The sequence below is a fragment of the Apium graveolens genome, chromosome 8 (assembly GCF_009905375.1).
Source record: "Apium graveolens cultivar Ventura chromosome 8, ASM990537v1, whole genome shotgun sequence".
In the NCBI taxonomy this organism is placed as follows: domain Eukaryota; kingdom Viridiplantae; phylum Streptophyta; class Magnoliopsida; order Apiales; family Apiaceae; genus Apium; species Apium graveolens.
In genome coordinates, this window is record NC_133654.1 from 150292994 (window position 1) to 150437172 (window position 144179).

A 144179-nucleotide genomic window follows, 5' to 3' on the forward strand; every position below is an offset into this window, starting at 1 on the left:
GGTAGTGGATGAGCTCACTTGGCGGGATGAAGCTTGGTTGGGTGAAGTTAAGCTTAGGTTTCAAAATCCTTGTATATATGTAATTATATAAAAGAGAGAGAATGTTTTTGAGAAGAAGTATGTGTTTAGATTTGAAAGAGATGAAGAGATGATACTTCTTGAAAAAATCCCAGCAATTTTGTGGCTCTTTTGCTTGAAGAAAATGGGTTCGGGTGGGGGTTTATTTATAGGAGAAGTAGGGTGGATTGAATGGTAGAGATTTGAGGAAAATGGATGGTGGATGATGTATGTCACTTGGATTGATGACATGGAAAGCAAAGTATGTTTCTTTGCAACTTGACATATGAGACAAACAATTTTATGGAGCCAAAAACTCAGCTGATTTATTTATATAATAATGTATTTTCCTTTTTCTTTTAATCTTTGTTTAATCACTTAATTAAGCATTAAACACCGATAATTATGACCACCTTAAAAACTCTTAAATATATACCACAAAATAATATGATAATTACTTAAATAATATAAAATAATGTCGCAAGTTTTGGTCAACTTTGGTCAATGGTAACTTGGTCAAACGTGGTCAGCTATGGGACCAACTGCCTCGATTTTTGTGCCCGGACAAAGATTCTCTAAATATTACGAAATTTTTACCATATTTAGAAAATAACATTTAAATGATTCATACCAAATTTCAAGTCATTTCAAGTATGTGGAAGTATTTTATATAAAATTAAAACTGTTATGTTAGCCTTTTCTTCCGAGTAAAAATACCATTGGTCTTGAAATTAAATATATGGATCTTCTGACCAAAGTTTTGACTTGAATAAATACTAAAAATATATTTCCTAATATATAAAATATATTTGAATGGTAAGAAATATTTTTGACTATTTTTGAATAATTTTCTCCGAGAAATGCTGATTTTATGAAATGGGAGAAAAGTACTATAAGTATACATGGACTGACTTATAGAACTGTATATTAATATTTCAATCATGAATATTAATAATCTTTGAATAAAAACTCTTGTGATAGATGTAGAAATATATTTTGAAGGGAAGAGTAAAATATTTTTTGATATAACATGAGACCTTTAAAGAATATTTTTGATATATTCCTTATTCGAGCTTGTTGCCATATTCCTGTTGCAACACAGATCTAAGAAATGTCATATCTTGATATTTCTTCTTTGATCATATTTCCTTAGATATATATTGGATAATAGATATAATTTTGATATTTTGGAAAACTGGACTGTTGGATATATTTGAGATGTCATGTCTAATATGCTTCATGTTTAGTTTTCAGATCTTAACAAACAGGAAATATCAGTTCTTACTGGAATCAGTATTTACTGGAAGTCAGGACTCAAGGATATCAGGACTTAAATTATTAGATGATAATATCAGAAGATGGATATCAGAATTTAAGTACTGGAGGACTAACGGTTAAGGAAGGAAGCTGATTTACAGGAAAGAAGATCGAGACTAATACAGAAGAAGATATGCATGGAAAAAGTTAGAGGACTAGAATAATTATATAAGATATCTGATTGATATATTTTAGGAGACATAATTATATTCCATATCAATTAAAAGTTATCTTGTAACTATGTGTCTATATAAACACAGACATAGGTTTACACTATATGTGTTACGATCATCGAGAAGATCATACATTGTAACCTAACAGCTCTCGTGATATTTGTTCATCACTGAGAGAGGACAGTTCCATTGTAACAGAGTTTATTATATCGAATACATCTATTTTCTGTTACTTGTGTTCTAAATCGAATTGATTGTATTCTACACTGTATTCAACCCCCTTCTACAGTATTGTGTGACCTAACAAGTGGTATCAAAGCCTATCTGTTAACACACATACAGTAAAGATCCAAAACAATCATGTCTGAAGAAGCAGAAAATCCAACCAAGCCCGCCAAAATTGAAGAAACTCCAAAAACTCAAACCCACAGTCGATATGAGACTATCAGGGTTCCCATGCTGAGACCTTCTGAGTATCCCATATGGAAAGTGAAGATGGCTATGTTTCTGGAAGCTACAGATCCAGAATACCTTGACAGAATTTATGAAGGACCGCATAAGCCAACCAAGCTCTCTGTTGTAGTTGCAGATCAGCCAACAAAGACCATACCAAAGGAGAAAAGTGAATACACAGCTGAAGATATCTCATCTATTGCCAAGGATGCAAAGGTAAGGCATCTGCTGCATAGTGCCATTGATAATGTCATGTCAAACCGGGTAATTCAATGTAAGACTCCAAAGGAGATATGGGATGCTTTAGAAATAAGGTGTTAGGGAACTGATGCAATCAAGAAAAATAGGAGGACTATACTTACTCAAGAGTATAAGCACTTTGACTCAAAAAGTGATGAGTCATTAACTGACTTATATGACAGGTTTGTCAAACTCTTGAATGATCTGTCACTGGTGGACAAGGAATATGATATTGAAGATTCAAATCTAAAATTCCTTTTAGCTCTTCCTGAAAGTTGGGATTTGAAAGCTACTATTATAAGAGACAACTATGCTTTTTGATGAAACTACTCTTGATGAAATTTATGGTATGCTCAAGACTTATGAACTTGAGATGGATCAATGAAGCAAGAGACATGGGAGAAAGTCAAGGATAGATGCTCTTAAGGATGAGGAGGAATCCCCCAAAGTGGTTGTCTCAAAGAAAGGCAAAGGAAAGGCTCTTATCATAAAATCTGATTTAGAATCATCAAGTTCTGATGATGATGATTCAGAAACTAAAAGTCTACCTGAAGTAGATGCTGATGAGGAGATGATGAAGGTATGTGCTCTTATGGTGAAGGGTATCACAAATATAGCCTACAGGAAATTCAGAAAGGGAAAGAAGTTTTTCAGGAAAGGTAGAAGTTCTGATAAGAAGGGATTCAGAAAATATGAAGGCAAAGGAGGAAAGTCTGACAGAGGAGATTACTCAAATGTTAAATGCTACAATTATGGTGAGAAAGACCACATATCTCCTGACTGCAAGAAAGGAAAAAGTGACAAAGGCAAGGCTCTTGTCACAAAGAAGAAATGCTGGACAGACACTTCAGATTCTGAAGATAAGGAGAACTATGCCTTGATGGAAAATGTTGATAGCAGTTCTGATGCTGCTGAGTTAAAGGTACCTCAATCAACTTATGCCTTTCATACTGATGATATTAATGAGTTGAGATTATATCTTAAAACCATGTTTATTAGTTACAGAGATCAAACTTTAACATGCGAAAGAATAACTTCTGAAAATCTTGCTTTTAAAAAGAGGAATGATTATTTAGAAAAAGAGTTAGTCATGTTCCATCAAACTCAGAAAGAAAGAGATGATGCCTTTTATGTTAGAGATGAATTGCTGAAAAAGAATAAATCTCTAAAAACTGAGTTAGAAAAGGAGAGAGAGATTATCAGGACATGGACTAACTCTGGTAGAGCAACTCAGGATATACTAAGTAGTGAAAAACTGGAAAGAGGGCTTAGGTTATGGAGATGATAAAAGTGAAAAAGGAACTGAACAAGTTAAGCCAATTATTGTTAAACAGACTACTAAGGCAAAGGTAAATCTTGTTAAATTTGTAGCGAAAATTGTAAAGTATGATTCTGAAAAGATGAAAGATATTGAGACAGAAGCGATAGCAGAGTCAACTTCTGACAAATTAGAACATGATAAACCAACTGAAGTTAACATAGGCTTAATGACAAAGAAGCAGCTTAAATATAAGCTGAAAGAAATTACCAGTGTGAACAAGGTAAAGGAAGCTAGGAAAAATAGGAATGGAAAGGAAGGTGTGAATAAAAGCAACAATTATATGCCCGTTCCTAATGCTCCTAGAAAGAAATGCTATAAATGTGGAAACTCTAACCATCTTGCTTCTTTTTATAGGAAGAATAAGAATATAAACTCTTTAATTCCTAAGTCAAGAGTTAAGAGTCAGTCTGTTAGGTTTAAGCCACAAAATCCTTGTTTTCATTGTGGTAGTATATGGCATTCCATTTATACTTGTAAGGAATATCATAGTTTGTACTATGATTATTATCAGATAAAACCTTATTTGAAGAAAGTTGCTTTAATTCCTTCTAGTGTAAAGTATGATGCAAAGTCTGATACTATAAAATCGGATAAGAAAAATGTTAGCATAAACTATGATGTTAAATCCGCTGCACATGTTAACAAACTTAATAAGGTCAAAGGATCCAAGCAAGTCTGGGTCCTTAAAACTAATCATTAGTGGTCTTTGTGATTGCAGGGCAACAGGAAGAACATCCTAGTTATGGATAGTGGATGTTCAAGACATATGACTGGAAATAAAGCCCTGCTATCAGACTTTGTGGAGAAAGCTGGCCTAGAAGTTTCTTATGGAGATGGAAACATTGGAAAAACTCTGGGATATGGCAACATCAATCTTGGGAATGTCATTATTGAATCAGTAGCTCTAGTCTCAGGACTTAAACACAATCTGTTATGTATAAGTCAAATCTGTGATAAAGGTTATCATGTGGATCTCTTTGAAGAATACTGTGAAGTTATAAGTAATTCTATAGGCAAAGTGGTTCTTAAAGGTTACAGGCATGGTAACATTTATGAAGCCAAACTTTCAACAAGTACTGATGGTTCTGCTATCTGTCTATTGAGTAGAGCATGAATTGAAGAAAGCTGGAATTGGTACAAGAAACTCTCTCATTTAAATTTCAACAATATAAATGAGCTTGTAAAGAAAGATCTTGTGAGAGGACTTCCAAAAACAGTATTTGCTCCTGATGGCCTTTGTGATTCATGTCAGAAGGAAAAACAAAGAAAATCTTCTTTCAAGAGCAAAACTGAGTCATCAATTCTTGAGCCTTATCGCCTACTGCATGTTGATCTATTTGGTCCAGTCAATGTCATGTCTATTGCAAAGAAGAAATATGCTATGGTTATAGTGGATGAGTTCACAAGGTACACTTGGGTGTACTTCTTGCACAAGAAGAACGAAACTTCATTTACTCTAACTGATCATGTCAGACAGCTGGATAAGTTGGTCAAAGATTCTGTTAAAATAATAAGAAGTGATAATGGCACCGAGTTCAAGAATTCAATCATGCAAGAGTTCAAGAATTCAATCATGGAATCAATCAGGAATTTTCTGCACCTGGAACTCCACAGCAAAATGGAGTTGTAGAAAGAAAGAACAGGACTCTGATTGAAGTTGCACAAACTATGCTTGATGAAGAAAAGTTGATAACCTATTTTTGGGGTGAAGCTGTGCAGACTGCTTGTTTTACTCAAAATGTTATACTCATAAACAAGCATGGAAAAACACCATATGAGATGGTGAAGAAAAAGAAGCCAAATCTGAAATACTTTCATGTATTTGGTTGCAAGTGTTTTATTCTTAAGACTCATCCTGAACAGCTGTCAGAATTTGATCTAAAAGCTGATGAAAGAATCTTTGTTGGATATCAACTTTCCACAAAAGCCTTCAGAGTCTACAATTTAAGAATAAGGGTTGTCATGGAATCTATCAATGTCTCTTTTGATGATAAAAAGATTACTGGACTTGAAGATTTCGATGATCATAATCAGCTGAGATTTGAGAATGAAGATTTAAATTCTGATTCTGGAAATTCTGATGACTTAAATCCTGATCCTGTAAGTTCTACTGGATCAAGTTCTGATGTCATTGAAACTGTGGTAACAACTCCAAAGGAAAATGCACCTATCCAGGGGCAGCAAGCTGAAGATCCTACCACATCTCAAGACTCTCGACAAGCATCAAAACCTGTCATTGACTCTTCAAGTTCTGATTCATCTAGTTCTGATGAGCCAAGTACTGATAATTCTGGAAGCTCTAATTCTTCAACTCCTGAAAAATCAAACTCTAATTATGAAGTCTCAGAGAGCATAACTACAGGGGGGCATCAGAAAATGCTGACGGAGACAGCATGGATCATGGGGGATGATCCAGTTCTAGAGATCAACTTCCATCTGCAAGGAAATGGACTATAGCACACACACCTAATTTAATCATTGGAGATCCTGAAGCAGGTGTCAGAACTAGAACTGCAACTTTAAATAAATGTCTCTATCATTCCTTTCTATCTTTAGACTGAACCAAAGAAAGTAGAAGAAGCTCTTCAAGATGTTGATTGGGTGTAAACAATGCAAAAAGAGTTAAATGAATTTGAAAGAAATAAAGTCTGGATCCTAGTGCCAAGACCAAAGAACAGATCTGTTGTAGGCATAAAATGGGTATTCTAAAATAAAACTGACAGTGATGGCATAATTACAAGGAATAAAGCAAGAGTGGTTGCTAAAGGCTACTCTCAACAAGAGGGTATTGATTATGATGAAAAATTTGCACCAGTTGCTAGATTAGAAGTCATAAGGATCTTTTTGGTTTATGCTGCTCACAAGAAGTTTAAATTCTTTCAAATGGTTGTGAAAAGTGCTTTTCTCAATGAAAAATTGGAAGACGAAGTATATGTTGAACAACCTCCAGGCTTTGTAAATCCTAAATTTCCCAATCATGTCTACAAGCTTGACAAAGCACTTTATGGCCTTAAGCAAGCTCTAAGAGCATGGTATGAGACTTAATTCCTTCTGGAAAGTGGATTTCACAGAGGCATAATTGACAAGACCTTATTCTACCTCAACCATGGAAATGACTTACTTTTGGTATAGATATATGTTGATGATATCATTTTTGGTTCTACCAATTCCAAACTTTGTGAGAAGTTTGCAAAGCTAATGCAGTCAAGATATCAAATGAGTATGATGGGAAAACTCAGCTATTTTCTAGGCCTTTAAGTCAAGAAAAATGATGAAGGCACTTTTATCTGTCAATCTAAGTACACCAGAAATTTACTGAAGAAATTTGGAATGCAAGATTGTTCAACTGCATCCACTCTCATGGCCACTGCAACCAAGTTAGATAAGGATACTGGTAAATCAGTAGATATTACTAACTACAGAGGTATGATTGGCTCCTTACTCTATCTAACTGCTAGTAGACCTGATACCATGTATGCTACCTGTCTTTGTGCAAGATTTCAGGCTGATCCAAAGAACCTCACTTAATAGTTGTAAAAAGAATTTTTAAGTACCTTAAGGGTACAGCTGATCTAGGATTGTGGTATCCTAGGGAATCAAATTTTAAGCTAATTGGTTACTCAGATCCAGATTTTGCAGGATACAAAATAGACAGGAAAAGAACTAGTGGAAGCTGCCAATTTCTTGGAGGCGGATTGGTTTCTGGGTTTAGCAAGAAACAGGAGTCAATTTCCACATCAACTGTAGAAGCAGAATATATTGCTGCCGGAAGCTGTTGTGCACAGATTCTTTGGATAAAGAATCAATTACTGGATTATGTATTAGAATTTTCTAAAATCCCTATTTTCTGTGATAATCGAAGTGCAATTGCTATGACAGCTAATCTAGTTCAACAGTCAATGATAAAGCACATCAGCATTAGGTACCATTTCATAAGGGAACATATGGAAGAAGGTACAGTGGAATTGCATTTTGTTCCAACAGATCAACAGCCAGCAGATATCTTCATAAAACCCCTATGTGAAGCTAATTTTATAAGATTGGTAAATGAACTTCGAATGGTTTCAGTTTCTTTCTCTAAATCTGCTAAGTTTTTGTTCTCATGCATCAGACTTTATGATTAGTGTTTAGAGATTGTATTATCTATATGTAATCGTGCTTAATTTGAAAATTCATCAAATGCTGATTGTTATCTGATGTGGATCTATATACTCTGATAAGTGTTTTGAATGTTCTGTGACTATTCAATCCAATGAGGATAACTGTGCTAGATGTTGACCTAGTAGTCTTTAACATACTAGAAATCCCATGTTTGAATTAGTTGTTTATGTGGAAACTCGTTAAGACAAGCAGATTCTGATATTGACCTTAGTCAAGTTTAGTTTGTGTATCTTATTACTAAGTCACAAACTAGATTCGTGTTTCTTATCTGTCAAATTCTGATGTCAGTAAGTCTTAAGAATGAACTAAGTGCTGATAAGCCTCACTTCTCAAAAGAAAAGAAAATAATAAAAGTCAGGAACTCCTTTGAGATCTAGAGTAAATATGTGGAAGGGAAGACCCAAGTGCATTGCTGGTATTAAGTAATATGCATTAGAAAAGCAAAAAAAAAATTTGGTGACTTTTTACACTCTATGATTACTGGAGAAATACTCTGATAACAGCATAAATTCTGATAAGCAGTCGTGACTCACTTACATTGAGAAGCCACTGTAAAAAGGAATTTCAAAAGATGCATAAACTGAGCACAAACAGTTGAGGTGGACTCTTGCATAAATTTGTTCTATAGTAGACATCATGAATGATGACAGATTTTAAGCATTTTTCTCAGTTATGCCTTATTTCTAAGATGTACTGAAGTTTATCAGACTTTAATCTTTATCTCATATTTTGCTGAATGCACACACACTTTCACTCCATATGAATGATGAAAATTATTGTGGTGATTAAGTTGTTGTTGACAAACAGTTAAGTGTCATTTGCATAAATTCTGAGGACAAGTTCTTGTAATATCCAATATTTTCATATATTATTTTATAATTATTTGGAATTATTTATGTGATTTTATGTGAATTTTGGTGAATTATCTGATAATTGGAATTAATGTTTGGTTGTTTATATGTGATATTATTTGAGTATTTGAATTTTTATATGCTCAGAATAAAATATAGAGAATTGTGATATTTTTCTGGCAATTTTTGGACTGTTAGATAATTTTATAATGATTTATGTATTTATTAATTATTTTTTGAGTAATTACGAAACTATTTTATAAAGCCGGGAACCGTCTAACTTCAACTGTTTTTGTGTTTTTTCAACCCAAAACTCTTCCAAAAACTCCTTCCTAACCTAATCTGGTAATTCCGGACATTTTCCGTGTTTTAACTTTTTCGATCCGGATTACGGTTTGACATGTACGAGTCCCGACATAAAATTTTTGATACGCTAATTATTTTTTAGATCGATAAAATCCGAATTCTCGGAAGGTGAGATAATATTACTTTAGTTCTGTATAAAGTATTTTATAGGAAGCCCAGTTTTGATAATTATCCATATCGGGTATTAAATTGTATCGTTATATAGTTACTTAGCGGCTAAGTAATCTATTTTCGGATTCAATGTGTAGATGTGATTCTGATTTGTTAAAAAAATTATGTGCATGGGTTCTGTCAGCTGGATATTATTTTTTGTTAATATTTTTATAAATTATGTGATATTATTGGTATTCGAGTATCATTTGTGTAATTAGTTGTGTTATTTTATTTTTTTTATATAATTAAAAGTGATTTTGTTAAAGAATTACTTTCATAAATATTTGGATTATCTCTAAAATCATTTTTATTGCTTCATAATATTATTTATTATTTTTAGGAGTTTATAAAATTTAGAAATCAATATTTTATTGATTATTTATTTTTAAATGATTTTCTGATTTCATTTAATTGAAAAATCATTATTTAATTTCAGAATTCTTCGAAAATTTTGGAATTTATATTTTACTAAGTTTGGAATGTTCCGGGAGTTTTAAAATTATTTTGGAGATTTTTTTAGGATTTTTTCACCTATGTATCGATTCGTTTAATAGATAAAACCGGAAATAAATTCCTTAGTATAACCCGTTTCCTTTCTCTCTAATTGCAGACTTTCTCCTCTCTGTTCTCTCCCTCTCGATCTTCTCTGCACTCTCTTTCCCTTCTCAATCTCGCTAGTATTCTCTCTATTTTTCTCTCCTTCTCCACCCCTGATTCTCTTTTTTTCCGGTAAGCTGCATGTTCTGTTCTTTTCCGACGAAATCGCCGCTCTCCTTCCTCCTGTTCGTTCTTCAGATTATTATGTGTTTATATATATATGTAAGTATATATGTATGTGCTGTGGTGTGTGTTCCATGTGTGTATCAGTGGTGTGTGTACTGCTGTGTTTAGTTGCATGTGTGCCAGTTCTGTATTTTCCGGCGATGGTTAGCGCGTGACTGAGACGCTCGTGTTGTTTTGCCGAATTGAAATTGTTTTAATTATTTTATTTGTTTCTCTGCAGGAATATTTTGAGTAATATGCGTGAAATAAAATATTTTTGGTGCGAGAAAATATTAATTTAATCGGTGAAATTTATGTAGGACGCCCGGTATTAGGGGAACCCTTAAATTTTACAGCCATCGGCGATGAGCCTCGGCGAGCCGACGGTGGACTATGATGATTCGATCTGAGTCCTACAATCTAAAACACAAAATACGAATAAAAATTGTAAAATACGGATTAAAACATAAAAATACAGATGATAATGATTATTAATTGTATTTAATTGGAATTGGTGAATTTGCGAATTGACGTTGTTGACTGAAGTTGGTGATTGGATTTTGGATTGCGATTGATTGTGTTGTGATTGATTTGATGTCGGGATGTTCGACGGGAAGGCCGATAAACAAAGGAGACGCTGCCCGATTTTCGGGAAATTAATTCTGAAAATACGGGAATGTAACCTATAATTATCGGAGACGTCGATTATGTGATTATGTGATTACGTGTTGTATGAATTACGTGTGTAAGTGGGTCAATGGTCTTGTTTTATCTGTCTTCTTTATGTGTGGGCTATCATATGGGTAGACAATAGGGTTTTGACACGCAGCTCGTCGAGTAATTATCGATTAGATGATTAAAGTTCTATATTTTAATTATAGATGCGGATCTCTCGAGTTGATCGGAACAAGACGATGGATAAAGAGTAATATGGAATGGCCTTGGATATCTGGTATCTAGCAATCACAGGAGCAACATATCAGTAAAGTGTTGAAAAGAAAAAAGGTGATGTTTTGAAACAAAATGTCAGAATATATGCGTTTTTTCGAGTGTGACTAACTGCTAAAATCCCAAAGGCAAGTATCCCTATCATCACTTATCGTTCAAGTGATATTTATTTTAAATCTTATCATGCAAGTATTGTTTTTCCTACTCTCAGTTCTGAATAGATAAATGTCTTACATATTGCTGAAATAAATGATTCTGTTTATGCAAGTACTTATCTGCTATTCTATGTTCGGAATAGTCAAGTGATTTTACTTATCCAATTATCAAATTTATAAATGTTTTGAATTTTGAGAAAGATGACATTGTTTTAGTTTTGCTGCCCAAGTAAATGGGCGAATAAAAGTTTATAAGGGTGTCGAGTATTATTACCCCTTTCAATAAAATGTTTTTAAGATTGGATGGTTGCGTAAGAGGCCGTGGCGGAGGTCCAACGTGAGCTATGTGTTATACGAAATATAACACCTTGTTAGGCCGATATGTGCCTTGGGTACCCCTTTATTTAGTTGGATATGCTTCAGCATACCGGTGTTGCTCCGCGGCTGATCACCGGCGGCAACACACCGTCGTTTGAGGATTCCAATCTAAATTATTATATTTTCTTTGATAATCTTATAAGGAATGTTTTATCAACTATTTTGGTTTTGAATAAAGGTGGAATACAGTTTTGGATTCGGTTACTGATTGATGTTGATATTTAAGTTGTTGTTAAATATCAAAGGTGGTATTAATGGAGATGACTGATGTTAACTTCCATATTTTAGCACGAATAGGTTGTGAACATCAAAGTTCGGATTGATATCTAATTTGATATGACATCAAAATGAATATTAATATCAAGAGTTGAGTTTTGAATAAATTTTATGACTCATTCTATAATCATTGTTTCATGTTGTTATTGTTTATGATATTTCCGTAAACATTGTTTTACGAGTTTTATTCTCGTCAAGATTCAAAGTATTGCTGAAGCATTTCGCTCAAAAATATCAAAATGGTTTTGAATACAATTAAGGAATCAATTCTGGGATTCCTCAACTAAAATTTTATGATTCAGTAATTATGATTTTAAATGTTCTGTTCTAATGCAGATGTCGGTTTTATATCAAAAGACCCTATATATGTCATAATGATCTTGCTGAGCATTTCATTCGCTCATACTTTCCTGTTTTCAAATTTAACATCTAGTGAGGATTAGCTTGCGTTGTTCAACTGTGTAATTCGAGGAAGCAAAGAAGAAGCTTTTGGAAGGTGGTTGGTCCAGGGTTGCGGGCTAGTGTAAGTTCTTTTGTGTAAAGTTGTTTATATTCTATTATATTATAGTTGTGTATTTTATAGTTGGGCCTAGTATACTTCTTTTCGAAGCTATACTAGCGGGTTAAGTTTTGAGATTGAGGATTATTGAAAAGAGTTTTAAAAGAAAGTGAAAAAATTATTTGTGGAATTTGGATATCTTGTTTCTAGAATTGTAACCTTAAAAGATCTTGGATTAGTTTGGGGTCATAAATGATAAATATCTTCCGCTGGAATTTATTTATTGATTAAACAGATTAATTTGGATTGAAATTTTATAGTGACCGCCAAATCCTCTGACCCCTGATTTGGGGGTGTTATAGGTTGGTATCAGAGGTGAGGTTATAGTAAACTAGAAACGAGAGTGTGTAGGAGTGTGTATAGCTATGTGAGGACGTTTGAGCTCATATCGAGTTCCTGTTGGACTATTGGATATAGTACCAACAAGTAAGTTAAGATAGGCGCATTTGTTTGAGATGGTTGTGTTGAGTTGGACAAAACTCCTAGCAGTTGCGAACATCTATTGTGGAATCTTCCGAGGCTACTACGATTCGATGACGATGAAGATTATCGATATCCGTGGAACATGAAGAAGCGTCTAGAATTAGATGGCGAGTCAACTGGAGAGTTCAAATTGGAGATAAATATTAAGACTTTGGCAATACCTTCTTTTTCTATAAATTCTTTTGACTTCTCCCAAAAAGAAATATCAGTTAGAAGACATAATCCCTAACACCGGTTTATTAATTTGGTGCCAGAATTTTTATTCTCTAGACTTCATTTCCTTCAGAAATATCAGCTTTGAAATCTTTTCAGTTTTATTCATTCGATTTGGAATTTCTTTTGTATTCTCTAATTCTTACTGAGATGAACAACCCTAACTATAGGGGACACAAGGTATACCTGTCTGTGTGATAGGAGTTGCATGGGACACCATCACTTGTGTGTGTTGTGAATACATGAAGGTTACCAACCTTTAATAGTGTCTTAAATTGGGCACGCAACACCAAGTTTCATTGGATCATATTGATCTCTCAGTTATTCTTTTATTTCAACAATACTTTTTCTCAAATCCAAATTTTGGTTCCGTTATGACATGAAATTCTTTTCTCTTTGAAATTCCATCTTTCATCATCTCAAATATTCGAAGGTATGCCAATCAAGTTAAGCTGAGTTATCTTGGTCAAGTCAAAGAAAGGTGATATGATGGAATTACCAAGGATGATAGTGGAATGCAATGCGATTAAAATACCAGTGGCATATAACGAAGTCAATCCATTTCTTTATTTTTCTCTCTATCTCTCTTTCTTTTCTTCTCTCTATCTTTCTCTCTATTCTTCTTTCTCGCGATCAGTAAAAGTGATTCTATTGAGGAATTGGTCAAAAGATGTGGATGGAACAGTGGTGCAAGACGAAGCTCCTGTAAAAGTTTTATTATACAAGGAATACAAGATTTATTGGAGATTTTGGAAAATTGAGGTTATTTGGAAATGGAAAGTTGGCTAGAAGATCCCTTAGTGCTTTCTTCTGCTGATTCTGATGACGGAATCCTTATAAAGGGATAAGATTGTAATATCCCAAATTTTCATATATTATTTTATAATTATTTGGAATTATTTATGTGATGTTATGTGAATTTTGGCGAATTATCTGATAATTGGAATTGATATTTGGGTGTTTATATGTGATATTATTTGAGTTTTTGAATTTTTATATGCTCAGAATAAAATATAGAGAATTGTGATATTTTTCTGATAATTTTTGGACTTTTAGATGATTTTATAATGATTTATGTATTTATTAATTATTTTCTGAGTAATTACGAAACTATTTTATAAAGCTGGGAACCGTCTAACTTCAACTGTTTTTGTGTTTTTACAACCCGAGACTCTTCAGAATACTCCTTCGTAACCTAATCTGGTAATTCTGGACATTTTCCGTGTTTTAACTTTTTCGATCCGGATTACGGTTTGACATGTACGAGTCCAGGCATAAAATTTTTGATACGCTAATTATTTTATAGATCGATAAAATCCGAATTCTCGGAAGGTGGGATCATATTACTTTATTTCAGTATAAAGTATTTTATAGGAAGCCCAGTTTTGATAATTATCCATATCGGGTATTAAATTGTATCGTTATATAGTTACTTAGCGGCTAAGTAATCTATTTTCGGATTCAATGTGTAGATGTGATTCTGATTTGTTAAACAAATTATGTGCATGCGTTCTGTCAGCTAGATATTATTTTTTGTTAATATTTTTATTAATTACGTGAGATTATTGGTGTTCGGGTATCATTTGTGTAATTAGTTGTGTTATTTTGTTTTTTTATATAATTAAAAGTGATTTTGTTAAAGAATTACTTTCATAAATATTTGGATTATCTCTAAAATCATTTTTATTTGCTTCATAATCTTATTTATTATTTTTAGGAGTTTATAAAATTTAGAAATCAATATTTTATTGATTATTTATTTTTAAATGATTTTCTGATTTCATTTAATTGAAAAATCATTATTTAATTTCAGAATTCTTCGAAAATTTTGGAATTTATATTTTACTAGGTTTGGAATATTCCGGGAGGTTTAAAATTATTTTGGAGATTTTTTTAGGATTTATTTCACCTGCATATCGATTCGTTTAATAGATAAAAGCGGGAATAAATTCCATTTTAGTAATTATTTTAAAACTTACGAAAATTTTATTTGACTAGTTTTATTTAGTTAGGATATTTTGAAATCTAGTTGAAATTTATTTTAATTTATACTAATTGTGTATTGTATCGTTAACTAATATACGAGTCGGATAATACTTTCGTTGCGGGATTTATAAAAAAAAAGGGGGGGCAGAAGGGGGGTGTAATCGGGTATAACCGTTTTCCTTTCTCTCTAATTGTAGTCTTTCTCCTCTCTGTTCTCTCCCTCTCGATCTTATCTGCACTCTCTTTTCCTTCTCAATCTCGTTATTATTCTCTCTATTTTTATCTCCTTCTCCACACCTGATTCTCTATTTTTCCGGTAAGCTGCATGTTCTGCTCTTTTCCGGCGAAATCCCAGCTCCCCTTCCTCCTGTTCGTTTTTTGGATTATTCTGTGTTTATATGTATATATATAAGTATATATATATGTGTTATGGTGTGTGTTACGTGTGTGTATCAGTGGTGTGTGTGTACTGCTGTGTTTAGTTGCCTGTGTGCCAGTTCTGTATTTTACGGCCGTCCCTATATTTTGATTTTGCTGCGATCGTTAGCGCGTGATTGAGATACGCGTGTTGTTTTGCCGAATTGAAATTGTTTTAATTATTTTATTTATTTCTCTGCAAGAATATTTTGAGTAATATGCGTGAAATAAAATATTTTTGGTGCGAGAAAATATTAATTTAATATGTGAAATTTATGTAGGACGCCCGGTATTACGGGAACCCGTAAATTTTACCGCCGTCGGCAATGAGCCTCGGCGAGCCGACGGTGGACTATGACGATTCGATCTAAGTCCTACAATCTAAAATACAAAATACGAATAAAAATTATAAAATACGGATTAAAATATAAAAATACAGATGATAATGATTATTAATTGTATTTAATTGGAATTTGTGAATTTGCGAATTGACATTGTTGACTGAAGTTGGTGATTGGATTTTGGATTGCGATTGATTGTATTGTGATTGATTTGACGTCGGGATGTTCGACGGGAAGGCCGCTAAACAAAGGAAACGCTGCCTGATTTTCGGGAAATTAATTCCGAAAATACGGGAACGTAACCTATAATTATCAGGGACGTCGAATGAGGATATGTAATTAAATTTTATAAAACCTAATTATGTGTCGGGACAAGATATTTTATAAATAAACCGTGCGTCTATTTAATACGAAATGAACGCCTCTAGACTCAGAAAAATATTCCGATTTCAATAAAAGTACTTTTGAGACCTAATTTTTTATGTATTAAAGGACCGTTTGATTTTTTTTATATCATTATGAGTCAATTTTGATCGATAAATCATATTTTTTACCATACTTTAGTTTTAAACATACCGAGTCGAATGTTTTGACGAACCAAGTCATGTGTTATTTGAATTATGTGATACGTGGATCATGTGATTACATGTTGTATGAATTACGTGTGTAAGTGGGTCAATGGTCTTGTGTTTGTCTGTCTTCTTCATGTGTGGGCTATCGTATGGGTAGACAATAGGGTTTTCACGCGTAGCTCGTCGAGTAATTATCGATTAGACGATTAAAGTTCTATATTTTAATTATAGATGTGGATCTCTCGAGTTGATCGGGACAAGACGATGGATAAAGAGTAAGATGGAATGGCCTTGGATATCCGGCTTCTAGCAATCACAGGAGCAACATATCAGTAAAGTGTTGAAAAGAAAGAGGGTGATGTTTTGGAACAGAATGTCAGAATATATGTGTTTTTACGAGTGTGACTAACTGCTAAAATCCCAAAGGAAAGTATCCCTATCATCACTTATCATTCAAGTGATATTTATTTTAAATCTTATCATGCAAGTATTGCTTTTCCTACTCTCAGTTCTGAATAGATAAATGTTTTATATATCGTGGAAATAAATGATTCTATTTATGCAAGTACTTATCTGTTATTCTATGTTCAGAATAGTCAAGTGATTTTACTTATCCAATTATCGGATTTATAAATGTTTTGGATTTTAAGAAAGATGACGGTGTTTTGGTTTTGCTACCCAAGTAAATGGGCGAATAAAAGTTTATAAGGGTGTCGAGTATTATGACCCCTTTCAATAAAATGTTTTTAAGATTGGATGGTTGCGTAAGAGGTCGTGGCCCGGTCCAGCGTGATCTATGTGTTATACGGGATATAACACCTTGTTAGGCCGATATGCCTTGGGTACCCCTTTGTTTAGTTGGATATGCTTCGGCATACCGGTGTTGCTCCGCGGCTAACACACCGTCGTTCGAGGATTCCAATCTAAATTATTATATTGTCTTTGATAATCTTATAAGGAATGTTTTATCAACTATTTTGGTTTTGAATAAAGGTGGAATACAGTTTTGGATTCGGTTACTGATTGATGTTGATATTTAAGTTGTTGTTAAATATCAAAGGTGGTATTATTGCAGATGATTGATGTTAACTTCCATATTTTAGCACGAATAGGTTGTGAGCATCAAAGTTCGGATTGATATCTAATTTGATATGACATCAAAATGAATATTAATATCAAGAGTTAAGTTTTGAATAAAGTTTATGACTCATTCTATAATCACTGTTTCATGTTGTTATTGTTTACGATATTTCCGTAAACATTGTTTTACGAGTTTTATTCTCGTCAAGATTCAAAGTATTGCTGAAGCATTTCGCTCAAAAATATCAAAATTATTTTGAATACAATTAAGGAATCAATTCTGGGATTCCTCAACTAAAATTTTATGATTCAGCAATTATGATTTTAAATGTTCTGCTCTAATGCAGATGTCGGTTTTATATCAAAAGACCCTATATATGTCATAATGATCTTGCTGAGCATCTCATTCGCTCATACTTGCATGTTTTCAAATTTAACCTCCAGTGAGGATTAGCTTGCGTTGTTCAACTGCGTAATTCGAGGAAGCAAAGAAGAAGCTTTTGGAAGGTGGTTGGTCCAGGGTTGCGGGTTAGTGTAAGTTCTTTTGTGTAAAGTTGTTTATATTCTGTTATATTATAGTTGTGTATTTTTTAGTTGGTCCTAGTATACTTCTTTTCGAAGCTATACTAGCGGGTTAAGTTTTGAGATCGAGGATTACTAAAAAGAGTTTTAAAAGAAAGTGAAAAATTTATTTATGGAATTTGGATATCTTGTTTCTAGAACTGTAACCTTAAAAGATCTTGGATTAGTTTGGGGCCATAAATGATAAATATCTTCCGCTGGCATTTATTTATTGATTAAACAGATTAATTTGGATTGAGATTTAATAGTGATGACCAAATCCTCTTACCCCGGATTTGGGGGTGTTACAGTTCTGATAGAAGTTCTGATGATTAAATTCTGAAGAAAACAAGTCAGTATTTGTATGAAGAATTACAGAACAAGATATTCACTTTTTGAGTACAGAAACCATGTTCTGATGACTGTTAACATCTGATACAAGTTAAGTTCTGATATTAAATCCTGATGAAATCCTTGATGCTTACGTGGCATTATTCTTTACTTGACTTATTTTTGGTAAAATCTGAGACAGTCATATTTAAATCAGAATATATTTGGGTAAGATAAAAACAGTCATAATCATTTTGGGTTAGTGGTAAACGTGTTATGTCTTGAAAACCTGCATGTGCACAGTAATTGTTAATTATTTCCCGTGCCCATTAACTCCTACATTAACCTTTTACTAACTGTTATTATTACATATCGATGTAGGGAGACAAGGCATCATTATTTTTACTCTCAATAGTTATACGGTCCTCGTGTCCCTTGGTCTTCCATTGGCTATTTAAACCGACTACTCATCAAAGCCAAAGTCATCTTTCATTTTCTCACAAACTCACTCACTTTTTATCCTCAGAAACAAAAATGGTTCGTTTCAACTTGTTCATGAACTATGAAACTTTCAATATAGAGTTGAGTTGTGATGACTGGCAACAGGAGTGGCATGTCACCGCCATTCCTGAAGAGCTCTGGAACTCAGTTCCACAAGAGGTTCACACAGACCTCTTGTTCTTTTCGATAGACTACCACCTCCATCTTGATCGTTTGGAAGAGGAAAGGAGAGAAGCTCTCCGTTAGCAAGAACGGATTATCCGTCTTGCTGTGCTCTTCGTCAGCAGCAGAAGAAACTAGTCGTTAGGCTTCTTAGACTAGGACAAAGGATGTTGATGTTAAGAATCTTAGAATATGACTATCTTGTAATTTTTGCATGTAATTGATAAATTTCATGAAATGTACTCATCTGATATATTAATGAAATTTCCTTTAATTACAAGATTTGTTCTTTGTTTCTCAAATTATATGACTGTGCATGTTTTAATTACAATTTGTTAATCTTTACTTCATCGATTTTTCACTTTATCCTGTGATGAATGTTTTGATTCAATTTTTGATAATTTGAGGAAATAATAGAAGCACATGTTCATGCATCTGAACCTGTGACAGATGTAGCTGAGAATGTTACTTCTCAGAAAGACACAATAGGTCAAAGTTCTGATACTTTGAAAAGAAAGAAATCTGTAAGTTCTGTTACTGCTGAAGCAACTCCTTCATTGGCAAGGAGATTGAAGAAAATGAAGGCTAGGAGGTATTTGGCTAAGGCTCCATCAGAAAATACGGAAGAAGCTGAGGAAGGGGATCAGGAATCTCTGATCTCACAAGAACCAATTATCATTGAAGCCCTTCCAGCTCAAGCCAAAGATACTGCTAATGATACAGTTGTTACCCCTCCTGTCTCTCCTATTAAAGCTACAGATGTTGCTAAAGAACAAACTGAAAATTCTGAAATAGATATTCATAATTTGAATATACCCGAAGTTCTTTATCTAGAAGCTCCATCTACATCAAAGACACCAGCTCTGGAGATAAATTTTGATCCTCAGAATTTAGATGATATTATTCCTGAATCTCCAGTTGCATCACACACTGTTGAGCTATCTGAACAGCATGAGTCTTCCTTAAGTTCTGATAACAGTGTTTCTGCTGAGCATCCAGTTCCTAATCTGGGCAAGGAACAATTGGTGAAGAAATTTGTTGAAAAGGAAGCACCTATTCCTTGGGAGGATACTCACAGAGGTGTTGAGTGGACCAAGAAGTGGAATGAATCATATTTTATTCTATGTTCTAAAGTTCTAACAGAGCATATTACAAAAGCTGATGAGTTGCTCACAAATGCTGATTTTAAGACACAACATAAGATCACAGCTCTGTCTATAAAATATCTTCAAGGTCTACATACTTCTACTCATGAAAAGGTTGATACACTCAGAGAAAAAGCTGATAAGCTTGATCTACAGCTCAAGCTTGATAAGAACAGGTATATCAGACCTATTTCTAAAAAAGTTAAAGCCATTGAGAAAACTTAAGAGGAGCAACAAGCCCAAATTGCTAAGGTCCTGGCTAATCAAGCTTCTCAGAAAGCTCAATTGGATGAAATCCAATCATCAGTTGAACTTCTTCTTTCTCTCTTACTTCCTGATGATGACAAAAAGGGGGAGAAGGTAGTTAAGTCCAAATGCTCACCAACTTATGAACTAAAGAAAAAGGATGATAAAGGTGATGACCAGCGAAACTCTGAAAAGAGCAGAGGTCAAAGAAAAGTTCAAGGAAAATCTTATATTCAGAATAAGTCAAGTTCTGATGCTGTAAATGCTCAAAGACTGAAGTCAAGTGCTGATAAACAAAGTCTGATGTCAAGTTCTGATATTCTGATTCAGTCAGGATCTGAAGACTCTCAGAAGTTTTTGCAAAATCTGAAGTTAAAGGGGAAGCAGACTATTGTTTATTACAAAAATCCTAAAATCCAGACACTTGATGAGGATATAGCTAGAAGATTATTTCTGAAACACAATCCAGGAATGGATTTAGAAACTCTCAAGGAGGAAGAAGCTATATTTGCTGCTGAGAAGACAAATCTTAAGTCCAAAGCTTTTGATGCAAAGAAACCTCCAAGGCCTAAGGAAAAAGGCATTGTGATCAAGGAAAAGTCAAATTCTGAAACTTCAAAGTTCAAGACTAGATCACAGACTGAGAGTGATCCCAAAGACAAAGGGAAAGGAAAAGTTGATGAACCAACCAAGGCCACTGGACTTGAAAACTTCTCAAGATCTGATGAAACCAGTGTGCAAAATGGTTCAAATAACTGATGATAATCTTGTTGAAGATGAAACTGTTCAAATTCTGAAAAGAAGAAAGATAAGTGAAGAATCTAAAACAACCTCTGACACTTCCCAAGTTGTTGTTCAGAATAATGGACAATAAGGTACAGAAGAAATAACAAATTCTGATGAAGCTATCAAGACATCAACTACAGATAATGCTCAAGTTGATTTGAAGAAAATGATAATTGCTGATAAGAAGAAGCTGTTATGGAAGAAAGCTACTCCAGTTGAACCAAAATCCAATCTCATAATTAATCAACTCGCTATATTTGGGTTGAGAGCCAAACAACCTAGAGATAGAGCTGGATTAGGTTCTGACGAAGAGAAGATTCAAACAGGAGTAGAGGTTACTCTAAGAGATCCTTTCATGTTGATAGACAAACCATATGAACAAATCAAACAAAGGCACCTTGACAAGGTGTTGTCTGCTCAAATTGTAATAGATGCTCATGACAAAGAGAATCTAAAAGAGAAATTGATCTTATTACTCAATAATAGAAGGACTTATAGACTAGCTGATACTGATGTACTAAAGAAGTCTGTCTGAGAGCTTCAACATATTCACTATCTTCTGGAAGTAAAATCTGATGTTACAAGAAGATGGTCAGAATACATTTTGAAGGCTATAAGAGATCTATTCAGAATCTTTGGTACAAAGAATTCTCATTACAGTCTAATGATTACTGAAGGTGATGGAAGAGAAATTCCTATGCTGAAGAATTCTGCTAAGGTGGAAGTTATTCTGAAAGGAAGATGCTTATGTTATAATGAAAACTCTTCACATTCTAAGGTTATCAGATTTTGTGATGGACTTGAAAGAACATCCATTCAAGCTCTCAGAATAGCCATTTATCAAATTGGTGATAGTAAAGAAGAAGAAGAACTGATGCAGGTCAAAGCACAGTTAGTTGAAGTTCTGAGGAAAGCTGAAGATAATCTGATAAATGATTTTGTTAAGAATCATTATGGATTCAGATTGATTCAGTGATGTTGGTAAAGCTGGATGTTTTGTAAGTCTTAGTTAATAGTCTTATTAAACTCTTATTGCATTTGAACTTAAATGTTTTTGACATCATTAAATCTATTAACTTGTACATTCTTGCATAATTTACAAGTTGGGGGAGATTGGTGGATATATTTGAGATGTCATGTCTAATATGTTTCATGTTTAATTTTCAGATCTTAACAAACAGGAAATATCAGTTCTTACTGGAATCAGGACTTATTGGAAGTCAGGATTTAAGGATATCAGGACTTAGATTATCAGAAGATAATATCAGAAGATGGATATCAGAACTTAAGTATTGGAAGACTAACAGTTAAGGAAGGGAGCTGATTTACAGGAAAGAAGATCGAGACTAATACAGAAGAAGATATGCATGGAAAGAGTTAGAGGACTAGAAGAATTATATAAGATATATGATTGATATATTTTACGAGACGTAATTATATTCCATATCAATTAGAAATTATCGTATAACTTTGTGTCAATATAAACACAGAAGGAAGCGAATGCTTCAGCTAAATGAACTTGATGAATTTCGACTCCAAGCGTACGAGAACAACAAAATGTACAAGGAAAAAGTAAAAAGGTGGCACGACAGGAAGTTATATCCTAAGTCATTTATACCGGGGCAGCAAGTTCTTTTATTCAACTCCCGTCTCCGACTTTTTCCTGGGAAGTTGAAATCAAGGTGGTCTGGACCTTTTATTGTCAAAACTGTGTTTCCATATGGAGCGGTGGAGATTTTTGAGAATAATCCGGACCAAGCATTCAAGGTTAATGGTCAGCGTTTGAAGCATTACTATGGGGACACGGCAAACCGGGAAGTGGTTAGTGACATTTTATTGTCAACTTGATTAAGGTACGCTACGTCAAGCTAATGACGAAAAAGAAGCGCTTATTGGGAGGAAACCCATGATTTGTTGTTACAGGAACCCTTAGAAGTTAGTAACATATCCAAAACCACAAAAAAATCAGAAAATAGGGCAAGGGAAATTTTTTTCCAGAAGACCTCTGAGCGTCCGCTCAGCTCTGCTGAGCGACTGCTCAGCAAGCTGAGCGCACGCTCAGCTTTGTTGAGCGACCGCTCAGGGGCCGACTAGCAGAATTTTTTTTAAGCTTTATAAAAATCCAAAAAAAATCTGAAAAATAAAAAAACAAAACACATCCCCATTACCCACGACCTATTTCCCTATTATCCCATGTTTTTAACCCTCAAACCCACTCCTAATCAAATTTTACCCTAATCTCTACCCTATATATACATACAACTATTCCATATACTCCCCATATACTTTCAAACCTTAAACTCTCTCCCATATTCAAAAACATAAATCTGAAACACTTTTTCTCAGTTTCGATGGCACCCAAGAGATCCAGGACTATTGATAGAAGCAGCACTGTTCCTACTGCTGATTCCTCAAGGGGTACTGATGCGAGGCCTCGTTTGTTTGATAGGGTTGCTGAGGAGGAGTATACTAGGCTTCTGGGTAAGCCAATTTTAAAGGAGAGGGGGTTCTTACCATCGGGGAGGGATGGTGAGTTGTTGCATATGATTGTTGAGAAGGGTTGGATTGCTTTCTGTAAGTCTCCTGAAGCAGTTCCGATGAGCGTTGTTCGCGAGTTCTATGCGAACGCGAAGGCTGAAAAGAATGGGTATTCTGTTTTGAGGGGGATGACGGTGGATTATCACCTTGCGGTGATTCGCCGTGTGATTGGGCAGCGACAGAGGAAGCCCACGGAGGAGAACTGGAACGAGAAGATTGCTGAGGATTTTGACTTGGATTTGATTTGTGCTACTCTCTGTAGGCCGGGCACAGTTTGGACTTTCAAGACTGGGACTAACGAGTATCGCCATTTTCCGGCGATTGCGATAAATAGGTATGCACGTGCATGGAATGCTTTTATTTGTGCTAATATTCTGCCTACTTCACATGCACATGAGGTCAGAGTTGAGAGAGCACAGTTGTTAAGGGGAATTTTGAATGAGTACTATGTGGATCTTGGTGAGTTCATCTACCAAGGAATTCTGAAGTTTTTGAGGGGAGCTAAGCACGTGAACATCCCTTATGCATGCACGATTACAAAGCTTTGCCAAGCAGTGGGAGTTCAGTGGCCGTCTCACGAGCAGTTGCAGTTGTCGGCCGCTCCTATTGACTCCGGGACTCTGCATGCGATGCAGGAGTGGACTGGTGGAGAGCCTGAGGAGCATGGGTTGGGTTATCGTCTTCCAGGAGGGCGTCCAGCACGAGGTGCTACCATGGCGAGGCCAAGGCGAGATGAGGCTGGTTCTTCTAGAGCTCAGAAGGGTGCTGGGATGGCTGATGCCCAGTATAGGAGGCTGTCGAGGAGGATGGATGCTATGTACGAGACGCAAAGCAAGTTTGCTCAGGAGCTCACCCTTGCGCTTGGGACTGCTTTTAGAGGCCTTGGAGCTGACATTCAGTGGCCAGTTTTTAGTGAGGACTCTGCATATCCGCCTCCTGATACTCCACCCTCTGAGGGTGATGATGATGATGATCTCTCCGAGTAGGTATACCCTGTGTTCCTTTCTACTACCTTCACTAGGGATAGTGAAGATTTTAAGTTTGGGGGTGGTAGTTAAGGAATATATTGTGTGTGACATATAGTTGCATATTCATGATAGTTTAGCTCATATAATTGCATATATTTTCCATATAGTTTTTTTTATTATGATTTTTATTTTTATTTATAGCTTTATTTATCATGTCATGTAGCTCATGTATATGCCATGATCCCTTTTGTGTTGATTTACCAATTGATTTGTGATGTTGATGCGAGTGTAGTGATAGCGTTAAAGTGATGTTGAGTCGTGTAGGTTGACATGCATGCTAGAAACACTTGTAATTTCACTAAGTCTTAGGGAATGCATAAGGACTATATTGGTGTTATGGTTTGATGGTTTTCGAGGTCAATCTATTGATTATGCTTAAAATTTATAATAGGTTCTTAGTGATAGAAGGCATGAAAAGAAAAAATGGAGTGAAAAAGTGGAATTCATTGCTAATTATGGCTAGGCATCAAATGGCTAGTAGCCGACTCATATTTTTATGCGAGTAGTCTAGGGTTGAGCAAGATGGAGCGAAGCGCACTTGCTCAGAAATTGTGAAAAAAAATAAAAAAAAAAGAGAAAAAAAAAGAAAAAAAGAAAAAAAGAAAAAAAATAGAGAGTTGATACATAATTGATCACGAGTGGGCTCTTTGGTATTCGAGTTATTAAGTTCTTAGGGGACTTTGTGCCTAGTGACCTAAGGCTTTTATAGTCTGGGATCCGCTAACCTAACGCTCGTTACATGGATACCATTGAATAAGTCTTTTGGGGACCTCACTCATTGCACGGTCAAATAAGCATTTGTTGTTATGAATAAAAAGTATGATTCCAGAATAAGCTCCAGAAGTCTTGAAGTGTTATAAGTCATTTTGTGCCTAGAATTTTATTCTTTGTATAATCATGTGATTACCTTGAGGATAGTCGAGTTATAGTAATTGATCTAGTTTCAAAGCATATTTGTTAAGCATCTACACACACCACATTTCCGGCTGTATGTTATTTTGCATGGTTTGATTGATCTTTATTCGCCTAATTGCATTTGTTGAGATGTCGTATGTTGGTTAGTTTGGTCGTAGTAAGGGGGATCGCTGCATTTCATATAGATTGCATTCATGAATGTTTTTGTTTAATTTTTGAGTCTGTGACGCTTGAGGACAAGCATCGATTTAAGTTTGGGGGTGTGATAAGTGGCATTTTATACCACTTAGAACGTCTTATAATGGCTTGAATTGATGTCTTGAAATCAGGTATTTTGTGTATTTGATGCGTTTTTCTAGTGTTTGTACATTTCAGGGTATTAATTGAATTTCTGGAGAGATTTCATCAATAATAAGCCTTGGCATGTGTTTGGCATTGTAAGCGGGAAGATAGGAGCAGATTACAGCGAAGAAACGGGAGGAAAATAGAGCAGTTTCCAGTAGGGAGCTCAGCGCCCGCTCAGCTCTGCTGAGCGACCGCTTAGGTCGTTGAGCGCCCGCTCAAGAATGCTGAGCGGCCGCTCAGGGACGGAAAATTAGAATAATTATTTTGGACTCCTAGTTCTGTTTAACTTCCAACTTCTGTGTTAGCTGGGTAATATGGGAATCCTATATAAGTAGTTTTCAGAGACGTTTCAAAAAGGTTGGATCGTAGTATTAATCGAAGAGTGAGGAGATAAGGAAGAAGATCTTTTTAGCACACCGCAACGAAGAGGAAGCATATTTTCTTGTGATTCTTTATTTCGTTGTAACGTTGGATGCTAGTTTTCTTTACTTTGAACCTATTTCCTCTTGTGACGTACTCTAGTTTATTATAAGTAATTTTAGTTATTATTCTAGTGTGTTATTATCATATTTTCATATGAACCCATGATGACGATGAGTGCTATCATAGGCTAATCGTGATCATGGGGTCATAACGGATTTACTATGGAATTCTTTAGTTAGTTGTTTAATACCTTAGTGTGTGATGATTGTATGATATCTAGTATTGGTTGTGCTTATTCATCTTATGTGCGTCGCGAACATATAAGATAGGGTGTTAATCTCTTGTGAAGCGACGGTGGATCTTGAGATTTAGAACTTGCCATACTAGCATAGGTTCGTGTACGAGTATGCATGATTTGTGGGTAACTCTAACCGTTTTATTCACCCTGTGTAATCAAAAGAAATAACTTGTGCTTGAATCGTTATGTTGTAAATTTCTGTAGATATATAGGGACTCAACATAATTGATGTATATTCAACTTCTATCTTAATTGTGGATGTTTAGTAGAATGGTATTAGTACAATGAAAGTTGGCTTTTATCAGTTTCGTGTAGTTCGATTAATATCATCACTGTTGCATGCTAGGGGTAATAACAATGACTATTGAAGGAAGTAGTAATGAAGTTGTGATCTCATGAGTGTTTTAATATTGTTAATTCAAGTGTTAATTAAGTGCTTAATTCTAGTAGTTAATTATAGTTAATAATTAGTTAATCAAATTTAAGTGTTATTGTTTTAACATTGAGAAGTAATCATACATTGGTGAGTGAGTGTAATTGAACATAATTAGTCTGAGTCTCTATGGGAACGAACTAGAAAGTATTCTATATTACTTGCGAACGTGTATACTTGCGTGTGTTATTAGCGCATTTTTTCGCCCTAACACATATACAAATGCATGAGAAAAAACTTTGAATTCATATTTGTAATTTTCAGTTTGAAAGGATATCTTCGATATATTATTTATTTTAGTGTTTGTATGATTAAACATAAAATTAAGAACACATAGATCCTCTCCATTAGGACATGAATTTAATTGATCCAAATCTAAGTCAAAAGACAAACTAGCAAAATCATTTATCTCAAACATATAAAAGAGATATTCCAGTTTTGCAAAATATCAAAATTATATCTATTATGGAATATATCTCTAAGGTAATATGATCAAAGAAGAAACATCAAGATATGATATTTCTTAGATCAGTATTGCAACAAGTATATGGCAATAAGCTCTAATAAGGAATATATCAGAAATATATTCTCACATCAATCAAAAAGAGTTTTTATAATATTCATGATTGGAATAATAATATCCAGTTCTACAACTCATTTCCGTATACTTATAGTAATTTTCTCCCATTTCGTAAAATCAGCATTTCTCGAAGAAAATTATTCAAAAATACTCAAACACATTTCTTATCATTCATATATATTTTATATATTAGGAAATATATTTTAAGTATTTATTCAAATCAAAACTTTGGTCAAACGATCCATCTCTTTCATTCAAAATTAATGACATTTTTACTCGGAAGAAAAGGCTAACATAACAGTTTTATTTTAGATAAAATACTTCCATATTGTAGAATGACTTGAAATTTGTTATGGATCATTTAAATCGTATTTTTTAAGTATGGTAAAAGTTTCATAACATTTAGAGAATTTCAAGGTAGTTGGTCCCACAGTTGACCACGTTTGACCTAGCTACCATTGACCTAAGTTGACCAAAACTTGCAGGACATCATTTTATATTATTTAAAAAATTATCATATTTTTTATGGTATTTATTTAGGATTTTTTAAGGTGGTCAGAATACACACAAACACCAAATATAAACCTGTATATAAAATGTTATACGCATTGACCCTTCTTTTCACAACCATGGATCGCAATAGGTTCAAGCATGAAAACAAGCCACAATCTTATCTTTTATTATATCGTACCAAATCCCAATAATTCAACTTACAACTGATAATAATATCGTTCTTACAAACTTGCATAACTCATCTACAATATAAAGCTCCTTCCAGCTCGATCCAACTTAACCCGGAATCCTAGCTCGCACACTGGACTGGGAATCCTTGTTATCAACAATTTCCTTTTCAACTGTTGAAAACATAAAAAGGTTCGCAAGAGTGAGCTAACTAACTCAGCAAGCCTTAATAGCAATAACGGAGGTTAAACAATGATCAATTGAAATGATTCAGAAGAATCAAGTTTCTGGTTAAGCGATGATTAGACATGGATATTCACTTTTCATTTTAAAATCCAAGGTTAGGCTGCTGATCAGTCTTGCACTAACCCCGAACAAGGCACCCAGCTTTGCTCAATATACTGGATCCAAGGCACGCATTGGCCTATTATGATCACGAATCTGGTCCGACCACGAATCTGGTCCACATTTATAAAACAACCAAATTCTAAAACGATTCAATATGATAACCAATGTAATTCAATAAGCTGAATCATAAGCAACATTTATCTTGAAGCATAGGGTGATTCATAATACCATGAAGTTATAACAAGGGATTCAAAAAAATTGGCTTTCAATCAAGGAAAGAATCAGAAAGTAGAAGACCAAGGGTTCAAGGGTTCCAAGGATTGGTCTTCTATTAAACAAGGAATAAAGGTTGGTATGTCAAGCAATTCAATATAAGAAATCAGTATATGGTAGATATATATTTATGGAGTAGTATCGTACCTGTCTGGCTCGTATCTGAGAATTCAACAATCAATGGTTTATGAAGAATAAGGCTTATGGCTCAAGATCAATAAGAATCAGGGTTCAGGGTTGAATAGTTTAAAGCGTTTGCAATATAAAATAGGATTTATTTTGAATACTAGGAACATGTTATGAGAAAGTTTGAAAATATTTGCAATATATCTTGAAGAATGTTTAGAATTATTTGCCTTATCACAGATGATTTCCAACTTTACTTGTACTCATCTAACAGTTTTACTCATCAACCAATTTCCTTCTCCTTCTATGCCTTACTTCTATTTATGAATCACTGGCTTTCTATTTCTATGTCTCGCTTACTCTGCTAGACATTACAAGTATCTTTTAATATTCAATCTCATATTATTCTAATCGTCACATAGACGTCATAAACTTTTATCTACCCTTCGTTTTACCCATATCCGATTTACGGATTGAAAGTCATGACAAAAACCGTCAAACAGTAACCACATAGGCATATAACTCATCAATCAGATAGCACATAGCACATAGCATGCAAGATATTCGATCAAAATAATTTTTCAAAGAAGATTCGGGGTCAAAAGGATTTTTCAGGTATTTAATACGAATTTTTGAACATTTTTCGGATTTAAAACGGGACTCTGAATCATTTTATAATTAAAAAATAGGGTTCGAACACCCGAATCTGACCTTAAAATAATTTTATAACAATTATCGAGCCTTGAAAATAATTTAAAATAATATTTTAAAGTTTGAAACTATTTTTTAGAATTTTTAAATCAAAAATAAATAATTAAATCTAATTATTAAATCAATAAAAATTAATTAAATTAATTAATCAATTAATAATAAATTAATCGATTAATTAGCATAAGTAAAAACTAATTAAAATTAATTAATAAAATAATTTTGATTTATTTTTAAGTAAATAAATAATTAAAAAGTATTATCTGAATTTAAATTAATTCAATAAACAATTTTTGATTTTTAAAATAATAACAATATCATTTTTTAAAATAAAGTAAACAGAAATCCCCTTTTTATAATGCCTTCATTCTCAGGTTTGATTATCAAGAACGCAACATGAATTCAACATTTTCTCTGTATTTTACGGAACTTTACTGACTGGTTATGATTATACGAATAAAATGAAATAATAAAAGGCTATATATATTTATGGAATATTGGTTCGTGTTGGATCGTTTTGGATCGATAAATTAGTTACTTAACTGCTAAGTAACTGAAACACGATCCGATTTGATACACATATTGGATAATTATCCAAACCGAGCTTATTATAAAACACCTTATACAAAAATAATGTAATATTATCCCGTCTTTCGAGAATACGGGTTTTGTTGATATATCGAAATAATTATCGTATCGAAAATTTTGCGTCGGGTCAAGCACGGGTCAAACCGTAATCCGGATCGAAAAAGCTAAAACACGGAAAATGTCCGGAATTACCAGATTAGGTTAAGAAGGAGTTTTCGGAAGAGTTTCCGGTTGTAAAAACATAAAACGGTTGAAGTTGGACGATTCCCGGCTTTATAAAATAATTTTGTAATTATTCAGAAAATAATTTAATAAATTCATAAATTAATATAAAATCATATAACACTCCAAAAATTACCATAAAAATACCACACTTATCTATATTTTATTCTGGACATAATGAAATTAACATGCTCACATTTTATCACATATAAACATCCAAATATTATTAGAAATTAGTAGATAATTCACCAACATTCACATAATAATCATTTATTGATAAAATAATTACACGCTACGTACTGGATATTACATCCTTCCCTCCTTAAAAGGATTCCGTCTTCGGAATCACACTAAGGATCATATAATGATACATTCAAGTATCTCACTTCTATTTTCTCAGGTTGATTCCTCAACCTTACTACTTTTCATAAACTTTTACTCGTAGCATCATTCATTACTTAACAACCTCACGCTGATATCATATTCTATCTCTTGCTCATATAACTCAACTCAAGTCTCCATTTTATATATTAGAGTTAAACTACTCTTCCTGAGTATACGAATATAAACATCCTATGAATCTGTTAAACGTGTGGCAGTGAAGCCAGCTTACTTACACTTATCCTGGCATCCATTTGCGAATGATATACTGAAACCATGGCATATTCGATTTCTAACGTTCTCAAAATTACTCCAGAGTTAAGAATTAACGAGAGAATCTCGACTGAATATGATTGACGCACAAACTTATCACCATATCTTATTTTTCTTGAATCATAATCCAGTATATCTGCTGAGCGAAAATCTCTTACTATTTTGAATAAATTACATTAACCTGGAGGCATCACCAGCATATTCTAACTCGTATTATTATTTATTTTGGTTCTAAGAAGTTCTCATAATAAACTGACTACAATGCTTTCCATGACATCCAGTCACATAGAACGTGTATTCTTTCCTTGTGCCATACTATCAGAAAGTCTTTTTTAACATCTATATCTCGTATCATATTCTCGGAGTAGCTTGAATCCCTTGAGTTATCGTAGCCAAATTCCTATCGTTTACTTCCGCCTCACTTAATGCTCGTTCATCTAGGAGTGGTATATACTATTCTAGTTCAACATAATTCATCGTATTCTAAATACTCCTGTCAAATTTCACATCAAATAATATTGATTATTTACAATAAATTTCTGGATCTGACGACGTACCACCGTTTCTTCAAGTAGCAACTAACCCACTTATTGGACGAACTGTTTATTAATAAAAGAGAATGATTAGGTTTGGATAACCTATCGATAATGATGCAATTAACGCTTTCCTCACCTTTGGTTCTCAGGTGACTTCACTACGACGTCTCTTGGAGCTCATTCAAGACCGAACTCTTGACATAATACTCATTTTGATGTCATATCAAATTAGATATTAATACGAACTTTGATGCTCACTACATCCCATTCTGAAGTAAACATCAATCATCTATATTAATACCACTGTTGATATTTAACAACAACTTAAATATCACATCAATCAGAAACTGAATTAAAATTGTATCTCACACTTTATCCAAAATAAAAATACTTGGTAAATCATTTACTGTATGATTATCAAAACAATTTAGAAACAAGACGTCTTTTAATAAACTTTATTGTAGATGATAAAATCTCTTTGGTTGTCTAATAAAATCCGTATTGGTGTAGTTATTAACCTCTTCTTTATTCCACCAACCTTCTTCATTTCCTTCCTTCCTTCTCTTTGCTCTATCTTCAATCTTTAGTTCTTGAAAACATTTTTCCCACTTGTCCATACAAATAACTTTTTACTTCATTTGTCCATTATGAAGGGCATATTCATCCAAGTAAAAACTCACATATTTGCAGCAATTTCTGAATTATATCGGCGTCCTTTTCCCCAATTCCTCATTGCTTTGATTTCGGATTTGAAAGTCACATCCAAAATTTGACTTAATATAATTGGAATCGATTTCCATGTAACTGACCATTAATTGGTAAAATTAACCAATTAACTCACTTAATTGATCAATTGCACCAAGTGATGACTAGCTAAATGAAATCAAAGACCAATTATATATAATCGAATTGGCGGTAACAACCTTTTTCAAGAACCGAGATCACCACTATTTGGAGTATCAACATGAATATCAATAACACACGGAAATATACTTTCTATTTTTAAGAGTAGGGTATTTTCCGAAAAATTTGAGCAGCGTCTCCTTTATATTATCAACTACTAGTCGGGCTCAAGCCGACACCAATAATCAATCAAACAACCAACAATCAACCCTCACCTATACCAATCCACTGCCACTTTCTAAACTCACCATTTCACCACCTCATGTAATATTAATAAGTACAGCTCATGTCTCTAGTTTAGCTTAAGATTATAGCGAAAAATTCTTATTATACCATACCTTTTTCTCATATTTTCTGATTATAACATAATATCACTACTGAGTACAGTTACAAATTAAAATTTCTTTTAGTTCATGTTTCAATTCAAGCTCTCTAATTAACAATTTATTCATCCTTTAAAACATACACGTATTCTTATTAGTCAACTTGTTCAACTTCTAATAACCAGCACCTAGTCTCAACCAACATTATCGTAATCTTGTGAAAAAATTCATTTGGTTTTAAAGCATCACTTTGTAAAAATTATTGCAGTCAAACCACCATACCTTCATCTCCCCTTATGTCTTTCCATACTAAACCTTCTTCACTGGCTCATTTATATGCATCAAACTTACCATAACTCACTTACTTGAGTGGGAAAGCCCAACCATTCTTTGATGAACACACTCAAAGTTTGTTTGTAACTAGCATTTCTTCGATCTTGAATCTTCATGAAAAATATCTCCCACATGATTGAGGTATGCTTCATCTTCACAACGTATTAATCAATTATCTGGTTATTATTAAGAATTCGCTTCTGTTGTCCAATCAATCATTTGCCTTATCCGATTTACGCAACTTTGTTTTCCTAGTTTTCTAGTTAATTCACCTCATATGGTTTGCTAACTACTTCAATTTATGCCAAAATCTCATACTTGGAATGTATCATGTATACAAATTTCCGCCTCTAATTTGATATCCTCGTAACAACCACGTCATTGGCATAATGGTTCTTCTCTACACATATATGTCCATCATTTATTGGCTTGCAATTGTCCACATAACTCCCTCTGCTATACGGGTTCATCTCACTTTCTTTTAAGATATTCAAAGAATAGATCTTACACAAGAAGTAATTTGTGTATATGATCCTGATTGGAAACCTTTTGTAAGGAATAAGAGTACAAGGAAATAATCGGAAAGATCCATAAATCAACAAATTATGATTGAAAAAGAAAGAATGAATAATTATTTAGATATGAATGAGACAACCATATTTGTACTCAAGATGACCAGTCTTTCATACTATATGGCATACAACACATGATTAGGTGGCGTCCCACCAGACTCGTTGTCATTTTGACAAAGTGTCACACCATAACACTGTTTGTCTCAGTCAGAAAGCAATACTTTAAAGGAGGAATGATGTGAAGAGGATTCAACAATTTTCTTATTACCTTATAGAGCTGATCATGAAAGACGTTCATACTTTACTCGAGATTCATAAGAATATATAGGATTATAGGAAAGAATATCATTGGTCATCATCCACATTTCATCTGTTTACATCTTCAACGCTTATCTGATCAATAGATCTTATTCCGAGTCATTAACTTTAGAAAGTTCCCTGAAATGTCTTCTTGACTCGATCATAAGAATAATTTCCCATTTATTAGGTCTTGTATTTTTAGCGTCGCTCTTCCATGTTTAATATTTTATAATTCGACCCTAATCGCACGCTTACGTGATTTACAATCTTCACTTCAAATTTTGTTTATGCTACTGATCATTCAAAATATCGAATCTTTTGCTAATAACCTTCTTCCTTTAGAAAAGTCTGGAGATTTCCTCAATTTTCTTTGCTCGTATCTGGCTTTTTAAAAATCGACATATTCTTTGAACTCTAATCATCTCAGAAATTGGATGAACAGCTTCCTTGTACATTGGTTCTGTCGTTAAACTTATCAAACAATATTTACATTCTTTTGCTAGGAACAATCAAATCTTCTCCATAATAGCGAGTCCACTTGGCCTTCTGAACGAACCATACTAACTTCTAGAACAAGTATTCATATGAATAATCTAAATCTTATAACAAACAAGAAACTCAAGTAGTAGTTTGATAATCACATTTTTAAAACTTGTTTTGTTTCAAGAACTTTTAGAAAATTTTTGGTAAGAAAATCTAATTTGAAAACTATTTAAAATTTTAAAAATCATATACTTGGTCGTCATTACTATATGAGTTGGTTGACGTCCTTCTCAACCACTACCGAATATCAAATTAGGGAAACACTCAGATAAGAGCTCATCCATTTCCATATACCTTCTACCCTTTATTGGGTCCACTTTGTCTTTATTGGTCGACAAAAACTCCAGTTACCGTTGCATATTATCTTATTCATAACTTCACTTCTTATCTTCCATACTGGTAACACTCTCATCATTATCTCTTACGATTACTGAGTATAACAAGTCTATCCAGTAATCATTAAATCTATTTGTAAAACAAGGTCGACTAATATCACATCACATTAGTACTATACGTATCATGTTTGGTCATAACATCATCGTCTATTTCCAAGAAAACTTTTGATTTCCAATTTTGTCAAACTTCTTTAAAATCCATCTAGCTCATTCCACAAGATAATCATAGGTGGCATACTTACTAGTAGCTCCATATAATCTGGTAGTAGTTATTCTACGAAACACACGAATCTTCCTTCTAGGTTTCTTCTCACTCTTCTTAATACCTCGTGTACTCACCATATGCTGTAGCTCCCGAATCCATCCTCATAGGTACCGTTACTTCATAAGACGGGTTTTAAACTAATGGTATAGAACAAGGTGTAGAGTAGACAGAAAAGATACACTCACAGCTGAATATCCGGTAGAACCAGAATCAACATGTGGGAAACTCTCGAATAGGTAGTCTAGTATCAGAGGATGATATAATAGCTTGAAAAGGTATAACCGTTGCAACAGGGGGTGATATGGCTAACACTGATGGAAGATCAGGGCGTGAATCAGATGAAGGTCCTCCGCCTGAATGCTCCAAATGATCAGACGATCCTGGGATAAAAGAACCTACCATCGCCGCTATCTAAAAATCGCGTCACTAGATAAGAATATTGAATCTCACCCCAAATCATACTGAAACCTATTATACAGTCGCACTCAACCTCTTGACATTCTATCTTTCTATTTCCTAATCTTAATCCTAACCCTCTATCCATTCCTGACAATCTAGGCTTGTTTCAGCGACTTAGAACCTGTAGCTCTGATACCAAACCTGTGACGCCCTCCAAAACTGGGTCAGAAGTTTGGGGCTCACAACACACACACACACACTCCAAATATAAACCTGAATATAAAATGTTATATGCATTGACCCTTCTTTTCACAATCATGGATCGCATCAGTTTCAAGTATAAAAACAAGCCACAATCTTATCTTTTATTACATCGTACCAAATTCCAACTAGTTCAACTTACAACTGATAATAATATCATTCTTACAATCTTGCATAACTCATCTACAATATAAAGCTCCTGCCAGCTCGATCCAACTTAACCCAGAATCCTAGCTCGCACAATGGACTGGGAATCCTTGTTACCAATAATTTCCTTTTCAACTGTTAAAAACATAAAAAGGTTTGCAAGAGTGAGCTAACTAGCTCAACAAGTCTTAATAACAATAACGGAGGTTAAACAATGATCAATTGAAATGATTCAGAAGAATCAAGTTTCTGGATAAGCGATGATTAGAATTGGATATTCACTTTTCATTTTAAAAACCAAGGTTAAGCTGCTGATCAGTCACGCACTAACCCCGAGCAAGGCATCCGACTTTGCTCTATATACTGGATCCAAGGCACGCATTGGCCTATTATGACCACGAATCTGGTCCGTATTTATAAAACCATCCAATTCTAAAACAATTCAATATGATAACCAATGTAATTCAATAAGCTGAATCATAAGCAGCATTAATCTTGAAGCATAGGGTGATTTACAATACCATGAAATTATAACAAGGGATTCAAAAAGATTAGCTTTCAATCAAGGAAAGAATCAGAAAGTAGGGTTCAAAGGTTCCAAGGATTGGTCTTCTGTTAAACAAGAAATAAGGGTTGGTACGTTAAGCAATTCAATATCAAAAATCAGTATGTGGTAGATATATATTTTTGGAGTAGTATCGTATGTGTCTGGCTCGTATTTGAGAATTCAATAATCAATAGTTTAAAGCGCTTGTGATAGGGAAGAAAATAAGGCCTGGGTATGTAATTAATGTTGCATTAATCATATCAGAATTGGGCCAACAGCTAGGCCCATTTGAGAAGGCCCAAAACATTGAATATTAATTAATTTCATAATTAATTAATAAAGGATAAGCCAGCTGATAAGATGAGTCCTAGTAGAGAAAAAAATCCTTGTAAATTGGCCTCCAAGGAACCTGGTGGGATAGGGAATCAGCTTCCTGCTTCTTAGGACTCCAAAGTCCATTCTGATTATGAGACTTGCCCACCAAGTCTCCTAAGCCAAGTCCAATTCAAGGACTCTCGACATCTATATAAGGGGTCTCACCCCACAAATCAAAACTACGTTTTTTGACTTGATCCTTGGCACACAGCAAGGTACGTAGGCATCTTGTTAAGGCAGATCGAGTCACGAAACACAAGAGCAGTCAAATCGAGCCTTGAAGCTCACGTTCCTTAGTGATAAATACATCAATAATTATACTTTAGATTTTGATCCGCAACATTTGGCGCCGTATGTGGGAAGGCACAACAATAACCATGGCGAGAACATGGAGAACAAGCAGCACCCAAGAAGGAGAAACACCTGCGGGGACAACCCAAATGATTTCATCAGCCGTGGAGGTACCTCTGCATTCAACCTATGTCACCACCCAAGGAGGAGCCCAGGTAGAGGCAACTGAACCTTAACCCCCAAGGGACGATTCCCCCGGCTCCTCAAGGTACAAATCCCCAACTTCAGCAACTACATACACTTGTGAATTCTCGACCCATTGGGTATGAATATTCAACTGTTGTGACCACTAACCCCCCTAATGGGATGCACCTTTATACCGAGGTTGGAGGAAGTGGACATGCTGGATGGAGTGAAGGACGAGGCGAACACCCCCTACATATAAGGTTTAGCTCCTATCCAGGAGGATCGAGAATTTTCTGGTCCTTATACTGAGAGAGACTCGGAATCTTCAGATGATGAAGTGGCCCCAAGAAGGAGACGTGCTGGTAAAGAACCGATGGCTGATGGTAACCAACATCCTAGGAGCACCCGAGGGGTGAATCCCCAAAAAATGCAGGAGAGAATCAAGGCCCACGAGGCTGAGATTCAAAGGCTGAAGCGCGACTTGGAGCCACACCAGGCTCCCATACTCACATTACCACCTAGGGGGAAATCCTCCTGCAATCATAGACCTGGATGGTCCTTCACAAAGAAGGGTTATAGTCCCAAGAGCTGATCCAAGCAATCTTCTTCCCCTTGAAGATCCTGATGATCCTACTCCACAATTCACTGAAGAGATAATGAATGCCCATATCTCAAGGAAGTTCAAGATGCCCACAATCAAAGCTTATGAATGCACGGAAGATCCCGCTAATCATGTCAGGACATTCTCTAATGCACTGTGTTTGCAGCCCGTGAATGACGCTATTAAGTGTCGAGCCTTTCCTCAAACCCTGTCGGGTATGGCTCAAAGATGGTATAGTCGTTTGTCCCCGAACTCTATTGGGTCCTTCAGAGAATTAAGTCAGGCTTTTATTAAGCAGTTCATCAGCGGGAGAGTGCATGAGAAAAGTTCAGCATCCCTCATGAGCATTGTGCAGGGAGCGAAGGAATCCTTGAGAGACTACCTGAATCGATTCACAAAGGAAGCTTTAAAAGTCCCGGACCTTGATGATAAGGTAGCCATAATAGCACTGCAACAGGGAACTAGGGATGAGTTCTTCAAGATGTCCTTGGCCAAGCGCCCCCCTAAAAGCATGTTGCAGCTCCAAGATAGGGCCGGGAAGTACATCAAAGTGGAGGAAAGCATGAGGAAGACAGTAGTAAGTAACGAGCCCACGGGAGGCAAGAAGCAAAAAACTGATCTGGAATATATTGTTAAGGACAAGTATGCCAGAACTGAGCAAAACCCTGATTCAACCCCAAAGAAGGGAGAACCTGGACAAAAGTTCACTGAATACGCTAATCTGAATGCTCCTAGAAGCCAGATCTTGATGGAAATCGAGAAAGATCAAGATATTCATTGGCCTAAACCCTTGAAGGCTGATCATGCCAAGCGAGATAAGAGCAAATATTGTATATTTCATAAAGATGTTGGTCATGACACCGATGAGTGTAGGAAACTGAAAGACAAAATAGAATTTTTCATCCGGAAAGGAAGATTGAACAAGTACACCGGGGAAGGAAAAGATAGGAATAACAATGGGAGAAAGAACTTTGAAGATCGTAGGAGGGACCAAGACGATCAGGGGCGGAATCCCCAGCCTACGGGACCGGTTATAAATGCAATCTTTGGAGGACCGCGACCCCGAGGGCCCGTGATAAATATAATTTTTGGAGGACCAACTGCTGCTGGATTATCCAAGAACTCCAGGAAAGCATATACCAGAGAAGTTATGCATATTGTTGGGGAAGCCTCGAAGAGGGCCAGGACAGGAGTGACAATGGCTTTTGATGATTCTGATCTAGAGGGTGTGAAATTTCCCCATGACGACCCGTTGGTCATAACACCGATAATAGGAAACAACCCGGTTAAGAGAGTCCTCGTGGAAAATGGTGCTTTGGTGGATATCTTGCTCCATGACACCTTTTTAAGGATGGGTTTTAATGACTCCCAATTGACCCCAACCGACATGCCGATATATGGATTTGCGGGAGTGGAGGCCCCGTGGAAGGAATAATCAAGTTGCCAACAACCATTGGTCAGGAACCAAGGAAAGCAACACAGATATTGGACTTTGTGTTGGTGAAGGCTAGTTCAACTTACAACGCTATCATGGGAAGAACGGGGATACATGCCTTCAAGGTAGTCCCTTCTTCCTACCATTCAGTTATGAAGTTTCCCACCCAGAATGGGATTAGAGAAGAGAGGGGAGATCAAAAAATGGCTAGAAGTTATTATGTGGCCTCACTAAGGGCAGATGGAGTCGGGGGGCAGGTTCTGCCTATTAAAGATTTGGATATTCGAGAGAATGATGAGAAAAGAGGGAAGCCAGCAAAAGACTTGGTTTCGATTCCTTTAGCTCTCGAGGATCTTGAGAAGGTGACTTTCATTGGAGCCACACTAGAGGAGCCCCTTAGAGGGAAGTTGGTAAAATTTTTACAAGAAAATAGTGATGTGTTTACATGGTCAGCAGCTGATATGCCAGGCATTGACCCGGAACTGATTACTCACAAGCTGAATATGGATCCAAATCGGAAGACAGTGAAGAAAAAGAAAAGAAGTTTTGCTCTAGAGAGGCAAGAAGCTATAAAACATGAAATAGAGAAGCTCTTAGAGGCTGGTTTCATCGAGGAGATACAATTTCCAGAATGGTTAGAAAACCCTGTAATAGTGAAGAAGGCCAATGGAAAATGGAGGATGTGTGTGGACTTCACTGACTTGAATGACGCATGCCCTAAGGACTGTTTCCCGTTGCCAAGGATAGATACTTTGATAGATGCCACTGCTGGACATGAGATGTTGAGCTTCATGGATAGATTTAGTGGATACAATCAGATCAAGATGCACAAGGACGACATCCCAAAGGTATCATTCATCACTGACTTTGGTGTTTATTGTTATCTTGTTATGGCATTTGGTCTCAAGAATGCAGAAGCCACCTATCAAAGGTTGGTAAATAAAATTTACAAGGATTTTATTGGTAAAAGCATTGAATTTTATGTTGATGACATTTTAGTCAAGAGTCTGGTGAAGAATGATCATATAACCCATTTGAGAGAAGCTTTCGAGGTCCTGAGGTACCACAAGATGATGTTAAATCCTACAAAGTGTGCTTTCGGAGTAGGATCTGGAAACTTTTTGGGATTGATGGTCTCCAAGAGAGGAATCGAGGCCAATCCTGACAAAATAAAGGCAATCCTAGACATGGAACCACCAAAAGCTATTAAAGATGTTCAAAAGCTCACTGGAAGGGTTGCAGCGTTGGGACGATTCATCTCCAAATCTGGGGACAAGTGCTTGTCGTTCTTCAAGTCCTTAAAGAAGGTAAAGGATTTTGTATGGAGTGACGAAAGCCAGAAGGCATTTGAGGAATTAAAGAGGTATATGGCTCAGTCCCCGTTGTTGTCCAAGCCAGCTCTGAACGAAGTTTTATACTTGTACTTGGTTGTTTCAGAGAATGCCTTGAGCGTTGTATTGGTTAAGGAGGAACTTAAAATCCAGAAACCCGTGTACTATGTTAGCAAAATTCTACATGGAGCTGAGTTGAATTATTCAAATATTGAGAAGTTTGCTTTAGCCTTGGTAATGGCTTCAAGAAAGTTACGTCCTTACTTTCAGGCTGATAAGATTGAAGTACTAACAAATCAACCCTTGAGAAATATTATTAGTAGTCCCAAGGCTAGTGGGAGGATGATCAAGTGGGCGATAGAGTTGGGTGAATTTGACATTAAGTATAAGCCACGAACGGAAATAAAAGTCCATGCATTGGCTGACTTCGTGGTGGAATGTACCATACCCAACCAAGAAGTCGGGGGCAGGAAGATACCATACCTAAAGACAAGGAAGTTGATAAGGGGGACAAAGAGAAGGATGATAAGGAGAAGGAATATTGGGTTCTCTATTTTGATGGAGCATCAAAAACGAATTCAAGTGGAGCAGGTTTGGTTTTACAAAGCCCCGATGGGTTCTTAATTGAATATGCTATGAAGTTAGACTTTCCAACCACAAACAGAGGCAGAATATGAAGCCCTAATAGTCATCCTCGACCTAGAAGGGATATTGAGAGTCAAGAACTTGAAGGTCTGTGGAGACTCGAAGTTGGTCATATCCCAAGTGAAGGGAGAGTTTGAGGCAAGGGATGACACGATGGCTAAGTATGTCCGCCTAGTAAGGGTTGTGATGACCCAAATCGATGAATGCCATGTTGAGTGTAACACCCCCAGATCTGGGGTCGAGGTTCCGGGTCGTCACGGTCTTTCTTTCCACAATATCACTTCACTTAATTAATAATAATAACCTTATGCTGTGACCCCACACTAACACACACCACAACCCGTTATAGTCTCAGAGATGAAATTTAAATAAGTACAAGTCTTTGAATCCACAATTTAAAAGTTATTACAACCCAAAATGATTACTTGATAAATTTACAGTTAATTGCCATTATCTGCCACAAGTTATAATTATACATAATTGATTCTCAAAAGTAGATGGTCTGATCTACAATAGATCTACCTCTGCAGCTATAGCAGTTACAACATCAACGGGAAGACGCGGGACGCTTCCCACGCGCTTGCGATGGGTCTGCTCGAGTCTGGCCATCTTTCCTAACTGTTGTTGTGTGATGAAGAAATAAAGCAAGGGTGAGCAGCAAGCCCACCAAAATAATATGTATAATGATTTACAATATATGAGCCTACTCATAATACTCATGAAAGTCTTGGTCAAAAGAAATGAACCAAGTTTGATATCTTAATGCGATGAAGTCGCAAAATATTCAGTATATATACATATATACTTTTCAAAATATTGGAAGTCCTCTTCCATGCATAATATACACAAAGTCCCAGTGTATAACTGTATAAAAAAAATATCGTTGCAAGGTGATCTCATATATCTAACCTTGTCTCAACGTTTTTTTTTCTGAAAATCTTTGTCATTCATAAGACAATTATTAATTAGATATAAGTTTAAAAGATGAGGTTACCAAATACCCCAATATACTTATATTTTTCCCAATACTACTTGAACTACCACCGTTCAAGTTATAATCAGTTTCAAAAGTTCATCACATAGATGAGACTACAAGACAAGATTTGAATAGATTCAACCTTTGAAATATTATTGAATGAAAAAGTTATGAGATACTTTATTTAGTCCCGGTATATATATCCACATATATATACCCCTTTAAACATTTCCTGAAACCTCTGTTATGTAAAGTATGAACAGAGTTTGAAACATCCAATGAATTTTGGAAAGGAAAAGAATTTTGGCATAAACCCGATATCTCGCTGATCAGGCAAAGATACCAATAAGTAACCTTTTCTACTGTAGATGGATGAATTCCTCACCGGTCATCACCCTGGCCGCATTAGGACCTCGCGCTAGACCGTACCCCGGCCCCTCACGCGTTGATGGACTGCCACCCAGCCACTTACACAATAATAGACCGTACCCCGGCCTGTCGCTTATGCCGACTCAATGAGATGGGCTTACTTCCCGAACGTTGGGCAAGTAATCAATTCATTTACCAAATCTGCAACCTCGTTGCGAATATAAAATACACCACAGAGCCGGATTCCCCAGGTTTTGAGCGAGTATTTAAATCCCCTTTTAAAAAGGAAGATCTTAAATAAAAAATGAGTTTTGGGATCCGCTCTGACTTTTAAAAATCATTTTGAAGACTCGAAAACACTTTAAAGAGTGTTTGGAGTAAGGCTGATTTAATGAAGTAAATCAGTCCCCAGAATATTAGAAAATATCTGAATATTATTAATTAAATAATATTCCCATAAAGAATAATCTTTATAAAAATAATTGAAGTAGAAGTATTAAAATTTATACTTGAAACGAGTATTAAATAACCAAAGATATACTTATATGAAAGTATTATCTTCATTTGAATAATCGAAAATAAGTTTGATTATTTACACCTTATTCTTTAATAAAATAAAGAATATATCTCAGCAAATAATCGGAGTCATAGATCCTCAAATGAATATTCAAATAATATTCAATAAATAAAATAAGCTGAGTCATAATACCTCGAATGAATATTTAAATAATATTCAATAAACAATATAAAAGAGTCATAAGCCCTCGAATGAATATTCAAATAATATTCAGATAAATAAATAAAAGGAGTCATACACCTTCGAATAATATTCAAAATAATATTCATTAATAAAGTAAAAGGAGTCATAAGTCCTCGAATGAATATTCAAAATAATATTCAGTAATAAAATAAAGTTAAAGTTATCGAATAAACCTTATTCGATTAATAGTTTTAAAAACTATATCCATATATATATATATAAATAAATAAATATATATATATATATAATATACTCGGGAACATCGACTCCCGGTTTAGAAATATGTTCACCTTTTATCCCCTATACTAAGGGTATACGCAACTACTTGCTTATTTCTAGCATAGGTATTATGCAACTATAAGCATTGAAATCAACAGATAGATAACCAGATTACGAAACAGACATGCATATATACCATATTAGCATGCTCCAATATATCGCAAAATTTGCTAATAACAATCATGCAATATCACAAGATAATGCATATACATATATTTACATCACAGCAACAGTATAACGGGTAGAAAACTTGCCTGAGCGACTGGGGGTTACGAATGGCTCGGGACGAGTCTGGTAACCTATAAGCAACAAGTAAGTTGGAATTAAACCAAAATCACTTGTAAATCTATACTTTAACTAACTTAGACTCTAACGCTTGTTTTGCGCTCACCGATTCGCTTAAGTCACTCGGGTATCCTCGGCTCCACCATTTTTAATAATTTAACCTTTACGAGTTTTAAAGCGATTCCTTCGCGAATGTCTTACCAACTGCCTAACACACTTACCATAAATGTTTCATACATTAATTAACCCTTTTTGGTCTTTAACCTACATTTCAAAGTAAGGCGAGGGAAAAAGTTTCGTTCGCGAAACGCCGTTACTTGAAACGGTCGTTTCTCCTAAACCGTGCATCGGAATCGAACGAACTACATATCAAAACGAAGCTCGTAACATGAGCTATCTAATCATGGCAGTGGTCATAATCTAGCAGGGGGTTCTCGGGTCCTAATGCTATGCACAAAAACAGTCCAAAGAAAATCGGACGTTACGACGGCTATGTTTACGCGATTTCCAAATTTTAAACCATACAAAACCAACCACAAACCAACCTCAAATCCAATATACAACCAACATCCATCCTTATCACATCATAACAACCCCAACCAATTCAATTTAATCATTCATACTTATGCTTAAACTTAACTTTAATCATACTTAAGTTCCTTTAAATCAAAACCACAACAATTACCATTCCATTTCACTACCATTCCAAATCCCAAACTCTAAATCATAACAACAAGCTACAATATCAACCCACTAATCAAAATCATCTTATAATATATAGGAATCTAGGGTTTGGAGATGGTATGCCTTCCTTGAAGTGGTGGGTGGAGCTAGGAAGCCTTAAGAAGCTTGGAGAAGTCTTAAGAATGCTTGGATCTTCAAGAAAACCAAGAAAAGTTCAAGTTAAAAACTTGAAAACACTATTCATTGTCTTCTTCTTTGATTAAATGAAGAAGATTGAGAAGGAATTAATGGCTTAAACTCATGATATAGTCCTAACTAAGCATGAAGATGATTAGGGAATTATCTTACCAATTTAGGAAGCTTGGACCTTGGATTTTGAATTTCTCTTGCCTTTTGAATAGTGAAAAGCCGTGGGCAATGAAGAACAAAGCCTTGGTTGCTTTTGATTTTTGATGAAAATGATTTTACTTGGCTTGGTTGATTGGTTTTTGTGCTTGCTTTAGTCAATTACCTTCTTGCCCTTGGATTTGTGTGGTTACAAAGCCACCACACCTCCTTCCTTCCCATGTCATGCTTATGTCATCCTCATGATGTCATCCTCCCTTCCTTGTCCTCTTTCTATTGGTTGGATGACATCTTTGCCCCTAATCCCTTTGATTAACTTCCTAATCGTTTGCCTAATGACCGCTGATCTGTTATACGGTTCGCTTAACTTTCGTTTTCATTTATCGTTTGAGGGATCATACCCGGGATCTTATTACTTAGGTTCCCTTAACCTTTCTCAATATATTATATTCCTTTTATGATCCTCTCCTATAATCCTTTTATTTAAATCCTTTTTATCCTGTTACCTTTTTCTCAAATCTTTCCGTATCTTGTGGATTTCTGGGAAAAATCAAAGTGTTCGGAATTGGATTCTGACGATCTTTACATACACTTATATGCCACATAGAGTACTAATAATATCCCATAAGATCAATAACAGAACCCCTACATAGCGTAGCATGAAAAGTTTTCTCGTTCTGCAAAAACACTATTCATAAGGGTTTCAAAATTTCTCAAAAATTGGGGTTATTACAGTCTCCCCTCCTTAAAAGGATTCCGTCCCGGAATCAGATAGAAAACAAATGGGGATACTTTCTTAGTATTGCACTTTCTAACTCTCAAGTCAATTTTCCCACATTGTGGTTCTACCATCAAACTCTGACTAGTTTGATAACCCTTCTCCTAAGCACTTGTCCCTTTTCACTCTATAACCCTTCCTGGTTGCTCCATATAGGTTACGTCGGGTTGCATATCTATGCGCTCATATGCCTCTATTTATCTGGCATCTGAATTATACTTCCTTAACATTGATACGTGGAACACGTTATGAACTTGCTACATGTTCGGGGTTAGGGCTAGCTCATATGCTAACTTCCCAAACGTCTTAATATGTCCAAGGGTCCAACAAATTGTAGACTTAGCTTTCCTTTCTTTCCGAATCTCATCAATCCTTTCCAAGGGATACCTATAACATTACTAGGTCCCCTATTTCGTACTCTTTATCCTTTCGTGTCAAATCAACATACTTATCATGTCCATCTTGGGCTACTACCAGCCATCCTCTGATTAGATCTATTATATCCTTTGTCCTTTGGACTACTGCGGGTCCGAGCATCTTGCGCTCTACAACTCCATCCTAACATAAGGGAGATCGACATTGTCTTCCCTCAAGGATCTCATAAGGCGACATCTTGATAATGACATATGATCTATTGTCATAAGATAACTCAATCCGCATTAAGTGATCATTCCAAATTCTTTCAAGTCTTATTACACAGACTCCCATTATAGCTTCTAGCATTATAGCTTTTGCTTCTTAATACCCATTCTTTTCCAGTTCGTAGTCGCTACTACCTTCCGTTCCTAATATTATACTGGTTATACTTTTGCTCGTTAGCGTTTTATAATCTTTTAATAACCACGTCAACCTTAGTATCACGAATGTGTTCCCATTCCGCATACTACCACCACTTTATTACTCCTTTTTCAGTTGTTTCTATTTTCCAAAATTTGATCAATCAAATAGAAGTAAAGGAATTTGTTGAGAGATCACTATGATCATGAATACTTGTTATATCGCATAGTTAGTACAGAAGGTGGCCAGCCTTTAGTACTTGACAAGCAATTAAACAACATGTGGTATCCTACTAGGCTTCTATCACAAAGATAGATAGTCATTCGGCAATACCTCCCCTTCTGGAAGGGTTGTTCTTCTCAGCTTACATGAAATGAAAAGAAGAGAAAAGAACGAACTGAAGAGAATTGTATATAAGAAAAAAAAATATATACTGCCACAAAATATCTGGCTTGGAATCTACCTCTGAACTATAGAGGTTTGTCATAGAAGAACAAAACATATATGTATTTATATCAACATCAAGTATTATAGCATCGCATTTCACGTGCTTAAATATTTTCGCTATCCCGTCCATCATTCTATGGACCCATGCTCTTCCTCGAGCTTATACACAATTACCTTTGAAACTCCCTCGACATCGAAAATCGAATCTGGGATCTCATTCTAGACATCATCGTTACTTGAATTCTATGCTTGCACCGCAACCTTCCTCGTATAATAATATGACTCTCTATTGATAAGAAAGAATAATTATTCACTAGGTAGATACTCTACTTAATTAGTCTATCAATGATAACTTATACACTACCACGACCCGATTAGGGGTACTCAATCTCAACACCCATTCCAATACAACTCTCATGGTTGTAATCAGCCCACTACTCGCAGAATCATTGCTGCCTTACTATGGTCCACCACTGACCCACTGTAGTCATTCATTTTCCATGAAGTCTTAATAGCTAACCATACGGAGTCCATACATGTCGTATCAAATCCTTCTAAAGAGGTAACATAATCACCATTCATGATTCATGGAGTACACTCCTGATTCTGACATACATACATGACATGAAGCAGATAAAATTGCAGAAGAGTTTCAATCAAAGCAACGATAGCAGGTTAATACCATTCTTAATCATATGCCTTAAATAGAAGACTTACTCAAAGGTTCGTTTAGTCCTTTTGAAACATGGTCCAGGCTCATTCTCAAGATAGTATCTTCTGAGATAGATAGCCCGCTCATGGCGATTACACGAATTAAACCTTTACTAACTACTATTACGGTTGGGTATTGCACAGTCATCAGAAGGAATGTCAATCTTCCAAACCATAATACAACCTTCACAGTTTTAACCATCATCACTGTATTCCTTTGGCACAAGTGCCTATAATTATCCTCTTACCTTTAAAGTGTCGGCCACCTCTTTGGCCTTTCCTGATAGTACAATTTCCTTACAGTCAATGTCATTTTAACCACCTCCAAATAAATTTTCTACCTTATTTCAATCACTGCTTATGTGAAGATGTTTTCCTTAAAATCTGGTGAGTAAAAAAAATATCACCATTTTTCCATAAGTTATTGCCTCAGTCTTTAGAGGTTAATCACTGTCATGACTGACTCTCAATCATACTTAGAACATCTTCTATCTTAAGTCCTAATTGCCCTGAACAATTTCGACCATTACTGGTTCGATCCATACCTTCTCGTGGTTTAACACGTGCCTCACTTGGCATCATTATAATTACGTCATATTTCCTTTATCAACATTTCTATTCTTGAGAATTTTGAATATTACCTTTCTCATTGCAAAACCTCTAAGGTTATCCTTGAATCGTTCCTCCTGTATTCCCTAGATACAGGGCATATCAAAATACCATATACTAATACTAGAATCATTGTCTATATACTTTTGAAAAAAAAAAAAAAAAAAATTTTCTCCACTGATTCTTAAAGGTTATTATTACCTTAATGCTTTCCAATTCATACTGTCAAAACTCATACTATCCCTATTAAGGGTGAAATGCCAACCTTTATGCATTCCCCTAGGATTCGTTTTAAGTTACCAATGTTCTATCCTTAATTCCACCTTTAAAAGGTACCTGCCTTCTTCCATGGATAAATCAAGTCATATCTCCCTGATAAGGGTGTCTTATTCAATCATTCCCACCTCGATAGTACATGTCTAATTTCACAATAACATCTGTATTCAAAATGGGGTCAATCAATATGGCCTCCAAAAGATAACAACGGTTATCTGCTTGTCTTGCCTAATTTGGTAACGATAACAAGGATGTTCTGGAAGATATTGGTCGTGTTCAACGTGAACTCCTTCTTAATAATTCCTTATTTACTTTTGTTGTTTATCTCAACAGTCACCTCACTGTTGGGATATCTTTCATACCTGGCGTCTCCCTTTCTGGGTATCAAGCCACCGGTCGTACATTTCCTTCTTGAAGGTCACTTCCTTCATCCAATTTTTCCTAATTTCTTACTTCCTTATCCCCTTAGTCTATCCGCGTCTCATTATTTATCCTTCGAATTATCTCAAGGTTTCCTCGAATCCTCCCAACTTACAGGGGATAAACTATATGTATCTCTTATGCTTTCACCCATCAATTTTAACTCATGGTGAATCACCCTCATCCTGACGAATGCATACTTTTCTATTTCTATTGCTACGAGTCTTTAGGGTTTCCTCATACCCAACTCCCTTATCATTCCTCAAACTCTATTGCCTTTTTATTCCTTTCCACTTCAGTTTCTTTTTATTTTCCTTTCTCTTATCATTATTTCATGAACTAACACAACATAAGTATTGATTTCAAACATCCCGTCATTCTGGATTCGTGTCCTTAGAACGAATCTTGACAACTTTTTACAACTTAGATTCATAATTCATCATACTCGTCTGCCTTTGTTCTGGCTCTTAAGCTTTTACACTATCTCCATAACCTTGGGAAGTACTTTCCCGAAAATAATTGTCTGAACTTAAATCAGTTTATTATAATCTCTTGCTCTGTGCCTTCCTTGGTCTTTCACCAGCGGGTGGTCTCTCTCTTAGGAGGGTAAGTGACAAAACAGTCCTTTGTGGTTCGTCAATCATTTAGAATCTCAAATGATTCCTCTATTCCCTTTAGCCAGGCTCTTGCCTCGGCTGGGTCAGCTTGTTCCATGGAACTCTGAGAGCTTAGCGACTTAAAGGTCCTGCAAGAATTTCTCACCGCACTGTCTCCTCAGGGTGGTGGTTGGGGATAATAGTCTAAGTTCTTTTTAGACAGGTCCATGAATTGCCGTATAGGAGTACCGTCTCGGGTCTCCTTTCCTTACTCGACTTTCTGTTTCCTTGGTATGAAATGTTTCAACCTTCTCCCATAATCGGGGTTATCTTATACATTAAAAACCTTGTTTTCCACTCTATTATGTTATGGGTTCTTTCTTTCTTGATGGCAACCTCCCTGACTATCACATTCAGGGTTTGCCCTAAATCTTATTCCTCAAACTATGGCTCTCATCTAAGTTCTCATCCTTAAGCTCTTGAACTTTTGGAACCCAATTTCTGTAGGAATACCTCATTATTCCCTTATCATCTTTCTCAGTATTAATCTCATATTTATTTGTTGGCTCCCTGCCTTCATTCATCACCTTTTTCTGGCACAATATGCTCTTTTCCAATAATTCGGTCTCTATTGCAATCTCAAACAGCTTTTCGGTACCGGCTCCGGTTACCTTCACTACTATTTCCATTTTCTCAAAATCTCTTATAAACTCTCCAAAAGACATTATCATCTTGAGTCTCTCCTTTTTACTAAGGGCATCAGCCACCATATTGGCTTTCCCCGAATGATAAAGAATCTCCCAATCATAATTCTTGATTAGCTCTAACCGCCTCCTCTGGCGTATGTTGAGCTCTTTCTACGTAAGAATGTACTAGAGCACTTATGGCTTAGGTAATTCTCGCACTTCTCTCCATACAAGTAGTGCCTCCAATCTTTAGGGTAAAACTATTGCCACGAGCCTAAGCTCATGGGCGGGGATATCGAATTTTAAATTCCCTTAATTGTCTTGACGCGTATGGGATTACCTTGATGTGCTGTATAAGCACGCACCCTAAGCCCTTGTGCGAAGCGTCACTACACTTCACAAAATCTCCTTTTCCATCCGGCAATGCCAGCATAAGGGCCATCACCAACCTCTGCTTCAGTTCTTGAAAGCTGTTCTCGCATTTCTCTGTCCATTCGAACTTCTCAGTCTTACGAGTAAGCCGCGTTAAAGGGGCTACTATCTTTACAACTTGAACGAACCTCCGGTAGTGACCGACCAATCCTACCTCTGGTAGTCGACCTAACCATGGTCATCAATTCATCAGTGGTCCTTTATCCATTCTTGTCAGGATCCTCCATGGGATCCTCCTCAGCAACTATCCCTTCTAGGACAACATCCTTAATATCAACATCATCCGGTCCTGCGTTAGGACGCTCTATCGGATCCACAATCCGATCTCCAATTAGTAATAAAACATCATCGCGCTGTTGCTCCTCAACCTCAGGGTTCGGAGTCCCGCTACCATATACGATAATGAACTACGCTCCTATCACGATATTTATAAGGGTTCCCATAAGGGTTTTAACTGTCAGTACTACGTTAGGTAGCCCGACTATGAACTTGGCAAGAGTTCTTATTATCTTAGTTAACTTATTATCTTAACGTCCCATCATCTCTGAGGTTTATAACGCTTAGCTCTGATACCATTTCTGTAACACCCCCAGATCCGGGGTCGAGGTTCCGGGTCATCACGGTCTTTCTTTCCACAATATCACTTCACTTAATTAATAATAATAACCTTATGCTGTGACCCCACACTAACACACACCACAACCCGTTATAGTCTCAGAGATGAAATTTAAATAAGTACAAGTCTTTGAATCCACAATTTAAAAGTTATTACAACCCAAAATGATTACTTGATAAATTTACAGTTAATTGCCATTATCTGCCACAAGTTATAATTATACATAATTGATTCTCAAAAGTAGATGGTCTGATCTACAATAGATCTACCTCTGCAGCTATAGCAGTTACAACATCAACGGGAAGACGCGGGACGCTTCCCACGCGCTTGCGCTGGGTCTGCTGGAGTCTGGCCATCTTTCCTAACTGTTGTTGTGTGATGAAGAAATAAAGCAAGGGTGAGCAGCAAGCCCACCAAAATAATATGTATAATGATTTACAATATATGAGCCTACTCATAATACTCATGAAAGTCTTGGTCAAAAGAAATGAACCAAGTTTGATATCTTAATGCGATGAAGTCGCAAAATATTCAGTATATATACATATATACTTTTCAAAATATTGGAAGTCCTCTTCCATGCATAATATACACAAAGTCCCAGTGTATAACTGTATAAAAAAAATATCATTGCAAGGTGATCTCATATATCTAACCTTGTCTCAACGTTTTTTTTTCTGAAAATCTTTGTCATTCATAAGACAATTATTAATTAGATATAAGTTTAAAAGATGAGGTTACCAAATACCCCAATATACTTATATTTTTCCCAATACTACTTGAACTACCACCGTTCAAGTTATAATTAGTTTCAAAAGTTCATCACATAGATGAGACTACAAGACAAGATTTGAATAGATTCAACCTTTGAAATATTATTGAATGAAAAAGTTATGAGATACTTTATTTAGTCCCGGTATATATATATCCACATATATATACCCCTTTAAACATTTCCTGAAACCTCTGTTATGTAAAGTATGAACAGAGTTTGAAACATCCAATGAATTTTGGAAAGGAAAAGAATTTTGGCATAAACCCGATATCTCGCTGATCAGGCAAAGATACCAATAAGTAACCTTTTCTACTGTAGATGGATGAATTCCTCACCGGTCATCACCCTGGCCGCATTAGGACCTCGCGCTAGACCGTACCCCGGCCCCTCACGCGTTGATGGACTGCCACCCAGCCACTTACACAATAATAGACCGTACCCCGGCCTGTCGCTTATGCCGACTCAATGAGATGGGCTTACTTCCCGAACGTTGGGCAAGTAATCAATTCATTTACCAAATCTGCAACCTCGTTGCGAATATAAAATACACCACAGAGCCGGATTCCCCAGGTTTTGAGCGAGTATTTAAATCCCCTTTTAAAAAGGAAGATCTTAAATAAAAAATGAGTTTTGGGATCCGCTCTGACTTTTAAAAATCATTTTGAAGACTCGAAAACACTTTAAAGAGTGTTTGGAGTAAGGCTGATTTAATGAAGTAAATCAGTCCCCAGAATATTAGAAAATATCTGAATATTATTAATTAAATAATATTCCCATAAAGAATAATCTTTATAAAAATAATTGAAGTAGAAGTATTAAAATTTATACTTGAAACGAGTATTAAATAACCAAAGATATACTTATATGAAAGTATTATCTTCATTTGAATAATCGAAAATAAGTTTGATTATTTACACCTTATTCTTTAATAAAATAAAGAATATATCTCAGCAAATAATCGGAGTCATAGATCCTCAAATGAATATTCAAATAATATTCAATAAATAAAATAAGCTGAGTCATAATACCTCGAATGAATATTTAAATAATATTCAATAAACAATATAAAAGAGTCATAAGCCCTCGAATGAATATTCAAATAATATTCAGATAAATAAATAAAAGGAGTCATACGCCTTCGAATAATATTCAAAATAATATTCATTAATAAAGTAAAAGGAGTCATAAGTCCTCGAATGAATATTCAAAATAATATTCAATAATAAAATAAAGTTAAAGTTATCGAATAAACCTTATTCGATTAATAGTTTTAAAAACTATATCCATATATATATATATATATAAATAAATAAATATATATATATAATATACTCGGGAACATCGACTCCCGGTTTAGAAATATGTTCACCTTTTATCCCCTATACTAAGGGTATACGCAACTACTTGCTTATTTCTAGCATAGGTATTATGCAACTATAAGCATTGAAATCAACAGATAGATAACCAGATTACGAAACAGACATGCATATATACCATATTAGCATGCTCCAATATATCGCAAAATTTGCTAATAACAATCATGCAATATCACAAGATAATGCATATACATATATTTACATCACAGCAACAGTATAACGGGTAGAAAACTTGCCTGAGCGACTGGGGGTTACGAATGGCTCGGGACGAGTCTGGTAACCTATAAGCAACAAGTAAGTTGGAATTAAACCAAAATCACTTGTAAATCTATACTTTAACTAACTTAGACTCTAACGCTTGTTTTGCGCTCACCGATTCGCTTAAGTCACTCGGGTATCCTCGGCTCCACCATTTTTAATAATTTAACCTTTACGAGTTTTAAAGCGATTCCTTCGCGAATGTCTTACCAACTGCCTAACACACTTACCATAAATGTTTCATACATTAATTAACCCTTTTTGGTCTTTAACCTACATTTCAAAGTAAGGCGAGGGAAAAAGTTTCGTTCGCGAAACGCCGTTACTTGAAACGGTCGTTTCTCCTAAACCGTGCATCGGAATCGAATGAACTACATATCAAAACGAAGCTCGTAACATGAGCTATCTAATCATGGCAGTGGTCATAATCTAGCAGGGGGTTCTCGGGTCCTAATGCTATGCACAAAAACAGTCCAAAGAAAATCGGACGTTACGACGGCTATGTTTACGCGATTTCCAAATTTTAAACCATACAAAACCAACCACAAACCAACCTCAAATCCAATATACAACCAACATCCATCCTTATCACATCATAACAACCCCAACCAATTCAATTTAATCATTCATACTTATGCTTAAACTTAACTTTAATCATACTTAAGTTCCTTTAAATCAAAACCACAACAATTACCATTCCATTTCACTACCATTCCAAATCCCAAACTCTAAATCATAACAACAAGCTACAATATCAACCCACTAATCAAAATCATCTTATAATATATAGGAATCTAGGGTTTGGAGATGGTATACCTTCCTTGAAGTGGTGGGTGGAGCTAGGAAGCCTTAAGAAGCTTGGAGAAGTCTTAAGAATGCTTGGATCTTCAAGAAAACCAAGAAAAGTTCAAGTTAAAAACTTGAAAACACTATTCATTGTCTTCTTTTTTGATTAAATGAAGAAGATTGAGAAGGAATTAATGGCTTAAACTCATGATATAGTCCTAACTAAGCATGAAGATGATTAGGGAATTATCTTACCAATTTAGGAAGCTTGGACCTTGGATTTTGAATTTCTCTTGCCTTTTGAATAGTGAAAAGCCGTGGGCAATGAAGAACAAAGCCTTGGTTGCTTTTGATTTTTGATGAAAATGATTTTACTTGGCTTGGTTGATTGGTTTTTGTGCTTGCTTTAGTCAATTACCTTCTTGCCCTTGGATTTGTGTGGTTACAAAGCCACCACACCTCCTTCCTTCCCATGTCATGCTTATGTCATCCTCATGATGTCATCCTCCCTTCCTTGTCCTCTTTCTATTGGTTGGATGACATCTTTGCCCCTAATCCCTTTGATTAACTTCCTAATCGTTTGCCTAATGACCGCTGATCTGTTATACGGTTCGCTTAACTTTCGTTTTCGTTTATCGTTTGAGGGATCATACCCGGGATCTTATTACTTAGGTTCCCTTAACCTTTCTCAATATATTATATTCCTTTTATGATCCTCTCCTATAATCCTTTTATTTAAATCCTTTTTATCCTGTTACCTTTTTCTCAAATCTTTCCGTATCTTGTGGATTTCTGGGAAAAATCAAAGTGTTCTGAATTGGATTCTGACGATCTTTACATACACTTATATGCCACATAGAGTACTAATAATATCCCATAAGATCAATAACAGAACCCCTACATAGCGTAGCATGAAAAGTTTTCTCGTTCTGCAAAAACACTATTCATAAGGGTTTCAAAATTTCTCAAAAATTGGGGTTATTACATTGAGCACATTCCAAGGGAGGAAAATGCTAAGGCAGATACAATGTCAAATTTTTCTACATCTGAGATAGAAGAAAGTTTAGGAAGTGTATACTTCCGCATTCTGAAGACACGGAGCATTGATGTTATGCTTGCAGCTCCTATAAGTCCGGGGACGTCATGGATAGATTCCATTAAGACCCATATTCAAACCGGATGGTTGCCAAATGATGCTACTGAAGCACGGAAGTTGGTTGTTCGAGCACTGAGGTACTCCTTGATAGATGGGATTTTGTATAAAAGATCTTATGTAGTTCCTTACCAAAGAGTATGTGAAGAAGTGTGACCGCTGTCAGAAGCATGCACTTGTCATTAGACAACCCCCCGAGATGCTGACCTCCTTCAACTCACCCATCCCCTTTGCTATATGGGGAATGGATATACTTGGACCTTTCCCCATTGCCACGGCACAAAGAAAATTCCTGATTGTAGCCACTGATTACTTTACTAAGTGGATTAAAGCCAAGCCTTTGGCCAAGATCACAACAAAGTAGGTTGCACAATTCCTGTGGGAAAATATCATGTGCCGATATAGAATTCCCCGCATCCTAGTCACTGACAATAGGACGCAGTTCAACAACGAGGAATTTAAGAAAATTTTTAGGAGAATGAAATTGAATTACGATTCACCTCTGTGGCTCACTTGCAAGCCAATGGGAAAGTGGAAGTGGCGAATCAAATAATCATGGATGGACTAAAGAAGAGGATCGAGAAGTCGAGGGATAATTGGGTGGATGAAATACTCCCAATACTATGGGCCTATAGGATTACCTGTAGAGTCACGACTGGAGCAACTCCCTTCATGTTAGCATATGGGGTAGAAGCGGTTGTTCCTGAAGAAATATCACATTCCTCTCCCAGGATTCAAGCTTTCAACGCTGAGAAAAATGAGGAAGGGAAAAGGTTATCCCTGGATCTAATCGACGAAGTACGAGATGAGGCACATGCAAAGATAGTGGAATATCAGAAAAAGGCTTCATTCTTCTACAACCTAAGGGTTAAGAAAAGGTTCTTCAAACAGGGTGCCTTAGTCCTGAGGAAGGTAGAAGCTTCTAGTGTAGGGCCAGAAAGGGAAATTTGCCCCCAAATTGGGAAGGACCATACAAGGTCAAGAGTGTTCAGGGTAGAGGAACCTACAAGCTTGAAACTATGGATGGTTTTGAAGTCCCGAGAACTTGGCATGCACAAAACCTGAAGATTTAGTATTTGTAAAATGGTTGAGCACAATTCTCACTTGTCAAGATGACAAGTAGGTTGAAAAGCACCTTGAAGCCTTGCTCGCTTAGGATTTACATGTTTTAGTTTTATTTTTGAGGTTTATTAAGACTTGTGTAAGGGATGAATCCCAACAATTTGTGAAATTCAGAAAGTTTTCGAAATATGTTTAAGTCTCTCCGGCATGGCAAGTAAACTAAGTGCATGAGATGCAAGCATAAAATTTGATAAATAGAAATGGTTCAAATAAATAATAAAAAGTCTGATAAATTAAGTCTCAAAGACAAGATAAAATAAATAAGCCACGCAGGGCTGGAAAAGCTCTAAGGAGCAGAAGTGCCCTTAGCATTCATATCATCATCTTCGCCGCTCTCGCTGGAAGTCTCAGTAGTCCCAGAGGAGGAAGAGCTATCATCTGCAGCAGGCCTAGAAGATTACTCGGGAGGAGGAAGAAGCGGGTCCTGAGGAATACGATCCGAGATGACCACTCGGGTACGGAACCTCTGTAGCAAAGCCTCGTCGTCAGGACAAACATAGTCCGCTGAGTTAATTTTAGCCTCGTTCACGGTCCCAAGAGCCGTGTCCCAGCCAGTCCTGAAAAACCCAGGGAACACTGAATCATACCTCACCCTCATAGACTGGGTAAACTCCTCCGAGTCCTAGTAGTTGTCAATCGCCTTGTCCTTTTCGGCCCTAAGGACAACCAGCTCAGCATTGGATTCTCCAAGCTTCTCCTCCTTGTGCTTCAACTTTCGCTCCAAAGCGGCGTACTTCTTTTGCTGCTTCCTGAGGGCATTGTCAGCTTTGTCAGAAGCCCTCTTCCATGGTTCAGCTTGCCTCACAGCGGCTTGGAAGTAGGTGTTAGACTGAAACGAAATGATAAACGAAGATATAATAAGCCAAGAAAATGCTAAAAGCAAAAGGAAAGAAAAATTTCAAGAAAAGGTCATACCGAGGCCAAGGACTGAGCTCCCATGAGCTTTATCCTCTCCAGATCGGGGGTAGGTGAAGGGTTTTTAGCACATAAATGCAGCGAAAACGTAAATTTAATCTTAAAAAACCGAAACCCTCTACAGGATCCATGCGAAAAATAATATTTAATTCGTAGTTCAGTATGTTTACCTTAAGAAGCTTTACGTTAATGGAAAGATGGAGGTCTTTAATGGCGATCCAAAAATGATGAACGGAGATCCTTAGCAGCTGTTCCTCAAGTGTGAAGCACTCCACCGGTATCCACCAAGAAAATGATGTAATGAAGGAAGAGGAGATGGAGAGAATTAGGGTTTTGTAAATCATTTTGGTTGAGGCAAAAATAGGGTCTATAATAGTATATTTATAGGCAAAATTTTCAGCTGAAAATTTTCCCATAAAATATTATTATTATTAACCCTTTATTATTCTCACTAATAATTAAAACACCTTTTAATTATTAATCCTTTTTCTAAACTCTTTAAAAATAATTCACTCACTTGATTTAATTTCCAAAAATTAAATTCTTAATTAATAATATTAAGAACCTTTTCTTAATTAATTTATAATAAATTAAATCTCATTTAATCAATTATTAAATTTGCCAATTAATTATTTATTTCATAAATAAATAATTATCCGCCATTATTAATTAATTTCTCCACCATTAAATCATTCTCTTTTATGGTGTGACTCTGTAGGTTCAATATTAAGCCGGTAGTAGAAATAAATAATAATAAAACTATTTTATCATTATTTATATAAATTATCTAATTCATTAAATATGATTAATTAATTAATCATATTTATTCTACATCGTGAGGGATACTTCTCAGCATATCGCGACTATCCAGATAATACGAATTCACTGCTTAGAATATCAAGAACCTATTCAGTGAGTAGTTACCGTATAATTAATTCCTTCTATCCTACAATGTTACGATTAAATACAAGGCATGGAACTTGTGTCAAGCCTATCTTATTTAATCACTTGCTTTCCCATTCACTATGATTAGTTCTATTTAATGTAAATTAGAAACTCCTTTCTAATTTCATTCACTCTGGCCAGAGATTCCTGAACTAACATAGGTGGATCAACATTGAACATTCTCTTCCTACACTGGAAGGGGTAGATCCTTTATTGATCATACACTATCTTCGTGTACAAATTCCTATACCCAGTAAAGCCCTTATAATTGTCCCTTGAGACTAAGAACTAAACCAAAGTATAGTTCAATGTACACAAGATGACTATGATGACCTCAAGTCTAAGGATACTTGTACAACTATCACTATATGAACAACTACTGACACGTGAGTGAACTCCATCAGCTGTTCAGCTGTGTGAGTCATGTTCAGTGAACTTATTCTATAATAAGCTCCTACATACTAGCTATAGTGTCACCACACAAATGTCTATGAGAACAGACATCCTTCATAATGAAGCAAGCATAGTATGTACCGATCTTTGCAGATTATTAATTACCAGTTAGTAATCCTACGACTAGGAACTTATTTAAGTTTAGAGTTATCATCTTTTAGGTCTCATTATTATGATCTCATCACAATCCATAAAAAGCTTTACTCTAAACTGTGGTATATCTTATTTAAACATTTAAATAGATAGAGCCCGCAATAAAAACAAAACAAGTCTTTTATTAATATCAATGAAATCAAAACAGATTACATAAAAGTTATTCCTAAATCCTCATACATGATTGGACTTAGGACATATCTCTTTCAATCTCCCACTTGTACTAAAGCCAATCACTCTGGTATCTAATACCCATCTTGTCTTTATGACGATCAAAGTGACTCTGAGAAAGTGGCTTTGTGAGTTGGTCTGCTACATTGTTATGTGTGTCAACTCTCTCGACGTTGACATCTCCTCTATTTTCAACTCAGATTCACCACCAAAAATAAGAAAAATGTCCTGAGTCATTCGCAAGTACTTAAGGATGTTTTTCACTGCTTTCCAGTGGTCTTCACCTGGATTAGACTGATATCTGCTCGTTACACAAATTGAATAAGCAACATCAGGCCTTGTACACAACATCGCGTACATGATAGATCCTATTGCTGAAGCATAAGGAATCTTACTCATACGCTCTCTTTCCTCAGGTGTCTTAGGAGACATTTTTTTCGGAAAGGGACACTCCATGGCTCATCGGTATGAGACCTCTTTTGAAGTTTTCCATGCTAAACCTTTTAAGAACTTTCTGGATGTATGTACCCTGGGTAAGACCTATCATTCTTCTAGATCGATCTCTATAGATCTTCATACCGAGAATGTAGGATGCTTCTCCCAAGTCCTTCATGGTGAAGTTCTTTGATAGCCATACTTTGACTGATTGTAGCATCGGTATATCATTTCCTATAAGAAGTATGTCATCCACATACAATACAAGAAATGTTATCGCGCTCCCACTAACCTTCTTGTAGACACATGGTTCATCTATGTTTTTGATAAAACCAAACTCTTTGATTATCTCATCAAAATAGATGTTTCATCTACGAGAAGCTTGCCTTAAACCATATATGGTTCGCAGCAGCTTACACACTAGGTGTTCATTTCCCTTGGAAAGAAAACCCTTTGGCTGTGTCATATACACTTCCTCCTCAAGTTCCCCATTGAGGAAGGCCGTTTTCACGTCCATTTGCCAAATCTCATAGTCGTAGTAAGCAGCAATCGCAAGCAAAATTTGAATTGATTTTAACAGGGCTACAGGCGAAAAAGTTTCATCAAAGTCAATCCCTTGCCTTTGTTGAATCCTTTTGCCACGAGCCTGGCCTTATAGGTCTCCACCTGGCCATCTGCTCCAATCTTTCTTTTGTATACCCACTTGTACCCAATAGGCTTAACACCTTCAGGCGCCTTAACCAGAGTCCATACTTGGTTGGTATACATAGATTCCATTTCGGATTTCATGGCACTATGCCATTTCTCTGAGTCAACACTACTCATAGCTTCATTATAGGTCACAGGGTCGTCATCATCAATGATTGAAAACTCATTGTCATTCTCAATTACAAGGCCATAATACCTCTTAGGTTGGCGAGACACTCTCCCTGTCCTACGAATGGGCTGTTCCACAGAAGGTTGTTCAGTCTGAACAGGTGTTTCTACTTGATCCATAGTTGTTTGTGCTTCTTAAACTTCATCAAGTTCAATTTTGCTCTCACTGTTTCCTTCAAAGATAAGCTCCTTTTCCCAGAAGGTAGCATGTCTGGAGACAAACACCTGATGATCGGTGTAAAAGTAATACCCCAAAGTCTCTTTAGGATATCCCACAAAATTACATTTTACGGATCGAGATTCCAGCTTATCTGGGTCAACTTTCTTGACATAAGCTGGACATCCCCAAATCTTAACGTGTTTAAGACTCGGTTTCCTTTCTTTCCATATCTCATATGGTATTTGAGGAACAGATTTGGAAGGCACATTATTCAGTAAATATGCTGAGGTTTTCAATGCATAACCCCATAGGAATACTAGAAGATTTGCATAGCTCATCATGGACCGAACCATGTCTAACAAAGTTCGATTTCTCCTTTCAGATACCCCATTTAACAGTGGAGTATATGGAGGAGTCAACTGGGAGACTATACCATTTTTTTTGGATAATCTAGAAACTCTCCATTCAAGTATTCACCACCTCGATCTGATCGAAGAGTTATAATACTATGTTTAGTTTGTTTCTCCACTTCATGTTTATATTCTTTAAACTTTTCAAAGGCTTCAGACTTGTGTTTCATCAAATACACATATCTGAATCTAGATCTATCATCTATGAAAGTAATGAAGTACGAAAATCCACCCATGGCTTGCGTAGACATTGGTCCACATACATCTGTGTGTACCAATCCTAGCAAATCTGCAGCCCTCTCTCCATGTCCACTAAATGGAGATTTGGTCATTTTACCCAATAGACAAGACTCGCATGTAGGATATGATTCAAAATCAAAGGGGTCAAGTAACCCTTCCTTATGCAATGTCCGCAGTCTATTTTCACTAATATGACCCAGCCTACAGTGCCATAAATAGATCAGATTTTCAGCATCTCGTTTTCTTTTATTAGTTTGTTCAATCTGAAGTAAATCATGCTCTACGTCACATACATATAGACCATTATTTAAAATGTCACATCCAAAAAGAACATTATCTCTAAGGATTAAACATACATTATTCTTAATAATAAATGAAAAACCATCCACATCCAACATAGGAATAGAAACAATATTCCTCACAATAGAGGGAACGTAATAACAATTATTCAAAATACCAGTCTTGCATGTAGGCATATGTAAACTAAACGATCCTACAGATATGGCCGCAACCCTTGCTCCATTTCCCATACGTAGAATCACCTCATCTTTTTCAAGAGTCCTACTTCCCTTTAGTCCTTGCAACGAATTACAAATATGAGAACCACAGGCGGTATCTAATACCCAAGTAGAAATTTGACCTAGTGACATATTAACTTCGATCATGAACATGCCTGAATCAGAAGCGGTAGTCTTACTACCCTTCTTCTTCTTCAATTCTGCAAGGTAAACCTTGCAGTTCCTCTTCCAGTGCCCCAACTTGTTACAGTGAAAACAAACAGCTAAATTAGGACCAGTCAACTTGTGAGCATCTAGTATGCTCCGGAGTGATAGTGCAGAAGACATGACGAATATAGTAAATCTTAAATGATAAACACATAACAACACTTAGCAAATATTCAATTTCATTTCAAAACACCATATGAATCGGGTCTTTATTCATAAGTGTCTCCCACTAGTTTATCTAATTTTTTTCAACCCCCTAAGTGAAAATTAAGCATTCATAATGCTAGTGGGAATAGGGATCCTACATTCCATCACACAACCTCGGCTGTGGCACGAAACGTCATGTGATGTTCAATAGGCAGACAACTCTTGTCAATTACATCTTATGCTATTCCCTAATATAAGTTTAGCCACTTGAATAATTGAGTCACGGCTGTGGCACGACAAGCTCAATATTCTAAGTCAAGTCTAACCCAACATTTCGTACAATTGAATCAGTCTCCAACGGCCCACGGCTGTAGCACGTACCGACCTTTAGATTCTAATTCAATGTACACATCTCTATGTAATAGACAAGTATTTCTTATTTCGAAATCAAAGCCCTCGGCTGTAGCACGAAACGACAATGATTTAAAAATAAGAACCACTTTCTACCATGTTGGAAGGCTATGACCGACACAAGCCCGTTGTGTCATTGGCCAATTACTACTTGATATTATTTAATTTTAGAGGGATTATATTACGTTACAATCATAATCATATTATAAAGAGATTCTTTCTTTTAAATTAAATATTTAAAATCAATAATGGATAATCAGATGATTCCCAGACCGGGTGGAGCATTGTCAAGAGGCGTCACTTAATAACCCTTTCTTATAGATAGAAATATGTTGTTGACAGAATCATCCTTTCTCTCAATATTGAAAATTCATATTCAATTACGTGTTTAATAAACACAAGAATCTTATGATCGTATTCATAATATTTATTGTTAACGCAAGAAACGATTCTTATTCTAGATTTTCTAGAGCACGCCTTATATTGATTTAAGTTCACCTAAATCTATCATCGCATGGTAAACATAGGCATATATCTCATATATAAAAATAAACAAGTAAATGTAAAGTGCAATAAAGTAAATGTGTTTGGTTATGGCCCCATCCTATGTGATCTTTATCAAGCTCATGATAAAGATCAAGGTCAATCTAATATGGTGATGGAAAAAAATACAACTACTTATTACATAAGTCTTCTTCTTTGTTTAGACTTCTTGTGTGTCTCGTCTTCTTCTTTGTATCACCTCCATTGGATAGCCTTCTTGAGTCTTCAATTACATTACATGATTGAAAGTAAAACTAAACTAATGAACTTAAAAGAATAACTCGAGTTACATTCGAGATTTATGATTACAAAGATTGACGACATGCAAGTCATATTTAAAACCAAAACCAAAACCATTACACTAAGGTCGAAAGGCCATAACCATCCACCATGCTCATACAACACATAAAAGCATGTCAAAACACATAATCTGATCTTAACATATAATATTATCCATGATCTAATCATAAAAAGAAAATATGACAAAAATCAGAAAAATCAGAATCAAATCAGAAAAACAAGAATTACCGTTTACGGGCAGTAAATGACGTCAAACGCCTTACAGACGAGTCGCTTATAGCTTTAGCTATCAGTTTTGTTCGGAAGCTCGTTTACCTATGGAATAGGGTATTCGTTTACGTAAATCGGACACCAGACCCAGATTTCAGCAAATCTGCAGCAGCCAATTCAAAATCCGTATCTAATATGATTCTCATGATTAGAACAAACATAAATCATGTATATATCAGTATATATATATATATTACATAATTATCTTATGATTATACAACTCACATGAATATCATATATTCAAAACCATACATATATAAGCATATTATATCAAGATCAAATCATGGCGAATCACGTACATGCTCATATATCAAAAACAGTTAAACACATAAACGAATTAAAAACTTTTCGCAAGTAGCTCCGATTCCATTGAAGGGTTTTTAACACATAAACGCAGCGAAAACGTAAATTTAATCTTAAAAAAAAACCGAAACCCTCCGCAGGATCCATGCGAAAAATAATATTTAATTCGTAGTTCAGTATGTTTACCTTAAGAAGCTTTACGTTAATGGAAAGAAGGAAGTCTTTAATGGCGATCCAAAAATGATGAACGGAGATCCTTAGCAGCTGCTCCTCAAGTGTGAAGCACTCTACCGGTATCCACCAAGAAAACGATGTAATGAAGGAGGAGGAGATGAAGAGAATTAGGGTTTTGTAAATCTTTTTGGTTGAGGCAAAAATAGGGTCTATAATAGTATATTTATAGGCAAAATTTTCAGCTGAAAATTTTCCCATAAAATATTATTATTATTAACCCTTTATTATTCTCACTAATAATTAACACACCTTTTAATTATTAATCCTTTTTCTAAACTCTTTAGAAATAATTCTCTCAATTGATTTAATTTCCAAAAATTAAATTCTTAATTAATAATATTAAGAACCTTTTCTTAATTAATTTTTAATCAATTAAATCTCATTTAATCAATTATTAAATTTGCCAATTAATTATTTATTTCATAAATAAATAATTATCAGCCATTATTAATTAATTTTTCCACCATTAAATCATTCTCTTTTATGGTGTGACCCTGTAGGTTCAATATTAAGCCGGTAGTAGAAATAAATAATAATAAAACTATTTTATCATTATTTATATAAATTCTATAATTCATTAAATATGATTAATTAATTAATCATATTTATTCTACATCGTGAGGGATACTTCTCAGCATATCGCGACTATCTAGATAATATGAATTCACTGCTTAGAATACCAAGTCCCAAGTCCAATCATGTATGAGGATTTAGAAATAACTTTTAATAGCTACCACATCAGTGAAGTCCTTGGGGGTTACGCCGTGGTAAGACCAATCACAGTCGTGCTTTGTGGATCCAACCACGGTATCCCCTCGACGGAATCCCCAAAGAGGCTGGAAAGCCCTAGTAGCAGCAGAGACAGGAGCTGCCAAAATAGGGGCACTGTGGGCCTCAGCTCCTTCAGCAGGAACCTCCACCATGGGCTCCTTATACTTCCTTGAGAAGATAGGCTTTATCGCCTTTCTCCGAGTATCTAGCTCATCAAGGCGACCCTTCTTCATCCTCGCGGTCTCCTCGACAAAAGGCACATTATCTTCATTAATCTCCTTAGCAGCTGCAAAAATAAGAGAAAAACAAAATAAGTGGTGTCAATAATGCATGAAAGAAAATAAAAATGAGAAGGGAAGAAAAATACCCTGTTGAGAAATGAAGGATAGCCCCACTTGAATAAGAGAAAACTCCTCTCAAAGGGTCCAGCTAGTGGTGGCACCATCATCCCGAATAAGCTCATTATAAATGATAGTTTCCTCGGGGGTTAGGTGAATGGATTTGAGGCTACCATCACTAACCTTCCCGAAGGAAGATCTGAAGAGGGTGCCCCAGTCACCATTTCCCCACCTTAACCTGACAAAACTATTCCTCCAATGTTGGTTATTGTTGGGAATGGAAGCACTGTTAAAAATATGTTTGCACTTGGGCCTTTGTTTAATATAGACCCAACCACAAATACTCAAAGAACTATTATAACACTGGAAAATCTTCCTAAAAACAGCTACATATAAGGGAAAACCAGCCCTAAGACAACAAACCATAAAACATAAAATATTCCTCCAGGTGTTTGGAGGAAGCTGACAGGGGTTAATTTGCAAATCAGCTAAGAGGTGAGGAATGAAGGGATGAAAAGGAACCCTAAGCCCAGTATCAAGGGCATCTGTGTAAAAAAAAGAGTATCGGGTTTCCAGTGGCAAGTACGATCGCCACCGGAAACTGGAACTAGCCTTAGAGGAGGACGAACATTATAACATTCATTCAACTTATCGTAATCAATATTGTGCCATGTGTTGCAATGATTGAAAGAGTCAAGATATGTAGTTGAGGGATATTCGTCCCCCTAGTATTAATCATATCTAACAAAGACATGTAAGAAGAGCGGATTTCGACATGCTTACCTCATTTTGGAGCAGATGCAATCTTGGCCGCTCTCTCAGCACCTTTGTCTGCCATTAATGGAGAATCAGGGAGGCTTGGAAGCTTGAAAAAAGGCCGGTGGATGGAAAATCACTTAGAAGAGGATGAGTGTTGAGAGGAGAGTAGAAATTTTTAGAGAGTGGAAATGAGAAGTGTGAATGAAATCACACCCCCGCACCTCACTCTTATATAGCCACAAGGGAGGCAATTTGGGCCTAAAAAAGCCCATTTGGGCCCAAGAAAAGAACCTTCTAGAAGAATCCAGAAATAAAACTTGAATTAAATGAATATTTTTGAAAATTCTGGAAGAATCCAAAAAACCCTAGAAATTCTAGAAAAATCTGGAATTCGGGCTCAGGGATAAGGCCCAACTCTAGAAAAATCTAGAAAATCCAAGTATTTAGGGCCCAAGAAGCCCAGTGTCAAGGCCCATACCTAAGATTTTCTAAAGAAAATCAACAAAATAGCCCAAATACAAAAGCCCAGGTAAAAAAGCCCAGGGATAAGGCCCAGTATGTTTAAATAGGGTTAAGTCAGGCCCATTAGCCAAAGCCCAGTTAAAAAATGGGCCTAAGGAAGCCGAAAAATAAGATAAAAGCCCAGAAAGTGGATAAACCAAAAATTATAGATAATTATCCTAACCCAATTCGATCATAATTCGCATTGATCTTCTGATCGAATGCGTGTGGTCAAAAAAGCCTTCGACCAAGGCTAGAAAAAAGGGTTAATTCGGTCAAAATCTCAATTCCTGACCGAAAGGGTTAGGATTCCGATCGAAAAATTTTAACCCTAAGGAAATATTTCGACCAGAAAATAGCACAGGCTCCTGCTCGAAAACTCCTCCTCGAAAGAATTGTCGACCAGAGCAAATTGAGGGTTAATTCGACCAAGATCCTGGTCGAACAGGATTCCTGGTTGAACCAGGTATTAAAAAAAGGATAAAATCCTGGCCAAAAATCGACCAGGACTCCTGCTCGATAATTCCTCCTCGAAAGACCTGTCGACCAAAGAAAATTAAGGGTTAATTCGACCAGGATCCTAGTTGAACAGGATTCCTGATCGAACCAGGTATTAAAAAAAAGGGAGAGAAAAAAAAGAAAAAGAGAAAACAAGAAAAGAAAAAGAGAAAAGAAGGAAAAAATGAGGGGAGAAAAATCCTGAAAAAATCAGAATTAAAGGAAATTCCTTAGATATTTTCTGGAAAATATTAATATTTCAGAAAATAAGGAATAAGTCCAAAAATTAAAGGAAATTCCTTAAATATCTTCTGGAAAATATGAATTTTCTCAGAAAATGAGGAACCAATCCAGAAAATTAAGGAAAAATCCCAGAATTAAGGGAAAATTCCAGAAATTTAAGGAAAAATCCTAGAATTAAGGGAAAATTCCAGAAAGTTAAGGAAAATCCCAGAATTAAGGGAAAATTCTAAAAAATTCCAAAGAATTCCTGAAAATTAAAGAAAAATCCCAGAAATTCACGAAAAATTCCTGGAAATTAAGGTAATTCCTAAATAATAGGGGTTAAAGCAAATCATTATAAATGTGTAGGTCATTCCACGATTTACGCAAAGACGATACCATGTAAGGGAATGAACGAAGTTAACTTCTGTGAAAACTAGTCACTGTTTCCCAAAAGTTGGGGGGAAAATGATACGGAAGAAAATAAGGCCTGGGTATGTAATTAATGTTGCATTTATCATATCAGAATTAGGCCAGCAGCTAGGCCCATTTGAGAAGGCCCAAAACCTTGAATATTAATTAATTTCATAATTAATTAATAAAGGATAAGCCAACTGATAAGATGAGTCCTAGTAGAGAAAAAAAAATCCTTGTAGATTGGCCTCCAAGGAACCTGGTGGGATAAGGAATCAGCTTCCTGCTTCTTAGGACTCCAAAGTCCCTTCTGATTCCGAGACTTGCCCACCAAGTCTCCTAACCCAAGTCCAATTCAAGGACTCCCAACATCTATATAAGGGGTCTCACCCCACAAATCAGAACTACATTTTTTGACTTGATCCTTGGCACACAACAAGGTACGTAGGCATCTTGTTAAGGCAGATCGAATCATAAAACACAAGTGCAGTCAAATCGAGCCTCGAAGCTCACGGTCCTTAGTGATAAATACAATAATTATTATACTTTAAATTTTGATCCATAACAGCTTGTAATATAAAATAGGATTTATTTTGAATACTAGCAACATGTTATGAGAAAGTTTGAAAATATTTATAATATATCTTGAAGAAGGTTCAGAATTAATTGCCTTATCACAGATGATTTCCAACTTTACTTGTACTCATCTAATAGTTTTACTCATCAACCACTTTCATTCTCTTTCTATGCCTTGCTTCTATTTATGAATCACTGGCTTTCTCTTTCTATGTCTCGCTTAATCTACTGGACATTACAAGTATCTTTCAATATTTAATCTCATATTATTCTAATCGTCACATAGACGTCATAAGCTTTTATCTACCCTTCGTTTTACCCAAATCCGATTTACGGATTGAAAGTTATGATAAAAACCGTCAAATAGTAACCACATTGGCATATAAATCATCAATCGGATAGTACGTAGCACATAGTACGCAATATATTCGATCAAGATATTTTTTAAAGAAGATTCGGGGTTAAAAGAATTTTTCAGGTATTTAATACAAATTTTTGAACATTTTTCGGAATTAAAATGGGACTCCGAATAATTTTATAATTAAATAATAGGATTCGAACACCTGAATCTGACCTTAAAATAATTTTATAACAATTATCGAGCCTTGAAAATAATTAAAAATAATATTTTAAAGCTCGAAACTATTTTTGAGAATTTTTAAATCAAAAATAAATAATTAAATCTAATTATTAAGTCAATTGAAATTAATTAAATTAATTAATCAATTAATAATAAATTAATCGATTAATGAACATAATTAAAAACTAATTAAAATTAATTAATAAAATAATTTTAATTTATTTTTAAGTAATTAAATAATTAAAAATTATTTTCTGAATTTAAATTAATTAAATAAACAATTTCTGATTTTTAAAATAATAACAATATCATTTTTTTAAAATAAATTAAAAAAAATTCCCTTTTTGTAAAATTTTAAACAAAAGTATTAATTTCGTAAAACAGGAGAGACTTCGGGGGTTAAATGCAATTTGGCCATCCCGTTGTCGTCTCCGACGACTACACGGGCGGCGACTTAACCGTCCGCCGTACCCTTGCACAGAACTTTGCACCAAGCTGCAGATTCATAGTACTTGATGCCAGGAACTCAATTCAGTCAACAAATTCAACAATACATTAATGATTTGGCCGGAAAATCCAGCCGAAATTTCACGTCAACGTCGCCGTCGGTTTTCCGGCGAACTCGAATTACAGACCCTCTGTTCGTCCCACTTATATTAATCATTTGCTTGTGAAACGATCTATTTAGTGGTTTTACTCGATTCAACCCAGTATCAACAAAATAAAACCCACTCAAAATCAATTAAGAACATTCATTCCAAGAACCCTAATTTCAATTCTGAGAATCAAACACCCTTTTCCATATGTTATTGAACTTTATTTTTGACATATAATATACCATATTGACCAGAAAAATATTATCTACACGATGGAATCATCAAATCCTATCAACAACATCAATAACAAATTTTCATTATTTAATCTCTAATAAATTTGAAATAAAATAATTCAATAAGAAAAATACCTTGATTTCTGCACAAAAATGGATGGTTGATTCAAAAAGGTATTTTCGAGAGATTCGATTTGATATATAGCACGCCCAAATCGGAGTTCGATAACGCATTCGTTCTCAGGTTTGATTATCAAGGCTATATATATTTATGGAATATTGGTTCTTGTTGGATCGTTTTGGATCGATAAATTAGTTGCTTAGCCGTTATGTAACTGCAAAAATGATCCGATTTGATACCCGTATTGGATAATTATCCAAACCGAGCTTCTTATAAAACACCTTATACGAATATAATGTAATATTATCTCGACTTTCGAGAATACGGGTTTTGTTGATATATCGAAATAATTATCGTATTAAAAATTTTACGCCGGGCCGGGCACGGGCCAAACCGTAATCCGGATCGAAAAAGTTAAAACACGGAAAATGTTCGAAATTACCAGATTAGGTTATGAAGGAGTTTTCGGAAGAGTTTCGGGTTGTAAAAACGTAAAACGGTTGAATTTGGATGATTCCCGGCTTTATAAAATAATTTTGTAATTATTCAGAAAATAATTTAATAAATTCATAAATTAATATAAAAACATATAACATTCCAAAAATTACCTGAAAAATACCAAACTTATCTATATTTTATTCTGGATATAATAAAATTAACATGCTCACATTTTATCACATATAAACATCCAAATATTATTATCAATCAACTGATAATTCACCAACATTCACATAATAATCATATAATAATCATTTATTGATAAAATAATTACACGCTATGTCCCAGATATTACATATATCAGCTGAGTTTTTGAACCCATAAAGTTGTTTGTCTCATATGGCAAGTTTCAAAGAAACACACTTTGCTTTCCATGTCATCAATCCAAGTGACATACATCATCCACCATCCATTTTCCTCAAGTCTACACCATTCACTCTACCCAACTTTTCCTATAAATAAACCACCACCCCAACCCATTTTTTTCAAGCTAAAGAGCCACAAAGTTGCTGGGATTTTTCGAGAAGTGTTTCTCTTCATCTCTTTCAAATTCTATACACACACTTCTTCTCAAAAACCTTCTCTCTTTTCTATATACTTACATATATACAAGGTTTTTGAAACCCAAACTTAGCTTCACCCAACCAAGCTTTATCCCACCAAGTGAGCTCATCCACTACCACTTCCCGGCCTCCCGAAGGACTGCCCACGTTCGACCTGTTAGGGATTCGAGCATAAAAACGCAACGGAAAAATAAAATTTTCGAATCCCTAACGCAGGATCTATGTATAATGAACGGATAATTGCAGAGAATAGATGTTTTACCTTAAGAAGCTTTACGTTAATGGAAAGATGGAGGTCTTGAATGATCACCATGTAGCCTGTCGCTGGAATGATCTACGCCTTGAAGGTATCCATACGAATGATCGCCCGAAGAATGGGTGTGTACTAGCACGTTCTTGCGGCCTCCTTCTTGCTCTCTCTATCTCTCTTCAACCTGCTAGGGTTTATGTTTAATCAAATAAAACGTGTAACCCTAATTCTATTAGAAAGAGATATTATATAGGCAAAAGTTAATGTGCCTCTAACCCTAAACTGAATTTTAGAGTTATTATTATTAAATTTGAAATTCTAATTATTATATTATTAAGTCTCACTTAATTATCCAAAAACTTAATTTCAGATTTAATATTAAATTCGAATTTCTTATTTATTTAATTAATTAAGACACACTTAATTAATAATAAATAATTCGAATTACTTACATTTAATTTAATCTTAATTTAAATTAAATAATCATCCAATCATTCTTTTTGCGACCCTTTAGGTTATTATTACGTTGGCAACAATTTTAAATCTAATTTAAAATCATAAACAATGAACGGCATCTAGTAATACATCATTGTTACCCAAGTAATAATAATTAAATCGGTGATCAATTAAACCTTTCGTGAATAATGTATAATGTAATATAATCCCTTTAGCCTTATATTATAGATCAAACTCGAGGCATGCATTGTGTCATCCTCTGTTAACGTTCAATCCTTCTTTCCTTGATCAATGAGTAAACTATTAAACAAATCAGTATTTGAGCACGGCCATATATTTTATAGTCTTACTCAATCAAGAGGCCAAGAATATCACTCATTTAATAAAGGAGGGCTAAATCCCATCTAGATCATTCATATTTCTCATACGATTCATAATGTACCCAATATCTACTTTTATTATTACCCGGTCAAGGATAACTTTCAATTGTATCAAAGTATATTAATTCTCGTATAGAAATATAATGATTTCAGGTCCAAGGACCAATACATCATTATCACTGTGAGATTAAGTTATGACACTATAAACATGTAGTATCTCACAACGGGTCAATCCAGTACCATATATTTAATACATGTGCAAGTGTTTTGACTTTAGTATCACCATACTTATGATCAATGAGATGTGATCATCAGCCAACAAACACACTAGTCTTAATGTATTTATTATCGTCCCTTAACAATAATACTTGACTAGGGACCTTTAGGAATATTACTACTATTCTCATAATCTCATTTCTAAGTCACGTACTTAGAGATATAGATTTACATAACATATTCCAAGGACATTTATTAATCTAACATCTTATCACATAAAATAAAGATATATTAAATTACTAAAGAATAATCCATATAATCATAATTAATAATCCAAATTTTTCATAATATAAACATAATAGTGTTGTCTCTAGGGCACAAACACTAACAATCTCCCACTTGCACTAGAGCCAATCACCCATGTATCTAATACCCATGGAACTAGTATGACCTTCGTGCTTTTACTGCGACAAAGCCTTAGTCAGTGGGTCTGCAACATTATCATCAGTATGCATTTTACATATATGTATATCTCCTCTTTCATTAATCTCTCAAAGGTGGTGATATCTCCTAAGTATATGCTTTGCCCAGGGATGGGACCTTGGTTCTTTAGCCTGCGCGATGGCTCTATTATTATCACAGTAAAGATCAACTGGATCTATGATCGATGGAACCACACCAAGTCCCGTTATAAATTTCTGTATCCAAACAGCCTCTTTGGCTGCTTCACTGGCAGCAATATACTCAGCCTCCATTATAGAATCAGCTACTGTCTCTTGCTTTGAACTCTTCCACCATACAACACCTCTATTAAGGTAAAACACAAAACCTGACTGAGATACTGAATCATCTCTGTCTGTCTGAAAGATGGCATCAGTGTAACCTTTACAACTAGCTTCTCATCTCCTCCATACACCAAGAATGAATCTTTAGTCCTTTTCAAGTACTTAAGAATATTCTTGACAGCTGTCCAGTGACCCTCACCAGGATTACACTGGTATCTGCTCGTCATGCTCAAGGCATACGAAATATCAGGTCGAGTACATATCATCGCATACATTATAGATCCAATTGTGGAAGCATATGGAACTTTGCTCATACGGCCCTTATCATCTAATGATTTAGGGCAGTTGTCTTTTGAGATCAATATCCTATGAGACATTGGGACATATCCTCTTTTTGCCTCTTTCATCCCGAAATGATGCAATACTTTGTCAATGTATTTACTCTAACTTAGGCCAATTAATTTCCTTGATCTATCTCCATAGATCTTGATCCCTAATATATAGGTAGCATCACCTAAGTCCTTCATCGAGAAACTATTTCCCAACCAAGTCTTAACAGCCTGTAGAGAAGGTATGTCATTCCCTATTGGTAATATGTCATCTACATATAGTACTAGAAATGCCGCATGGCTCCTACTAACCTTCTTGTAAACATATGGTTCATCTTCATTTTGAAAAAAGCCAAATTCTTTGACTATTTCATCAAAACGACGATTCCATCTCCTTGAGGCTTGCTTCAATCCATAAATAGATCGAAGCAACTTATAGACCATCTTAGCAAACATGGGATCGACAAAACCCTCAGGTTGTATCATGTATACATCCTCTTCAAGGCTCCCATTTAAGAAAGCGGTTTTGACATCCATTTGCCAAATCTCATAGTCGTAGTAAGCAGCTATTGCTAGCAAAATCCTGATGGACTTGACCATAGAAATTGGAGAAAAGGTCTCATCATATTCTATACCATGAACTTGTTTGAAACCTTTTTACCACCATTCGTGCTTTATAGGTCTGTACTTTACCATCCATGTCAGTTTTCTTCTTGAAAACCCACTTGCACCCTATAGGTTTTACCCCTTCAGGTGGATCAACTAAAGTCCATACATTATTTTGATACATGGATTCCATTTCGGATTTCATGGCCTCTAGCCATCTCTCGGACTCTGGACTGTTCATAGCATCTTGGTAGGTAAGAGGCTCATCATTATCTATGAGCATTATATCATCATCTTGAGTCAAGAGAAATCCATAATATCTATCTGGCTCATGACGAGCCCTACTAGATCTACGAACAACCTGTGTTTTCGGAGCAGGAACATCTTGATGTACTTTCTGCCCATTTTCCATCTCTAGTTCAATATTATTTTGTACAACTCGATCTTCATCGAGATCTATAGTCCTCCCACTAATTTTCTTTGAAAGTAACTCTCTTTCAAGAAATACAGTGGTTCGAGCAACAAACACTTTGCTCTCGGTAGGATTATTGAAACTATACCATTTAGTTTCTTCAGGATATCCCACAAAATAACATTTATCCGATTTCGGTCCCAGCTTGTCAGACACCAAGCATTTCACAAACGCTTCGCATCCCCATACTTTCATAAAAGACATGTTGTGATGTTTCTCAGTCCATATCTCATATGGAGTCTTTTGAACCGATTTAGTTGGAACTCGGTTTAGTGTATATGCAGCCGTTTCTAGAGCATAACCCCAGAAACTTATTGGAAGATCCGCTAGACTCATCATCGATCGCACCATGTCCAACAATGTACAATTTCTCCTCTCAGAAACTCCATTCCATTGAGGCGTTCCACGAGGAGTAAGTTGTGATATGATACCATACTCCTTCAAGAAACCTTTAAACTTGAGGCTTAAGTATTCTCCTCCACGATCTGATCGTAGAAATTTTATACAATCCCTTGTTTGCTTTTCCACTTCAGCCTTGTATTCTTTGAACTTTTCAAAAGAATCGGATTTGTTCTTCAAAAGATACACATATCCATATCTACTGAAATCATCAGTAAAAGTAATGAATTAGTAAAAGCCACATCTTGCCATCATACGCATTGGACCACATACATCACTATGTATAAGTCCTAATCGTTCGGTGGCCCTTTCACCTTGTCTGGTAAAAGGAGCTTTAGCTATTTTGCTAATGAGACAAGATTTGCATTCTTCGTATGATTCAAAATCAAACTTATCCAAGTAACCATCTTTATGTAATTTGGAAATGCGTTTCTCATTTATGTGACCTAAATGACAATGCCAAAGGTATGTTTTATTTGAGTCTTTCATCTTAATATGTTTATTATCATTATTTATGTTATAGAAAAGAGAATCTATATCAAGAACATATAAACCATTAAACAAACGTGCAACCCCGTAGGTAACATTATTGAAAGAAAAGGAACAACTATTGTTTTGAATCAAAAATGAAAAACCTTTCTTGTCCAAACAAAAAACCGAAATAATGTTTCTGCAAATCGCAGGCACGTAAAAACAGTTATCTAGTTCTAAAACAAGCCCAGTGGGCAACGATAAATGATAAGTCCCTACAGCTAAAGCAGTAACCTTTGCTCCATTTCCAACTCGTAGGTCGACTTTTCCCTTCGCCAATGTCCTACATCCCCGCAGTTCCTGCACATTTATACAAATGTGAGAACCACATCCAGTATCTAATACCCAAGATGTAGAAGTAGACAAATTGACTTCTAGAACATAAATACCTGAATCAGAAGAAGTAACAACAGCCTTCTTCTTCTTCAGATCCTCCAAATAAGCATTAAAGTTCCTCTTCCAAAGACCTGGTTTCTTGCAATAGTGACAATCACCAACCTTTGGAACACCACCAGCAGACCCCGACTGGGGTTTGAAATCTTAATTTCAGAACAACAGATCATATCTGAACCAGTCTATGCCTCTACTGCATCATATGCGGTTCCAGAAGCATGTATCATATACATACTGAACATACCCCATTTCACAGATCATGTCAACACACCATATGTCCAACAGATTAGGTCACTATCTATAAACCAGACATCATGCATAACATACAAATCGCATAATGATCAGTCATGGAAAATTTATTACGTGCTCGTATCAATATATGCATAAACATCACGTGAATATCCAGAAAGCTCTACATAATTAGCTCGGTCATAAATCAATATAACAACAAGTATATTAAATCTCACATATAAATCGTATCATATACATACTTGGCAGATCTGATTCATGCTTAATATATTGAAAAACTGTAAAACACATAACCAAATTATCCCATTATACACATAGCTCTGATGCCATTGTTAGGGATTCGAGCATAAAAATGCAACGGAAAAATAAAATTTTCGAATCCCTACCGCAGGATCTATGTATAATGAACAGATAATTTCGGAGAATAGATGTTTTACCTTAAGAAGCTTTACGTTAATGGAAAGATGGAGGTCTTAAATGATCACCACATATCCCATCGCTGGAATGATCTACACCTTGAAGGTATCCACACGAATAATCGCCCGGAGGATGGGTGTGTACTAGCACGTTCTTGAGGCCGCCTTCTTGCTCTCTCTATCTCTCTTCAAGCTGCTAGGGTTTATGTTTTATCAAGAGTTAATGGGCCTCCAACCCTAAACTGAATTTTAGAGTAATTATTATTATTAAATTCGAAATTCTAATTATTGTATTATTAAGTTTCACTTAATCATCCAATAACTTAATTTCGGATTTAATATTAAATTCGAATTTCCTATTTATTTAATTAAGTAAGTCACATTTAATTAATAATAAATAATTTGAATTACTTACATTTAATTTAAATCTGAATTTAAATTAAATAATCCTCCAATCATTCTTTGTGCGACCCTTTAGGTTATTCTTACGTTGGCAACAATTTTAAATCTAATTTAAAATTATAAACAATTAGCGACATCTAGTAATACATCATTGTTACCCAAGTAATAATAATTAAATCGGTGATCAATTAAACCTTTCGTGAATAATGTACAATGTAGTATAATCCCTTTAGCCTTATATTATAGATCAAACTCGAGGCATGCATTGTGTCATCCTCTGTTAATGTTCAATCCTTCTTTCCTTGATCAATGAGTAAACTATTAAACAAATCAGTATTTGAGCACGGCCATGCATTTTATAGTCTTACTCAATCAAGAGGCCAATAATATCACTCCTTTAATAAAGGAGGGATAAATTCTATCTAGATCATTCATATTTCTCATACGATTCATAATGTACCCAATGTCTACTTTTATTATTACCCGGTCAAGGATAACTTTCAATAGTATCAAAGTATATTAATTCTCGTATAGAAATATAATGATTTCAGGTCAAAGGACCAATACATCATTATCACTGTGAGATTAACTTATGACACTATAAACATGTTGTTAGGCCTCAATGATACTATAGAAGGGGGTTGAATATAGTATCTACAATCAATTCGATTACAAGCACAAGTATGTAACAGAAAACAAGCTTATTCAATATATCAAACTCTGTTACAGTAGGTTTAATGTACTCTCTCAGTGATGTATGATATCACTAAGAGTTGCTAGGGTTATAATGAATAATATTCTCGTGAATGATAACACTTATAGTGTAAGTCCTAATCTGTGTTTATATACTACACAGTTACAAGATATCTCCTAATTGATATGATATGTTCTGTTTCCTAAAATACATCAATCAGAGATTATCTACTGTAGTCCTTTAGCTGTACAACTCTCCAAGCATATCTTCTTTTATTTAATCCAGATCCTCTCCTGTAAATCAGCCATTTTTCATCCCTGAAGTGTATCCGCACTTAAGTTCTGATGTAAGTTCTGATGGCTTAAGTTCTGATAACTTCCTATCTTCAGTAAGTTCTGATTTCCAGTTAAGTTCTGATAGTAAGCTCTGAAACTAAACAAATCAGATTAGACATGACATCACAAATATATCTAACAATCTCCCTCAACTTATAAATTATCAAAATATACAAGTTTATAGATTTGATGATGTCAAAAACATTTAAGTATAAATGCAATGAGAATTTATATGCACAACTAAATACAACTTACAGTCCATGTAGCTTTTACCAAATTCACTGAATCAGCCTGAATCCATAATGATTCCTTACAGAGTCTGATACCAGCTTGGTCTCTGCATTTCTTTTAACTTCAAGTAACTGAGCTTTGAATGGCTACAGTTCTTCATCTTCAGTATCATCAATCTGATATATGGCAGCTCTGAGTGCAGAAATTGGATTTCTTTCAAGTCCATCTCCCAGTGTGATTACCCTTGGATATGTAGATTCTTCATTATAGCATAAGCATTTTCCTTTCAGAATTACTTCTACCTTAGCAGAATTCTTCCTCATAGGAATTTCTCTTCCATCATCCTCAGTCATCATTGGAGTATACTTTGTCATTCTTGCACCAGAAATTCTGAGTAAATCTCTTATTGTCTTCAGAATATATTCTGACCATTTCCTGGTAACATCAGAATTTACCTCCAGTAGATAATGAATATATTGGAGCTCTTTGACAGATTTCTTTAGCACATCAGATTCAGATAATCTATAAGTTCTGCCATCAATCAGAAATAAGATCAATTTCTCTTTTACTTCATAATCATCATGAGTATCCATCACTACTTGAGCAGAAAACACTTTGTCAAGGTGCTTCTGTGTGATCTTTTCAAATGGCTTGTCAGTCAATGTGAATGGATCTCTAATATCAACTTATATCCCGGTCTGGAATTTCTCTATATCAGAACCTAATCCAGAAGTGTCTCTAGCTTCTTTGGCTTTTACCCCAAATTCTAGAAGTTGATTCAATATCTGATTTGTCTTAGGCTGAACTGGAATAGACTTGTTCCATAGCAGCTTCTTCTTATCTTCTAATGTTAAGCTGTCTATGTCAACTTGAGCAGTGTTAGAGGTTGATGTCTTGATGAATTGGTCAGGATCTGCAGTTTCATCTGTAGCTTGCTGTTCTGAAATAACTTCAGGATTTATTAAGTCCTGAACTTCTTCACTCTGAACAACTTGAGCTATGTCAGAGGCTGTCTTAGATTCTTCTGTCATCCTCTTTCTCTTCAGAGTTTCAACTGTTTCATCTCCAGCAGCAGTATCATCAAAACTTAAACCATCTTGCACACAGGATCCATCAGCATTTATGAAATCTTCATTTTCTGTTTCTTGACTATCTCCCCAACTTTTCCTTTTCCCTTGTCTTTGGGATCAGTAGTAGTTTGAGATCTAGTCCTTGATCTAGGAATCTCTGTGGCAGATCTTTCTCTAATCACAATCCCCTTTTCTTTTGGCCTTGGTGGCTTTTTAGCATCAGAAGCTTTTGACTTGGGTTTGCTCTTCTCAGCAGCAAATTTTGCTTCTTCTTCTCTTAATTCCTCTAAATCCACTCCTGGATTATCCTTAAGGAATAGTCTCTTGGCCAATTCTTCATCAATAGATTGAATTTTGGGATCTTTGTAGAAGAATGTTGCTTTCTTTCCTTTGAATTTCAAAGTCTGCAAAAACATCTATGATTCTTGACTTCCAGCTTGGACTATCACATCAGAAGTAGTTGTCAGAACTTGATCATCAGTATTTGAAGTATCAGCTTTTGTGATCAATAAAGGAACATCCTGATTTGTTGGCTTCTTTCCTTCCTTATTCCTCCCTTGCATAGCAGATCTATCAGAGTTCTTGCTACTAGACATTCTCTGATGAGAACTTGTTTATTGAGTGGGAATTCTGCTCAGCTGCTTCCCTTGACTTTGACCTCTACTCTTTTCAGAGTTTCCCTGGTCATCCCCATAATCATCCTTTTTCTTCAGTGTTTGGCTTGGTGAGCATTTGGACTTACCTACCTTCTCCCCCTTTTTGACATCATCTGTCAAGAGTAGAGAAAGAAGGAGTTCCACTGAAGATTGGATCTCATTTAACTGAGTCTGTTGAGTAGCTTGATTTTGTAATACCTCATTCAGTTGAGCCTGCTACTTGGATTGAACAAGCTCAATAGCATCCACTTTTTATTGATTTGGTCTAATAAACCTCTTTTTGTCTAGTTTGTGCATCATGTCTAGCTTATCAGCTATTTCCTGAAGTTTATCAACCTTTGCATGAGTCTTGGAGTGTTGACCTTGTAGAGTTCTTGTACTGAGAGTAGTGACCTTTAGTTGATGCTTGAAGTCAGAAATTTTCAGCAACTCATCAGCTTTTGAAACATGTTCTATCAGAACATGTGGGCTGGGAATAAAATTAGTATCATTCCATTTATGCATCCACTCAACCCCTCTAAAGGTTTCCTCCTATCGAACTAGAGCAGCCTCTTCCTCAAACTGGAATAATGCCTCCTTTCTTGTAGGCACTGGAGTGTTTACTGGAGCTGACTCTCCAGAACTTGCTAGAATCTCCTCATCTTCAGATAACACTAATGTGTGTGTGGCTATAGGAGACTCTGAATCAGCATTGTCTAAATTCTGATCTTCAGTTCCAAAATCAAGAATTGGTGTTGTTGGTATCTCAGCCTGTAAAATTGGAGAAGTAGCAGGAGTTGGTTGTTTTGTAGTTGGAGCTTCCAGATATAAAACAGTAGGTATATTCAAATTATGAATATCTATTTCAGGACTTGTCTCTTGTTCTTCAACATCATCTGTAGCTTTGATTGGAGATTGAGGTGGAGAAATCACAGATTCTTGTAGAGGTTCTGATCTTTGGACTTCAGGAATTTTAGATTCCTGAATCAGAACTTCTTCAGCTGCTGGTAGGGCTTCAATCACAATAGGTTCTGATGAGATCAGAGATTCCTGATCCCCTTCCTTAGCATCTTCAGTATCCTCAGATTGAGTTTGTACAATATGCACACCTGCTCTCGTCTTCCTCGATTTTGATTTTCTAGATGGAGGGGTGACATGATGTGTATCAGAGTGTGAAGACCTCTTTATTTTCTGAATGCCAGAAACTTCAGCTGCTTTCTTCTTCTGAAGAGTTGACTCTTCAGCTTCTTTTGTCATAGGTTCTGATGCAGGAACCTGGACATGTTCTTCCTCATCTGATTCATCTCTCAGAATCAACCTTCTCTTTCTCTTGTGAAGATTGAGGAACGGATTTAGCTCTTGATGTTTTGGGTCTGGAGGATGTGTCAGATTTTACAACTGGCACCTTTTGAGAAGTACTAGAGGTTGATTTGGTTTTGGATTTGGGTCTGGACTATGAAGTGCTAACAACAGGTGCTGATGTTGGTGGTTGTGAGGTAGTGTAATATCCGGGATATAACGTGTAATTATTTTTACTATTAAATAATTAATATGTGTGTTCATTATCTATTCTGTGAGTTAATTGTTAAGTGATATATGTACTTGAATATTCAAAAATAATATTAATTGAGTATTTTAATTTTTATATGTCCAAAATAAAATATAGATAATTGTCATATCTTCCTAATTATTTTTATGTTGATTTATAGATTTATAAGAATCATATGAAATTTTTAAAATCTTTTTCCGGGTAATTAAAATTTATTTTATAAAAACGGGAACCAACCGACGTCAATCGTTTTTACGTTTTTGGAACCCGAAACTCTTCCGAGAACTCCTTCCTAACCTAATCGTAATATTCCGAGCATTTTCCATGTTTCAACTTTTTCGATCCGGCGTACGGTTTGTCCTGCGCGGGTCCCGGCACAACATTTTCGATACAATATTCGTTTCGGTAAATTAATAAAACCCGTATTTTCGATAAACGGGAGCTTTTTATTAAACTATCCCAATTATCACTTCGTAGTACGTGTAACTGGGTGCTGAGACCAAGACCGCAGTACAAGTTGTACTGATTTGGATAATTATCCCGAAAACCGATACCGTTTGGATCAGTTTTTATAAATAAACGTACCATTTTATATCCGGAATGATCCAACGGGATACTAATTTTCTGTAATTATAAATAGCCTTTTACCGTATTTTATTTCGTATCAAAATCATTTGCAGACAGATAAATATATAATTTTACAGAGAAAAATCATATATTCATAAACCTTTCTGAGAATCAAACCACAAATTCAAGGCGTTAGTGAAATCCGTTTGAAAAGTTGGAGTAACCGATTTGAAGGTCTCAAGGAGTACTATCAGATTCTAAGCTTTGTTTCACTGCAGAATCAAAGGTTGAATTTCTAAAAATTTATTTATTTTCGAATTTATTTTATTAAAAATATGAATTTTTGTTCGGATGTTTGTTTGTATGATTTGATGATTGCATGTTGTAGAGCTTGTTTTCCTGATGATTTTCATATGTCATACGTCTGATTTGGAGTTCAATAACATGTTCAAATTTGAGTTTGATTTTCGAATTTTAAAACTAGGGTTTATAACCCGTATGAATGTTCTTAATTGAAATTTGGGGGTTTCTTATTATGTGATAGATTGATGTTGTGATATAGTGGGTTGTGTTCTCTGTGAAATTAGCAATCCAGTCGTATAAGTTTCATGAACCAACGAGGTCTGTAGAGAAGGGAGTTGTGTTTTGAAGTTTTCCGATGTTCGCCGGAAACTGGAAAATTTCACGGCCAACTCAGGGATTGTTAGGTTGTTTTGATTGCATGGTAGTGTTCCTGGTGTTATGTAGATGTGATCTGGAGGTGTTGGTGGGGTGAGGACGCCGGGAACGTGTTCTCCGGCCACCTCTGTGTTTTCCGGCGATCCCCTGTAAAAATTGCAGTTTGGTCCCTGAAGTTTTGGGGACGATGCAGTTTGGTCCCTGTAATTTCCAGACTTTGCAAAAATAGGATTCCTGTTTTAAAAATGTTTAAAAATTATATTTCCCATTTATTTTTATTATAAAAATTCGTTTTTAATTTCTGAAAATTCTAAAAATTATTATTTTAATTCCAAAAATTATTTTTAATTCACAAATAAATCTAAATTAATTAGTTAATTAATTTCAGTTAATTTTTAATTGATTAATTAGTCAATTAATTCGAAAATTAATTGATTAATTGATTTAATTAATTATTAATTGATTTTTAATTAATTATTTAATTAGATTTAAATATTTAAAAATGATTTAAAAATTTAGAAAAATAGTTTCGAGCTTTAAAATATTATTCTAAATTATTTTCAAGGCTCGATAATTATTCTAAAATTGTTTCGGAGCCAGAATTGGCCAACCGAACCCTGTTTATTAACCCGAAATTGATCCAGCGACTCGTTTTAATTCCGAAAAATGTTTTAAAAATCACTTTAAATACCAGAAAGCCTATTTATGACCCGAGACTTCTTTATAAATGATATACCATTGATTACGTGATGTATTATGTGTTATACGTGACTTGTTGTTTGACTATCGGTCTATATATTTGATATTTACTTGGTTATTGCATAGATTTCAATCCGTTAATCGGATTTGGGTAAAACGAAAGGTAGATAGAAGTGTGTGTTGAATAGAATCTTATGAGTTGATGATTGATAGATGCTTATGATATGTGAGCAGAAAAGGCAAGACGTAGGAAAAGAAAACAGATAGTTGAAGAGTAAGACGGTTGTGATTGGAAGTGAGTGCAGAGTAGTAAGCTAATACCAGGCAAGTGTTCTGAACTTTCTCGAGATATTGTAATTCTTGATAGTCTTGTTGACATTGCAAGTGCTTTGAAGCACGGAAACCTAAACCCTGATTTCAATTATTGTTCTTGAGCCATGAACCATATTCTTTCTAAGCCATTGATTATTGTAAACCCAAACTCGAACCTCAAGTATACAATACTATTCCATAAATACATGCAAACAAAATCCCAAACACGGAACTGAATTACTTGTACATTCAACCATTGTATCCTATGCTTTGAGAGCCCAAATCTTTGAAACCCTAAAATATTGATTCTTTTGTTATCCAATTCTTTCATTACCCAGCATTCAAGCTTTTAAACTACTTTATTGATCCTTACAAAGATTGAAACCCTTTCATTGTTAAACACTCATTGTTGTTAATGATTCTGGTTATTGTTTATTATTGCATATTCTGTTATTATGTTAGAATTGGATTGTTTTTATAAAATTGTGGACCAGATTCGTGGTCAGACCATATAATGGTCAAGTTAGGCCAATAAGTGCCTTGGATCCAGTAGTTAGAGCAATGCTGTGTGCCTTGCTCGGGGTTAGTGCGTGACTGATCAGCAGCCTAACCTTGGTTTTTAAATTAAAAGTATAATATCCAATTCTAAATCATAATCAAATGTTCACTTGATATCATAATCATAGTCACCTAATGATCATTATTCTCAGTTTTGTCATTGTGACTTGCTGAGCTAGTTAGCTCATTTGTGCGATGTTGTTTATATTCTTTCCAGTTAAAAAGGAACCAGTTGGTAGCGAGGATCCCCAGTCCAGTGCGAGAGCTAGGGGTTCAGGTTGAGGAAGCTGAGCTAGTAGGCTTCTTTTGGGATAATTTAAGTTTGTAAAAGTTTGTAATAATGTTTGATACTCAGTGTGAGTTTGAAATAGTTGGGATTTGAACAGTTTGTAATATATTAGTTTGTTGGCTTGTGTGCATACTTTAACCTGTTGCGGTCCGTGGTGGTTGATAAGTAGGGTCACTGCATATATTATTATTATCTTTATTATTGTTATAAGCAGGTTATAATTAAGGTGTTTGTGTGGACCCCAAACTTCTGACCCGGGTTTGGAGGGCGCCACAGGTTTGGTATCAGAGCTACAGGTTATAAGTCACTAACACAAGCCTAGGTTAACGGGAATGGGTAGAGGGTTAAGATTAGAAGTAAGGCATAGGATGAGAGAACGTTGAGAGGTTGAGTGCTTCGGTATATCAGGTATTAGTATAGTTTGCGTTATGGAACGAGATTCTTATATTGCGATATGATTTCAGATAGCAGAGATGGCCGACTCTTTTATTCCCGTATCCGCTGATCACTCAGAGCCTTCAGTTGGAGTGCCGTCTTCAGATCCACGTCCTGTTGTTCCACCAGCATTGGCTATTCTACCTCCACCTGTGTTGCAGCCCGTACCACTGCAGGCTATTCCACCTCCAGGCGTGAGGCCACCTGTCAGAGGACCCCCACCTGCTGATTCAGGTTTTACCGGTCATTCAGTCACAGGAGTACCTTTCCAGTTCTCTTCCTATCCTGTCCCATATCATCAGTTTGAGGCTTGCCTTATGGAGCAGCGATTCCTTCAGGGTCAGATTCAGGAGTTACTACATATTATGCGTACCAGAGAGATGGGGAGTGGTGAGAGGTGACTTAGAGAGAGGCTCCAGGCGTTTCGTAGGACAGCTGCAGTGAGGATTGCTAAGGCTACACATGAGGACATCACCCCTGATTTCTTAGTAGAGTGGGCTAAATGGGTTCTAGAAGAGCTTGAGGAGATTGGAGGTCCAGACTTGTCATGAGCCAGAGATTTAGAGATGGATATTCTGAGCAGTGTTGTTATGGTTATGTAGTATGTACAGTAGTGTGTATCAGTAGACTTTTGAGTTGTATTTATAGACTAGCTATGCTGACTAGTGAGTAGGTTGTTGTACCCTTTTTGCTTTTACTTCCGAAACGTCTTTACGCTTGTACTACCCTAAAACTTTTGATCTATATATATCAGTACCTTTTTCCTTTCCAGCACTGTCATTTATTTTATTGCACCTGTTTTACCTTACCTTATTTATTGCACCAGTTATACCCTGTGATACCATGTGCCCTGTTTTCCATAACTGTTTATATTCTGTAAAGAAGCATGCAATTTATTTAGTCACAACTGTTTTCAAAAAGAAATATTTCTATTTTACAAAACTATTCTTTTATGTAAAAGATTGATTCAAAAGCTAAATAAGTTGATTGATTCTTTACAGAAAATGCCTCCCAAAAGAAATACCCGCACCAACACCCGAAATGAAGAAACTAACAACAACAACAATCAAGATGATACAAACCCGAATGTGAACCCAGGACCTATGGACCCAGCAATAGCCCAGATTCTTCAAATCTTGGCCCAACAAACAGTTCACCTAGCACAACAACAACAAAGACAGACCAATCCCCAGGTAACCTTCAAGACTTTTCAAGCAATAAACCCACCAGAATTCAAGGGTTCCTTATAGCCAATTGAAGCAAATGTTTGGTTAAAGGAAATAGAGAAGGCATTTGCCTTAGTGAAAGTAAAGGAAGAACAGAAGGTTGAGTTTGCAAGTTATTATCTGAAGAATGAAGCCACCTATTGGTGGGAGATGGTGAAGACATTGGAAGGTACGGATGTTATTACTTGGGAAAGGTTCAAGGAATTGTTTCTAGAAAAGTATTTTCCTCAATTTTTTCAAGATCAGATGGAGCTAAAGTTTTTAGAGTTAAAACAAGGGAATATGTCGGTAACAGATTATGAGGGGAAGTTTGAGGAATTGTCAAGGTATGTGCCGTCGTATGTTGATACTGATAGAAAGAAAGCTAAGAGATTCCAGCAAGGCTTGAAGCCATGGATCAGAGGGAAGGTAGCTATTTTTGAATTGGATACTTATGCCGGGGTTGTACAGAAAGCTATGATCGCAGAGACAGAGAGTGAGATGTTCCAGAAAGATAGGGAAAGCAAGAAAAGGAAAGTTGAGGGAAGTGAGGGTCAGTCACAAACAGGGAAGTTTCCAAATTTTAAGAAGGGCAAGTTCCAGCCAGGGAGAAATTTTAATTTCAGGAGACAAAATGCAGGAGACGGAGGCCAAGGGAATCGTCCAGCTAATGTGAATCAGCCGAATCAGTTGAGATTAACTTTTCCAGATTGTCAAGTTTGTGGAAAGAAGCATGGATGAGTTTGTAACAAGTTGAATGTGGTATGTTTTAAATGCAACCAGAAAGGGCATTATTCAAGGGAATGCCGAAATCAGCCAGCAAATAAGGATCAGCCTATCCGAAATCCAGCAGTGAAGGTTCCAGTCATTGGATTTACATGCTTTAAATGTGGGAAGCCAGGACATATGGCCAGGGATTGCAAGACACCAGCCCCAGTTAGTAATGCATTGAGAATTATGGGATCTACCCCAACAGTGAATGAGACTCCAAGGGCTAGAGCTTTTGACATGTCAGTGAAGGATGCGATCCAGGATACGGATGTCGTGGCAGGTACGCTTAATGTGAATTCTTTATGTGCCAAAGTGTTAATAGACTCGGGAGCAACTCGATCGTTTGTTTCACAAGATTTTGTTAGTAAATTAAATTGTCCAGTTGAGTGCTTAAATGAAATAATGACTGTGGAATTAGCAAATCAAGAACGTGTAACTGTAAACCAAGTTTGTGGAAATTGTGAGATTGAGATTTCTGGTAGTAAGTTTTGCGTAGATTTGATACCATTTAAGTTAGGAGAATTTGATGTGATATTAGGGATGGATTGGTTATCTAAGCATGATGCTCAGATAGATTGTCGAAATAAGAAAGTAATGGTGAAAACGCCAGACGAAAGAATAGTAACGTTCAAAGGTCAGAAACAAGTAAAGAAGTTCTTAACAATGATTCAAGCCAAGAAGTTATTATGACAAGGATGTGAGCATTTCGTAGCATATGTAATCGACAGAAGTCAGGAGCCAGCAAAACTTGAAGATATTCCAGTAGTGAATGAATTTCCAGACATATTTCCCGACGAGTTACCAGGACTTCCTCCAGATAGAGAAATTGAATTTGCGATCGACTTAGAACCTGGAACAGAACCGGTGTCCAAAGCCCCGTACAGAATGGCGCCTGTTGAGATGAAAGAGCTAGCAAGGCAATTGCAAGAATTGTTAGAGAAAGGAGTAATTAGACCCAGCGTATCCCCGTGGGGAGCCCCGGTATTATTTGTCAAGAAGAAAGATGGAAGTATGAGACTGTGCATTGACTATAGGGAGCTCAACAAGCTGACAATCAAGAACAAGTATCCGTTACCCAGAATCGATGATCTGTTTGACCAATTGAAGGGAGCCAAGTATTTCTCCAAAATTGATTTAAGATCGGGATATCATCAACTAAAGATCAAGCCAGAAGATATACCAAAGACAGCTTTCAGAACAAGGTATGGGCATTATAAATTTCTAGTGATGTCTTTTGGATTGACCAACGCCCCAGCAGCGTTTATGGACCTGATGAATAGAATTTTCAAAGAGTATTTGGATAAGTTTGTTATTGTGTTTATAGACGATATTTTAATATATTCCAAGACGAAAGAGGATCATGCGGAACATGTGAGAACGGCTTTGGAGATTTTAAGGAAGAAGAAGTTATATGCTAAACTGTCAAAGTGTGAGTTTTGGCTACAGGAAGTTCAGTTCTTAGGACACATAGTCAGTAACGAAGGGATCAAAGTGGACCCGGCAAAGATCGAAGCAATTACGAATTGGGAGAGACCGAGAACACCCACTGAGGTAAGAAGTTTCCTAGGATTGGCGGGATATTATCGTCGATTTGTTCAGAATTTCTCAAGGATTGCCACATCATTAACAAAGCTTACACGAAAGAATGAAAAGTTTATATGGAACGACAAGTGCGAAGAAAGTTTTCAAGAATTGAAGCAGAGATTAATCACGGCACCTGTTTTGTCACTTCCAGACGATCAAGGGAATTTCGTAATTTATAGCGATGCTTCTCATAAAGGACTAGGATGTGTTCTTATGCAGCACGACAAGGTGATTGCTTATGCGTCAAGACAATTGAAACCACATGAACAGAAATATCCTACTCATGACTTGGAGCTAGCAGCTATAGTTTTTGCTTTGAAGATTTGGAGACATTATTTGTATGGAGAAAAGTGTGAGATTTTCACGGATCATAAAAGTTTGAAATATATATTTACCCAGAAGGAACTTAATATGAGGCAAAGGAGATGGTTAGAATTGATTAAGGATTATGATTGCTCGATTAATTATCATCCCGTTAAGGCGAACGTTGTAGCAGATGCGTTAAGTCGAAAGGAAAGGTTAAATGTGTTATCTGTACCTGAAGAAATATATGAAGAATTTCAGAAATTAGAATTGGAGGTTAGAATTTGCAAGCCTGAGGAAGCAAAAGTGTACAGTATGATTTTCCACCCGGAGTTATTGGAGAAAATAAAGAAATGCCAGAAAGAGGTAATGGATCAAGATATAAATAGTTTGGTAGGTGAGGAATTATGCACGTAACAAGATGATCAAGGTATTCTTAGGTTTTCTTCAAGAGTTTGGATTCCACCAGTGACGGAGCTGAAAAATGAAATTTTACAAGAAGCACATAGTTCAAGATATTCCATCCATCCAGGGAGTACTAAAATGTACCGAGATTTAAAGAAGAATTATTGGTGGCAAAATATGAAGAGGGAAATTGCGGAATGGGTTAGCAAATGTTATACCTGTCAGAGAGTTAAAGCAGAGCATCAGAGACCAAGCGGATTGCTACAGCCATTGGAGATTCCAGAATGGAAGTGGGAACATATTACCATGGATTTCATAGTTGGATTACCAAGGACAAGGGCTAATCATGATGCCATTTGGGTTATAGTGGATAGACTTACCAAGTCAGCTCATTTTCTGCCTATAAATGAAAGATTTTCGCTCGACAAGTTAGTCCATATGTACCTAAAAGAAATTATAGTTCGTCATGGAGTTCCAGTGTCTATCGTATCTGATCGAGATCCAAGGTTTAATTCAAGATTTTGGAAGAGTTTTCAAGAATGTTTGGGAACAAAATTGAATATGAGTACGGCCTATCACCCGCAGACGGACGGCCAAAGTGAAAGAACAATTCAGACAATCGAAGACATGCTACGTGTTTGTTCTATTGATTTCAAAGGAAGTTGGGACGAGCATTTACCCCTGGTAGAATTTGCTTATAACAACAGTTATCACGCCAGCATTGGGATGCCACCTTATGAAGCCCTTTATGGACGCAAATGTAGATCTCCATTATATTGGGACGAAGTAGGAGAACGCAAAATACTCGGACCTGAATTGGTACAGCAGACAAAGGAAGTTGTTGAACTTATCCAGAAAAGATTAATAGCCGCACAAAATCGTCAGAGGAGATATGCAGACCAGTCAAGGAAACACATGGAATTTGAAGAAGGAAGCTTGGTATTATTGAAAGTATCACCGTGGAAAGGACTAACGAGGTTTGGGAAGAAAGGGAAGCTAAGCCCAAGATATGTCGGACCTTTTGAGATCCTAAAGAGCGTTGGCAAAGTCGCTTACGAATTGGCGTTACCTCCGCACATGGAGCACATTCACAATGTTTTTCATGTATCGATGCTCAAGAAATATAATCCAGACTCCAGGCATGTAATAGAATATGAGCCAATAGAACTTCAGGCAGATTTATCATATGTAGAGAATCCAATAGAGATTTTAGAGGAAAGAGAGAAAATATTGAGGAATAAAGTGATAAAGTTAGTAAGAGTATTGTGGAGAAACCCAAAGGTTGAAGAGTCAACCTGGGAATTAGAAAGTGATATGAGAGAAAAGTATCCTCATTTGTTTTCTTAGGAGATTCTGAGGACAGAATCCTTTTAAGGGGGGAAGGATGTAATATCCGGGATATAACGTGTAATTATTTTTACTATTAAATAATTAATATGTGTGTTCATTATCTATTCTGTGAGTTAATTGTTAAGTGATATATGTACTTGAATATTCAAAAATAATATTAATTGAGTATTTTAATTTTTATATGTCCAAAATAAAATATAGATAATTGTCATATCTTCCTAATTATTTTTATGTTGATTTATAGATTTATAAGAATCATATGAAATTTTTAAAATCTTTTTCTGGGTAATTAAAATTTATTTTATAAAAATGGGAACCAACCGACGTCAATCGTTTTTACGTTTTTGGAACCCGAAACTCTTCCGAGAACTCCTTCCTAACCTAGTTGTAATATTCCGAGCATTTTCCATGTTTCGACTTTTTCGATCCGGCGTACGGTTTGTCCTGCGCGGGTCCCGGCACAACATTTTCGATACAATATTCATTTCGGTAAATTAATAAAACCCGTATTTTCGATAAACGGGAGCTTTTTATTAAACTATCCCAATTATCACTTCGTAGTACGTGTAACTGGGTGCTGAGACCAAGACCGCAGTACAAGTTGTACTGATTTGGATAATTATCCCGAAAACCGATACCGTTTGGATCAGTTTTTATAAATAAACGTACCATTTTATATCCGGAATGAACCAACGGGATACTAATTTTCCGTAATTATAAATAGCCTTTTACCGTATTTTATTTCGTATCAAAATCATTTGCAGACAGATAAATATATAATTTTACAGAGAAAAATCATATATTCATAAACCTTTCTGAGAATCAAACCACAAATTCAAGGCGTTAGTGAAATCCGTTTGAAAAGTTGGAGTAACCGATTTGAAGGTCTCAAGGAGTACTATCAGATTCTAAGCTTTGTTTCACTGCAGAATCAAAGGTTGAATTTCTAAAAATTTATTTATTTTCGAATTTATTTTATTAAAAATATGAATTTTTGTTCGGATGATTGTTTGTATGATTTGATGATTGCATGTTGTAGAGCTTGTTTTCCTGATGATTTTCATATGTCATACGTTTGATTTGGAGTTCAATAACATGTTCAAATTTGAGTTTGATTTTCGAATTTTAAAATTAGGGTTTATAACCCGTATGAATTTTCTTAATTGAAATTTGGGGGTTTCTTATTCTGTGATAGATTGATGTTGTGATATAGTGGGTTGTGTTCTCTGTGAAATTAGCAATCCAGTCATATAAGTTTCATGAACCAACGAGGTATGTAGAGAAGGGAGTTGTGTTTTGAAGTTTTCCGATGTTCGTCGGAAACTGAAAAATTTCACGGCCAAATTCCGGCCAACGCAGGGATTGTTAGGTTGTTTTGATTGCATGGTTGTGTTCCTGGTGTTATGTAGATGTGATCTGGAGGTGTTGGTGGGGTGAGGACGCCGGGAACGTGTTCTCCGGCCACCTCTGTGTTTTCCGGCGATCCCCTGTAAAAATTGCAGTTTGGTCCCTGAAGTTTTGGGGACGATGCAGTTTTGTCCCTGTAATTTCCAGACTTTGCAAAAATAGGATTCCTGTTTTAAAAATGTTTAAAAATTATATTTCCCATTTATTTTTATTATAAAAATTCGTTTTTAATTTCTGAAAATTCTAAAAATTATTATTTTAATTCCAAAAATTATTTTTAATTCATAAATAAATCTAAATTAATTAGTTAATTAATTTCAGTTAATTTTTAATTGATTAATTAGTTAATTAATTCGAAAATTAATTGATTAATTGATTTAATTAATTATTAATTGATTTTTAATTAATTATTTAATTAGATTTAAATATTTAAAAATGATTTAAAAATTTAGAAAAATAGTTTCGAGCTTTAAAATATTATTCTAAATTATTTTCAAGGCTCGATAATTATTCTAAAATTGTTCCGGAGCCAGAATTGGCCAACCGAACCCTGTTTATTAACCCGAAATTGATCCAGCGACTCGTTTTAATTCCGAAAAATGTTTTAAAAATCACTTTAAATACCAGAAAGCCTATTTATGACCCGAGACTTCTTTATAAATGATATACCATTGATTACGTGATGTATTATGTGTTATACGTGACTTGTTGTTTGACTATCGGTCTATATATTCGATATTTACTTGGTTATTGCATAGATTTCAATCCGTTAATCGGATTTGGGTAAAACGAAAGGTATATAGAAGTGTGTGTTAAATAGAATCTTGTGAGTTGATGATTGATAGATGCTTATGATATGTGAGCAGAAAAGGCAAGACGTAGGAAAAGAAAACAGATAGTTGAAGAGTAAGACGGTTGTGATTGGAAGTGAGTGCAGAGTAGTAAGCTAATACCAGGCAAGTGTTCTGAACTTTCTCGAGATATTGTAATTCTTGGTAGTCTTGTTGACATTGCAAGTGCTTTGAAGCACGGAAACCTAAACCCTGATTTCAATTATTGTTCTTGAGCCATGAACCATATTCTTTCTAAGCCATTGATTATTGTAAACCCAAACTCGAACCTCAAGTATACAATACTATTCCATAAATACATGCAAACAAAATCCCAAACACGGAACTGAATTACTTGTACATTCAACCATTGTATCCTATGCTTTGAGAGCCCAAATCTTTGAAACCCTGAAATATTGATTCTTTTGTTATCCAATCCTTTCATTACCCAGCATTCAAGCTTTTAAACTACTTTATTGATCCTTACAAAGATTGAAACCCTTTCATTGTTAAACACTCATTGTTGTTAATGATTCTGGTTATTGTTTATTATTGCATATTCTGTTATTATGTTAGAATTGGATTGTTTTTATAAAATTGTGGACCAGATTCGTGGTCAGACCATATAATGGTCAAGTTAGGCCAATGTGTGCCTTGGATCCAGTAGTTAGAGCAATGTTGTGTGCCTTGCTCGGGGTTAGTGCGTGACTGATCAGCAGCCTAACCTTGGTTTTTAAATTAAAAGTATAATATCCAATTCTAAATCATAATCAAATGTTCACTTGATATCATAATCATAGTCACCTAATGATCATTATTCTCAGTTTTGTCATTGTGACTTGCTGAGCTAGTTAGCTCATTTGTGCGATGTTGTTTATATTCTTTCCAGTTAAAAAGGAACCAGTTGGTAGCGAGGATCCCCAGTCCAGTGCGAGAGCTAGGGGTTCAGGTTGAGGAAGCTGAGCTAGTAGGCTTCTTTTGGGATAATTTAAGTTTGTAAAAGTTTGTAATAATGTTTGATACTCAGTGTGAGTTTGAAATAGTTGGGATTTGAACGGTTTGTAATATATTAGTGTGTTGGATTGTGTGCATACTTTAACCTGTTGCGGTCCGTGGTGGTTGATAAGTAGGGTCACTTCATATATTATTATTATCTTTATTATTGTTATAAGCAGGTTATAATTAAGGTGTGTCTGTGGACCCCAAACTTCTGACCCGGGTTTGGAGGGCGCCACAGGTAGACTGTGGTTGTTGAGTAGTGGATGGTTGTGATGGTGCTACATCAGGGAATATGGCTGTGTAAGTGTCTGGGATAGTGTTGACTAAGAACTGTTTGACATATTGGGGTATTTGGAGAGGTCTTAGTACTTCCTTCTTGTTATCAACAGATAACAAGTCAGTAAATGCCCTTTTATGTAACTTAAAAGGTTCCATTAGGTCACTGAACACTTGTGTCTTATCGAAACAACAATAACTATAAATTAATTGACAGAACCTAGCAAAATATACTACATTTGCATCTTCCTTCATTCTGTCACCAATATAGTCTAACACAGTAGATGCATAATCAAAATGAGTCTGATTAAGAAGTGCATACCCAATTTGTTGACTCATGATTGGAATGGCATTGAAATTTGAGCATTTGTTAGCAAAAGTCTTTATGATGTAATATAAGAAGAAGCTCCATTCCCTCCTGATGTAAGGCCTCTTCAACTGTCCTAGCTTGGACAAGCTTTTCTCATATCCCAAGCTTGCCATCATGTTCTGAAGAAGAGATTCTCCAGGTGCTGAGTTGTAACTGCAGTTTTCAGGTAGATGAAGAGCCCGCCTCACTGTAGTAACAGTTACCACATACTCATCTTCTCCTGATGGAAAGATGATGCTTGGAGATCCAGTTTCACCTCCATCATCATAGATTCCAGTCTTCCACAACTCCAGCACTTGTTTACCAGAGATTGCTTGAGGTTGGGTCAGAGCATACCCAATCTCACTGTGAGCCAAGAAATCCTGAACAAAGTGAAGTTCTGAAGGAGCTTCATCCTTGTTCAAGATAGCAGAGTAGTTGTTTGGAAAAAATTTAGCTCCATTAAAAATAACATCCTTTGGTGCCATTTCTGTTGAAAAATCAAGTGAAAATTTTGTGTTTACAAAGTGTTTGATAAAATGCCTGTAAGAGAACGTCAGAAAATAAGAGAGTAAGAAAATAAGAGAGAGAGAGAGAGAGAATAGAGTAAAAGAGTGGGTAAAAGATTGTATAATCTTTTATCTCTGATATTTATACTCCACACATGGTAACGTCTCTTTTGAATTAGAACCGGCAGTTTTTACACTTGGCATCGTGTAATCAGTCAAAATATAAATAGTGGGCACGGTAAACATGCAGTAATTATTGCACACATGCACATACCAAAACCAACACGCAACCCACTAACAAATGATTATGACTGTTTTTATCTCACCTAATTATTTTTCTGAGAAATATAACCGTTACAATAAATACCAAAAATAAGCCACGTAAATAAATAATGCCACGAAAGCATCAGGATTTGCATCAGAACTTGACTATTATCAGAATTTAACGGTCATCAGAACATGACTTCTGTACTCAAAAAGTGAATGAATGTTTCTGTTTTTCTTCACACAAATACTGACTTGTTGCTTCAAATTTAAACATCAGAACATAATCAGAACTTGTCCTTAGAATTTATGCAAATAATACTTAACTGTTTATCGGAAACAACTTAATCACCACAGTAATTTTCATCATTCATATGGAGTGATAGTGTGTGTATGTGCAAATGATCAGATAAAGATTAAAGTCTGATAAACTTCAGTATATCTTAGAAATAAGGCATAACTAAGAAAAATGCTTAAAATATGTCTTGAATTGTGAAGTCTACTGTAGAATAAAGTTATGCAAGAATCCACCTCAACTGTTTGTGCCTATTTTATGCATCTTTTGAAATTCTTTTGACAAGGGCTTCTCAGTGTAGATGAGTTACAACTGCCATCAAAATTAATGCTGTTATCATAATATTTCTCCAGTAATCAGAGAATGTGAAAAGTCACCAAGAAAAATTAATTTGCTTTTCTAATGCATATAACTTAATACCAGCAATGCACTTGGATCTTCCCTTTCAGATAAATTACTCTAGATCTCAAAGGAGTACCGGATTTCAATTTTTCTTTTCTTTTATTTTCTTCAGATAAGTGAGGTTTATCAAGCATGTAGTTCATCCTTAAGATTTACTGATATCAGAATTTGACAGATAAGAAGCAATAATCTAGTTTGTGACTTAGTAATAAGATACAGGAAGTAAATTTGACTAAGATCAAAATCAGAATTCGCTTCTGTTATTGATTTCCACATAAATAACTAATTCAAACATGGGATACATAGTTTGTTAAAGCCTACTAAGTCACCATCTAACACAATAATCCCCATTGGATTGAATAGTCACAGAACATTCAAAACACTTTCAGAGTTTATAGAATCATATCAGATAATATGTAGTGTTTAATATGTTACAATTTAAGCACAGATAACAATGAGATAAGAAAATCTGTAAACATTGATCATAAAGTATGATGTATGAGAACAAAAACTAAACATATTTTGAGAAAGAACCTGAAACATTCCAAGTTCATTTACCAGTCTTGTAAAAGTAGCTTCACATAGTAGTTTTGTGAAGATATCTGCTAGTTGTTGATCTGTTGGAACAAATTGCAATTCTAATATGCCTTCCATCACATGTTCCCTTATGAAATGGTACCTAATACTGATGTGCTTTGTCATTGAGTGTTGAACTGGATTTCCTGTCATAGCAATAGCAATTTGATTATCACAGTAAATAGGTATTTTAGAAAATTCTAACCCATAGTCTAGTAACTGATTCTTCATCCAAAGAATCTGTGCACAACAGCTTCCTGCAGCAATATATTATGCTTCTGCAGTTGATGTGGAATTTGATTTCTGTTTCTTGCTAAACCAAGAAACCAATCTGCCTCTAAGAAATTGGCAGCTTCCACTAGTGTTTTTCCTGTCTATTTTGCATCTTGTAAAATCTGCATCTGAGTAACCTATTAGCTAAAAATCTGATTCCCTAGGATACCACAATCCTAGATCAGCTGTACCCTTGAGGTACTTGAAAATTCTTTTCACAGCTATTAGATGAGTTTCTCTTGGATCAGCCTGAAATCTTGCACAAAGACAGGTAGCATACATGATATATGGTCTACTTGCAGTTAAATAGAGTAAAGAGCCAATCATACCTCTATAGTTAGTAATATCTACTGATGCTCCAGTATCTTTATCTAACTTGGTGGTAGTGGCCATGGGAGTTGATGCAGTAGAACTGTTTTGCATTCCAAATTTCTTGAGTAGATTTATGGAGTACTTGGATTGACTGATAAAAGTACCTTCTTCAGTTTGTTTGACTTGAAGTCCCAGAAAATAACTCAACTCTCCCACCATACTCATTTGATATCTTGACTAGATTAACTTGGAAAATCTTTCATAAAGTTTTGTATTTGTAGAGCCAAATATGATATCATCAACATATATATGTACAAAAAGTAAGTCCTTTCCATGGTTGAGGTAGAATAAAGTCTTGTCAATTGTGCCTCTGTGAAATCCACTTTCTAGAAAGAATTGAGCTAAAGTCCCATACCATGCTCTTGGGAGCTTGCTTAAGGCCATAAAGTGCTTTATCAAGCCTGTAGACATGATTTGGAAATTTTGGATCTATAAAGCCTGGAGGTTGTTCAACATACTTCCAATTTTCCATTGAGAAAAGCAACTTTTCACATCCATTTGAAAGACTTTAAACTTCTTGTGAGCAGCATAAGCCAAAAAGATTCTTATGGCTTCCAATCTAGCAATTGGAGCAAATGTTTCATCATAGTCAATACCCTCCTGTTGAGAGTAACATTTAACAACCAGTCTTGCTTTGTTTCTTGTAATTATGCCATCACTATCAGTTTTATTTCTGAACACCCATTTTGTACCAACAATTGATCAGTCCTTTGGTCTTGGTACTAGGGTCCAGACTTTATTTCTTTCAAATTCATTTAACTCTTCCTGTATTGTTTGCACCCTATCAGCATCTTGAAGAGCTTCTTCTACTTTCTTTGGTTCAGTCTGAGATAGAAAGGAATGATAGAGACATTCATTTATTGTTGTTGTTCTAGTTCTGACACCTGCTTCAGGATCTCCAATTATTAAGTCAGGTGTGTGTGATTTAGTCTACTTCCTTGCAGATGGAAGTTCATCTCTAGAATTGGATCCTCCCTCATGATTCATGCTGTCTCCATCAGCATTTTCTGATGCTCCCCCTAAAGTTATGCTCTCTGAGATTCCAGAATTTGAGTTGGATCCTTCAGGAATTGAAGAATTAGAGTTTCCAGAATTATGAGAATTTGGCTCATCAGAACTTGATGAATCTGAACTTAAAGAGCCAGTGACTGGTTCTGATGCTTTTTGAGAGTCTTGAGATGTGGTATGATCATCAGTTTGCTCCCCCTGAATAGGTGCATTTTCCTTTGGAGCAGTTACCATAATTTCAATGACATTAGAATTTAACCCGTCAGAACTTACAGGATCAGGATTTAGGTCATCAGAATTTACAGAATCAGAATTTACATCTTCATTTTCAAATCTCATCTGATCATGATCATTAAAATCTTCAAGTCCAGTAATCTTTATATCATCAAAAGATACATTGATAGATTCCATGACAACCCTAGTCCTTAAATTTTAGACTCTGAAGGCTTTTGTGGAAAGTGGATATCCAACAAAAATTCCTTCATCAACTTTTAGATCAAATTTTGACATCTATTTAGGATGAGTCTTAAGAACAGAACACTTGCATCAAAATATATGAAAGTTCAGATTTGGATTCTTTTTCTTCATCATCTCATATGGTGTTTTTCCATGCTTGTTTATGAGTGTAGCATTCTGTGTAAAACAAGCAGTCTGCACAGCTTCAGCCCAAAAATAGGTTGGTAGCTTTGCTTCATCAAGCATAGTTCGTGCAGCTTCAATAGGAGTCATGTTCTTTCTTTCTACAACTCCATTCTGCTGTGGAGTTCCAGGTGCAAAAAATTCCTGCTTTATTCCTTGCTCTTTGCAGAACTCTTCCATGATTGAATTCTTGAACTCAGTGCCATTATCACTTCTTATTCTTTTAACAGAATCTTTGACTAACTTATCCAGCTATCTGACATGATCAGTTAGAGTAGATGCAGTTTCATTCTTCTTGTGCAAGAAATACACCCAAGTGTATCTTGTGAACTCATCCACTATAACCATAGCATATTTCTTCTTTGCAATAGAAATGACATTGACTGGACCAAATAGATCAACATGCAGTAAGTGATAAGGCTCAAAAATTGAGGATTCAGTTTTGCTCTTGAATGAAGATTTTCTTTGTTTTGCCTTTTGACATGAGTCACAAAGACCATCAGGAGCAAATATTGATTTTGGCAGTCCTCTCACAAGATCTTTCTTTACTAGCTCATTTATGTTGTTAAAATTTAAAAGAGAGAGTCTCTTGTGCCAATTCCAGCTTTCTTCAAATGATGATCTGCTTAACAGACAGATTGCAGAACCATCAGAATTTGTTGAAAGTCTGGCTTCATATATGTTACCTTGTCTGTAACCTTTCAGAACCACTTTGCTTATAGAATTACTTACAACTTCACAGTGTTCTTCAAAGAAATCCACATGATAACCTCTGTCACAGATTTGACTACACTTAGCAGATTGTGTTTAAATCCTGAGACAAGAGCTACTGATTCAATTATGACATTCCCAAGATTGATATTTCCATATCCCAGAGTCTTTCCCATTTTGCCATCTCCATAAGAAACTCCTGGGCCCGCTTTCTCCATAAAGTCTGATACCAGGGCTTTATTTCCAGTCATATGTCCTAAACATCCACTGTTTAGAACCATGATGTTTTTCTTGTTGCCCTGCAATCACAAAGACCACTATTGATTAGTTTTAAGGACCCAAGCTTGCTTGGATCCTTTGGCCTTGTTAAGTTTGTTAGCATTTGCAGCGAATTTAGTTTCAGAGTTTATGCTAACATGCTTTTTATCAGAATTTATATCAGACTTTGCATCAGAATTTACACTAGAAGGAATTACACTAATTTTCTTTAAAGAAGGTTTTATTTCATAATAATCATAGTACAAACTATGATATTCCTTACAAGTATAAATAGAATGCCATAAACTACCATAGTAAAAATAAGGATTTTGTGATTTAAACCTAACAGACTGACTCTTAACTTCTGATCTAGGAGGTAAAGAGTTTATATCTTTAATTTTCCTGCAAAAAGAAGCAAGATGGGTAGAGTTTCCACAATTATAGCATTTCTTTCTAGGAGCATTAGGAACAGGCATAAAATTATTACTTTTATTCACACCTTCCTTTCCATTCCTATTTTTCCTAGCTTCCTTTACCTTGTTCACATTTTTAATCTCTTTCTGCTTATACTGAAGCTGCTTCTTTGTCATTAAGCCAATGTTTACCAAAGCTGGTTTATCATGTTTTAATTTGTCAGAAGTTGACTTTTCTTTGACTTATGTTTTAGAGTCTTTCATCTCTTCAGAATCAGACACAACAGTTTTTGCATTAAATTTAACAGGATTTACCTTTGGCTTTTCAGTTTGTTTGATAACAATTTTCTTAATTGGCAAAGTCCCTTTCTCACTTTTACCATCTTTATAACCTAACCCCTCTTTCCAGTTTCCACTACTTAGAATATTCTTAGTTGTTCTGCCTGAGTTAGTCCAAGTCCTGATGATTTCTCTTTCTTTTTCTAATTCAATTTTTAGATAATCATTCTGTTTAAGCAATTCATTCTTAACATACACATCATTATCTCTCTTTCTGAATAGTGTTCATACTAACTCTTCTTCAAGATAGCTATTTCTGTTTTTGTACTTTAGATTTTCAGATTTTAATCTTTCATTCTCTAAAGTCTGATCTCAATAGCTAATATAAATGTTTTTCAGAAATAATCTCAACTCAGTAATATATTCTATATCAAAAGAAAGAGTTGATAGAGGTACCTTTAGTTCAGTAGCATCAGAACTGCTATCAGCATTTGCCATTAAGGCATAGTTCACCTCTTCTTCAGATTCTGAAGTGTCTGCCCAGTTTTTCTTCATTGTGATAAGTGCCTGGCCTTTATCACCTTTTCCTTTCTTGCAATCAGGAGAGATGTGGCCTCTTTCACCACAATTGTAGCATTTGACATTTGAGTTGTCTTTTCTGTTAGACTTTCCTCCTTTACCTTCACTCTTTCTGAACCCTTTCTTGTCAGAACTTCCACCTTTCCTGGAAAACTTCTTACTCTTTCTGAATTTCTTTTAGGCTATCTTTGTGATACCCTTCGCCATAAGAGCATACAGTTGCATCATCTCTGCATCAACATCCACTTCAGATAAATTGTCAGGTTCTGAATCATCATCATCAGAATCTGATGACTTTGAATAAGATTGTATGATAAGAGCCTTTCCTTTTGCCTTCCTAGAAACAATTGGCTTTTCTTCAGTCTTTAAAGCAACTATCTTAGACTTCCCTCCATGCCTCTTCTTTCTTTGCTCCATTTCAAGTTCATAAGTCTTGAGCATCCCATAGATTTCATCAAGAGATATATCAGCAAGTTCATAGTTGTCTCTTCTTGTAGTAGCTTTCAAATCCCTATTTTCAGGAAGAGCTAGTAGGAATTTCAGATTTGAATCTTCTAGATCATATTCCTTATCCACTAGTGACAGATCATTCAACAGCTTTGTGAATCTGTCATATGTATCAGTTAGTGACTCATCAGATTTTGAGTCAAAGTGCTCATACTCCTGTGTGAGTATTGTCTTCCTGTTCTTTTTGATGGCATTGGTTCCTTGACATCTCACTTCCAATGCATCCCAGATTTCTTTTACAGTTTTGCATCCAATCACCCTGTTTGACATGACATTGTCAAGTGCACTATGAAGCAAGTGAAGAGATGTCTTCAGTGGTGAGTTCTTTCTTTTCTTTGGGAATCATCTTCTGTGGTTCATTCCCAACTGCAACAGAAAGCTTTGTGGGCTTGTGCGGACCATCATAAATTCTGTCTAAATATCCTAGATCTGTAGCTTCCAGAAACATGGCCATCTTCACACTATATACAGGGTACTCAGACACCCTGAGTATAGGAACCCTGATGGTTTCATATCTGCTGGTGTTTTAAATGGGTTGAACCTTTGCAGGTTCTTGAGAGTCTTGTGTTTTTGTTTGATCAGACATGATTGATTGTTTGTTTGTATCTTAAATGTTTGTAAGCTTAACATATTGGCTCTGATACCACTTGTTAGGCCTCAATGATACTATAGAAGGGGGTTGAATATAATATCTACAATCAATTCGATTATAAACACAAGTATGTAACAGAAAACAAGCTTATTCAATATATCAAACTCTATTACATTAGGTTTAATCTACTCTCTCAGTGATGTATGATATCACTAAGAGCTTCTAGGCTTACAATGAATAATATTCTCATGAATGATAACACTTATAGTGTAAGCCCTAATCTGTGTTTATATACTACACAGTCACAAGATATCTCCTAATTGATATGATATGTTCTATTTCCTAAAATACATCAACTAGAGATTATCTACTGTAGTCTTTTAGTTGTACAACTCTCCAAGCATATCTTCTTTTGTTTAATCTAGATCCTCTCATGTAAATCATCCGCTTTTCATCCCTGAAGTGTATCCGCACTTAAGTTCTGATGTATGTTCTGATGCCTTAAGTTCTGATAACTTCCTGTCTTCAGTAAGTTATGATTTCCAGTTAAGATCTGATAGTGAGCTCTGAAACTAAACAAACCAGATTAGACATGACATCACAAATATATCTAACACATGTAGTATCTCACAACGGGTCAATCCAGCACCATGTATTTAATACATGTGCATGTGTTTTGACTTTAGTATCACCATACCTATGATCAATGAGATGTGATCATCAGCCAACAAACACACTAGTCTCAATGTATTTATTATCGTCCCTTAACAATAATACTTGACTAGGGACCTTTAGGAATATCAATATTATTCTCATAATCTCATTTCTAAGTCACGTACTTAGAGATATAGATTTACATATCATATTCCAAGGACATTTATTAATCTAACATCTTACCACAGAAAATAAAGATATAATAAATTACTAAAGAATAATCCATATAATCATAATTAATAATCCAAATGTTTCATAATATAAACATAATAGTGTTGTCTTTAGGGCACAAACACTAACACGACTAAAGTGCCAAAATTCGGCCGAACCTCCGGCGAATTTTTCCGGCGAACTTTTCCGACCGTTCTTCAAAAGTGGTAACTTTTAAATTCTTATTTGAGTTCTTTTTATTTGAGCTTTGTACTTAATTTGTGTACTTCATCTTAAGCTCTAATGCAAGATCTCTTATAAACAAAGTTCTCAAGAGAACTAAGATTTGAACTCGAAATTCGAATAAGTACTTGATCTTCACATAAATCATCTCAAGAAGAAGATCTATAAACAAAAGTACTTCATCTCCAAAAGGGAGATTATATTTGACCCAAGGTCACGAGTTAGCCAATTATTTTTATTATTGGATCTTGGCTAACAATTATTCGTGCACATAAAATATTACGAAGTAAAATTAAATCCCTTCTAACATCTTTAGTGTTCCGGGGGATTATAACTCGATCTATAAATACTTCGCAATTTGTCAAATATCAAAACGGATTAAGTTCACGAGTTAGCCTATTACTTGTAGTTTAATTAATTTGATCTTGGCTAACACATTTCGTGCACATAAATTATTACGAAGCATAGTTTTAATCCCTTCTAACATCTTTAGTGTTCTGGGGGATTATGACTCGATCTATAAACACTTCGTAATCATCCGTTAAATTTAAGGATGAATCAAATCCACGAGTTAGCCAATTAATTTCATGCTATTCAATTGGATCTTGGCTAACACATATCACGTATATAATCAATTACGAGTCATATCGTATAAGCCCCTTCTAACATCTTCAGTGTTCCGTGGGGTTATACTACGATATCTATAAAATACTCATAATTATTCGTCCAAACTTCGAAAGCACAATCTTAAGCCAATTACTTGCACTTAACTTATTTGGATCTTTCCTTGCACTTTATTTTTCCGCACATATAAACTGCATAACCACTCGGTAAAGATTTAAAAAGGGATAAATTATTTTAAAACGCCATAACAATTTTTAAATTGGTAATTAGCTATTTAACCCCCCTTCTAGCTTAATATAGCCCTCTTACGGGACCTTATACAGTTTTAACCTATCTAATCAGATTCCTGCAACAACTTGTTAGATTAATAATAGTAGAATAGTTTAAACCAAACAGGCCATATATATTACAGTGAAGAAAAATGTCCTTTCAATAAGTGTAGTTCATTGGTTAAACACAGATTTCAATGATATATCAATTATGGATCCTGCACAAGAACTGAATTATACAAGTTCATATTTTTTAATACCAGAAAACATAAATTTTTAAAGTCAGATTTGACTTTATTCCTGCATATGCATATTAATCATTACACAATAAAGAGTCAGAATCAAGATAAACTAACATATCATGATATATAATCAAAAGTGTTCTCAATAATCATTGTTGTTCACTGATTATCTTAAACAAAATCTTAAACCTATTTTAAATTATTACAGACCAGAGAAGTGCATACACTTCTAAATTCCAAGTTCACAAGTCAGAGTACAGATTAAGAACATTACAAACCAACTTCAAATTACAATATAGAACATAAATTAAGATTACAGAGCAGTGCAGAAAAGCAAGAACCAAGCACATAATCACATAGCAGAATCCATCACACGGCAAACTCAAGCAATCATATTTCCATCAGCATCACAGATATGAACCAAATCAGGAAAGTTATCAATCAGTTGACCTCTAGCACCAACGCTTACTTCTTCTAACTCTTGAATCATAGCAGCATTATCACTCACAGGGACTTGTTAGGAATTAACAATTTCTTGATCATTCATGCAATTTGTTCCTAGAGTAGTTGTAGCTAGATTTTCTAGGTATGCAATCCTATGTTTGCAAGAGGCAGTGAGACTCTCTAACTCTCCTAATTTTTCTTTAATCTCAGCATTTTCATCCTTAACCCTTTTAAGTTCAATTTTTAGTTCACGAAACATTATTTTGACAGACTCAAACTTAGAGAGAAATACATCTTCATCTCTTATGAATTGGGAAATTACAGTGGGAGTTGCCTCTTGAGATTCACAGTACATCAAGGGCACTCGTGGCCTAATATGTTCATTAGTGATTTGCGAATAAGTAAGATTAGAAAATGCTTCAGACATGTTGATATTGCAAAGTGCAAAGAAGGAGGAGATTAGCATACCATAAGGCATATATTCTTCAAGATGTGCATTGATCATGTTTAGAAGAATAACATAAGAAATACTAAAATTTATTTTGTTAGTGCAGAGAAGATACATGATTTTCATATCAAAGAAATCAAAGTATTTGCTTTGATTTGGTTTTGGCATAACATTTGCCCTAATGATTAGAGCAAGATGCTGAAAAGTGCCAGTGAAGTGATTAAAGTGAATACCACAATTAACATCACAGAGACCATCAGGAACATCAGATTTACAAAAAGTGCCAAGCATTAGTTCAAATTCATATTTGTTAAAGCCAAATAGAGAGTAGATACCCTCACAAGGAAAACCACACAAATGCAAAGGTAAATGCAATGCCCTATTGATGCTTTTGTTATCAACACAAATGACCTTTTTATTGACTATGGTAGTGAAATGCAATATGCCCTTTACCCCTTTGATGATGTTCATGTTACAATAGAACTCTCTCATAAGATGTATGTAGTAATGCTTACCTAAGTTACACGTGAGACCATCCCACCTAGCCCGTCTAATTATGAACTCCACTTCACCCTTCACATCAACACAAGTACCAGGTTGGACATTTTTGGTAAGTTCAAGAAACGTTTTAGAGTTTGAAGGGTTTGACAGTTTTGATGGTGGAGGTTTTGGCTTGTTCATGTTTGGGGTATGGTTTGGATCTTGTCTTAGGTTAGCTTTTTTATTATAAACTTTGGCTTGCAAAGGTTTAGGAGGCCTAGGGTTAGGGGATTGAGGATTTTGATATTTTCTGCTTTGGTAGAAAGGGATGGTGTAGTTTTTGTATCCTTTTCTGATTTGTCTAGGTGGAAAGTGTCTTTTATTATAGGGTTTAGGTAGTGAAGAAGGAACTATTTTGAAAGAAGAGGTTTTGTGATGGTGAAACTGATTTTTCTCCATATCTTTTCAATTAGTGGTCTGGGCTTTGGGTAGTATGGATTGGCATTTGGGTTCATGTTGCAAGTGAAGTGAAGTTTAAGTGTTCTGTGTGTGAATGCACCATGTAAGATGTATATATATACATAATCATTTAACACAGATGCAAAACGATTTTGAAAAATAATTTTCTAAAATTTTTTTTAACTGTTCATGAACACTGAAAATCATTTAATACATGCATGGATGTGTTATACAATAGTTCAAGCCTATTTTACAGATAGATACTAGGATGATGCCTATTAGTGAGTGATGTAATGCAGCTAAGACACACAGATGCATGGACCAGTACATAACAAAAAATAAAGAATGTATTAATTCTTTGTCTTTGTTTCTACTTTAAAAAATAGTACAGTGCATAAGTATACATTTTTGAAAACTGTGAGACATAAAGTTAATTTCATAGCTTACTCTACCACATAGAGCCTATACTATAAGTATAGATGCATTTAAGGATATTGATGTGTTTGAAGTGAATTTGACGGAAAAGCTTTATTTTAAAGTGAAGAAAACTTTGTTATATTTATTTCTCAAGGCAAATGTAGTTTAATGCAGAATGCAACAATAAGAATGTATGATGCATTTAACACTTAGAATATAACATCCAATGATAAGCACCACTTCATTCATACCATATTTAATTCAAATAGTAGTTAATGAATTTTAGAAACAAACACAGATTATTGCAATTAAAACCTAGATGTCTAAGTGGCCATTGATCACAACAGTGATCTAGATACAAGGTTGATCAAGGCCTCCTTGCCAGGTCTTACTGTGAGGATAGTGTGTGTTTGTGCATTTGTTTACTTACTAAACTATGTTTAAGCTTGTACAGGACTGATTATGCTAATCATATTTTATGAAGACAAAATACACATCAAATGGCATCACTGTAGTTAGCATAACATGTTATTACAGGAAGCAAGTAAACCACAGAACTTTTGGTTTTATAAGCATAATATTGTATCAAAGTTATCAATGGATTCCACTGTACTTATAGGTAATCAAGTGTGTTTAAGCAATGATTCATAGAACTGGTTATCACTGATGCAGAGTATTTAGGCACACATTAATTCTTGAGAATTACAAGCATACTTATCAAAGTTACATACTAAAACTGGTTACTATGAACACATATACACACAGTAGCAAGTGAGTCATAGAGATGACAAATACATTGATTTGTTAATTATATCATAACAATTCTATTCAGCTTATGTATTGCAATTGATCAGATGCATAGATTAAACAATAGTTAATTGTCCATTAAAACTTTGAATTATTAGTAAAGAGTTATTCTTACATAGTATCTTTTAAGTGAAGCTTTGTTATTACAAAATTATAATGTTTAAGTACACAAATTAGAGATATTCTTTTAGCCAGTATTGTCACATAATTATTTACAAACTTAGCATAGAACAGTCTGACATAATCTTCTTTTATTAAACATATGATTAATTAACAGTTTATAACTGAGACTTATCATATTCAACTTACTCTTTGTATAAGATTTTTTAACAAATTGAATCATATTAGTACAGACATAGGTCATAGTTTAAGATACACTTATATAGACAAGGACCTACAGTATAGAGAGATTTGTCAATATTCAAGTCAATATTTTACTTATACATTCAGACCATTCACTTTACATAACTCGATGTTCTGTTTATATAAAATAGATCAAACTGTAAATCAAATGAGATACACATAATTTTGATGTTTCTCATACTTAGTTTCACTTTCAATCAAACAAAGAAGTTCATAGGAATCACAGTATCATATCAGGGTTCATCAGTACCAATTCATTCGTGAAACATACTAAAAATAGGGTTAATTACTTACCTTTTTCTGCAACTTAGCCAAGTATACAGAACTTACCTGGTTGACTCAGTCGCGGACTGAGTCAACCTCCGAGTTTCGCGAGTTTCAAGACGCATACAGCCATTTCATCCATCTGTTTCATCATTTTAAATCTTTCTCCATCTTCTCCTGCTCACAAACTCATGAATCAATTAGAATTTTTACAAAATCAAAATAAAAATTGAAATATATTTGTATGTGTGTGTGATTTAACCAATAAATCGAGTGTTTGATTCGACATTTCTCAATAATTCATAAGGAATTATTGATTTGTATTATAGAATCAATTTTGATATAACCAACCCAAACAGCGTATTCATCAAATCAGTCTCATATTTGATGAATATATATATATATATATATAAGTATAGATTATCAGAATCTCTCCGACGTTTCATCAGATTTGAGAGGAATTGATCAGAAAAGGAGAGTTAGGGTTTCGAAGGAGAGAAAGAGAGAAGCGGCGAGAAGAGAGAATAGATAATAGGGTTTGAGCCGTGTAAACAATACTGTAGAATAGATATATATATATATATATATATATATTCTGTAATGAATGGCTAAGATTGATCCACTCCTGAGATAAACGGCTCAGATTTTAGGGTTTTAGATGGGTTAAAAAATCAATTGGGCTGGGCTTTTTTAAAAACCAAAGGGTTGTTTTATTTTTGAAATATATTGGATTTAATATATATATGTATATATATCCAACTCTTTTATAACAAAAATATTTGGGCTTATATAAATATAAGTTTGGGCTTAAGATACTTTTTCTGTTGGGCTGGTCCAAAAACTAATTCAAAATATATATATATATATATATATATATATATATTTGTAAAAAAAAATCCAAGATAACATATATTTATATATTTATATGTATGTAAATATATGAGAATAATTATATATATTTGTAGTATTTTTTAAGATCAAATAGGTACATATATATATATAATTTAAATATCAATATAATATCTATTTTTATGAGAGTGAACTCAATGCTCTTAAAAATCTCATGGAATAATAATATTCACTCGATTAGGTTTATTTTTCCGGTAAATCTGGGCTATTTAAGTTATCTTAATTCCATCAATAAATTTCTTTATTGATGAATCTAAGTTGTAGATAAACTTAATAACTTGATCGAGGAAATATCCTTTTCGTGAGATAACTTTATAATTCTAAAATATTCTCACTCTATTTATGAATATTTATATGAACCATTATTTTACAGATTCCAACATTCCTAAATTCAAGCGGAGTTTAGTAAATCTTTCGGAATTTTATAGTTTTGTGAATATGTCAGCGAGATTGAACTCAATATCAGTATGAGTCATTTTTATATCATCTTTATCGATATGATCACGTAAAAAATGAAGTGGCACATCTATATATTTAGATCTTGAATGTAATACGGAATTTTTGCTAAGATCAATAGCACTCATCTTATCACATAAGATTGAGATCACATCAAATTTTATATTGTAGTCAGCTAGTGTTTGCTTCATCCACAGTATTTGATCACACCACTTTGCTGCTGCTATATATTCAGCCTCAGTTGTTGAGATGGATACGGAATTTTGTTTCTTTGAAAACCAAAAAACTAAACATCCACCGAGAAACTGACAAGTACCACTTGTACTTTTTATGTCGACTAAATGCCCGGCATAGTCCGAATCACAAAAACATACCCATTCAAATGGTATTCCTTTTGGATACCAAAGACCAACATCCGTGGTTCCTTTAAGATATCTCAATATCCTTTTTACTGCGGATAAGTGAGATTCTTTTAGTGCTACTTGAAACCTAGCACACTTAAAAATGCTATATTGAATATCGGGATGATTTGCAGTTATATAGAGCAAGCTATCGATCATTCCCCGGTATTTCTTTATGTCTATGGGAATTCCTTTCGGGTCTTCCATTAATTTATCGGATGTAGAGATAGGAGTAGAGATGGGTTTGGCATTATCCATTTCGATTTTTTCAACATCTCTTTACAATACTTGGATTGAGAGATATGGATGCCTTCATCGGATTTCCTTATTTGCAATCCCAAAAAGAAGTTAATTCTCCCATCATACTCATCTCGAAATCTTTAATCATATTTTCAGAGAATTCTTTACATAGTGCATCATTTGTTGATCCAAATATGATGTCATCTACGTATATTTGTACGAGCAATATATCATCTTTATCTTGCCTCGTAAAAAAGGTTTTATCGGCTATTCCCATTTTCAATTTATTTTCTAGAAGGAACTTGCTCAATCTTTCATACCATGCTCTTCGGGCTTGTTTTAATCCATATAGGGCTTTATATAATTTATAGACATAATCGGGATGTGTTGCATCTTCAAAACCGGGAGGTTGTTTTACATATACTTCTTCTTCCAAATCCCGTTTAAGAATGAGGATTTCACATTCATTTGATAGACTTTGAAATTTTTATGAAAAGCATAAGCCAATAGCATTCGAATTGATTCAATTCTTACTACCGTTGCATATGTTGCATCAAAGTCTGTACCTTCCATTTGGGTATATCCTTGTGCAACTAATTTTGATATATTTCAAAGTACTGTTCCATTTTCATCTAATTTATTTTGAAATACCCATTTTGTACCAATTATGGAAGTATCATGAGGCTTTGGGACAAGTTCCCACACTTTACTATGACTAAATTGGAGTAATTCATCTTGCATGACAGATATCCAATCCTTGTATAATAAAGCCTCTTTCACGGTCTTAGTTTCTATTTGAGATAGAAAACTAAGATGATTCACAATGTTTTGAACTTGTGACCACATTTGAACTCCCTTCCATAAGTCTCCAAGCACATTATCTAGTGGATGACTTTTTATAGTGGGAATTACTTTAGGAAGTTTATTTTCCTTTTCATCCAACTCTAATGGATTTTTATGTACGGGAGTCCTGAGATCCATATTTTTGAATTATCGAATAACTGTTACAATATCATCTTGTTCAACATTTTTTTTGTCAACAAGATCTTTATATTTCGCCCGTGGTTTACTTTCATCAAAAGCGACATTCATTGATTCTTCCACCATAAGTGATTTGAGGTTAAACACTTGGTAAGATTTACTATTGTTCTAGATCCAAGAAATATACCTTCGTCTAATTTATGATCAAACTTTGTAAGGTAATCTTTTGAATTTAATATGAAGCACTTGCTTCCGAATACTCGAAAGTAGCTTAGTTTCGGAGTTTTGACAAAATATATATTATAAGGAGTCTTTACCTTTATAGGTCGTAGAAAAACCCGATTAAGAATATGACACGCCGTTGACATAGCCTCGGCCCAAAAATATTTAGATCGGCGATATTCATTTAGTATTGTGTTAGCCATTTCTTGGAGTGTTCTATTTTTCCGTTCAACTACTCCGTTTGATTGTGGAGTGTATGGAGTGAAAAAATTATATGTGATGCCATGTTCATCACAAAAGTTGGTGAAACTGGAATTCTCAAATTATTTACCATGATCAGTCCTTATATAGACTATGGTTTTATTTTGTTGATTTTGAATCTTTTTACATAGAGAAGAGAATGATTCAAAAGCATCACTTTTAGCTTTGAGAAATTCCGTCCATGTAAATCATGAATAATCATCCACAATTACCAACATATATGAACAACCTCCGAGACTTTGTATAGAAACCGGACCAATAAGATCCATATGTAATAGCTCGAGAGGTCTTGAGGTAGATACCATAAACTTTGTTTTGTGAGAGGCTCGAATTTGTTTACCTATTTCGCAAGCTTCAAAAGTATGATAGTTTAATTTTGGTGTACCTCGTACATGGTCTTTACTTGATATATTCTTTATCAACTTCACGTTGGCATGTCCTAATCTTCGATATCATAACCATGGATCATCATTTATAGTGATTAGGCACACGTTCACTTGCTTGCTCATGTCACATGTATAGACATTTTTATTTCTCGGGCAAGTGAGAACCAACTTTCCAAATTTATCTAATATAGAACAATGAGTAGTGTAGAAAATTACCTGGTAATCATTATCGCATAATTGAATAATGGAGAGAATATTGTACTTTAATCCGGTGACCAATTGAATGTCGGAAATTTTGGCTTTCTCATTTCCCATATCTCTGATGCCGATAATGTTTCCTTTGCTACTATCACCAAATATTACGCTCCCCGCGATAACCTTTTTAATGACTTGTTACCGGTCATATGTCTTGAACATCCACTAATAAGGTACCATATGTCTTGTTTTGCGGCAAGACAAACCTACAAACATGATTAATTAAATTTATAGGTACCCCTTTGTCTTGAGGGTCCTGGGGTTAGTACATCATATATAACATTTGATTTTTCATGAAAGAATCTAGGAATGGTATAATTATCATTAGGCACATAAATATTTTTAGATGCATAAGGCCTAGTTTGAGGTTGATAATACCTAGAGCTATCATGAAATCTTGATGGAGCATGATAAACAGTATATATATTATTAGCATGGTAATTAGCATAAGCATTTCTATTAAGAGGTTGTTGCCTTCTAAATGTATTACTATTTACGTGATATTGTGTGTTTGTATTTTGAAACATAGTAGGTTGATGAGACCTTTGTTGCCTTGGATTTTTATATTCCATATTTTTGTAAGGCATATGTTTATCATCTTTCTTGTATGATTCCTTGTGAATCCATACATGCTTCCCCTAAATTTCACCATTCTTGGATTTGCAATATTGAATGGTATGTCCCATTTTATTGCAATAAGAACATTTATAATATGGTGATTCGGGTGAAGTCTTTATTGGTGATATAAATCTCCGAGTATTTCCTTTAGGAGGAGAATTCTTATTAAACCTTCATGATTATATGAGGTTTTTGTATGCACCATTTGATCCAACATCTTATTGCCTTTTCTAAATCTTTGAATGACTACTTCAAGATTTTCATTTTTTTTCTTTAAGTCATCAATCTTGTTGTTAAGAATTCTTTCTCGATCTTTAACTTGAGCTATGAGTTTATGATTTTCTTCTTTTAACCTTAAAGCTTCACTTTTAAGCTCATTGGTTTCTAAAAGCTCCTTTTCTTTATCAAGATTTTCTTTATAAGATGTTTCTTTATCTTGAACATTTGATTCATTTAGAATCTTTAAGTTCAATAGAACAACGTGAAGTTTACAAATATTATTATTCAATTGTATCTTTTCAAGTTCCATCTCTTCGTCTTTGAGGATTAATGATATATTCTCCGTTTCAAGATTGAGTATATTTTCTTGAAGTTTATTTACCTCAATCTTGATGAGATAGTTTTGATCTTTTAGAGATGTAATCTCATTCTCATCTTGAATTTTTGAGTCCATCATCCGAGTATATTCTTTATTTTAAGTATGATGAACTTTCTCAATTTTCATCTTCTCGGACCATAGCAAGTGAAGCCTTTGTTCAACATCTTTATATTTATTTCTATAACTTACTACAAGTTCAATTAAATCATGCTTATTTATATTTTCGAGGGATAAGTTAGATTCATCTAATAAATATTTAATTGAGACATAGTTAGATGTAACCTCTTGATTTGAAGTGGAGATTTCCGTTGAGGTAGTTTCATCTCCGAGAGCCATTAAGCATAAATTGACCAATTCTTCACTAGCTTCCGGAGCTTCTTCATCTTCACTTAAATCCCAACCATTTTCGGTAGATTGACCAATTCATCACTAGCTTCCGGAGCTTCTTCATCTTCACTTAAATCCCAACCATTTTCGGTCACGAGACTTCGTCCCTTTGAAAATTTAGGACATTCTCTTTTATAATGACCAGGTTGTTTACACTCGAAACACACAGCTTGTGTTTCCACCGGAGATGGATCTTTAGGTTTTGGAGGAGTGTAAACAGGATAGTTTGTAGAGGTATTGGCATTGCTATAGGTATTTATATTTTGATTACCTTTTCCTTTATTGTAGCTTATTGACGTATAATTATTCTTATAGTTGGAAGAATAATTTTGGGAGTAATTTGGCCTTCCGTTAGAGTTAAAAACTCTTTGTTATTTTTTTATTTTAGGCAGCCTTTTCCGAAACTTTGAGCTTTTCTTTGAAGCACATGACAAATTTGTCTCGTGAGTAGAGCAATTTCACTTTCATCAAGATTTTGGAGTTCCTCGTTTAACTCCTCGTCGTTATCATCCTCATCAATTAATATGGCCTTTAGAGCCATATTTTTCTTTTTATCCTCCATTATTGGAGCAACCTTTTCCAGAATATTATCTTCTTCATAAGCACGGAGATTTCCGAATAGGTTATCAATCTTATACTCATTTAATTTGTGCATCTCTTTTATAGTAGTAGCTTTAACCTTCCAACTAGGAGTAGAGATTTGAGCACTCTTCTATTCTTTTCATTTTGAATATAATTCCTCCCAAGTTGAGATAACTCATTGATAATACGGAGGAAATTGGTATGAACAAAGTTTGAGGTTCGTCGCCGAAATCAAGATCTACGATGAAGGTTTTTTACCGGAGAAGTGAGCGGAGTGTGGTGGTAGTGATGAATTGGGGGCTGAGATTGTTTAGGTTGGTGGTGGCTCCTTATGGCACTCGCTTCCGATCCCTTGTAATTTGTCTACATATCCCTATTTATAGGGAATCAAGCCAACGTAGTTCTTAGGGAACAAAACACCTAATGGGCTTAGATCTCTTGTCCCGAGGCCCATTAGAAAACCTACTGGAAACCGTCTTCTACTAGCTTTAGGAATATCCGCCGATGAGGCCCAACCACAAAGGCCCAAGACTCATCCACGGCCTCAAGACTTCACGAATAAGGCATCTCCCTGGCCAAGGATAACCTTCCGCTACCAGCTATTTTTTAAATCCGTGGACGCATGTATAGCTGTGGTTCATGTAAGGTCCCATAAGAGGGTTATATTAAGCTAGAAGGAGGGTTGAATAGCTTAATTACCAATTTAAAAATTATTATGTGTTTAAAAATAATTTATCCCTTTTTAAAACTTTATCGAGTGGTTATGCGGTTTATATGTGCGGAAAATAAAGTGCAAGGAAATAAAATATCACACGGCGATTTTATCCTGGTTCGCGATGGCGCAACTTCTAATATAATCGCTCACCTCTACGTCCAGTCCCCGAGCTCCTCTCCCGGACTCGGCATTTTCCCTTAAAATAAACTCGCTCCTTTAGTAGGCGGAGAAGCCTTTACATCCTTACAAGTATTTATCTCGGTGCGTAACACAAGGGTCACCACCTCAAAATAAATGTAATACCTACACAACTTATCTTAGACAATAACTCCCCGCTATTTCTTCGAAGTTGTTGTGGAACCTTTGTGCGGAATTGGCTTCCTTGCTTTTGTCGGTCTTGGATCTTAGGGATCCGGTCTTGGGTCTTTCCTCTTCTTGACGATGTAAATACTACTAACTCCCCGTTAGTACGTCTAGGACTTGGGTCTTAGAACGAGAATCACCTCACGTCACTTCACCTCACTACAAAACTAATAAGACAATCCACGAAACAAAATAAGTGGAGAAAGATTTGTTTTAAACTGTATATTACGGTACTAGCCCACAAGATAGTATAATATTCAAATAAGAATATTAAAACTAAATAAGAATACTTGACTTAAGATAATAAATAGTAGTCCAAGTATTTTTATAATTACTCCTTTATAGATTAAATAAATTTGTGGAGTAATATGAGAAGTCTTTTATATAAAGCACTTATGGCTTATGACTTCTTTACTATTCTTGTTATTTTGATTAAGTATTTATAGATCGAAGAATACTTTAGTTATAATCTCAGAATTTTAACTATCTTTTAAGCTCGTAGGCTTAAGGATTTTAGTATACTTATATTTTGACGATTATGTAGTCAAAGTATACTTTTAACTTCAAGCATGGTTTATAAGATTTATGAGTCTTAGCCAAGATCCAAATAAATGAAGTGCAAATAATTGGCTTAGATTGTGCTTTTGAAGTTTAGAAAAATAATTACGAGTAGTTTATGTTAGATATATTTGAGATGTCATGTCTAATATATTTCATGTTTAGTTTTCAGATCTTAACAAATAGGAAATATCAGTACTTACTGGAATCAGTACTTCCTGGAAGTCAGAACTTAAGGATATCAGGATTTAGATTATCAGAAGATAATATCAGAAGATGGATATCAGAACTTAAGTATTGGAGGACTAACAGTTAAGGAATGAAGCTGATTTACAGGAAAGAAGATCGAGACTAATACAAAAAGAAGATATGCATGGAAAGATTTAGAGGACTTAAAGAATTGTATAAGATATCTGATTAATATATTTTAGGAGATAGAATTATATTCCATATCAATTAGAAGTTATCTTGTAATTGTGTAGTATATAAACACAGACATATGTTTACACTATATGTGTTATCATTACCGAGAAGATCATACATTGTAACCTAGCAGCTCTCGTGATATTTGTTCATCACTGAGAGAGAACAGTTCTATTGTAACAGAGTTTATTATATCGAATATATCTGTTTACTGTTACTTGTGTTCGAAATCGATTTGATTGTATTCTACACTGTATTCAACCCCTTTCTACAGCGTTGTGTGACCTAACAAGTGGTATCAGAGCCTATCTGTTAACACACATATATTAAAGATCCAAAAAAATCATGTCTGGAGAAGCTAGAAAATCCAACCAAGCCCGCCAAAACTGAAGAAACTCAAAAGACTCAAATCCACAGTCGATATGAGACTATAAGGGTTCCCATACTAAGACCTTCTGAGTACCCTATATGGAAAGTGAAGATGGCTATGTTTCTGGAAGCTACAGATCCAGAATACCTTGACAGAATTAATGAAAGACCGCTTAATCCAACCAAGCTCGCTGTTGTAGTTGCAGATCAGCCAATAAAGACCATACCAAAGGAGAAAAGTGAGTACACAGCTGAAGATATCTCATCCATTGCCAAGGATGCAAAGGTAAGACATTTGCTGCATAGTGCCATTGATAATGTCATGTCAAACAGGGTAATTCACTACAAGACTACAAAGGAGATATGGGATGCTTTGGAGACAAGAGATGTCAGGGAACTGATGCAATCAAGAAGAACATGAGGACTATACTCACTCAAGAGTATGAGCACTTTGACTCAAAAAGTGATGAGTCATTAACTGCCTTATATGACAGGTTTGTCAAACTCTTGAATGATCTGTCACTGGTGGACAAGGAATATGATCTTGAAGATTCAAATCTAAAATTCCTTTTAGCTCTTCCTGAAAGTTGGGATTTGAAGGCTACTATTATAAGAGACAACTATGCTCCTGATGAAACTACTCTTGATGAAATTTATGGTATGCTCGAGACTTTTGAACTTGAGATGGATCAAAGAAGCAAGAGACAAAGGAGAAAGTCAAGGACCGTTGCTCTTAAGGCTGAGGAGGAATTCCCCAAAGTGGTTGTCTCAAAGAAAGGCAAAGGAAAAGCTCTCATCACAAAGTCTAATTCAGAATCATCAAGTTCTGATGATGATGATTCAGAAACTGAAAGTTTACCTGAAGTAGATGCTGATGAAGAGATGATGAAATTGTGTGCTCTTATGGTGAAGGGTATCACAAAGATTGCCTACAGAAAATTCAGAAGGGGAAAAAAGTGTTTCAAGAAAGGTGGAAGTACTGATAAGAAAGGTTTTAGAAAATTTGAAGGCAAAGGTGCAAAGTTTGACAACTCAAAAGTCAAATGCTACAATTGTGGTGAAAGAGGCCACATATCTCCTGACTGCAAGAAAGGAAAAAGTGACAAAGGCAAGGAACTTGTCACTAAGAAGAAAAGTTGGACAGACTCTTCAGATTCTGAAGATGAGGTGAACTATGCCTTGATGGCAAATGCTGATGGCAGCCCTGAAACTGCTGAATTAAAGGTACCTCAAACAATTTATGCCTTTCATACTGATGATATTACTGAGTTGAGATTATATCTTAAAACCGTGTTTATTAGCTACAGAGATCAAATTTTAACACGTGAAAGATTAACTTCTGAAAATCTTGCTTTTAAGAAAAGGAATGATTATTTAGAAAAGGAGTTAGTTATGTTCCATAACTCAGAAAGAGAGAGATGATGTTTTTTATGTTAGAGATGAATTGCTAAAATTGAATAGATCTCTCAAAACTGAGATAGAAAAAGAAAAGGTGATTATTAGGACTTGGACTAACTCTGGCAGAACAACTCAGAACTTATTAAGTAGTGGAAACTGGAAAGAGGGCTTAGGTTGTGGAGATGACAAAAGTGAAAAAGGAACCGAACAAATTGAGCCAATTGTTGTTAAACAAACTATTAAGCCAAAGGTAAATCCTGTTAAGTTTGTAGCTAAAACTGTAAAGTCTGATTCTGAAAAGATGAAAGAGTCTGAGATAGAAGTTAAGGAGAAGTCAACTTCTGACAAATTAGAACATGATAAACCAGCTGAAGTCAACATAGGCTTAATGACAAAGAAGCAGCTTAAGCATAAGCTGAAAGAAATAAGGAATGTTAACAAGGTTAAGGCAGCTTGGAAAAATAGGAATGGAAAGGAAGGTGTGAATAAAAGCAATAACTATATGCTTGTTCCTAATGCTCCTAGAAAGAAATGTTATAACTGTGGAAATTCTAAACATCTTGCTTCTTTTTGCAGGAAGAATAAGAATATAAACTCTTTACCTCCTAAGTCAAGAGTTAAGAGTCAGTATGTTAGGTTTAAGCCACAAAATTCTTGTTTTCATTGTGGTAGTTTATGGCATTCCATTTATACTTGTAAGGAATATTATAGTTTATACTATGATTATTATCAAATAAAACCTTCTTTCAAGAAAGTTGTTTTAATTCCTTCTAGTGTAAAATCTGATGTAAAGTCTGATATAAGTTCTGATAAACAGCATGTTAGCATAAACTCTGATATTAAATCCGCTGCAAATGCTAACAAACTTAAAAAGGCCAAAGGATCCAAGCAAGTCTGGGTCCTTAAAACAACCATTAGTGGTCTTTGTGATTGCAGGGCAACAGGAGAAACATCCTAGTACTGGATAGTGGATGTTCAGGACATATGACTGGAAATAAAGCCCTGCTCTCAGACTTTGTGGAGAAAGCTGGCCCAAAAGTTTCTTATGGAGATGGCAACATGGGAAAAACTCTGGGATATGGAAATATTAATCTTGTCTCCGGACTTAAACACAATCTGCTGAGTGTGAGTCAAATCTATGACAGAGGTTATCATGTGGATTTCTTTGAAGAACACTGTGAGGTTGTAAGCAATTCTATAGGCAATGTGGTTCTGAAAGGTTACAGGCATGGTAACATTTATGAAGCCAGACTTTCAACAAGTTCTGATGGTTCTGCAATCTGTCTGATGAGTAGAACATCAATTGAAAAAAGCTGGAATTGGCACAAAAGACTCTCTCATTTAAACTTCAAGAACATAAATGAGGTTGTAAAGAAAGATCTTATGAGAGGATTGCCAAAATCATTATTTGCTCCCGATGGCATTTGTGATTCATGTCAAAAGGAAAAACAAAGAAAATCTTCTTTCAAGAGCAAAACTGACTCATCAATTCATGAGCCTTATCACCTACTACATGTTGATCTATTTGGTCCAGTCAATGTCATGTCTATTGCAAAGAAGAAATATGCTATGGTTATAGTGGATGAGTTCACAAGGTACACCTGGGTGTACTTCTTGCACAAGAAAAATGAAACTGTATTTACTCTAACTGATCATGTCAGACAGCTGGATAAGTTGATCAAAGATTATGTTAAAATTATAAGAAGTGATAATGGCACTGAGTTCAAGAACTCAATCATGGAAGAGTTCTACAAAGAGCATGGAATCAAACAGGAATTTTTTGCACCTGGAACTCCACAACAAAATGGAGTTGTAGAAAGAAAGAACAGAAATCTCATTGAAGCTGCACGAACTATGCTTGATGAAGCAAAGCTGCCAACCTACTTTTGGGCTGAAGCTGAGCAGACTGCTTGTTTTGCACAGAATGCAACACTCATAAACAAGCATGGAAAAACACCATATGAGATGGTGAAGAAAAAGAAGCCAAATCTGAAATACTTTCATGTATTTGGTTGCAAGTGTTTTGTTCTTAAGACTCATCCTGAACAGCTGTCAAAATTTGATCTAAAAGCTGATGAAGTGTAAGAACCCTGATTTTTTGTAATATTTTAAAACTTCTGTGAATAGTAACTTGAGCTGATTAAGTAATACGTACGGGGATCATCATAAAATGAATAGTGGAATTTTGAGAATCCGAGATCATATTCTTGTTTATCGAGGAAAATAAGTGAATGTAAAAGCCGACGGAATTCGAAGATTCACGATTATACTACGTGTTTTCGTATCCGTAAAGAATGGCGTAGAATCGGGAATACTACGTGAAATAAATAATATATCAAGGTGTTTCTATGATCAAGAGAAGGAATGGAATTGGTTACAGGATTATAAGCGATAAAAGAAATCGCTACGAAACAAGTCGTTATACGTGGAAACTATCGGAATGGAACGACGATTGCATTTACGATAAATAAACGAATGAGAAATTAAATCCCATGCAAGTTGGCAATGCATAACCAAGTCCTAACTAGTAGTTAGGAGTGTAACTAGATGATTAGAAGTTAACTAGAATAGTTAGTGGAACAGTGTTGAATAGTGATGGGAGACAAACAAGTACAGAAGCCATACTTCTCCCTTTTCTCACTTCATCACACAATCAAACCAACCTATACCTTTTCCAAATTATTGTCAAATCTGCTGCATACATCCCATATATTCATTATACACTCCAACACTTTAGCCACAAAAGAAAACAATCCCTTTTCCCTCACTTAAAGTTCTCCCATTTTTCATTCCAGGAGTTCGGATTTTCTGAGCAAGGGAGAAAGAAAAATTCATAACTCAAAATGTAAGCATTCAAATATCATGAAATATTTACCATAGCTTCTCTATATCATGGGTAAGCTTCGTACCAAATTTCAGCCTCAAATTATTTGTTTTCAATTTTATAAAAATATTTGAATGAGGTGCTGAAAAGTAACTCCGAAATTCTAACTTGTTTCTTGGTTTTGTTTCTTAAGGATCTAGCCCTTCTAAGTGTTTTCTAAGCAAACCAAGCCTCAATCATCCTCTAAATAACCTTACTAGAGTCCAAGAAGGTATAACTTTTAACCCTTTAAGGTTTTATGGTTGGATTTAAGAGTTGTGTTTGTTGTAGTGTTAAGATCCAAAGGATTGTGTTTGTTTGAGGTTGTATTGATTATGTTCTTGTTAAAGGCTTGAGATGTTGAGCTGTAATCCATGTATGTGGTACTAGATAGATCATATAAGGTGTATGTGGGTGGATCTTGAGAAGTACTTGTGTTTATGATGGTTATAGGTAGTGATTGTGTTAAGATCAAGTAGTAGAAATTGAGTTTGGGCATTCTTGCACTTGATCTGTTTTCTGCAGGACATTCAGCCATGAAAATGGTTAAAATTTGAAAACTACTGGCCATGGATAAATAGATCTTGTTTTGTAATTTCTATACATGTGTAGATCATCATGAGGAGATTTACGGTTTAGGAGTTATGGTCGTTTTAGTGTAAAACGTTTTTGCGAATAGCCAACTGCACTTAAGTCCACTTGCATGGTGATTTTGAAGGACTTAAAATAATTTCGAGATTCTGGAAAAATTATGAAAAATGGATATGACAGTAGAGAAGACTTCCAAAAAGAATTTTGAGAAAATATTAATTTTTCGATTTTATAAAAAATGTTTTGGTAAAGCGAGCGCAAGCGAGAAACGCATAAAAACCTAGTTTTGACGCGCGTTTTCTCACGTTCAAGCTTAAAACTCGAAATGGACTTTCTAAAGCGAACGATTGATTTCAAAACTCGACCATGTTATAAAGTGAGAATATAAGTGTTGAGAATATGACGATCGGAGATTCGTTATACTTGAGTAGTTGTGAAAGTTGCTTAATAAAAGCGAGACGTTAATCGCGTACTAACTTAGACCGTTGGTTCTTGTTTATAGATCGCCAACCGAACACCAGAGACCATACCACTTTGATTACTCGAGGCAAGTTTACGAAACCCTAACACAAATTATCCATGCTATATATACTGTTGTGATATTGATTCCATGATTTACAGTTCGAAAATATATGCTTGCATGTGATATCAATACATTCCAATTATGCGACTGTTTACGAAAACGAACTTCGTTTTATACGAGTATGAGAAATTGAAACGTAATTTCAATATAATACAAGATAGTGGGAGTCGGAGATATTTTTAAATCGATTTAATCCCGGAACGAGCCGGACGCGGAAAATTTCGATTTCAATAAACAAAGTACTTTCGCGTAACATACATACTAAGCGAACGATTGAGATTTGATTTATAACTAAAAGAGGTAATCGAATACTCACTCAAGGGGTATCCTACTTGATTATTTATTTATAAGTAATACCTAAAGAGTTACTAAAATATCCGGAAAATACTTAAAGAGATATTGAAAAGTTTTTTAAATCAATTCACTCTATCTAAAACGTATGTAACCATTCGAAGGATAATTATAAGATGTCGAATCCTGTCTTAAGTATTTAATTAAGATTTTTATCAATTCATTGAACCTTATTAAGAAACATTTTGTACTTAAGGTTTTATCAATTCATTGAACCCTTCTTAAAAATATTATGAGACCGTAAATATTTAATATTACGTACCTCTAAAAATCATTTAAAAATAGACATAGTTCCCGAGGATACTTTCTAAATTATTCAAAATTTCTCGGAAGAGATCAATCATCTGAAACTTATCAAAACCTTAGGGAACTTAGTCTAGAAGCAAGAAGGTTTTGCTTCCTCGCTCAATAAAAAATAAGTGAACAATATATGTAAAACTCTACTTCGGTTAAGGGTCAAAAACGAATTTAAATTCAAAACTCCGACAACTCCCAAGGATCAATTGTAATAAAAGTGACGGATAAATTACCTTGTTTAAAGGTCAACTAAGAACTATCTATTCCTTCGATAAAGGATTTTATGTAAATGATATAATTGTTTTGGGACTGGAATGTGGCCTACCCGGCAAGGAGAGGTATCGGGTAGTGACCAAGCGCGGAGTGGCGCAGTATACAGTTATATGGTCTCTGTGACCATTGACTTTCGGACTTGCACGGAAATGGGCAACCATCGTGTAATGTCTTGATAAGCCCAAAGGCGGCTAGGTTTGTATTCCTTCTACTAGTAGAGAAAATTTCGTATTCGGCTGATCACCTGTACGTGGTTTATTCCAGTATAGTCCCTTCCTCCACTTTGGATAAATTGTTGTGAAACCTACAACAGAAGGCCGATAAGGCTGGGTTTTAAATAAGGATGTTGATGTACATATATCACATCCATATGAGAATCTTGGTTCAAGCATCATATTGAGATTTTGAGATAAAATGAGTACGAGTATAAGCCGATTTAACTGATACAGTTAAAGTTGAGTTTTTCATAAAATTGACAAGCATATAAACTTTTAAAAACCTTGGATATACAATGCCTAATGGTTGTTTTTCCCTAAATGATTATATTGAGATAATGGATATCTATATCCTGCTGAGCATTAGTGCTCACTCTTGCTTTTATAAATATCATATCACAACAGATTACCAACATGGCCCGAACCAGGATGACTGCCCGCAAACGAGTAGGGGACGCACGTGAGTACCGTAGACTATTCGTCCGCCAGCCACCTCAGGTAGACGAATAGAGATAGTTTCCTTTTGAGTACTTGAACCAAGACTATTTGTAACCCGAGTCAGTCTCATGTAGAGCTGTTCTCGGCATTCATTCTTTTGAGATAACTTCCTTTGGTCTATAATAACTTAAATACTTTGACGTTAATTTAGTAATGTTTCTGAGCATATAACCTCTGTGTGTGTGAGTTTGGTTAAAAGGTCGAGTAATGATGTGAAAAGAGGATTAATTATTTATTAGTCAATATTAAGTAATCGTAGCGACCCGAATTCCCGACCTTGAATTTGGGGGTGTTACATGAAGGAATTTTTATTGGATATCCACTTTCCACAAAAGCCTTCATTGTCTACAATTTAAGAACAAGGGTTGTCATAGAATCTATCAATGTATCTTTTGATGAAAAGAACATTACCGGACTTGAAGATTTCAATGATCACGATCAGCTGAGATTTGAAAATGAAGACTTAAATTCTGATTCTGTAAATTCTGATGACTTAAACTCTGAACCTGTAAGTACTGATGTCATTGAATCTGTGGTAACAACTTCAAAGGAAAATGCACATGTCCAGGGGGAGCAAGTTAAAGATCCTACCACATCTCAAGACTCTCAAGAAGTATCAGAACCTGTCACTGGCTCTTCAAGTGCTGATTCATCTAGTTCTGATGAGCCAAATTTTGATAATTCTAGAAGCTCTGATACTTCAAATCTTGAAGGATCCAAGTCAAACTCTGAAGTCTCAGAGAGCATAATTACAGGGGGAGCATCAGAAAATGCTGATGAAGATAACATGGATCATAGGGGAGGATGCAGTTCTAGAAGCCAACTTCAATCTGCAAGGAAGTGGACCAAATCACATACACCTGACTTAATTATTGGAGATCCTGAAGCAGGTGTCAGAACATTCTTTTTTATCTCAGACTGAACCAAAGAAAGTGGAAGAAGCTCTTCAAGATACTGATTGGGTGCAAGCAATGCAAGAAGAGTTAAATAAATTTGAAAGAAATAAAGTCTGGACCCTAGTGCCAAGACCAAAGAACAGATCAGTTGTTGGCACAAAATGGGTGTTAAGAAACAAAACTGATAGTGATGGAATTATTACAAGGAATAAATCAAAGCTGGTTGCTAAAGGCTACTCTCAATAGGAGGGTATTGATTATGATGAAACATTTGCACCAGTTGCTAGATTAGAAGCCATAAGGATCTTTTTGGCTTATGTTGCTCACAAAAAGTTTAAAGTCTTTCAAATGGATGTGAAAAGTGCTTTTCTTAATGGAGAATTGGAAGAAGAGGTCTATGCTGAACACCCTCCGGGCTTTGTAGATTCAAAATTTCCAAATCATGTCTACAGGCTTGATAAAGCACTTTATGGCCTTAAGCAAACTCCTAGAGCATGGTATGAGACTTTAGCTCAATTCCTTCTGGAAAGTGGATTTCACAGAGGTACAATTGATAAAACACTGTTCTACCTCAACCATGGAAAGGACTTACTTTTGGTACAGATATATATTGATGATATTATATTTGGTTTTACAAATGCCAAACTTTGTGAGAGGTTTGCCAACCTAATGCAGTCAAGATATCAAATGAGTATGATGGGAGAACTTAGTTATTTTCTGGGCCTTCAAGTCAAGCAAAATGAAGAAGGTACTTTTATCTGTCAATCCAAGTACACCAGAAATTTACTGAAGAAGTTTGGAATGCAAGATTGTTCAACAACATCCACTCCCATGGCCACTGCAACCAAGTTAGATAAAGATACTAGCTCACCAGTAGATATTACTAACTATAGAGGTATGATTGGTTCTTTACTCTATTTAACTACAAGTAGACCTGATATCATGTATGCTACCTGTCTTTGTGCAAGATTTTAGGCTGATCCAAGAGAACCTCACTTAATAGCTGTGAAAAGAATTTTCAAGTACCTTAAGGGTATAGCTGATATGGGATTGTGGTATCCTAGAGAATCAGATTTTAAGCTAATTGGTTACTCAGATGCAGATTTTGCAGGATGCAAAATAGACAGGAAAAGCACTAGTGGAAGTTGCCAATTTCTTGGAGGCAGATTGGTTTCTTGGTTTAGCAAGAAACAGAAGTCAATTTCCACATCAATTGTAGAAGCAGAATATATTGCTGCAGGAAGCTGTTGTGCACAGATTCTTTGGATGAAGAATCAGTTACTGGATTATGGGTTAGAATTTTCTAAAATCACTATTTGTTGTGATAATCAAAGTGCTTTTGCTATGACAGGTAATCCAGTTCAACACTCAATGACAAATCACATCAGCATTAGGTACCATTTCATAAGGGAACATGTGATGGAAGGTAGAGTGAAATTGCATTTTGTTCCAACAGATCAACAACTAGCAGATATCTTCACAAAACCACTATGTGAAGCTACTTTTACAAGACTGGTAAATGAACTTGGAATGGTTTTAGGTTCTTTCTCTAAATCTGCTTAGCTTTTGTTCTCATGCATCAGACTTTATGATCAGTGTTTACAGATTATTTTATTTTCATATAATTTGTGCTTCAAGTGAAATTCATTAAATACTGATTGTTATCTGATGTGGATCTTTAAACTCTGATAGTGTTTTGAATGTTCTGTGACTATTCAATCCAATGAGGATAACTGTGCTAGATGCTGACCTAATAGTCTTTAACATACTAGAAATCCCACATTTGAATTAGTTGTTTATGTGGAAACTCATTATTACAAGCAAATTCTGATTTTGAGTTTAGTCAAGTTTACTTTATGTATCTGATTACTAAGTCACAAACTAGATTATTGCTTCTTATCCGTCAGATGCTGATGTCAGTAAATCTTAAGAATGAACTAAATGCTGATAAGCCTCACTTATCAAAAGAAAAGAAAAGAAAAGAAAAGTCAGGTACTCCTTTGAGATCTAGAGTAAATATGTGGAAGGGAAGACCCAAGTGCATTGCTGGTATTAAGTAATATGCATTAAAGAAGCAAAAAAAATTTCTTGGTGACTTTTCACATTCTCTGATTATTGGAGAAATACTATGACAACAGCATAAATTCTTATAAGCAGTCGTGACTCACTTACACTGAGAAGCCACTATAAAAAGGAATTTTAAAAGATGCATAAAATGAGCACAAACAGTTAAGGTGGACTCTTGCATAAATTTGTTCTATAGTAGACTTCATGATTGATGACAGATTTTAAGCACTTTTCTTAGTTATGCCTTATTTCTAATATGTACTGAAGTTTATCAAACTTTAATCTTTATCTGATATTCTGCTGAATGCACACACTATCACTCCATATGAATGATGAAAATTACTGTGGTGATTAAGTTGTTTTTGACAAACAGTTAAGTGTCATTTGCATAAATTCTGAGGACAAGTTCTGATGGAAGTTCTGATGATTAAACTCTGAAGAAAACAAGTCAGTATTTGTATGAAGAATCACAGAAAAAGATATTAACTTTTTGAGTTCAGAAGCCATATTCTGATGACTGTTAAAATCTGATATAAGTTAAGTTCTGATATTAAATCGTGATGGAATCTATGATGCTTATGTGGTATTATTCCTTACTTGACTTATTTGTGGTAAAAACTGAAACAGTCATATTTAAATCAGAATATATTTGGGTTAGATAAAAATAGTCATAATCATTATATGTTAGTGGTAAACGTGTTTGTCCTGAAAAAAACTACACTGCATGTGCACGGTAATTATTGCTTATTTTACGTGCCCATTAACTCCTGCTTTACTTGTTTACTGACTGTTCACACGTTTCCAGGTGTAAAGTGTATCCCATGCTTTAAAATATAATTATTGAGTGGAGAGAGTATATATATAGGGGTTAATAGATTTTCTAATCTTTTACTAACTTTTCTATTCTTAATCTCTTTTATTCTCTCTCTCTCTCTAATATTCTCTGAAGTGTTTTCTTTCAGGATTTTTATCAAACACCTTGCAAACACTATCTTTCTCACTTAATTTCTATAGAGATGGCCCCAAAAGACTTGATTTTCAATGGATCTAAGTTTGTTCCTAACAACTACTCGTCTATTCTTAACAAGGCTGACGCTCCATCGGAACTTCACTTTATTCAGGATTTCCTTACTAAATCTGATATTGGGTATGCTTTGACCCAACCTGAAGAATTCTCTGGCACCCAAGTGTTGGACTTTTGGAAGAGTGGAATCTATGATGATGGTGGTGCTCAAGGGTCCCCAAGTATTATTTTTACAACAGGGGAGGATGAGCACGTCGTGACTTTGGCTACAGTACACCAAACATTGCAGTTGCCTGAGAACTGTACTTATACAATTGTTGAGGAGCCAGTTCTTCAAAATATGATGGCCAGTCTGGGTTATGAAAAAAATTTGGCAAAGTTGGGTCAATTGAAGAGATCCAACATAAGGAGGGAATGGAATTTCTTCTTTGACTGCATTGCAAAGACCTTCGCCAATAAATGTTCTAATTTTGATGCAATCCCCATACTCAGTCAACAAATCGGCTACGCTCTCATTAATCAAACTGATTTTGATTATGCAAGTGTTGTTTTAGGCTTTATTGGGAATAGGATGACAGAAGATAAGAATACTGTCTATTTTTCTAGATTCTGTCAGCTAACCTACAGTTTTTGTTGTGCTGATAAGCCCCAATTAGCCAGTGAATTACTTCCATCATTTAGACTAGCTAAAAGATTTTTTAATGACTTATTATCTACTGATAATAAGAAGGCTGTGTTAAGACCCCTCTGAATTCCTTTATCTGTCAAACAAGCCTTAATAATCTATGATCCAGTTACATACACTGCATTATATCCTGATGTCCAACCATCTGAACCACAATCATCAGCACCTACCACCACTACCCAAACACCTCAAACTTCTCAACCACAACCAAAATCTACCATCAGGACATCTGTTAAACCATCACCTCAATCATCTCAACCTGAATCATCAGCACATACCATCAGATCTTTATCTTCCAAGCCAAAGAGGACAAAGTCTATTCCTCAACCTCCACAAAAGAGAAGGAAGATGATTCTCAGAGATGAATCTGATAGTGATAAAGAGGAAACAATTGAAGCACGGGTTCATGCATCAGAACCTGTGATAGTTGAAGCTGAGAATGTTACTTCTCAGAAAGAAACTGCAGCTCAAAGTTCTGATACTTTGAAGAAAAACTCTGTAAGTTCTGAAGCTGCTAAAACAACTCCTTCATTTGCAAGGAGATTGAAGAAAATGAAGGCTAGGAGGTATTTGGCTAAAGCTCCATCAGAAGATACTGAAGAAGCTGAGGAAGGGGATCAGGAATCTATGATCTCACAAGAACCGATTATCATTGAAGCCCTTCCAGCTCAAGATAAAGAAACTGCTACTGATACAGTTGTAACCCCTCCTGTCTCACATATTATAGCTACAGATGATGTTAAAGAACACACTGAAAATTCTGAAATAGATATTCATAATTTGAATATACCAAATGTTCTTTATCTGGAAGCTCCATCAACAGAAGCTCAGCAATTTCCAACTCAATTTCCAATTTTAAATGCTGAGATACCATCTACATCCACCACACCAGCTCTGGAGATAAATTCTGATGTTCAGAATTTAAATGAAGTTGTTCCTGAATCTCCAGTTGCTTCACACACTGTTGTGTTGTCAGAATATAATGAGTCTTCCTCAAGTTCTGAAAACAGTGTTTCTGCTGAGACTCCAGTTCCTATACTAGGAAAGGAAGAATTGGTGAAGAAATTTGTTAAAAAGGAAGCACCTATTCCTTGGGAGGACACTCATAGAGGTGTGGAGTGGATCAAGATGTGGAATGACACTGATTTCATTCCAAGTTCTAACATTCTGACAAAGCGTATTTCTAAAGCTGATGAGTTGCTCACAAATGCTGATTTTAAAAACACAACTCAAGATCACTGCTCTATCTACCAAACATCTTCAAGGTCTACATTCTTCTACTCTTGAGAAGGTTGATACACTAAAGGAACATGCTGATAAGCTAGATCTACAGCTTAAGCTTGACAAGAACAGATATATCAGACCTACTCTTGAGAAAATTGAAACTATTGAGAAGATTCAAGAGAAGCAACAGGCCCAAATTGATGAGGTCCTGGCTAACCAAGTTTCTCAGAAAGCTCAATTGGAAGAAATCCAATCTTCAGTTGAACTTCTTCTTTCTCTCTTACTTCCTGATGATGCCAAAAAGGGGGAGAAGGTAGTTAAGTCCAAATGCTCACCTACTGAAATACTGAAGAAAAAGGATGATAAAAGTGATGACCAGGGAAACTCTGATAAGAGTAGAGGTCAAAGAAAAGTTCAATGAAAATCTTCTACACAGAACAAGTCAAGTTCTGATGCTGTGAATGCTAAAAGACTGAAGTCAAGTTCTGATAAACAAAGTCTGATGTCAAGTTCTGCTATTCTAATTCAGTCAGGATCTAAAGACTCTCAGAAGTTTTTACAAACTCTGAAGCTACAGGGGAAGCAGACTACTGTTTATTACAAAAATCCTAAAATCCAGACACTTGATGAGGAGATAGCTAGAAGATTATTTCTGAATCAAAATTCAGGAATGGATTTGGAAACTCTCAAGGAGGAAGAAGCTAGATTTGCTGCTGAGAAGACAAATCTTAAGTCTAAAGCTTCTGATGCAAAGAAACCTCCAAGGCCTAAGGAAAAAGGCATTGTGATCAGGGAAAAGTCAAATTCTGAGACTTCAAAGTCCAAGACTAGATCACAAACTGAGATTGATCCTAAATCACAAGGAAAATAAGAGGTTGGTGAATGTTTAAATATTGAGAAAAAGACAAGTTCTTCCATTCCAGTCTATCAAACTAGAATGCATGATGATGATTTGATAGAAGATGAAACTGTTCAAATTCTGAAGAAAAGAAAGATAATTAAAGAATCTAAAACAACCTCTGACACTGCTCAAGTTGTTCAGAATAAAGAACAGCAAGCTACAGAAGAAACAGTAAATTCTGATCAAGTTAATTTAGAAAGGATGACAATTGCTGATGAGAAGAAGCTGTTATGGAAGAAAGCTACTCCAGTTAAACCAAAATCCAATCTCTTGATGAATCAACTTGCAACATTTGGATTGAGATCCAAGCAACCTAGAGATAAAGCTAGATTAGGTTCTGATGAAGAGAAGATACAAACAGGAGTAGAAGTTACGCTAAGAGATCCTTTCATGTTGACAGACAAACCATATGAACAAATCAAACAAAAGCACCTTGACAAGGTGTTGTCTGCTCAAATCGTGATAGATGCTCATGATAAGGAAAATATAAAGGAGAAATTGATTTTATTTCTCTATGATGGATTAACTTATAGACTAGCTGATACTGATGTGCTAAAGAAGTCTATCAGAGAACTTCAACATATTTATTATCTTCTAGAAGTAAAATCTGATGTTACAAGAAGATGGTCAGAATACATTTTGAAGGCTATAAGAGATCTATTCAAAATCTCTGGTACAAAGACTTCTCTGTATATACCAATGATTACTGAAGATGATGGAAAAGAAATTCCTATGCTGAAGAATTCTGCTAAGGTGGAAGTTATTCTGAAAGGAAGATGCTTATGTTATAATGAAAACTCTTCACATCCTAGAGTTATCAGACTTGGTGATGGACTTGAAAGAACATCCTAGAGTTATTCAGATTGATCCAGTGAAGTTGGTAAAGCTAAAAGGACTGTAAGTTATAGTTAATAGTCTTATTAAACTCTTATTGCATTTGAACTTAAATGTTTTTGACATCATAAAATCTATTAACTTGTATATTTTGCACAATTTACAAGTTGGGGGACATTGTTAAATATATTTGAGATGTCATGTCTAATATATTTCATGTTTAGTTTTCAGATCTTAACAAATAGGAAATATCAGTACTTACTGGAATCAGTACTTACTGAAAGTCAGAACTTAAGGATATCAGGATTTAGATTATCAGAAGATAATATCAGAAGATGGATATCAGAACTTAAGTACTGGAGGACTAACAGTTAAAGAAGGAAGCTGATTTACAGGAAAGAAGATCGAGACTAATACAAAAAGAAGATATTCATGGAAAGAGTTAGAGGACTTAAAGAATTGTATAAGATATCTGATTGATATATTTTAGGAGACAGAATTATATTCCATATCAATTAGAAGTTATCTTGTAACTGTGTAGTATATAAACACAGACATAGGTTTACACTATATGTGTTATCATTATCGAGAAGATCATACATTGTAACCTAACAGCTCTCGTGATATTTGTTCATCACTGAGAGAGAACAATTCCATTGTAACAGAGTTTATTATATCGAATATATCTGTTTAATGTTACTTGTGTTCGAAATTGATTAGATTGTATTCTACACTGTATTCAACCCCCTTCTACAGTGTTGTGTGACCTAACAGTTTATATATCGAATAAGAACCCCATGGAACATTAAAGATGTTAGAAGGGGCATATACGATATGTCTCGTAATTGTTTATATACACGATAAGTGTTAGCCAAGATCCAATTAAAGAGTGTGAAATTAATTGGCTAACTCGTGGATTTGATTCATCTTTAAATAACGGATGATTACGAAGTGTTTATAGAACGAGTTATAATCCCCCGGAATACTAAAGATGTTAGAAGGGATTAAACTATGCTTCGTAATATTTTATGTGCACGATATTTTTTAGCCAAGATCCAATTAAATAGTGAAAGTAATTGGCTAACTCGTGAACTTAAGTCGTTTTGATATTTGACAAATTACGAAGTGTTTATAGATCAAGTTATAATCCCCCGGAACACTGAAGATGTTAGATGGGATTAAACTATGTTTCGTAATTATTTTATGTGCATGAATATTTGTTAGCCAAGATCCAATTAAAAAGCATGAAAATAATTGGCTAACTCATGAACTTGTGTCAAATAAAATCTCACCCTTGGAGATTAAGTACTTTTCTTTATAGATCTTCTTGTTGAAATGATTTTTATGAAGATCAAGTACTTATTCGAATTCCGAGTTCGAATCTTAGTTCTCTTTTTGCTTGAGAAATTTCTTTATAAGAGATCTTGTATTAGAGCTTAATATGAAGTATTGAAGTTAAGTACAAAGTTCAAATAAAAAGAACTCAAATAAGAAGCTAAAAGTTACCACTTTTGGAAAACGGTCGGAAAATTTTGCCGGAAAAATCCGCTGGAGGTTCGGCCGGATTTTGGCACTTTGGTCGAACTTGGGAAGCCCTTTAGGAGGCCGGGAAGTGGTAGTGGATAAGCTCACTTGGCGGTATGAAGCTTGGTTGGGTGAAGCTAAGCTTGGGTTTTAAAAACCTTGTATATATGTAAGTATATAGAAGAGAGAGAAGGTTTTTGAGAAGAAGTATGTGTTTAGATTTGAAAAAGATGAAAATATGATACTTCTTGAAAAAATCTCAGCAATTTTGTGGCTCTTTAGCTTGAAGAAAATGGGTTCGGCTGGGGGTTTATTTATAGGAGAAGTAGGGTGGATTGAATGGTGGAGATTTGAGGAAAATGGATGGTGGATGATGTATGTCACTTGGATTGATGACATGGAAAGCAAAGTGTGTTTCTTTGAAACTTGACATATGAGACAAACAATTTTATGGAGCTAAAAACTCAGCTGATTTATTTGTATAATAATATATTTTCGTTTTTTTTAATCTTTGTTTAATCACTTAATTAAGCATTAAACACCAATAATTATGACCACCTTAAAAACTCTTAAATAAATATCATTAAAAATATAATAATTACTTAAATAATATAAAATGATGTCCTGAAAGTTTTGGTCAACTTTCGTCAAGGGTAACTAGGTCAAACATGGTCAATTGTGGGACCAACTGCCTCGATCTTTGTGCCCAGACAAAAATTCTCGATATGTTACAAAATTTTTACCATACTTATAAAATACAATTTGAATGATCCATACCAAATTTCAAGTAATTCTAGTATATGGAAGTATTTTATATAAAATTAAAACTGTTCTGTCAACCTTTTTTGCCGAGTAAAAATACCTTTGGTCTTAGAATTAAATATATGGATCCTTTGACCAAAGTTTTGACTTGAATAAATACTAAAAATATATGTCCTAATATATAAAATATATTTTAATGTTAGGAAATATTTTTGAGTATTTTTGAATAATTTTTTCTGAGAAATGCTGATTTTACGAAATGGGAGAAAATTACTGTAAGTATACATGGACTGAGTTATAGAACTGGATATTAATATTTCAATCATGAATGTTAATAATCTTTGAATAAAATATCTTTTGATAGATGTAGAAATATATTTTGGAGCGAAGAGTAAAATATTTTGATATAGCACGAGACCTCTAAAGAATATTTCTGATATATTCCTTATTCGAACTTGTTGCCATATTCCTATTACAACACGGATCTAAGAAATGTCATATCTTGATATTTCTTCTTTGATGATATTTCCTTAGAGATATATTTTATAATAGATATAATTTTGATATTTTGGAAAACTCGACTATCTCTTTTGTATTTATATATGTGATATAAATATGTTTGAAAGAAATGATTTTGCTAGTTTGACTTTTTGACTTTGATTTGGATCAATTAAATTCATGTACTAATGGAGAGGATCTACGTGTAATTAAATTTTATGCTTGATCGTACAAATACCAAAATAAATAACATATCGAAGATATCCATTTAGTTCACCCCAAATGTTGGACGCATCATTGTCCCTCGGATAAGGAGCCCCTACCAGATTGCAAGACAAGTGATCCCAAGTTTTTGGGTGCAAAGTGCAGGATACTCCGAAGTCTCCCTACGAGGACACCCGTTGACTAAAGAGACAGAGTTCCCAAAGCACAAGCCAAAGTTCACCCCACATCCCCAATGAGGACACTCATTGAGTACAAGAAGAGGCCTTCCGTCCATGCATACTCCTGGAGGTCTCTGACCACGGATACCGCCTTTCTGTGGTTGCATTACAAATTGGATTTCTTCAATAGAGTACCTGCAACAAATAGGTTAGTAATAATAATCTCCCTCTTCCTTGAATCATCCAAAGAACCCGTCCAAATAACCATGTTGAAGTCTCATCCAAGCTATCTTTCCCACTTAGGGCGCGCCCTAATACCTTAGGGGCTAGATCTAAGAATCAATTGAATTCCTTTCTTCATATATCAATAGGGCACGCCTCCTTCACCACAGAGGGTGCGCCTTGATTATGTAAGATGTCAGCATTACTCTTCTTATATGCATAAAAACGCGCATCCCCATATCTGTAGGGTGCGCCTTCTTCCTTCATGATAAAAATAGATGCCTTATCATTTCCCTAATTTTAGGCACCAATATCCTAGTTCTAACCAATTGACCCATTTTTGACCCGAACAAGGTTTATACCAAATTTTGGGCATAACAATTACCCCCAAATTCCATATGCTATTGAAAATGGGATTGGAATTTTCAACCTCCTAGCAAACTTGAAAAATTTGTATGAGTGTCTACAAATTTGAGGGTATGCCCTTATAAACTTATTCATTCCTCTTTCTTCATCCTACTTTATTTCTTCTTTAAACATGATAGGGTGCGCCCTGGATGAATGCTAGTGTCATGAATCTATACAACAACTTCACACCCCCACAACGTTACATCTATCACTTTCTACCACTTCTCTTTTTTATGGCTTAAACATCCGCTAAAGGCTTGAAGGGGTGCCTCATAGAATGGCTCCATCTACTCTATGACCAAGTTCATTTTGGTATATGTTCGATGAAACGAGGTGTTAACCGAACTACCTCCGTTAACCAATACTTTGCACAACTTTTTTTCCTCCATAACTGAATGAATGATCAACGGATTTTCGTGGGGGTATATGACATCTTCATAATCCTCTTCGGTGAATGAGAGGGGCATATTATCTCTAGCAGGGCTGAATTGATATAGATTATGAGCTGGACGGGCGTACCTTTTTTCGGGCATTTTTGCCGTCAAGGCCGAGGGCACTGCCCTAGAGATCGTCTTCACCTCCACACAATACCTTTCTTCCGGCTCTCTGTTCCTTCGGATTCAGCTTATCCCTTAGGTCCATTACAAACTTATTCATTTAATTGGCTTTAATCATCTTCTTAGTTAACCTTTTTAGATGAAAATATTTGTCGGTATTGTATCCTTTATCTGGATGATAAACATAGTATTTATCGTCATTTTTCTTGTGGTCGGCCATCTTCATCTTGGTTGGCCGAACGAACCCAGGATTTCCCTTGATCTCATGGAGAATCTTGGTGATCAGCGCGTTAGGTGGGGTAAACACAGTCGAATCTCTATCCCCTTTCCTTTCTGTGTCGCGGTCATTTCATTTCATGTCCACTACCCCTATGATCATCCCTTCGATCTTTGTTGGGCCCTCAAGAACACTTTTATCGTCTAGAATGTCGACTATGGTCATCTCTCTTGGGCACCCTGTATCCCCCCAGGATTTTCATCTTTCTTCGGATGTTCTCACCCCTCACAAATATATCATTAAAGAATCTTGGGGGGAAATCATAAAGCGATAAAAACCTTTAATAGGATCAAGTCTGTTTGTTAAGTATCACGTAGCTTAGGTCTTATTCAAATTGGTGACCATGCCCGCTTCTTCTTTGAACTTGGCCAGGTAATCACTCAGCGTTCGGTTCACTCTTTATCTACAATGTATGAGCATTTCTGTGTCCTTCTCCTTTCGGGAAATTTGTGAGTAGTACCTTATGAACTTTCCCTTCAATTGTTCATAAGAGTAGATTGATCGTTGTTAGGTCCCGAATTATTGTAGAAAGGGGGGTTGAATACGATAATCACTAAATTAAAAAATTCTTTCAAATCTTTTACGGATATAAAATCTAGTGCTCGGTTAGTGCTTTCGTATTCTTGAGGTGAATAGTGTTTGGAACAATAAAACGAGGAATACAAGATATTCGGGGAAATATATATTCGTATATAAATCCTCGAGGGGCGTTGCTACACTCTAGTAAATAAATTAACCGGCTACAATCTAAGAACAACAAAGTTTCTAGCTTCTACAAAGATTTACAAATCAAATCCTATACAATGATCAAGCTTTTGTTTGTACTAGGATTTAATTACCGGGTAACGTTTATAATGCCCCTAAGAATATACAAGAGTTAAACTGGACTTTATAACATTACTCCGGTGAGAAGTTAAACGGATAAACAAAAAGCTTGAGCTTCTCTGAAAATCTCTGCTTCTATTTTATCAACTCTCTTGTTGGAGAAAAAGATAAACAGTACAAGTCTTCTTTGCATCTGCTGCTGAGTGTAGTCTTTATATCAATAATGTGTAGCTGAGGAGAGAGCTGAGTCATGAATATTCTTTCTAACCTGCGACTGGAAAATCAACTGGCGACTAGCTTATTTAATCCTCTGTTGTACAACCTGCGACTAAGTGTTTACATAGTTTATTTCCACAGGACTTAACCTGCGACCAGGAGAGGATTTTAACCTGCAACTAACATATATACTTAGTCTGGTTTCTTTATTTTGGTTAACAAACAACCTGCGACCTTAAATGGTTGCAAGGTTTGTTTGTTTATTTTTTTTTCCTTTTCTTTATTCATTTTCTCTTTTCTTTTCTTTTTCTATTTTCTTTTCCTTTTTGCTTTCTTTTATTTTTATATAAGTTTAAATTACAACTAAATTAATTTATAAAATAAACTTAAATATAACTTATATAAATAAAATAATTTAGATTTATAAAATAAACTTATTTAAAGTTTATAAAATAAATCTTTTTAAGTTTATTAAATAAATTATATTAAAGTCCATTAAATAAATTTATTTAATTTAACAATTAAACTTTGAGCTTCGCCAGTCCCCTGAGCAGTTTAGCTGTATACCCCACGCACCTATTCTCATACTTTAGCAGATAAATATTCAATCCAAGTACGTTCCTCAACTTAACAATTCTTCTATAAATAATACCTGGATTCCTTTCACGAGCTATTGACGCCTAGTACAACTGGTCTGGTTCACAGACGACTAACCCCGATTCAGGTCTTCGTATTATGGCCTTGATTAAATTTTTAAGCTTACAACGACTTTATTGCTTCGAACACTGACTGTCAATAAATAATTGTACTTTTACTGGAATCCTTTCTAGTACTTTAGACAACATCTTCATTGCTACTACAATCTTGAATACTTCATTCACTATTCTTCACCGATGCTTGAACATATAAATGAACTCCTGTCACTGAATATAGCTTCAAGACTGCAGTTGTCTTCTTTAACCTCTGTCTATACCCTGTCTTCACTTCGTCAAATTCCTATGCTTCATACATTGTCTATCTTCAATCAATGCCAATACATTGAAATCTTCTGGTAACACTTATACACTGAATCTTCAACATTTCTGAAACCTTGAAAGTCTTTAACCTTAGTTCTTCACTGATGCAGGAACATATTTATGAGCTTCTTTCAGTGACTTGTAAATAGACTTTAACCTAATCCTTTGATTCTTTGTATTTTCCTTGTCTTCATTTCTTCCTGATTTCTTGTATAGACGTAGTATTATTAACCTGTGCTGTTCCAGTGTTGTTCTCGTGTTGAGATATCACATAACTGTTCATACAGCTACGTAGTCTCACCAACAATCTCCCCCTATTTGATTATTACACCTAAAAACTAAATTAAATAGAGAGGATAACTCAACTAATAACTTGAAAAAGTAAAGTACCAGCACTTGTAAGTAATGCTACTGGTTTTCTGGATCAAATACTGCATTTCCAGATTTCTTGTGTAATTGAAATGAAAGATGCTTGTTCCTCTAGCACTGAACTGATTTTTAAGTAGTTTCATCTTCATTTCCTTAGTTTTTCAAATATCTTCCAGATAACACTTCTTAGTCTTGAAGTAATCATCAGCAGCTTCTTTTATGCACCCACATTTCCTGTTGAGAAACGCATATCTCTCTTGATTCTCCCCTTATGAGAATCAACTACTTAAAGGAGATCACCTTCGTGTACCACCTCTCCCGTATAATAGGATCCGTAGATAAGAACTAATGGTACTCCCCTTTTGGAAAACAACTTCTCCCCTTATGAAGAATAGTGATGAACCAAACCACTTCTTCTGATTACTAGGAAATCACCTTGGTGTTTACCACATCTCCTGTACAATAGGATCCGTAGTTACAAACAACAATGGTGTTATGGTTATATGCTTTACCTTTTTCCACCTGCTTTCTATTTCTCCCCCTTAGTTGAGGATTCCTCCAAACTATTACTTAAGCTTTTATCTCCCCCTTAGAGAAAAAATGTATGCTGTTGTCTGAAGGAGTTGTCATATTTCACTTGGTTGGAAAAGAAATAACAAGTCAGAGTCTAATCAACCATGTCCCTTTAAATGCTGCAAGAATGACTTCATTGTTGATCATCATGTTCACCAATCTTCCCAACTCCTTATACCTCCCAACTATGAGATCACCAATTGTTAGCTCCCAACTTGTTAGGTCCCGAAGTATTCTAATCCAATCTGTAAATGTTAGGTCCCTAAGAGTTAGGTTCCAATCATAAACAGATTCGAGATCCGAAGTATCAAGAATCATGTTTAGGGATACGGAATGGGATATGGTGTTTCTCTTTCTTCCTCACTGTGAGTGTGTGATTCTGTTTCGTGTACCTCACAAGTGTTTCACACTTCTCTCCACTCGTGTTTACACTCATTCTCACAAGTGTATCACTCCTCTGATAGCTCCAAAATCCAGTTGTACCTGCAAGGAAAATAACCTTAGCCATCCTTAAGGAGGTCACATGTGGCGCAATGGGAGTTCGCAAATCCCCATCCTTGTTAGAATCGTCAGATGAATATGAGTCATAATCTACAAGTTGCTAGTTTCCCTTTTAGGGTTCCAGATTTGAACTCTGGGAAGGTAAATAATGATCCAAAGAATTTAGCATAAAGATCAAAGTTCCCTTATAATGTCTGTGAAGACATTTCCTTGTGACTTATTAGGTAAATCTAAATCATTGTCAACAAGTTGCCGATTTGCGCCTATGTCAGATCCACTATCCGCAGATGTATCCAGGGGATTTAAGCCTGGGGAGGTAGACACTGACCACTGACATATGGCTATTGGATCAGTATCCTCTCCTAACACCTGTAAAGTCAATTGGTCCATTAAAGAACCTTGAACAATTGAATCTGACCATAAAATGGTCGAAACTCTTGTTTTCGTCAATTCTTCCTTCGTGTGTGTAACATTTCCTTGTGCATCAAGGATTGTTTATGTTTGAGGTGGCGACACTACATCGGATACCCTAGCCGACAGGAAAATTTCAATAGACGCACCCTGTTGAGAGAATGAATCTAGTAACTATTTTTGTGCCTTTTCATCCATTACATCTTTTTGAGAAGATTTATGGGGGCTAACAGTTGTCTCGGTTTAAATACTGCTCATCTTTGTAGGAGACAGAGCTGTTAGGTTGACTTCAAAACCTTCCTTATGTGGTGCACTAATGTAATATCCGGGATATCGCGTGTAATTAGTTATCAATAAATGATTATTAAAATGATTATTATGTGAATTATCTGATGATTGATAGTAATATTTAGATGTTTGAATGTGATAAAATGAGAGTATGTTATTTTATTATGTCCAGAATAAAATATAGATAATTGTTATATTTTTCCGGTAATTTTGGATCGTTATATGATTTTATAATGATTTATAGATTTAATAATTATTTTCTGAATAATTACCGGGAATCATCAAACCTCAACCGTGTTTATGTTTTTACAACCCGAAACTCTTCCGAAAACTCCTTCCTAACCTAATCTGATAATTCCGGATATTTTCCGTTTTTTGACTTTTTCAATCTGGATTACGGTTTGACACGTACGTGTCCCGGTGTACAATTTTAAATACGATAATCATTTCAATATATCAACAAAACCCGTATTCTTAAAAGACGTGATATTATTACATTATTTTCCTATAACGTGTTTTATAAGAAGCCCAGTTTGGATAATTATCCAATACGGGTATCAAATTAGATCGTTTTTGCAGTTACTTAGCGACTAAGTAACTAATTTATCGATCCAAAATGATTCAACAAGATCCAATATTCTATAAATATAAATAGCCCTTTTCTCATTTCATTTTACTCGTAAAATCATAATCAAACAGGACAAACCAGTAAAACACAGAGAAAACCCTAATAAAATACCTCGTTTTTGAAAAATCAAATCGCACAAACGAAGGTGTTATCGAATTCTAATTCTAGCGTGCAATATATCAAATCGAAGCTCTCGAAAAACTCTTCCTGAATCAATCAACTATTTTAGTGCAGAAATCAAGGTATTTTTCTTATTTAATTATTTTAATTTGAATTAATTAAAGAATAAATTATGAAAATTTGTTATTGATGTTGTTGATATGATTTGATGATTCCATCGTGTGGATAATCTTTTTCTGGTCATTTTGGTATATTATACATCGAATTTGGAGTTCAATAACATATAGAAATTGATGTTTGATTCTCAGATTTTAAAATTAGGGTTTATGTTCTTGAATAATTTCAATCGAAATTTGGGACTTTTAAATCTGTTGATTCTGGGTATGTTTGAGTTGCACTAATCGACAAATCGTATCAAAACGAGTTAATCCATGTAATTTTATGCACCATTAGATGCCTGGAACGTATAATCGGAGAAGCTCGAAGCTTCACCGGCGTTCATGGAGGTTTCACCGGAAAACATGATCGGGGACTTGTTCCTATTAAATACTGGCATATCTATGTTACTAGAAGACTGTAGAGTAGTTAAGAAGCAAAACACTGATCAAACGGTTCCTGTTTTGCTGCTAATTGACTTCGCCGGAAAAGTCTTGTTCGCCGAATTCTGGAACCGGCCGGTCTGTTCTTGATTGACCTGATCGGGTCGAATTCGACCTGGGAATTAACCCGGTTTCAATCCAAATTTTCCTAAATCAAAATTTTTACACCTGTTTTTACACTTTAGTCACTGGAGTTGTAAAATTTTACAAAAATGGATTGCTGTTTATTTTATTTTAAAAATAATATTTTTATTATTTTAAAAATCAGAAAAATTGTTTATTTAATTATTTTAAATTCCGAAAATTGTTTTAATTATTTACTTATTCAAAAATAAATCTGATTTAGTTTATTAATTTTAATTAGTTTTTAATTATTTTAATTAATCACATAATTTAATATTAATTAATTAATCAATTTAATTCATTATTAATTAATTTAATAATTGCATTTAATTATTTATTTTTGATTTAAAAATTCTAAAAAATAGTTTTGAGCTTTAAAATATTATTTAAAATTATTTTCAAGGCTCGATAATTATTAAAAAAATTATTTTAAAGCCAGATTCGAGTATTCGAACCCTGTTACTTAATTATAAATTGATTTGGAGTACCGTTTAAATTCCGAAAAATGTTTAAAAATTTATATTAAATACTTGGAAAATTATTTTAACCCTGAATCTTCTTTGAATAATTATTTTAATTGAATATCTTACATTTTGTGTGTTATATGTGATCCGATTGATGCATAATATGACCGTGCATGCATTGTTTGACTGTTTTATTCATAACTTTCAATACGTACGTCGGATTTGGGTGAAACGAAGGGTAGTTAGAAGCTTGTAACGAATAGAGCGAGATGAGAATGAGTCTTGATAAGTAAATGTGATGTTTAGTAGAGGAAGCGAGACGTAGAAAGGGAAAGCAAGTGATTGACGAGTGGGAACCAACTAACAAGTGTTTGTAAAGTAAAAGTGGATTGATAAGGCAAGTGTTCTTATTCTTCTTGATTATATTACAAGTATCCCTGAACTTTCTTATACTATAATTGCAAGTATTCTCGAACTCTCTTCTTTATGTTGCAATTGTTCCAAATAATTCTTATTCTAATTTGCAAGTACTTTGAAGTACTTAACCCTAAACCATGATTCTTATTGATCTTGAGCCATAAGCCTGATTCTTCATAAATCATTAATTATTGAATTTTCAGATATGAACTACACATATACGATACTACTCCACAAATACATATCTACCACATATTGATTCTTGATATGGAATTGTTTGATATACCAACCCATGTGCCTTGTTGAACAGAAGACCAATCTTTGTAACCCTTGAACCCTTGGTTTTTACTTTCAGATTCTTTCCTTGATTGACAGCCAATCTTTTTGAATTCATTGTTATACCTTCATGGTATTATGAATCACCTTATACTTCGAGATGAATGTTGTTTATAATTCAGCTTATTAATTTACATTGTTTATCATATTGTTACTCTGGAATTGGATTATTTTTAAATATGGACCAGATTCATGGTCGGACCAGATTCGTGGTCATAATAGGCCAATGTGTGCCTTGGATCCAGTATATAGAGCAAAGCTGGGAGCCTTGCTCGGGGTTAGTGCGTGACTGATCAGCAGCCTAACCTTGGTTTTTAAAATAAAAGTGAATATCCAATTCTAATCACTGCTTATCAGTAATCTTAATTCCTTATATCATTTCAATTGATCATTGATTAATCTCAGTGTTGTCATTATGACTTGCTGAGCTAGTTAGCTCACTCTTGCAAATCTGTTTATATTCTTTTCCAGTGAAAAAGAAAATTGGTGGTAGCGAGGATCCCCAGACAAGTGTGCGAGCTAGGTATCCAAGTTGAGATGGAATAAGCTAGAAGAGGATGTTTGGCATAGTTTGTGTTGATAGTTTGTAATAAAGTTTACTTCCGTTGTAAGATAAATAAACTGGGATTTGGAACGATTGTAATATAAATAAGGTTGTGGCTTGTGGGCATACTTTAAACTGCGTCGATCCGTGGATTATGGTAAGTAGGGTCATTGTATATATATTATTATATTCCTAAACAGGTTTAAATATGGTGTGTGTGTGTGTGTATGTGTGTATGTGTGTGTGTGTGTTGTGGACCC